Source organism: Melospiza melodia, chromosome 13 (assembly GCF_035770615.1).
Source record: "Melospiza melodia melodia isolate bMelMel2 chromosome 13, bMelMel2.pri, whole genome shotgun sequence".
Lineage (NCBI taxonomy): Eukaryota > Metazoa > Chordata > Aves > Passeriformes > Passerellidae > Melospiza > Melospiza melodia.
In genome coordinates, this window is record NC_086206.1 from 6,948,677 (window position 1) to 7,065,885 (window position 117,209).

At 42.7% G+C, this 117,209-nt stretch overlaps 6 protein-coding genes across 6 annotated transcripts; 2 read left to right on the forward strand and 4 right to left on the reverse strand.

Annotated features, from left to right (window-relative positions):
- The first annotated feature begins 11,045 nt into the window (after positions 1 to 11,045).
- On the forward strand, positions 11,046 to 17,243 carry CLEC3A (C-type lectin domain family 3 member A). Its single transcript, XM_063167545.1, has 3 exons — positions 11,046 to 11,397; positions 13,022 to 13,102; positions 15,756 to 17,243. Exons 1-3 carry the CDS (start codon positions 11,283 to 11,285, stop codon positions 16,145 to 16,147), a joined length of 588 nt encoding a protein of 195 aa, XP_063023615.1. The 5' UTR covers positions 11,046 to 11,282; the 3' UTR covers positions 16,148 to 17,243.
- An 8,934-nt stretch (positions 17,244 to 26,177) lies between these two features.
- TDRD12 (tudor domain containing 12) lies at positions 26,178 to 46,362 on the reverse strand. Its single transcript, XM_063167546.1, has 31 exons — positions 46,317 to 46,362; positions 45,322 to 45,480; positions 44,906 to 45,042; positions 43,731 to 43,850; positions 43,065 to 43,120; positions 42,211 to 42,296; positions 41,114 to 41,315; positions 40,858 to 40,934; positions 40,525 to 40,583; positions 39,774 to 39,834; positions 39,008 to 39,112; positions 38,437 to 38,619; positions 37,845 to 37,998; positions 36,759 to 36,886; positions 36,041 to 36,229; positions 35,199 to 35,327; positions 34,292 to 34,409; positions 33,347 to 33,480; positions 33,035 to 33,255; positions 32,734 to 32,833; positions 31,390 to 31,577; positions 30,869 to 31,076; positions 30,246 to 30,338; positions 29,201 to 29,370; positions 28,613 to 28,675; positions 28,414 to 28,523; positions 27,373 to 27,427; positions 27,086 to 27,199; positions 26,836 to 26,989; positions 26,676 to 26,742; positions 26,178 to 26,350 (listed from the first exon to the last, which is right to left on the reverse strand). Exons 1-31 carry the CDS (start codon positions 46,335 to 46,337, stop codon positions 26,265 to 26,267), a joined length of 3,747 nt encoding a protein of 1,248 aa, XP_063023616.1. The 5' UTR covers positions 46,338 to 46,362; the 3' UTR covers positions 26,178 to 26,264.
- A 3,605-nt stretch (positions 46,363 to 49,967) lies between these two features.
- On the reverse strand, positions 49,968 to 54,997 carry NUDT19 (nudix hydrolase 19). The gene is made up of 3 exons (XM_063167674.1): positions 54,176 to 54,997; positions 52,231 to 52,438; positions 49,968 to 51,179 (listed from the first exon to the last, which is right to left on the reverse strand). Exons 1-3 carry the CDS (start codon positions 54,995 to 54,997, stop codon positions 50,953 to 50,955), a joined length of 1,257 nt encoding a protein of 418 aa, XP_063023744.1. The 3' UTR covers positions 49,968 to 50,952.
- On the forward strand, positions 54,943 to 110,489 carry ANKRD27 (ankyrin repeat domain 27). Its single transcript, XM_063167677.1, has 30 exons — positions 54,943 to 55,024; positions 77,046 to 77,176; positions 78,139 to 78,249; positions 78,896 to 79,052; positions 80,569 to 80,723; positions 81,033 to 81,092; positions 81,186 to 81,239; positions 81,325 to 81,390; positions 81,469 to 81,545; positions 81,906 to 82,027; positions 82,921 to 82,999; positions 83,815 to 83,947; positions 88,505 to 88,597; positions 89,396 to 89,523; positions 89,972 to 90,054; positions 90,852 to 90,967; positions 91,701 to 91,793; positions 92,167 to 92,364; positions 92,675 to 92,734; positions 92,862 to 92,981; positions 96,540 to 96,584; positions 99,510 to 99,632; positions 101,435 to 101,632; positions 102,710 to 102,829; positions 103,306 to 103,467; positions 104,705 to 104,813; positions 106,268 to 106,349; positions 106,881 to 106,953; positions 108,706 to 108,914; positions 109,026 to 110,489. The coding sequence occupies exons 2-30, from the start codon at positions 77,075 to 77,077 to the stop codon at positions 109,084 to 109,086; spliced, it is 3,189 nt and encodes a 1,062-aa protein (XP_063023747.1). The 5' UTR covers positions 54,943 to 55,024; positions 77,046 to 77,074; the 3' UTR covers positions 109,087 to 110,489.
- RGS9BP (regulator of G protein signaling 9 binding protein) lies at positions 62,481 to 66,463 on the reverse strand. The gene has a single exon (XM_063167673.1). It carries the CDS (start codon positions 66,421 to 66,423, stop codon positions 65,710 to 65,712), a length of 714 nt encoding a protein of 237 aa, XP_063023743.1. The 5' UTR covers positions 66,424 to 66,463; the 3' UTR covers positions 62,481 to 65,709.
- Positions 110,490 to 111,210: 721 nt separating the features above from the next.
- PDCD5 (programmed cell death 5) lies at positions 111,211 to 116,234 on the reverse strand. Its single transcript, XM_063167675.1, has 6 exons — positions 116,139 to 116,234; positions 114,338 to 114,378; positions 113,188 to 113,249; positions 112,660 to 112,751; positions 112,365 to 112,436; positions 111,211 to 112,157 (listed from the first exon to the last, which is right to left on the reverse strand). Exons 1-6 carry the CDS (start codon positions 116,202 to 116,204, stop codon positions 112,110 to 112,112), a joined length of 381 nt encoding a protein of 126 aa, XP_063023745.1. The 5' UTR covers positions 116,205 to 116,234; the 3' UTR covers positions 111,211 to 112,109.
- Positions 116,235 to 117,209: the final 975 nt, after the last annotated feature.

Genomic DNA, 117,209 nt, shown 5'->3' on the forward strand with positions numbered 1-117,209 from the left:
GAAAATCTCACTTCAGTAGTTACCAAATCTGCTCTCTAATCTCAAAGCTCATAGGAGCAGTGCTGAGTGTGAAAAGTAAATTTCTTCCCTCTGTTTTTAGGCTTTAATAAGCCAGTAATGATCAGTGCATCCATAGTCATGGGGTCAGGATGAGGCTGAAAGCAAACAGCCATAGCCTTTTGCAAATTCTCTGTGATTACCACCAAAGCTCTGCCTTTGCCACCTTTCCCTCTGGGCCACCTGTCATATACTCTACCACAAAGCAGGCAGGTTGCCTTTGTGCAGCATCTGCATGAATGCATAAATACACCTCACCCTCCATTTGGTGGTTGCCCTCTCATTTTCTGGGAGCTCAGTGTTCCTCCTGATTGGGTTTGTCAGGACAGATTCTCCCAGCTTGGCCACGATTGCCAGCACAGCCTCAAGCACCAGGAGAACTGTGCAGGACTCTGTCCCCTGGCAGCACTGGGGTCCCTTGCTGTGAGCCAGTGCTTGGTTCCACTGCAGAAAGAGCCAGAACAGAGCACACACTCTGACTGCTGTGGAACAAAGCACCTTTCTCCCAGGGAACTCGTGGCAGCCAGGCAAACCTGGAAAAACTGGGAGAATCTGTTCTGACAAACCCAATCAGGAGGAACACTGAGCTCCCAGAAAATGAGAGGGCAATGAGAGCTCTGCCAGCTCCCACCAGCACTCTGCAGGAGCTGCCAGGCACTGGGGAACAGTGCAGGTGAGGAGAGCGAGAGGATGAGTGTGGGGGAAAATGAATTGTGTGCTCTGCCCAAGAGTAACAAGGGAGGAGGATTTGAGGCATGTTTTGATTCATGTGTGTGCTTGGAGGGGGTCCCAGCCTTTCTCTGAAGGGGTTCCACAGTCCCTGCAATACTCAATCATCATGGTTGCTCTCTGGTTACATTTCAGGTGTTGGGAGAGTAGCTAAGAATTGTAAAAGTACAAGGCCGTGGCTAATTCCAAGTTCTGTGCCTGCAAGATAGCGTGTCCTTGGGCCTAGCTGTAGTATGATAACAAATAGTGAAAGAGACATGAGAAAAGAGAGTTGTAACCCCTAAGGAATGGGGAAGAGCTGATGATGTGGTGTGGCCAATGGATGGTGTAAATTACAGAATATTCATGAGTTTATTACTTGCTGTATAAGTGTCTGATGCTCTCTTCAATAAACGGAGCTTGCTGAACACTCATATTGAGGGTCTCGAGCCTTCCCTGCACTGAGACAAATGGCTCATTCTGCAACATACAGGAATTATTTTTTTTTTTTTACCTTCTGAAGGATATGGGTCACATCCACTTCCACGCCCCACAGAGAGTGACACAGAAACTCCAGGTAGGCATAACACGTGTGGATTAACCCTTCTCATAGGGAAAGCTTTCTTCTCACTTACGGGAACTGCAGGCATTTTGGGCAGGATGAGGGAAAATAGGGAAAGAACAAGCACTGACAGCCCTGATGGTGATTGTCCTGTCTCTTAAAAACTCCTACACCTGCCATCATGTAAGATCAGCTTTCATTTAGAAAGGAACAGCCTGCACAGTTGGTAAAAGGTTTAAAACTGTCTCAAATGAAACACAATCTAAAAAATCAAAGGAAGATTCTTTCAGCTTCTGAAGCCTCATGATGATTAATGCTTGATACAGATACCACCATTCCCACTGGGCACTCAGGGATTAAATGGGGTTCAATTAAGAGATGCCACTGGCACTTGTTAGTTTAGGACTAGCAGCTCCCAGATACTGAAAAGGGGATGGGTTCTGTGACTGAGGGAGGGCTGCAGGGGTGGGGATTCGCTTCTTTTCCTTCAGAGATTAGGAGGGCTTTGATCTGTCTGGAAGAGTTTTTTTTCCTTTCACAGTGACCAGGCTGAGATGTTACAATTAGCCCAAAAGAAGTGGGAAAAGTTCCGAAGGAAAACCTGTTTTACTGAGAGTACTGAGGGGTTGGGGAGTAGAAGTTGAGCATTTCCCTGGGGCAGGTTTGCTCCTAGAACCACAGGGGGGAAGCACCTGGGCCTGCCATGCCCACAGCTCTGCAGTGTGCCCCTCCTGCCCAGCCCAGCTGCTCTGCCAGTCCTGCTCCATCAGCCTCCAGCTCCCTGCTGCTGGAAGCACCTCTGCTGTGCCTCTGCCAGAGCTGGAGATGGGCCATGTTCTGCCAGCCACTGCCAAACATCACCTCCCTGAGAAGCTGCAGTACGAACCCTGCTGTGCCCGTCTGCTGGGAATCTGTGGAAATGTGTTTCCATGAGAGCTGGGGCTCTCTGTGTCGTGCAGCAGGACATGATGCAGCATCCTCCTGGCCTGGAAGAGTGCAGTGAGATGGCAGAGATGCTGGATGCATTATCTGGGGTAAGGATTTCTCTCCTAGGCTGGCCAGGTGATAAGCTAATAACCAAACACTTGTAAAGGCTGGTGTGCCAGGTTTGCTGAGCAGTGGCTGCTGTGTCTTCTGTTGCATTCTGTGGCCTGGAGCCTGTTAGATCAGTGATGTTTTCCAGAGGCTTCTAGGAGAAAACATTTCTTTTGTTGCTAATGCAGAAGAGAGATGATGATGATAAGTGAAGTGCTTTTCTAAGTCAGTTTGATTTGGCAGATTATTTTTCTGTTTCTCAGCTGCTGGTTTTTTCCTCCTAGTGTCTGCATTTCATATTAGAAATATTTTCCCACTGTAAAAAAAAAAAATGAAGTCTCCTGCAACTTGCCATATATCTCTTTGCTTGTACAAAACCATCCCTTTGAGTTTCTAAACCATTTCTGCTGTAGAAAGAAAACAAAATTATTTGTCCAAGGCCATAATACTGCCATTTGGTTTAAGGATTTATGGTTCTTTGGCATTTTATTCTCCATTTATGAAAGGAACCCTAATTTTGGAAGCTTTGCCTGCATGGCTCACAGCTGTGTCTCAAGTCATACCTGCTCCAAAGCAATGAAAGTGCACAGAATCATGTTCTGAATGCCCTCTGCTAGGGCCCAGCCAGGAAAGCTCTATAAAAATATAGGAGCTTGAGAGAAAATAATCTAAATTTTCCTTGCTTTCCCATCAGATAACCCAGAGCACTGAATGTGGCCATTAAAGAATTTTCTGCCAGTTTCTGGATCATTCTCTCCATGCTCATCAGGATGCCTCTGGTGAGGGCATCCCAGGGAAAGGGAGACCCCCAAACCCAGCAAGTGCCTGGATTCAGAGGAGGCTGCAGCTCCAGCCCCTCTGGCTGATCCTCCCTGGTGAGTAGAGCTGAGTTTGCTCCATCTGAGGATCAGCTGGGAAATGGTATGGCAGAGAGGGCTGGAAAACGTGCTGAAATCTGATTACCAAGGGATGCTGAACCCACAGAGCAGGGGGTGTTTGGCAAGGGGGCACTGGAGAGGGCAGTGCCAGGCTCAGGGCAGCAGATTTACACAGGGTAAATCTTTAAGGTAAATCTTTAAGGTCTCACTTCAGTGATTGATCTGGAGCCCCTCATCCAAACCTGCTGGGGGCCACTGGCTGTCCTGCACCACACTTGCTCTTGCCACAGACCAAATGTCCCAATTTCAATGCTGCATTTCTTCCAGCACATTCCCTGAGGTTGTGGTTTAACTGCATAGAACATACATAATATGGTTCATGTGAGATCTTAGATCTGTGTTTTGTTCAACATATCAGCTGTGGATGAAGTCATTACAGGGTTCTGTTCACTAATCAACCAGCAAAACAGGAAAATAAAAGGGTAATTGTTGCAAGCTTCCTTCCTTATTTTCATTATGACGGCAAGCTCAGCTCAGGCTGGAATCTCACAGGTGTCATGCCCCTGGCTTTGATAGGGACAGCATCGAGCTGATTAGTCCTCTAAATGAATCCACTCATAGCTACAGCATTAAAAATTCAGCAAGCAACATTTATGTCCCTGCTGTAGCTTATCTGGTTGGGGGAAAACCCACAGGATTCTTTTTTAAATCCTTGCTCGACTCTCCATGTTAAAATACACATTGCTAAACCAAATTATCTTGCTTGAGGATGCAGTATTGGTTTATACTTGGTGGTTTTGAGCCACTGGGGCAAGTAAATGATCTGAAATGTAAAATCCTCACTGTCAGAGGACCTCAGCTGTGGATCTGTGCTCTGGGATGGACCAAGAGCATGTACATCCCCTGTGCTGGGGATGTACCTTGTCACTTTGTTACATGTTCTATTTATTCTATGCAGAGCCCATAGTATTGTTATATAAAGCACTATTGACAAAAGCAGCACAAACTATTCCCAATTCTCAATTCCAGCATTGAAACCCCTGCTGTACAGACATGAGTGACCTGCTGGGTGTCTGTCTGTCTGCAGCTGCTCTTCCAATAGTAGAAACACCTAGAAAATGTAAAATCAGCCTGAGCCTGATGCTTTACTGGGTAACACTGGTCTGAGGCTGTAGAGCAAAGGGGATCTACCCTGAGCATTGAACAGGCAGAGGAGAGCCTGCTCTTTTCTCTTTTTGGATAAGCAATATAAAATCAGAGCTGTCCTGATCATTCCTAGGGCACTGAAGACACCTGCTGGAAATGGGAATAAACTGCAGTAAGAATGTGCATGACAGAACGAATAAGGAACACTTCTGAGAAGTTTATATTTACACAGTGCCTAAATTGTTCAGCAAATGCTACAATATTTTCCAATTGAAAGTATTATGTGAACATAGTTGAATAAATAGCCTGTTCATTCCTGCTGTTCTTGTTGCCACTGAGGAACAACATTTCAGGTTCTAAAACCTGCAAGTCTGAATGTAGTCTCTGAATTCCCTTCATTCCTGATGTATGAGGTTGTGCCACAGTCATACATGGACAATAAGTGGCATCATGTGCTGGCACTGGGGTCCAGCTTTAAATGGATGTAAGTTGTTTCCAGCTTTAAATAGCTGTAAGTTGTTTGTAGCTGGATACGGAACAGCTCACAAATCTCTTTCCATCTTTACAAACAAATCTTGATTCCAAACCAGTTTCATACAAATCCTGTTGTGACTCTGGGTTCTTTTGAAAGTGATGCCTCAGGTTTTAGATTTTTCATTTTTCAGACTCTGTGCTGCTTTACTGTGTAGTTCTGAGTTTCATATTAGGGGATGGTGAGCTCTGTGCACAGAGCAGGGAGACAAAACAATTCCTGCTCCAGCTGAGGACCAAGGACAAATGATCCAAATCTCAGCCCAAGAGCACAAACACCGTGGGCTGGAGAGAGAAAAACAAGCAGGATGGGACTGCATGGGCTAAAGCTGGAATGGGACAATGAACTGCAAGGTGCAAATGGAGCAGAACTGATCACAGTGACAGACCCCCCTGACCAGTTGTGCATTTTGGGACCATTTATATTCTGTAAATGTTTCCATTTTAGAGAATGGTGCTTCATTTGGGCTACACCCCAAGCTTTCCAAGCCTGGGGCCTGGCACAGGAGCTGATTATGCCTGTGCATGGATGGGGACAGTGCTGCTCCTAAACCACAGTGAAGCAGGGTCAGCTGCTTGCAGATCCTGTGACTCAAGCTTTGCTTTGGCAAGGCAGAAAACTCCAGCCCTTGAGCAGAACCTCCAAGTCCTTGGTGAGGTGCAGCCACCAAAGGCAGACATGAGCACACTCCTGACAAGTCTGAATTTCCATCCTGATGAGGAAAATCCAACAAACATCTACACATCCCCAAAATATAATCCCTGCTCTGCCCAGCCCTCCTGGCAGGGCTGTCTGGAGAGTTTCACAGGGCCCAAACCAAGGCTTTGTCCAAATCAGTTTGTCTGGCACACATAAGGATGAGCAGAACCTGCTGAGATCATGTTCATGTGAGGCTGGAAAACCTCATATTAGGGCAGCTATGATGATCAAAGCCAAACTATTTCAAGGGAGAAATTAAATGCCCAGGACATCTTCAGGTCATTTCCAGGAAGGTAAAAAGGCAGCACACATTACAGGAGAAAAAATAGCACAACAGGTAATTTGTGTTTACAAAAGAGAAAGAGATACATTCTCACACATATCCTGAGGGCTAAAAGAGTTGAGCTGCTGCCAGGAATCTCCAGCATGGAAACTCTGCCAAGTCCACAGGAGTAGCATTTTAAAAGACACCATTCAACTCTTCTGTTTGCACCTGGATTGCAAAGAAACTGATTTAAATTTTCTCCTAGACTCCCTTATCTTTAGAGATGCCAGAGCCAGCTGACCTGTAAAAGGTCCCTTTTTGGGAGGGATTGTGGTTTGCTCTCTGTGCACATTTCACATATCCAGCAAAACATTTATCTCTAAATAAGCACCTATTTCATTGGGATCCTTCCTGACTCAAAAACCAGGCAATGACAGGCAGAGAAACACTGTGCACCTTCTTATCTTTGCAACTAAAGGCCTGAAGGAAAAAAGATTTGTCAGCTCTGTCATTCCTTTGTGGTACCTGAACACCATCAGAAAGGACCTGTGCCAGTGCAGAGTGTATTGGACAGGAAACCTAAGGAAGAGCTCAGTGGCTTTTCCCTCCTTGCTTTGTGCATGTTTGGTGAATCTCTTCTGCATTCTGACCTCTCTGGCCTGGATCAGCTGTTTTCTCTGCTGTAAATCCACATCCAGTGCCATTGCAAGGGAATGACAGGAATACAGGTGAGATGATTTGGTCACATAGACAAGCTGATGCTATTTATCTTATTTGTGTGGTAGATGTAAGACAAGCCTTTCTGCTGCATTTCACAAACCATTTCCCCTCCTCTCTGCTTGCTGAGACCAGCTGTGAGATGCTTTGTGACAAAGACCCTACAATAAGAGATACAAAAAGCATTTATTCCAGAAGCTCAAAATACTGCCCTGATTCATCTTTTCAGTTTACATACACTATTATATCTCCTTTTTTTTAACTTGTATTTACAGCATGGCAATTGAAAAACACTGGACCTGTAGGCAGTAACAGCTCAAATACCACATTGAGAAGCAGATTTATTGATCAATAAGGAACAGACCACAGTGCTAAAGTGAGGCATGAAATTGGGAGAGCAGAATCACATCTCTAAAGAAGACATGACTGTCCTCATTTCAAAGCTCACTGGCACTCAGTGCAGGTCACTGGTGGGCAGCCTGGTCCTGCAATAAACCTGGAATCACCGTTAATTCTGTTAGAGCAAATCACTTGTACCCAGCAAATTTCCTTTCAAAACACCAAATTAGCATGACAGAAAAAAAACTCGAATTGATGGTAAAACCCCAAAATGTCTTTAGTAAGTTTCAAAAAACCTCACATACCATAAGGCTAGCCCTTCACTTCTCTAAACACTGTTTGTGTGTACAAATTTCCCCAAAATAACTTTGGTGTTGGGATGTCAGCCATGATCCTGCCTCATGCCTCTCAGGACTGAGATCAAATCCTTAAGAAAGGCTTTGCAGGACTTTTCAAGGCCAGAGAAACCAAGCATACAGTAATTTTCCAAGCACTACATAATGCTTGACTAGGAGAGTTTGCAAAATTTACTACCTTAAATTGAAACAAATAAAAATCAAGCAGTGGGTCCCATTTACCCAAGACAGTCATAAAACCTGATGTATTGGAGGTGATAAGCCTTTTACTAACCTTTGTGTTAAACCTTTTACTGACCTTTCTGTTACCTACTTTTATTGACCATCCTGGCTCTTCAGATTGCCTCAGTTGCAATTCCTCAATCTGGCAACAGGTCTGATGTTTTCATTTTCTCCTTATACTCTCAGTAGAAGGGGCAAGTAATTACTCACCTACTCACCAAATAAATGGCTTCATTTTCCTAAAGCTGAGCCTGAATTTTCTAGAACTAAAATGCTGCAAGAAGAACAGTTTGCTCTGATTCCAGGAGCAGACAGAGCCCATCCATGTCCCATTTGGTGAAACATCCCACAGCACAGTCAGCTCTGGAGCACAAGGGGATTGTAGGTCTCAGTAAAACACAGACAGACTACTGGCAGTGTGTGAGCAGTTCACTTCCCAACAGACTGCAGCACTAAATCTTTTTTAAAGCTATTTTCTACAAGTGCTCTTGTACATCTGCAGCCAGACCTATTTCAGGAGCTCAGCATCCAGTCCTCATCCCACACTGGCTTCTCATACTCTGTGCCCCATTGCATGTTCTTTCCATAAACCCAGCGTGGCTGAGAATGGAGAGGAAAAAAAAGCATGAAGGCTTTTCCTGAGCCAGTTTAGAGGAGCATATAAAGGTAGAACTGTCTCTGAAGGAAACAGAGTTTTACCTTGAAGAGTCTCTGTGGAGAAACTGAAAAAAGCCTTTTACCAAAGGATGTTTATGCTCTGAATGGTCTGGTTGTCTGAAAGCAAATGGAATGAGGTGGGGAGATGGGAGCCAAAACCCCAGTGCCACTGCAGCACAGCAACTCTGGCTTTTGCAAGATGTTCCTTATCAGACAGAGCACTTTGAGAGGGCCTCAATGTGAGTTAAGCACTTCAAGAGACACCACAATTCTGTCTGCATGCACAAGTTCTACTGCAGTGGTGTAAATAAAAAAAAAAACACAGTCCCATCCTAGTCTGGATGCAGCTCTAAAGCAATGAGAATATTTATATTTATATAGTATATTCTGTTAAGGAAAGTGGAATCATTTGTTTCAGGAAAAATTACTTCTATCAGTGTATAATTATGTTCACTCCTTGGGCTATATTATATTACTGTAACAGTGCCAGTAAAAGGAAAATTCCACTTCTAAATGACATTATAATGCTGATTTCAAGCCCGTTCACAGCCCAGGTACTCACTTCAGGGAGTGTGTCACTCTGTGTGCCTCCATTTCCTGCTTCCTCACAGCAGCCCTGCGAGGTTACATCTTCTCAGCAACATATTTTGGCTTTTCTCAGGCTCTCCTGCTCACACACTATACCCAGGAAGTTAAACCTGCTTCCCCAGCTGCTACAGGTTAGTCATAAATGGGGAAACTCTTCTTGGGTACTCCAGAGGAAACCTAGCCCCTGTATCCTTGTGGCCTCTCCCAGCAGCTGCAAGGGCAGGTTTGTGATTCACTTTTTGGGAGTGAAGTCCAGCTGAGCTACTTGCAGACTGGAAAAATGCTTGGAGAAAATACTGAATAAGGGGGATTAAGCTTTCAAAACAGAATTTCAACTCTGTTTTTGCGAGGACATTACATGGTGTACTCCAAAAAGCAATTTTTCACCCAGACTCTTGGCCAAGAACTGTCAGGATACCAAATCTATGTTTTCTTTATCCCTCTGTTTCTGGTGACTTGTGTGCTGCCCCAGCAGAGTACAGATCTTTCTCTGTCAGCCCCGTTTCACAGGAAGAAAAGGAGCCTGTGTTAGCAAGCTCAGGTTCCTTGGGGCAGGAACAGATCCATCCTGGTGCTGAGACCCTGAGCACACACACTAAAGGGCCTCTTGACCCAGCTACTGCTCCAGCCCCTCCCAAAGCCTGGGACAGTTTATCTCCACACGAAACAGCTCCAGGGGTTTGCAGCTCCCTTATCAGGCAACCTGAAATTAGCACAGTTTAATTTGTCAGGTTGAAAGCAGCAGTGGCTCAGGATCAGCTTCATGTGCAATGCCACAAGATCTGAGCAGGCACCAAGTGAAAACTAACTGGAGGCAGTTATTGATTCAGCCATCTGCCCTTAATTAACTTATATTGATGCCCCAATACCAATGGGATAAAGTATGGATCAAGCCTGAACTTAGGGCTTGTTCTAAAGGACAGATTAAATCTTGAACTAGACCTTTGCAAAGCTCCTGATTTTTCTCTCTGCCAGCTCACATTTCAGTTCTGGGTGCTAGTAGGATTGCCAGCCCTCTCCACATTTACCATGGACTGAAATTTGCAGCTGTGTGAGATGTTTGGGGCAGTTCTGGGTGGGTGAGATCCACAACAGCCATCTCTGATGTGCCGTGCTCCAAAACAGCTCTGAGGGCTGAGCAATGTTGATCCAGAAGTTTCCCTATACAATCTGTGTTAATACTTCAATATTTTGGAGCAGGACCACTGGAACTAATTTTGATCATATCAGGATGCATTTATGGAAAGTTTCTTAGCTAATGGGTAAGAAATGTTTGCTAATTGCTGACTATGAGAATACAGGGAGTTGTTTAAAAGTGTCCAGCACAGACAGGGCAGGTGTGGTTCGCACTGAAAGTACTGAAGTGCCTCAGTGGGGGTTGGAAAAAGCCAACAAGTGTTCATGCAGTACACCAGCATGTTCCTAAATCCCAGCTTTTTGAAGATAAAGTAGTAAATCCCTTGATCTTACAGCCCTGATTTAAAAAAAAAATGCCAGCAATGTGAGCAGAATGTAATCAAGATAGAGAGAGATGGCAAAGGGATGTCAGGAAGAACAGCTCTGAAGGACATGAACTGCACCAGCCAGCACCCTGCAATGGCTCTGGTGTCCACATTTTAATCAAACCCTCTTTTAATGGGGGAAAAAGGAAAAAGTGGGATGGATGGGAATATTTTTGTGACAATTTCATTTGTTCACCAAAATGAGGGAGAAGTTCTACTTCATTCAGCAATCCCAATTAAAGGCAGCCCCATAGAAGTCCACAGAGCCCAAGGGCAAATGAAAGAGATTCAAACTCAGAGAGTTCTCCAGACTCCAGAGAGACACTGTGCTGCTTCAAGTACCTTGTGCTTTCCTCTGACTCTACAATCAGAACTTGGGAACCCTTGGGAGATTACTGCTACCTTTTGTTCCCCTTACTAAACCCTGCTGATTGCTGTTCTCAACCAGAAATGCAGTCATATCTATCAGGCATTAATTAACTCCTCATAAATCAACAAATGCACTCCCCACACGATGTGATTTTAATGTATTTATCCTCTGTGTGGGTCTGTAGTTGCAGTGCTTGCATTTACTGAGGGAGCAGCATCCTGGCAGTGCTTCAGTGGAAGGTGGTGGCCATGTCCTGATTTAACCAGGCTGGGGCAGCCCCTGGCACTTGAATCCTCTGGCTGCCCCTCCTGGAGGCTGGCAGAGCTCAGGCACCGTCTGCTCCTCCCCAGCTCCTGGCTCTGCTGTTAAGCTCACGGTGAGGCAATCAGGGCAGTGTTCAGGGCTGGGACAGCTGAGCTCAGAATGGAAACAGGGCTTTCAGATGGGATGGCAGAACAAGGGGGTGTCTTGTGCTAGGGCCAGCTCAAGCATCAAACACATTTCATAAGCACGGAGTGCAGCCCAGGCTGCCAGCACACCTTATAAAGCTGAGCCCAGGCAGTCCCTGCTGAGATGGCTCTGGGTGGCCTCTCTCAGAGCTGCTGAAGGGAGTCTCCTCAAGATCCTTCCTAGGGTCTTTCAAAGAGACATGGCACAAACTGGACTTTGGATTTTTCTACTCATAAGCTTACTACTGCTGGACCAGACCATCAGCCAGGCTTCCAAATTCAAAGCCAGGAAGCACAGCAAACGTAGAGTGAAAGGTACTGGGTCTGAACTGGGAGGAGGGATTGTACCTTATAGACTATGCAAATTTACTGTGTACTTTAAACAGCACTGCATGAACCAGAAACTAACATTACACTAATATTTATTTATAAAGAACACTTGAGTCTATATCCTATCTGTCTTTTAAATATTTTTATGTGAGCTAGCAAAGCCACAAATAAGGTGCCAGAATGAATTATGAAAATAGAGCTGTATAACAGCTGCAAATATATTGCTCTGTTCTGGCTGTTCACCTCTGTCAACATTATTTAGAACTCACAGGTACAGCTGAGAGGACTCTGGCTGATCATTCTTAGTTATGTATCTATATTTACTAAGATCAGAAAAATGGAAATTCATGTATATGGGGGAAACAAGCAGAAGTATTTCAGGCTCCAAAGATTATTGTTCAGATTTTTGCACCATTTCCTAATGTTAACAGAATGTCTGTCTACTCTTTGTGGAAAATTACTCCACTTGTATGAAAAGCACTGGGAAATGGCAAGTCAAACTAATTAGCAGGTCAACATCAATGAATTAGCAGAAGATAAAGCATCAGTAACCACAGTAAAGCTTAAGAGTAAATAAAAAACCACAGAATGTTGTTTAGAAATGTCTGTGTATTTAATTTAAATATGTATTTCTAATAAAAGCAGCATGATGTAGGCTCACTGATGGCAAGTATTTGAACTCCTATTTAATTTAAAAAATGTGGCTTTGATAAAGCCATTATACAAGAAGATTGAGCCCCTCTGGAGCCACACAGTTTAAGAACTTCCTTCTCCTTTGGGATCTCTAGGGTTTTAAGTTTAGGGATCCTAAGGACAGGCTGATTATACATTTTTTGTGCTAGCACTGATTGGAGAACAGAGAATTCTGCCTTGGGGAAGCAGGGAGCCCTGAAAGATATTATGATGATTTTAGAAAAATGGGAAAGAGGACATGAAAATGGAGTTAGGGGCAAATTATCTTCTTTTCTTGTGCCATCATATTCTTGGTGCTTTTTTAAGTGCTACAAAATTCTGATTCAGAGTGATTTTGTGTGACTGAAGTCCCCAGGCCCCCTCTGTACTGAGGGACAAAGGCTAACCCTGGGAAGTAGAGACTGCTGCTCAGCAAGCACACCTGCAACATTCAGACTGTCAGGTTGGGCTTTATTTGTTGTTCCTCCATGTGCTAAAACAAGAGTTGTGTGAAACTTTCATGCTCATATAAATAACATTGCTCTGAAGAAACACAACTTGTGTCCTGCTATTTTTTGTATGTCGTATCCATACATAAGAGTGTACAATTTCAAAAGAAAAAGGGACATTTTCTGTAAATTAGATACCAGCTCACTAAATAATGATTAGCTGCAATAATCCATGATTTTCAAACAGTTTTTAGGGCAACATCCATGATAAAATATGAGAAGGAAAGGTAAAGGTGGGTTCCTCATGTTTTTTTATAGAAATCCTAGAGGAATGTTTTCATTAAGGACAAATCTTTAAAAATAATCAAAAAGCATTTTAGCAATGCAGCAATACCAGCATGATCTTTTGAAACAACTTTTAACATGTAATTTTAATTTTTTTTAGTGTGTGCATATTTGTTAATCTCTATATATTCTTTTTGTGTAAGAAAAAGATGACCTGAAGACTCAGATTGACAAATTGTGGCGAGAAGTAAATGCTCTGAAGGAAATACAAGCACTCCAGTCAGGTAAAGCAGCTCATGCTGGTCAGTGGCTTCCAAAAGTTCTCACTGCCTCTCTTCTTCACCCTCACCCCTCTCTTTAAGGGGATTTTATGAGTGAGGAGTGCAGCTCCATAAAACCATGGTGTGCCATAGCTTTACTAGACAAGTGTGGAAGAAGCATTCAAGTAAAATCAGGTCTCAGCTACTGGGAAATGAGTGGTCATTCTTCACAGAGAGCAAGAACTACTTTTGTCTTTGCTATGCACAACTTGAGGCTCTGAATTTTGTGTCATCAAAGGCAGCACAGTGAGAGTTCCTGGGTCTGAGAGTTCAGGTGGTCGGTGAGTTAAGTGCCCAGCTTTGATATGAACATATATTCAAATGTGAATGTTGCCATAAAACTTCAAAGTTATATCCACTGTGAGTTCAGAAATATTCAGGACCAATGTGCATAGTCCTTTAAGTATTTCAATACCCAGATGGAAATTTCCAAACAAAATAAGAAGGGTAAATACACATGTACCTACTAGACAGTTGTGCTTTTTCACAGCTGTTGACATAAAACCTGGCATTTAAACATGTACAAGAGGACATTACAGAGGAAATTACATCATTCTCATGAAACAGAATGTATTTTCCTTGGGGTTGTGTTCCGTTTTATGTCTTGGGTTACATAGAGCTTTTGGGGCTTTACAAAATATTTTTATTTCAAATGTCTTATAAGAAGGCTTCAGAAGTTTCTTAAAAGAGGGAGCCTGTTCTAGACAAGTAACTCTTGTTTAAAAGTAATTCTTGTGTTGCTTCCAGAAGGAGCTTGAGAGGAAGCATGCAGTGGCTTAGAAATGAAACCAGAACTGGGAGACTTTCTCTCCTCGAAACTTATTTTGAGCTTTATTCTAAATTTATAACCCACACTGTGCAACTGGAATCCAAATCTGGCAAAAAGACACCTATCACCCCCCTAGATCTGACTGTCTTTGTTAATGTCCTTGTAACAACTGAAAAAAGGAGCTCCATTTTTAGCTTATGAACATTTCCAAGACACAGCATAAAAATCCGATTTCTTCTTTTGCTTGAACTTTCTGGGCCTCCATTCTACACAGAGTGAAATGTGAAATGCTGCCACACACCATTTTGCAGCACATCTTCCCTCCCTAAAGACATCCAGTTCTTATCATTGCTGAAGTCTCTCTGATCTTTCCCATAAATATAAATTTGTTAAAGAGTTCCACATTTAATAAATAGGTTTGTTACTCAGGCCATTGGAAGGGTTAAAATTTGAAGGTTAAACCCTAACAGAAAGTTATGACTCTGAAAATCCAGCTAAGGAATGCAGTGAATACTACAACTGGAAATACTAAAAACTTGAGACATAGGATGTGGTCCAAAGTGACTTCCATATCCTATTGATCAGACACATAATTACTTTTTTACAAGAAGAGATGACAGGAATTAAAAACAGATTATAGAAATATCAGGACAGAAGGTGTACATAAGTACAAGATGATCTTAAGCAATAAATGAAATAATCTGCAAGGAATAAGATGCAGGATTCTAATACTAATTGTTACAGGAGTCTATTCCAGGCCTTTGGTACCTTCCTCAGCTCAGAAGAAACATTCCACCAAGGAGGGTTCACCTTGCCATCATTATTTTTCTTGGGAGAATTAGTTTTTCACAAATCTGCATTAGGAGAGCGGGAAGGCAAAGTTTAAGGATTCCCTCCTGTGTTCCTGCCCCACAGACCTCGGGCTGGAACAACCCCAGCAGCAGCTCTGCAAGGCAACTCCAGCAACAGAGCAGCTGCCAGATTAACCTCTGGTCCATTCAGACTTTACATCAAGACTTCCCCAGCAGAAGTAAAAGCAAACAGATTTATAAATTCAAATCTTAGAAGATTGAGTCCAGATTGTTGTGTAAACTCAGTAATAAGTGTGCACTTTTTTAATGTATTTATAGATTTAAGTCACTTTACTGCATTTGGATATAGAGTTTGAAGGGGGAGACTTTGCTAGAAAGAAAATAAATAAATTCCAAGGGAGGTGAATATGCAATCTTCTACAGGTAGAATTACACTTTTAGTAATCACTCGGAGATTTGTATTATGAATTTCAAATCAGTATTTTCCTGGAGAGCAGGACACAATTAATACAGCACATTTCTGTCCTGCCTTTGCTTGCTGGAAATTGAGCTTAGATAAGATGTGAAAATTTACTTTACTTAAATATCACCAATATTAAAAGATATCTAGATCTGTCTCTGCTATAAAGTCAAGTACGGATTTCCCAATAACCAAATTTTCTGGTAACAAAACAAGCCTCATCCATTCCATCAGTTTCAGGACTGCTGAAATAAGGTAGAAAATGTGTGAAAGCAGCACTCTTTGGTAAAAGGGGCACTGAGAACAGGCCTGGGTTATATTTCAGCAGTCTGTTCCCAAGGGCACGCTGATGTGCTGGCTGCACACAGGGCCCTACATGAACTGGCGCACCAGCAGATAAGCCTGACCTTACTCCAAATTTAGGGCCCACTCTGTGGAGTCAACAGCTTTTCACTTGCTGAAGGATTTGTCTGCTCAAGTTCCAAGGTGCTTTTGGAAATTTATCATTTGGAGAACCATTACTGAAAGCTGAGGCCCAGCCTGGTACTGACCGTGCAAACCGCTGTCTGTTCACAGTGTGCCTTCGTGGGACCAAGGCCCACAAGAAGTGCTACCTCATGTCAGAAGGCCCCAAGCACTTCCACGAGGCCAATGAGGACTGCATAGCCAAGGGGGGGACGCTGGCCATCCCCAGGAACAACGAGGAAACGAACATCCTTCGCGATTACGGCAGGAAAAGCGCACCCGGCGCGTCCGAGTTCTGGCTGGGCGTCACCGACATGGCCCACGAGGGGAGGTTTGTGGATGTCAATGGCATGGCTCTGCTCTACTCCAACTGGGACCGTGCCCAGCCCAACGGGGGCAAGAGGGAAAACTGTGTCTTCCTGTCTCAGGCAGCCCAGGGCAAGTGGGTGGATGAGGTGTGCCGCACTGCCAAGAGATACGTTTGTGAATTCCTGATCCCATAATCACAAACCAGGCCATGTTTTGGGTTATCAACACACATTTTTGCTTAGTAACCCTTCCCACTTAGACAGTGGGGAGTTAAAACTATCCCTCTCCTGCCTTGAACTCACTCTTTCCTGAAACACAAGTTTTCTCTGATAATTTATTTTCTATTCATATGCTAAAAGTGTTTAGTGAGTACTCTCATTATGTACAGGGATATATATTATGTTTTGGCCTACATTGTATCATATTTTGGCATATTATTTCAGCCTGATGCTTGGGCTCCTTCACCTCCTATTCCTGCACTTTAATTAGAAAATACTGCTGCATGGTAACCCTTTCCAGTATGAGCAGAAGGGATTCTCTCTATTATAAAGTTTAAGAGGGACTTTGGGATTATGTGAGCTCCTGTGATAAACAAAGATCATGCTTTACAAAAGTATAATTGGAATAATCTGTGGCCAAGTGTTTTACCTATGGTTAAGAATACTGAATGAAACAGAAAAATCTGGTGTTAATTGTTTCACTACATGCAGTTCACAGTGATACACTGCTGGAAAAGGGGGAGTAGCTGTTTTAAAACATCAGTTAGTCTAGACATGTTTGCCTCTAAATGTCTCAATTATGGTTAAATATTAGATGTCATTTGGAACATTCCCACAGAAGAAACCAGCCTGGGACTAGATCATGCTCTGCTGTGTGGAGCCTTGCTAAGCCTTGTCTCCTGCAGGTTCAGACAGGCTCTGACATTCACAGGGAGCTCCAGAAAGCTCCAGGAGTGAGACAGGAGCTCCTTTCTGGCACAGGATTCCCTCCTCTCCCATGGGAAGGGCAGCACAGCCCAGGGACACAGCAGAGTGTGGCCAGACCACATGCAAATCTTCCAGTTTAACACCTGGCATTCGAAAATGAAGTAAAATGTGCTGGCTGCTTTTGGCTGGTCAGAACTTCACAACAGAGATTTGCTTGCATGTCATAAACAGCAGTTTCTCTCATTTTGTTTAAATATTTAAATATATTGCTGCTTGGAGGATAATTCCTATTTCTTACCTATTAAACCTGCAAGATTTTCTTAAATTACGCAATAAATCTGCAATTACCATTCTTTAATTGTTGTGGTATTTTTGACAGCTTATGCACCCCTGTGAAGGCCATTCTTTCTTAGAACTTTTCTTGAGGATTCAAAAATGTATTTTTTTCTACTATTGTACTCACAGGATAAAATTTGGATCCTTGCTGTATAATACAGCCCAAAAGCTCTATAAGATCTATCTACTCAAGGCCTCTGCAATGTGTTGTGTTTAAATTCATTTTCCATCACTTAATGTATTTGTAAAATAATCTGATGCTGAATTCTCTCATTTACTCCTGAGTGGAAACAGAGCAGCAAAAAGGGCCCAAATATATGCAATTTTCTTTTAAAATCTACCAGTTTTTGCTATGGTTGGGGTAAAAAATTTTGTACATGATTAAAAGCCAGTATGGCTTCTTAACCTCTGATGTGTCTGAAGTAAGTCAGTATCTCAGCATATCCCTACAGCTACAGTCAAAGTGAAAATTTACCACAAATTCTACACCTTGTGTAATTGGCACAGGACTACATTTTCGTGGGCTGTTTTGCTGGTGAACCCATTCTAAAGAACATGAGCCACTACATGGAGTTTCTCCACAAGGTATAAAATTATCACATAAAAATCTCATTTTTAAAAAATACTTTCTGGTTGATCCAGTAAGTAAACATTTCTCATGTTGAGACTGGCAATAAAAACAACCCTGTGACAGTGGATGGTGCTTGTGGAGAATCCAGCTGAGTTCCTGGGATCAGCCCTGATTACATTGCAGAATCCTGGAATGCACATGGAGCTCTTGAGATCAGAGACAGGTAATGAAGAAAACATCTTCAGCTTCCATTTCTATCCTCTGCTGTAGAAACACTGGGATTAACAGAAGACAATGGGCTCATAGAAATTTTATAAGCATATAAACCTTCTCGGAATTTTACCTGCACAGCATTATATTTTTAGATATAAAAAATATTAAATATATTTGCCAATATATGGTAATTGAGTGGCACCCACTGGATTTTGCTAACATACATGGGGTGTTGGGAGACTTGATGTAGCCCTTGCCCACCAGAGACAAGCTTTGCTGCCTTTTGTCAAAATTTTAAACCCAGATTTTCTAGTCTTCATTAGATGCCCTATGAAACTTGAAATTCTGCTAGTGTTAAAATAAAATCAGACAGTTCTAAATGTCAGAACTGTACCTGCTCCCACGTGTGTATGTTCAGTAATGTTAATGACTACAGCCTAAGTCCATGAGGGGACTTCTAGGAAGGGTTAATGAAGAAGTTGCTAATAGCACCACACCACCTGAGCAGTGCATACCATAAATCACTGTACCTCAACCTGAATTCTGATGGTTTGCCAGACACCACCAAGCAGGCTGCAAAATGGTCTCTCCCCTTTCACAAAAATCAATCCCATTCACACTACCAAACAATCAAGGCAAAATAAAGAGAGATCTGTTACTATGAGTAATAAAAAATATAATAAACTCATATGAAACACATTATGGCAATGAGGTACAAAATACTCCATTTCCACAAGACCAGGCAATCAGCATTTTGCTCAGGATAGTAGGTGGTCCTTGGTTTTCAGAAAGGTTGAGAAGTACTCTAAGCCCAACAGAAAACAGCTTTTTCTAGCTATAAGCAATTTATTAGTTGGCTGGTCCATGTAATAACTATTTACTAAGGAATACATTAAGCACTCTGTAACCTTTAACAAATTATTTATAAGTGCTAATTAATGAAAACCATCCTTTTGTTAGCATGCTGTCAGCATGATTAATCTGTTCTTAGTGTCTTGAAAGACAGATGCCCCCAATAGCCTCATTTGGCTTTCTTGGCAAGTGGGAACAAGTAGGAGTGAATAAACAAGGTTACACAGGAAACACTGATTAGAAGGAAATGATTACCATATGAATTGGGTAATTCTGCTGAAATATTGAGGGAAGGTGATCAGAACAGAATGTTCTGGAGACTCCGCCAGGTTTCTTTCCCAGGCGCTGAGTTTGTAGTGTTGCATTGAAAGAAAAGAAAAAGGCCTTTGGTGAATGGGCAGGGAAATGTCAAGCTTTACTCGAGGTACAGATGTTCTTCATTATGCAGGGTACAAAAAAATCTTGGAGAAAGAAGCTCATTAGCAGAGCTGGGTAAAGAATGGGTTGTCTGGTTTTGTGGTCAAACAAAAAGAAAATAAAACTGACCATAAGTCTCCCTAAGCTTCCATGTCAACTGGATAGTATTAAAAGGTGATTTTCAAACCTTTTTTTTGTCATGATACAACAAATTTCACTTCAGTGAAGAACCCCCGCTTCTCTTACCTGTGCTTCTTGCCACCCCCCTGCTTGGCAGAGTATTTACAGCCACAGGCACCTCTGCTTCCCTCTTGTGTCAGGAAACAGGGCAGGGTCCTCATTCTTCTGTCAGATCAAGACACAGCTGACTTTTATTGAGGAAAAATTAAATAGTGTGTTACCAAGCTCTTCTCCCAGAGGGATGACACTTGATGCTAGGAGCTAATGAATCATGTGAAAAACACTCAGGAATATGATCTTTAGCTGAGATCTGCTTTTTAACACTCTTACATGCTACATTTGAGTGTTCCAACTAGTCCCTGAATATTGTAGCAGAGGATCCCCATTAGATGATTGTGTGTAGTTTAGGGCTACAAAAGTGTGTGCTTGGAGATATTTATTAACATACTTTGGGAGTTTCTCGTTACCATCAAAGACAGAATAATTGTCAAGAGTTTTATCAGTTTGATCAAAGAGTTAAAAGGCTGGATTCTCTCCAGCAATGGAATAGGGGTCCACATAGAAATGCTTGTGCCAAGAAAAGCAATTTAGAAGTGAGTAATGAGAGCACATTGTTAACCATTACTCTTAAAAGATATATTTTTCATTTTTAAAGGCTGCACAAGCACAGATTATTTTTGGAAGTAACTCTCCCTTTGGTCCCTCTTCAAACCCAGAGAATACATATATATATATATATTCTCATAAGGAAAGGTCAGCACCTTAAATCAAATATCGTGTGCAGTCAAAGCAAGACTTTCAAGGGAGCTCATGACCAGATTTTAAGGAGTATATTCTGACCCAAGATCCAAGGTCCAACAGTGTTCAACACTCAATATTTGAGCCCTTTTAAAAGTCCAGCTACCTGGTGCCAACATGGTATTCTAGGCATTGGAAATTTTTCTCTCTGATAGAGACATACCAATGCACTGTGTTTTCCAGGTCACTGTCTACCAGCTGAAATGAAATCCAATGCAGCCATTAATTTGCACTTCCACAAATGCTTCTTTTTTTTTTTTTCTTTTTAGATCATCTCTAAATTAAGTTAGTAGATTAGGCAATTGTGACTGTTTTTTTTTTATTACTGAATTACAGGATCAGTAGATATCAGGAATGTAAATTACTGTAATGGTAGCCTTTTACTGAATTCAAACTGATTTTCAGGCAGAACAAGAATTAGCTGGAGGTCCATGAAATAGTCCACTGAATTGTTAGCAACATGCATAGGGGAAGAATTCCCACAGTCTTACCAAGGAAACAAAATTATGACTGCAAAGCAGATGTGATGTGTTTTACTGGCACCACAGAGATTCAGAGAAAGATGGAAAGAAAAGCAAGATCAACAGATAATTGTGCACAGTGATCCAAAGGGAAACAAGAGGGGGTGTAGAATGACCTATGGTAATTTTTTATGCAAATGCAAATTACTTAAATGATTTGAAAATACAAGGTGGATTCAAATCCCTCACAAGTGAAATGTCACTATGTCAGTTGTTAATAGCAAAATCAGAATCAGGTCAAGATTTTTCAGAGTATTTAAAAATAAGTTTACTGCAGTCCATACTGCACTAACTTCTCTAAGTCTTGTTTTCCTTGACCTAATGCTGCTGCTAGCCTGTGGAAAAATAAAAGCTCCACTAAAGTGTTTTTGCAGAATTTAACAGAAATATTGTTTTTCTTTGTAATAGTAAAGAAAAATCACTAGGATGCTACCAATTTACCAGGATATGGAGCTGACAAGCACATCCCATGCTATGTTACCTGATTTTGTCTCAAACTGCTCCAAACTGAGACTTGACAGGGTTTTGTGTTGTCAGTGGGTAGTGAAGCCAAACTCTGAACACACAGCTGAGGCTGCTGTGACACCCAACTGCAAGCTGCACTCTTGAAAGCAGACAGCAAGCAGAAATGGTGTCAGATAAACCCTGACAGCTCTTCTAAATGGTTACATGAAAACTTGTAGTGATCTTAAGTCTGGTTGTGTTAATTGGTAACCCTAAGTGCATTAGGGTCTTTCAGAGGAGGGGAGAAATTCTGATAATATACAACAAATATTATGACATTTCTCTATTGTGATTTCTTTATTACTTGGTGGCTTTCTAAATTAAGTTGTATGTTTTTTTCCCAGAATATTTTCATATGTAAACTACCATCTTCAAAGAGAAATGTGTCATAAAGGAAAGCATTCTGCACTGTAGGCTGGGCACCTGCTGAAGGGATTTTGAAAATCAAAATGGATAAAAATGGTTTGTCAAAGAATTGAAATACAAAGGGCAGAGACGGGGGGCTGTCAGACTGCTTCTAGTCCTCGGGATCCACATTCTCAAAACAATTTTGCCATGTATGAGATAAATCCTGCAGAAGGGTTTCCAAAGTGTCTAAAGTGTTAAAAAAAAAAAATAAATACAAACAAGCTACAAGAGGATCCAAGAGCCCAGGCTGTGTCAATTCAGTGCTTGCTGACAGTGAAAGGTGAACTGAGGTGAACCCAGGAAATGTCTGAGACTTTGCCTGGTGCTACAGGAACTCCACTACAGAAAATCTCCTGAGCTTCGAGGGCACTTGGAGAAGCAAAGCAGCAGCAGGATGGAAAGTCAGGGCTGTGGCTTCTGAGAGATCCACTGAGACTCCAAAGGGTCTAAGGGCATTGAACTCTGGTCAGAAACACCCCACTTTCTGCTGAGGCAGAGCAGACAGTGAGGTGGGCACTAGCCCACGGTCCTCCAGGAGTGAAAGATTTCTACTATCTACTTTCACTATTTCACCTCAGAGCAGCTGAGTTCAGAGCCCCCAGGGGCAGCAGCCCAGCAGGGATGGCTGGGGAGCTGAGCTGCTGGAACCCCATCCAGGGAGCACAGCATGCCCAGCACCTCACAGGGTGCACTGGCTGCTGCTCCTGCAGGGACAGGCTTTGCTTCTCCAGGGTCACAGCCTGCTTCTAACAGCTTCCAACCCAGCAGCACCCCAAACCAGAAATAACCCCTAGACCTTGGCTGAATCACCCAAATCTGGGAACAAACCCCCAAACCAGACACACCCCACACCAAGCAGCACTCCCCAAACCCATCTGACACACACAGAAACACCCCCAAATCCTGAAGTTCCCCCCCTAATTGGCAGCACCCACCACACACCAGGAGCCACATCCTCAAAACATCTCCAAACACATAACCACCCCCAAGCCCAGGGACACATCTCAAACCCACCAACAGTTCTGCACATCCAGGAAGAACCACAAGGCATCACTGAACCCCAGGGCAGGGAGTACCCCAAAGCTGGCAGCACTGCCCAGCAGGCTGAGGCTGTGCCAAGTCTCAAAACTGCTCCAGCCTGAGACTTGACAGGGTTTTGTGTTGTCAGTGGGTAGTGAACTCAAACTCACAGCTGAGGCTGTGTGTCCAGAGGCTCCCAGCCCAGACAGGACAGGGAAGGCACTGTCAGTCCCAGGGAGGGAGAGAATCCTCTGGTGCCAAGCCCTAATATTGACCACGAGAAAGGCAGAGGAGGATGGCTGACAAATGACAGTGGGGTCACCCAGTGCAGATGAGAAGACTTTTACTGAGCTGGGAGAGAGGGGCCCAGCCCCGGGGCCTGCACACGGCTGCTCCGGGGGTGGATTTCGGGGCGGCTGTAGGGCTTCCTGTCCCGCCGCTCCTGCCGCAGGACGTGCCGGGTCCGGATGGGCCCGAAGTGGGAGCAGCTCTCCCTCCTCACGGCCCTGGCGCAAGGGGAGCGGCCCCAGGCAGGGTCCTGCCGCACCATTGCCGACGGCCAGGGCGGTGGTGAGAGCCTGGAGAGCCTCTGCCCAGCCAGAGGGAGCAGCCGGACACGGGCGAGGCCTCAGAGCCCTGCAATGCCCTCCTCCCTCACAGCCCCGGGCAAGCGCCTTCCTCGGCAGCCCCCCTGTCACCTGTGCGGGTCACAGTGACACCCAGCATCCTTCCAACACTGCCTTGGGTAATGATGTCACAGTGGCTGCTGTGACATGGCCACTGCCCATCTGTGTGCACACAGTGCCCCCAGTCTGCGACAGCTCCAGTTTGAATTTATTTTATCAATTCCTTATTAAGTGGTTTGTTCTGTTTGTACTCCCATGTTCTCCCTGAGCTGGCTCACCCCTGGGTTTTACCTTCCCTCAATGCTGTCCCTCATGCCATTCCCGGCCCCTTGTTCCAGCTCTTTCCCTGCCTGTCAAGGCAACCCAGCCGCTTTTGTTCCCAAACCTTCTTTGCCACTTTAACCTCAGGCCAATCCCTGATTGCAATACCCCTTTAGAATTCCCGTTCCTGGAGACCCCATTGGCCCATGTGAGCCATCCTCTTCAGCCACTACCCCAAGTGGTCCCAGACACTTGATGCAATCCCCTCACTTCTCCCCTGAGGATTCCCTATTGGTTTGCCTTTTGTGTCTGCCCCCTTTATAAAACTATATCTGCACAAAAGCCCTCGCACAATAGTGCTCAGTGCTTTTTATCCTGCTCTCTACACCTGGAGTAAACCCTTCCTTGTGGAATTTCAAGACAGCCTTCTCCTTTCTCCTCTGCCTGGTCCCTGTCATGGCTTGTCTCTTGCACCGTAGAGCAAGTGGCTCTGAGGGTTCTGCCTCTGGTAAATGCCCAGCCTGAGGCAGTTCCCCACTCCTGGCACAATGCTGGTGTTTCAAGGGCCAGCCCAGGCTCCTGTGGGCTGTGTCGGGACAGGAGGCCTTGTGCATGCTGGCAGGGACCCTGGCAATGTTGGGCACAGCTTAGTGGGAGCACAGGGACAGCTGTGGGGGATGAGAGAGCTCTTAGAGGACCAGGATGTACCAAGCAGGGAACTGGGAACCTTGAAAAGGTTGGGGCTTGGTGATGTCAGGAAAATCAAACACCAGAAGTTTACATCCAAAAAGGGAATTGACTTTTTTCTTCAACTTTTTTCCAATAAAGACTTTTTTTTCCAATAAACTTTTTTCCAATAAAGGAAAAAAGTCTATCAGGCCACATGCCCAAGATGTTTCCTCTGTCCAGTTCTGAAGTACAGTGCCTTCCTTTATCCCAAACTCCCAGCCGCCTGCTGCTCTCTTCCTTTCCCCACTGGTTGAGGTACTAGGAAGGTGCAGCCTTCTTGAACTGCCTACCCCATATTCTCCCTTGAAACCACTATTCTACCCCAAAGTTCAGAAGTTCAGGCCCCCTTACCTACCTCACGAGCCAAACTGCCAGGGTGCGATAAAAAAACCACTGCCCAAAGTCAGTGGAGACATCAAGACCCATTTCAAAGACGTTAACGCCCGTAATACCCATCCAAATATTTGCAGACACTAGGAGAGGTGTGTGCTATCAATGACATGAAAGTGTGCCACGGGACCTTGCAGGCAAATAAATTCTCCGTGCTTGGTAAGCTTAGGGGTCAGCAGCTCTGTGCGAGTGGCGACATGCCGCTGTCGCGACAGGGCTGGGGTGGCTCAGGACGCGGGGCTGGAACAAGGGAGGCTCAGGGAGCCCCGGCGGTGACTGAGGTCCCCGCCCGAGGACTGTGCGGCGCCCGGAGCCGCGAAAGCCGTGCCGAGCTCCGCCCCAGGACCAGCACCCCCGAAGCGGGCCGTGCTCCGGGGCCGGCACCCCTCAGCCCGGCGGTACTCCAAGGCCGGCAGCCCCGAAGCGGGTCGTGCTCCGGGGCCGGCACCCCTCAGCCCGGCGGTGCTCCAAGGCCGGCACCCCCGAAGCGGGCCGTGCTCGGGCGCCGGCACCCCCTCAGCCCGGCGGCGCTCCAAGGCCGGCAGCCCCGAAGCGGGTCGTGCTCCGGGGCCCGGAACCCCGCCCAGCCCGGCCCGGCAGCAGCAACGCCGCGGGCGCCGCTGCAGTAGCGGACAGCACCACAGGGCGGCAGCACGCGCTTTGAGGCGCCCGACGCCTAGGCCGTTAACGCCGCAAAACCGCGGCCAAGGTTCTTTCATTACCACAGAGGGATCTTTTCTTGCAATTTCAAGCAGATTTTTTGTTAATGTATATGTACAAAAGTTGTATTTGTACTTTCAAACCCGATCGATCTAAGAAGTGTTGACTATTTTAAACCCACATATATAATAATGAATAAAGGGCTATTTTAAAATCAATTTATAATAAAAATGAGAAACCTTAGTTTTTTTCACCTCTCCCTCCTATGAACTGTCAGGCATTTTGGGGCTACAACCTTCCTTTTTTGACAGACTCTGCATGACACCCCTTTCCGCACCTGCTCCTCCACCCTCTCACTCCCTCCCACTGACATCAGGGTGCCCTGTGCATGCATGTATGTGTTTGGCTAAACCCACTTTTTGCTTCTACTTCACAGAAGAGGCCTTGTTTTTTTGAACAAAAACCAGAGGTAACTTACACCTCTTAAATAACCCACTAGAGACTGATCTACCAGCCCCCCCAAAAAATCCCCACCTTACATTGTAGTTCGGTATTAAACATGTCAAAGAAGAACAGAACCAAGAGAAGGCAAACATCTGCTCCACAGCTGTTTTTTTCAAGTAGGTAATTTCTGTTGTCATCAGGATGCAGAGCAAGACCAAAAATAGATTACATCCACTCTTAAGTGTTTTTACTCCAGATACTGCTTTGCCAGTACCTCTTATCAGGTGAAGATTGTAATTAAGCACAGTGCCTTTAGAACCCTGACTGCAACTAACATTTTTAATTAACAACTACATGAACAAGCCACAATTGCATCAACTATCAACAATTACATCAACTGTTTAATTCACAATAATACAATTCTTGTCAGAGGGAAAAGGAATTTCTCCTCCGAGTTACTCATCACTTTCTGTATCGCTGTCTTCTGAGGACTCAAACCACTCCTCAGATCCTGCAGGAGGGTAGTTCAGTTTTCCAGAACCTGCAAGTGATTAACAAGGTGTTACTTTCATAAATCAGGAAAAAATGAGCTCCAGAATAAATACTATCCAATGACCCAGCCCAGCAAGCCCCAAGTGCTTTTGACTACAAACTGGACCAAAACACTCAGAACCAATTTTATCTGCCCTTAGTCTGTGCTGACAGAACAGTGCCCTGCTGCCTCTAGTTTGCTCTAGAGGTCCCCTCAGCTCTTTTCAAAGAATCTGAGCAACCTGCTGGAAAAAATTAGTATTTCAGATGAAGGCAATGCAAAGAGAGAAGGCTGATCATTTTATGTTATCAACTCAGATTCATACAATCCTTACCAACTGTAAAAGGCCTTTCATCTTCAGACTCTTGCCAGCATTCAAAATCCAAGGACACATGAACATTCTGTTGACAAAACCAGAGTTTGAAATACCTGCTCTGATGCACAGCAAACATGTTCAGAACATTCAGTAACTCTCAAATTAATTTTCACTTCACCTTGTTCTTCAGTAACTTGCACCATGTTCCTTTCTTCTCTTTTACCAATAAAATCACAGCCTCTGTATCCTTAACCACACATGTGGACTTCTCTGCAATTACTGACTGATACAGCTCCAGGTCAGCCACGTAATGTTTCCCTTCTGAATAAGCACTGCAATATACAGTAAGTTTAAAAACACTAAATCCCAAAGACATTTTTCTGATTATACCAAAGCTTCTTAAACCTACCTGAAAGTCACCAACCTACCTGAAAGTCACCTTTTCTCTACAGAACTCACATCTACTCTCAGTTGCTCTCGGTATTTGTACCTTCAGTGTCACACTCACATCATCTTGAAACCACTTGATTAGTGGATGACAGCTGAAAGAAAGTTCATTTAATAGGTGTTTTCCAAAGCAGAAAAGCACTGAGGTTTAGCCAAGCTGTCTCACACAGAGCCAGAATTTGTCTATGAAGTCACAACTCAGTCAAGGGGCCTGGGCCATGCAGACCTGACACCAGCACAACATGGGAATGAATCACTTTATTCCTACCCCTTCTGCTGATGCACAGTAGAGTCTTCTGCTTCCTTTGTTTGAATTACACAATCTAAAAAGACATCAAAAAACATCTTTTATACTTCCTTATACTACAGAAACCAGGTATTTCCAGAATTTCCCTATACTATCACAAAAATAACTTGGTAGTAACCAAATTACTGTCTTTGTCTTTTATATTGTGTACTTCTTATCCTGAACGATTTCATCAAGTTAACAATTCAACTAAAAATTTTAATTATCAAAAATACTCTAGTTAGTGTTACAAGATTTAACAAAACCTAACCAAACACGCTATTTTCCAGGTCAGGTAAAGGTTTTCTCCAGTTTCAAAACATTATTTGACACCTGAAACAATTCAGGGAATTAGTGGGGAGTTTCAGGAATGAAATGATTAATGGTGGTGTCAGCATCACAGCTCAAAACATGGCATAAGTGTGACTATTAACAGGGGAAACAAACCTTCTGCAGTAAGCACTCCAGCCTTTTTATCTGCTAGAACTTCCTTACCTTCCACTCATGTGTCAGCTGCTAGCAGGTAATCCTGTCCCCCTGCTATGCCTAAGCATTTCTAAGCCTCCACTGACAGAACAGTAAACACATCCTTGAGATTAGATGAAAAAGAAATGAGGGGGAGCACCATTTTCTGCCATTCTCAGTCTTGGGAAAAAAATTACCCCAAGAACCACTTTATTTCAACAGATTTTAATTCCCTTCAATCCTGTGGCCTTGGACTGCACAGCTCTTGTCCCCTTTACAGCAGAGATGTCCTGCTCACATGTTCCACTCACAGCCAAAGAATTCCAAGCTCTCAAGGACAGAGCATCCCCCAGACAGCCGCACAGAGTAGCAAGAGTCACTCTCAGCATCTCCTGACTGCTCAGAGAAGGCAGCTCTGGCTGACTGCAAACAGCAGCCACATGGTGCTGCTCTCTGTACCCAGAGCAGTCTGCAGCTGCCAGGGTGACTGTTAGGTTGGTATCAACCACCTAACTTGAATTCACATTTGAAAACTTGTGGAAAGCACTGAAAACTTACTGCTTGGAGGAGTCACAGAACTGTTGCAGCTTTCAGCAGAATTTTCCTGTACCAATGGATCCTGTGGACTGGGTACGTCCTCTAGATCAGCAGTGTCCTCTTCTGTGCTTCTGAACACAGGACAAAGCAGTTTTAAAAAAAAAACCACAAATGACAGTCAGCTTCACCTTCCTTTGCCTTCCCCTACTTTAATCTGTACCTTTTTAACAAAGCCTGCACTGCAGTTCCCAATTTTTCAACAGTAGTCTCAGGCTCAGCAGGTCTGTAAAAAAATGACCCAAGCAGCTGAATTACACACATTTCAGCACACAGAATCACAGTAAAGCTGTCTGGTCCCTAGCATTAAATGCTTTGGCAATGACATGGAGGATCCTAAAGTTCCTTTCCCAGGAGAAAGGAATAAATACAAACAGGTTGTGCCTGAGACACCAGATACTGACTGACTGGTAAACACCCAAACCAGCTACTGAGCATCATAAATTGGAATAGAATCTGAATTCAGACTCTGTACTAGCTATAAAGTTAGTAAGTTAAGAGTTACAGAGTTAGGAAAGTTACTAACTTGCCTGTCTGCATCAAATTCCAGGTTAGTATTTCCTAGAATTAGAATTTTCTTTTCCTTGCTGTTATGGGGCTAAGGAGTAGTTAATGGGAAGTAGACACATTACAAACACAAGTGTTCCTGCATTTAAATGAACATCACTGCCAGTAATATTATTCATATTCAGTTAAATACAGTTTTTCTCTTAATAAAATATAAGCTGAAAAAAAAGTTGCTAACACTTACAAAGGCTCCAAGCTGTGTCCATGATCCACAGCTGGTGTCTGTGCACACAGCTTCTGAATTTCTCCTACATGTTCAGGATTGTCAGTTCCCAAACCCGTTGACAGAATCTCAGACCGAATGTTGTACTCATTGACCCACATCCTCATCGTGGGGAGATGGGTAACTGCAACCTTGAATTACAGGACAACATAAAGGAAAAGCACAGCTCTTCAATGGTCTCCCTCCAACTCACAGCTGCTCTTTTAGTCAGACTGCAAACACAGCCTACTGACTTTATGCCTACAGGCAATTTGGTTTCCCTGATTTTCAGACAGGACCCTCCCCATGTTCAATAGGTGATAATGGCTCCAGTAATTGGCGGTGTGCCCTAACAGAACAGGATGGCAATTAGGTGAACAGTGCCAGCCCTGACCATGGGACAGCCATAACAAACCTCATGCAGTACAGAACTGAGTCCCATGCATCCTGAGAACAGCTGAGGGGGTGGGGGACACAATAAAAACCCCAAAGCCTAGAAACTGCTGAAAGGTTGAGCTACACCATATGGGAACTGAAAAGAATGACTTCCAGATAATTTTCTCTTTCCAATCCAGTTTTCACTTGACTCACTCCACAAAACCAAGGAGTCTGCTGATGCTAATGGATGTGAAACTGAAAACAAGAAAACTCCAAGAACAAGAGCAGCCATTTTTCCTGTTATGATCAAGGAAATGAAGGAGCAAAGTTTTGAACTTTTTTTATTTGCAGAAAAATGTAGATTAAAACCAACTACAAAGTAGTGTAAGGGCTGTAAGAGTAGAATTAAGGATTTGTAAACAAAATAAATTAAGTCTACTTCAAGAGTTGTTGGATATTAGCAAACCATCTTGGAGGATCCAAGTTTCATTCTTCCAGTGGAATGTAACAAACTGCAGAACTGATTTCACAAGACAAACTACTGAACACCAGCACCTCCCAAATACACTTTTTTTACTACCTTTGTGGAACAGTCCTGGACCATGTGCAGATATACTACGACTTCCCAGTGCTGCCATGCTGTACCTACCATTGGGTCAACCCAAACTGTCCTTCCCAAGGTTTGCACCACTTTTGCATGATGAACTTTTCCTTTAATTTTGTGATTGATGTGATCAGTCACCTAGGAAAAACAAGTTATCACAGCACTTGAGATGTATGGATACCAACACAGCTTTACAGTCACTTTAACTACAATGGAACAACATCTTCTGAGCTTAACAATGAAAAGGGTATTGAACAAATACAGTTTTGAGTAAACCAGTGGCACACTTTAACTTAACTCCAAGTTAGAACAGTAAAAGCCTTCAAGGATAATGAAAGATCACTCAAACACAGATCAATTCAGAGAGGCTACACATCCCCTGCTCCTCCCCCAGAATCCAAAGTAGTGAGAACCTAGTCTAAAAGAAAGAAATTCAAATTATTAGGAAAAAAAAATCCCAATAAGTCCCCCGTATTATTTCATAGAAAAATAAAAAAAAGAAAATTTGCCTTCTTAGAACCTGCCCCAACTGCAGGTATTTAGTGTCAATACTAGTAAGCAATGCAAGTTTGGTACCCAAGCTTACAGTTTGTAACTGTTTTCCCATAGAAAACAGAAAGAGAACATAAAGAATGTAAAGGAAATAGCATGCAAAACCAGCTTATTACCTTTGGATTCCATTCAACTTCATTATCTATGGGTTTTACCCTACAAACTATAATTTCCACAGCCTGAGGTGGCAGATCCTGAAACTTGACAGGCAAGTGAAGCAGCTGATCACTATTCACTTGACTTGTCCTGCCTTCATCTATGTATTTAATTGTGACCTTACAGGCATTTTCTTCATCTTTTGCTGGAGTCTCTACCACCTGAACCCTTCATATAACAAGAAAAGAAACACAGAATTATTATTCATGTAACCAGGTGTGCACGACATTTTTTAATACTGCTCTCATTTTAAAACTGATATTCCTCCAAGCCCACTCTGTAACCAAGTGCATGTGTGGGAACCATCTTGTTTGCCATTCATGAGCTCAGAGCAGGCAAGAGCTTTTTAAAAGCATTACTGCCATAGCAGTGAGTTTTTTGCTGCTTTTGAGGACTTTTTCTTTACCCAACAGTCAAGTTTTTTAAAATCTTTGCATAAAGACATGCACATGAATCAAGTAAAAAGCCAACAAAATTCTACCTGTGGCAAATGGCTCCCTCACGTAACCCATACAACACTGACTTCTCCACAGCAGTCACAGAAATCCTGTGTCCTGGTACCTTGAAGTAATCATTCATTTCTTTAGCAAGAGCTGTATACTGGTCCTTTTGTTTCCTGACTATTCGACCAAAGTACTTTGTTGCATGTACAATGAAGAGAGGCAGGATCTGAAGGGATCAAACACATCCACAGAAAGGAGGAGTGGGTGATTTCTCAAACCAATGAAATTTAGGTCTTTCTATATGGTAAACATACCTCTTTCTAGCCCCAAAAGGTGACAGATGTTGTACACACATAGTTCAGAAAACAGTGAGTTGTTGTTATTATTCTCAATCCTAACTGGCCACAGCTCAGTCAGCAGGACAGCAATGTATGAAACAGGAGCTGTTGGTGTCAGGTGATGATATTCCACCTCAGTGAACACCAGTGAGTTCTCACAATTGTCTGCCAGGCTATTAACCACTCACACGTTCTGCACCACTCCAGCTCTACTCTGAACACTCCCCAGCCTTACAGGGAGAACTAACTGCTTTGTTTGCACCAAAAGGACTTAAATAAAAGCCTACAAACACACAGTTGTGCACACCAATGTGTAAAATGCTGCTTTGAGAGCACCTCAGATAAAGCCCAACTCTCAGAGGGAGCTGGAGACACAAACTCTTACTGGGATATGAAGAATCACTGTAGCAAAGTCAACCCTGTAGCCATGAAGGTTTCATGGATGTGCAACTACTGAAAAAGAAGTCTAACTAAACCAGCACCCTAGAGCAAAAATCTTCCAAAGCACTGGTATTTTTGAAGTAAATAACTCAAATGTTCTACCTACAAGAGAGCAGCTCCCCATTTCTTGGGCATACAATAAATGAAAATACGTTCTCTAATCCCAAGGCCAGAAAATGCTCAGCTTTCAGTAAGTTTGCACAAACACGTCAGCTAAGAAAAATATCCTTCCACTTCAACTTCCCCTCACTCCCACAGATTACTCTGTGTTTCCTCTACAAGAAATGAAGTTTCTATAAGCCTCCATCTTTGTTAATTTTGATACAGAGTCGCAAATTATAAAAGGAATGAATACACAGAACACAAGTCATCTTCCCACAAAATGTCAATCTTCAAAACAGGAAAAAAACCTGAGGTAAACTCAGAATTGCCCACAAAACACAACACAAAGAACATCTGGCACACTTGATTTATGCAAGGGAGAGTACATTAATCCTACTGCAGTAGGGTTAATGGAATTAAAAAAAAAAAAAGTAACATGCTAAGTAGCTGTTTAAGACCTGTTTCTCTTGGTACCCAAGCCCAAGGAAAACTGTAACTTACTGTCACACGTTCAGGTGTTTCTATCATTTCAGCTGCAATACTCTGGGCCATGTCTACTGATGAATTAATTTGATGACGATCTGGACACACTGTTCTGTTCCTACATTTAAAAAAACCATAACAAGTTTAGGAAAAAGTTCTTTGCTTTCAGTCGTAAACTCCTGTTAAGTGACTTGCAACAGGCAACAGAAAAAAAATACCATAAGCAAAACCTGTTTTACATAAAAGCATCAAACAGGAAAATTCACCAAGGAATCAGCAGCAATCATCACTGAGGGCAAAAATGCTGACGCTTCCTTACCTGCAAATCCCAAATGTTTTCAGAGAAGCACACAGGGGTCTTGAAAATTTCTTGTCTTCCTCAGATTCCTGCACCATGGCAGTCAAATAATAGAGTTCTTCTGGAATTTCAGCTTCTGCATGCTTTAAGTAGTAGAAAATCTCAGGTGAATGACAGGAACTGTTCTCTGTCAGCAGAATGACTGACTGTGCCTTCGTCTCTTCCTGACCTACAGCAGAATCCTAGAAATAATGAGAAATATTTTGAGAAAATGTTTATGTATCCATCAGTAATGACCCAGTGTAGCACCACCCAGTCAAGGTTCACCCAAACCTTTATGCCAGGGCAGAAGTTGTCACTCATGCTTTGCAGGCGCTGCCCAAAGGCTGCTGGAGATGGGAAACTGAAATGGATCACCCAAGCTGCATCTGTGATCCCCAAGGAGGGCAGGCAGTCATCTGTTAAAACTAAGCACAAGTTTCACACAGATGTGTAACTGTAATAACTCAAACATGGGAAGCATCACATCACCACACCACAGCTGATTTCCTTCTCCCAACTGGAAGATGGATTTTTTCCCCAATACATTCCTACAAGGGTTTTTATTTCTCCAGTCAATAAATCTCATCAGCATATGGCAGACACAGCATTTCATGCCAAGCTCACAGCACTCTCCATTTCCTGTCAGCACCACAGAATGCAGAGAACTGAGCACCACTCAGTAATTCACAGGAGACAGCTGAAACAGTGCAGGAGTTCTCACAGCTCTGTGCAGAGCTACGTCCACCTTCTTGTTTTTATATATAACATAGGATAAAGGCCTTTGTTAGTGCAAAAAAATTGAAAAATAACCCTAATGGAACTTACAGAAAATTATTACAAACAATCTTTGTAGTTTGGAAATTATTTCAGACTTTGTATCTCCTCTGTAGCAGAGAAAATTGTAAAATGGTGGAAAATCTTTGAATACATTCATAGTTCTTTAAAATAAGCAGGGAAAATAATAACAGGAGAAAATTAGAAAAAAAACCAAAACAAAACAAAACAAAAAAAAAAAAAAAAACAAAACAAAAAAAAAACCAAAAAAACCCCAAAAAACAAACAAAAAAACCCACAAAAAACCCCCAAAGCCCTGTAGCATTAAGAAGTAAACAGAGAACTGGCAAGAGTTCATAGGGATCTGCCCCTGTGGAAGTGTGAGATAAGCCAGTGTAAGTGCTTGGTGCAGATCTCAGCTCTGCATTAAGATAAAATCCCAACCAGACAGAGAATCCTCACCTAACACAGCAGGAGTGCCAGAACTGTGCATTTTTCTCCACCTCTCCAAGACACACTCAGCATTACACTTGCTCTCTTTATGCTTTTTCAAGGAAACTATTGAGTTGCTCTTCAGTGCCTGCATGGCAAAGTAAAAAGTTACACATTCCTGCAATGCTGCAGTACTTGCTCCAATCAAATCTAAGAGGCAGCATCTCTAACTAGAATTTAGCACATCTTGCTGTAGAGAGATAATGAAAGAGCTAATGAAATTTAGGTTGCTTATATGAAAAAATAATATATTAATGGAGAAAAGGTTCATTAATTTCCTGTTGTCATAATACATTAGACATTTAAAAAAATAAAAATCTCAAGCTTTTCCCCTCATTAGTGTGTTCTCTCTGATTCCATGATCTAACAACATGCAGATTCATGTTTCAGTCTCTCAGAACAAGCATTCTTCATCACGTGAAACCCTGAAATATTTTCATAGGCCATGTAAAAGATTTGAAGTCAGTTTTCAAAGAATTCTTGCCCAACAAGAATTACTATGAAGAGATTTAATCCTACTAACATCAACAAGCACTTTTTTTGAAGTGCTGGCAGGGTTGGTTTTGAAACGCTTGAACCCTCAAATATTCAAGGGAAATGTGTTAGAAAGTTACAATCCCAAACAAGATTTGCTTCCATTAACAATCACCAAAGAATAAACATTCCCGATGCACCAATATTTACATCAGAAATGAATCCTTTAAGTATCACATGATCTATGTCAGCTAATTGCTGATAGTCAGTCTGGGGTTACTTTTAGCAGGCATGATTAACTTCCAAATTCACATCCCACCTTTATTCTCAGAAGCCAAGATATTTTAATTTGTTATCAACTTAAAAAAAAACCCTGCTTATTTAAGTTTAAATGCTTTCTTACCTTATGAATCATCTCTACTTCAGTTACTGAGTCAGTGAAGACCAGCACTTTCTGAAGATTCCTCTGGGTAAAATCCAAGATTTTAAGTAACTCAGCAGTTCTGTTGCTGCTTATGCAGGGCTGCACCACCTAAAAGCAAATACAAAACTGAGAGCTGCTAATTCATATAACCCATACATATTTTACTATATAATTCTTCCTAATCCTAACCTTGATGCATGCACACATTGACCCTTTCAGTTCTGCTCAGTCATTAAGGCTTCTCACAAAAACTTTGGGTTTTCAGTTTCCTTACATGCCATGGGTATCTCTTTTGGAGATTTCCCAACACTTAAAATCCACAAATGATGCCACGCTGAGACATGCTATAATTCAAATCAAACTTAAACCATTTTGTGTTATTCCTCAGGGCTATACCACATTGACTGGAAACTAAGTGAAAAGATACCTAACAATATGTAATAGGCCTTCTAGAAATTTGAGGTCAACAGTTTGGTATTGTGTGAAAGCAGCAAACCAAATGCTTTACTTGATCTGCCTTGGCACGCCTTACCTTGTAGTTCTGCCAGCCACAGCTAACAACTGCAAAACATTCTGGTCAAGAACTGCACTGTTTGCAAATACATCTCAAATTTAGACTCATTTGCACTAACCACAAAATAGTCAAGGGACTGTCTTCATTTCAGTCCTAGAAAAGCAATAAGAGACCTCCAGCTTGTTCAGTGACTCACCTGATTTCTAACTTCAGCTCACACTGGGAGGCAGCACTGCAGCACCCCCTGCTTCCAATAAACCAGCAGCAGCCACATATCCAAGCAGTGACACATTTTCCTAAGTTTTACCTGTTGCACATTTCCAAAGATGGCAGCCTCTTCAATAACAGTTATCACAATGTGAGGATCATTCATGAACTCCTTTATCAAGGGTGTGATGTGTTTATTCCACTGAGTTCCCACAGCAATGATCTGATGTGGTAGATTCCCCCGTGGCCGAGCAGTGGCCTTCTTGTAACAATCCAGTAGGGTAAACACCTAGGAAGGAAAGAGATTTTTTTTTCTCTCCTCTCATCATATTCCAGCAAGCAGATGACAGCTCAGAAAAAAAACGGAGTCTCAGAGCATTGCTTTTTCCAGTCACAAAGCCACTATCACAGCAAACTGCAAGTCTCATCCCCCAAAAGAACAGCTTGGTATGTACACTTTTATCTTATTCTCTGCATGACTTCTGAAACAAAAGAAAGCAACAGAACAGCATATCCACGTGCATGCAGGATTCTGTCCAGAGAAGATGGAAATATCAAGAAGATGATGTGTTGAAATTTGCAGTATAAAAAGCCTCCACAAAGACTGGAGAGGGCAGAGACATTCAGCAAAAACTAGGTGGTAACTACACGACAAGCCCAACACAGTTAATTCGTAAATACAAAAATAAAAAGTAGATTTAAAAAAGAGGTTCACAATAAACCCACTTCCAGGGTTTTTTTCCTCAGGGTGTGCCACTGTTCCAGACTCATGCACAACTGGAACAGCATTTTGCCAAGTGGCTGTGTAAGGCATTTACCTGTTCAGAAGTGTCAGAGAACAGCACCTGGATCTCATCAAGAACAAGATGGCAAAGCCTACACAAGAGGCCAGGGTTATGTTCCAGCAGTCTCAGGAGGTTGTATGGTGTAGTCACTACTACTTCACCTACAAGGTGGAGGGAAAGACTGTCACTATTAACTTACTACTTGAAAGAGTATTACTGTGACAACAAAGGACATGGTAGCTTTATTTAAAAATGGTCACATTTGTATTTCAGATTCATCATCTCAAAACTGGGGAGTCTGTGTTTTTCTACTCCTGCAAGTTACCCAAGACACGAGAGTGTGAGGCTCTGATATTTTGAAATCCAGTGAAATGTCTGAAGGGTAGCAAGTTTACAAAGCAGGATGTCATCTCATTTTCCAGTAAGGTACTGGAAGTAGAGGTAATAACTGCAGAACCAAACAGCCAGAAAGGAAATATTTATAAATAGATGCAAGAGCAATTTCAGGAAAGTTCAGTTTCAACAGCAGAATAAAGCAAACATTGTAGCTTAGGAACTTACACAGATGTGTGTGCATGTGTATCTATCTACACATGGAAATAAAACTACACCAATCTTCACTAGTGCAAATACACCAACAGCTCTGCTGCTTACAGGCCTGAATTCACCCACCAGGCTCAAACTGAACAATGGATGAAAAAATACCAACTACTGAAATGGGATTTTACACAATTCTTCATAGTTCTATCCATAGTTCTTATTCTCTTGGCACAACAAAAGCCACTTTTGAAAATGCAGGAATTAAACAAAGGCACCAAACCAGAACACACCTAAATATTTTAAGTATATATATCTAAGTACAATATATCTAAGCAGGGCAAGTCTCCCAACAGCTTTTTCATTATTTCTATGCTACTTCTCTGTGGGGCACCCTGAGCATGCTACTGAGTTAGATACAATAAATGCTCAGTACTTTGTGTAACAGCAAATTGTAAATCACCATTTAAACAAGTAAATCGAGAACCTGAGAAGGAGAAATTGTTCTTTCACAGGCTCCTGCAATTAAGGCAGCCCACACTGCCTTCAGGCATAACAAAGATGATGACAAAGTGTTCTTACAGCCTCGGATTTCCATTTGGCTGGCAGCTTCCTTGTTCTGCCCGAGGGTTATCAGCATGGGGTGAAGGTGTCTGCAGCCCTTCCTGTATGTTTTCAGCAGGTCAAAAACAAGCTGTGCCTTTTTCCATCCAGGACATAAAATCAGTGCTAGTGGCTACATACACAGGTACAAAAATTGACAACATTTGTTACACAGAAGTAAAGAACCTTGAGAATCCTGTCTTACTAGGGTTGTACTGGGCCTTTTTCAGAGGTCCCTTACAACCTCAGTAATTCTATGATCTAACAGAAGCTAGAAAATGCACTGTAGTATTTGAAACAGCTAATACCAATTTTTGTTTAATAAATACATACTACTCATGCAGAAACAAAGCTCCATTGTGTATTTAAGTGCCAGGGCATGAACCACTTGGTGGGGATTGCTTTAAAAGTAAGTTTGGGACTTGCCCCATTCACAGAGTTCACCCAAGGCCTCTAAGCAGAGGCCTCACAGAAACTGGCAGGCATCATGAAGATACATGGAGATGACACCAATGTATACATGCCAAACATTCAGACTAGAAACAGGTTCTCTGGTCCAACATATACATACCCCACTCATGTTTGGCAAGGCTTGGTAGTGACCTTCCTGCAGCAGTGTAAGAACTGGTGGAATATATAACAAGGGATCGTTTCCCTGATGGGAGATGGCAACGACATCACAGCCCCCAGCTACTGGTGGCCAACAGTAGGACTGGGTGAAGGAAGGGCCTGAAAACTTGTTCAAAGCAAGTTCCTACAGAAACAGAAATTAAGAATTTCCCACTAAATCAGTGTACTTAAACACCAACAAGACAAGACAAAGGGTAACAACAAGCGATTTAAAAGCTTTTGACCCATTACATAATAAATGTCCTTAACAGATAATATGAAAAACCATCTTCTGGGCTCAGCTGTTACATTACTGTTTTAAAATTCAAATCCACTTGTAGCAGGGCTAATATACCAGAAAAAAAATGTGTAAAATTGTTACAGCATTTCTCCAAAGCTTTATTTATTCAACCATATGAACAACCTTGCACATTACTCAATCAAAGTAAGGTATTACTGTAATATTTACTATGACAATTTGAGGTATGAAACTTGTCTTAAAAAGATAATCAATGTAGTATCATCACCTCTACCTTTTTCAAACCATCAGAAAGTGGTGCTGTTTCCAAAACTGATGATGGTTCAATTTTCTTGCTCAGGAACACAAAGTTTTTTTCTTTCCCAACATCTTGTAAACTCTGAAATCATGAGACAAATAGATGATAATGGCAATACTTACCAAAAGGGGTTTAGCTTACATAAAACTCAGAAGCACCCACTGTATTTAAAAAAAAGGCATTTTGATGTAAATGAATCAAATTCTAAATTCAATTTAAACATGCTTTGTACATACTGATAGGTTACACAGACCAAGGGTGAGATGAGAATTTGTTATTGCTATTTTAAAGGAAGAAAGATGGTCTGAACTGTCTTAAAGCCCTCAAGAGATACAGTGGACACTCTGTGTACAGCTGGCACTCTTCCCACACGGAGCAGCACGAGGCAGGGACAGCAGCCACAGTGCAGATGGCAGCTTCTCTCCATTGCTCCTTCTCTATTCTCTGCTCCAATGCAGGTCCTCCACAGACTGCAATCCCTTCAGAAACACCTGCATGGAGCTCCTTCTACTCCTCTGACCCTGGCATTGACTGTTTCTCACAATTTTTTGTTCCTTTCCCTGTGTTTTACCCTTTCTTGAATTCAGGGAGGCATCCCCAACTCGGCCGGCTCAGCTCTGGCCTGCAGAGGCCAATGCAGGAGCAGTCAGCCCCTGACCTCCTTCCACAGAGACCCAATGCTACCAAAACCAAAATGCTTGCAGCACAAGACAAGTTAAATAAAAGTTAATGTTTGAAATACCTGTTGGTCATCTTCAGCTCTGTGTGTCTGAAGGTAACTGGAATTCAGGAACTGTGGAATCCTGAGAAACAGAGATATTAAAAAGAACATAAATTCAAAAGAAAAACATCATTTATAAATACCACCAGTACTTCCCAAGTGTCATGACGCAATTCACTTCAAGTGACATATCTATGTCCATGAGAAAAATCCTCAATACAAAAGCAGAAATCAAAACACACCCTGGGAAAGCAAAACTTAGTGAAAATAATCTTTCAGAATATTTTTCAAAATTAAGTTCCCTGACATTGGAAGAAAAATAAACTGGACTGTAGAAAAAAAAGGCTTCTTAAAGTTCCAAAACATAGAACAACTCATCTTTGCATCAGCTAGAAACTGACAGAAGAAACACTCCTGAAGTTTACTTCATCTGCATCAACTGACCTGCAGCACAGTGAAAGCACTGCACAAACTGACCCACTCATATTTCATTAAATCCAGAAACTTTATAAATCACACCAAAAATAAAATAAAGCAAATTAACACACTTAGTATGCAGAAAAATACCTCCCCACCACATGCCTGTTGTCAAGCTACTGTTTAGAAATAACTGGTTATTTTTCCAGGGTAACTCCTTCCCCAAAAGCATGTGTATGGAGCTTCCCTCCCCCTCTGCCCTTTAGAGGCCCAAGAACAGTAACTGCAAACACACTACAGCTCCCAGCTGTCTGATGACAGAATCATTCTGAATATTTAACAAACTGCACCACACCTCTCTGTCTGAACTGCTTTATCTTCCTTGGAAGGCAAATCTGGCACCGTGCTGACCACCTAGGAAGGAAACACATTTTAAACACTAAAATACTGTTCAAAAGTAATATTTAAAACACAAAGTTGAAAGTGTTTTTCTCATGTGGGATTCTCCAAATAATCTGCAGCATTCTTTTCCAAATTTGAAGTTGCTTTGACTAAGGCAACAATTTTGATGAAACAAGCTTCAGGAAACTGTCTAAAAACAACAAGCTGGGTGACTACAGCACTCCTAATCTGGCCTATGTATATGTTAGCTTACATTTCACAATTCATTACAAAATGTAGTACTTACAGGCACTGCATTGTCATTTAGATCTGTGTGTGACCTTTGGGATGGCTTTTTAGGAACAGAATTACAACCACCAAGACCTAAAAAGATAAATAAAATGGAGACAGCCATTTCTGATTATCTGAACACACAAAAAGCCAGAGATGGACACCATGTGCCCCAGTCACTGTGATCCAAGACAGGACATTCCCATTCCCCACATCCAAGTAAACACATCAAGTGCTGCATGCAGGACTGTCCCCCCAGCTGTGGGTCCCACCTGGCCCAAGATGTGGTGACACCTCCTCCCCAAAGGGCAGTTTTGGCCTGGCAAGAAACGTAGGACCAACAAACTCCACTGGAACACCCTCAACATTTAAGGACACTTCATCATCAGAAACATCTGAGGAACTCCCTGCAGTCCCTTCATCTTCCTTGTAATGAGCAAAGTGCTTTGCAACCAGATCATCATTAACACAGATCTATAAAAAAAACCCAAACAAGATCTTTTTTATTCAGTGTCAACAAGCAGTAAGCTACACCAACACATATTTGTTTAAAATTTTTGTGAAGATTTAAACAAAAGCAGTACTTTTAAATATGATAAAAACCCCAAACAAAATCCAACTAAACAGAATCCCAGACATAAGAAATACCAACGAATGCTTTCTGTCAAATACTAGTTCTAAAAAAAGCCAAGTCCTATTTTCATGTATGATCTTTCAACAGGTGTTAATTACTGAGTTCCAGGTTTCTGGCCAAAATTCTGTACTGAATTAACTCTATGAGTCCTGAAAGAACCTTCTGATCCAGTGAAGCCTCTATTTCTTTTAGATTCAGCACACATCAAAATCTGGCAAAAAAAAAGGCAGTATTAGGCCTAAAACAACTTCTATCTACTATACAGCTGTGTAAGTCTGGCAGTAGCTACAGCAGAGATTTGACACAAGTTACACATTTTGGCAAGTGGAACTAGACTTGGTATTTTTTCCAGCTCCTGGAGGACTCATCTGTATGCAAGAGTGTGAAATTTTAGTTATTTTTACAGTATGATGCAGCTGCCTTACTGAAACATCTTCAAACATGATACCACACGACGTACACCAAATAATGCACACAGTTATCCACTTAAATACTGGCTGGACTTCACTTGCTTGTCAATGATGAAAAAGAAAAAAGGTTAATGCAGAGAAAAATACAAGTTCTGCCTCTTGGAATTTCTCCAGAGGCTTACAATGAACATCATGTAATAAAAACCTCTAATAAGTTAATGATTTAGCTTCTACTGTATCTGAAAAAAACTTGAAAGCCATGCTTTCCAATCTTACACTAATAGCAAAGTACACTAATAGAGTTGGAAATATGAAAGTATCTTACCTTTTCATCTTTTATAGTCACAAAAAGGAACACCTCTAACACTTTATCTTCTACTGTCTGTATTGTGGCTTTAACCTCGGTAGCCTCTAAATGCAGTAATGAACACAAGAAAAAAGATTAGACCCCATCACACTGTCAGCATTCTTTACCTGCACTGAGACAGACAAAATCAGGCATCACAATTAAAAACGTGTAACGCTTGTTATTGCACCTAAGTGAAATGAGGAATTTAGCAATAAAAACTTAAAAGCTCCAAAAAGGAACTCGTCCTTAGTCTTTGGAGGAGGTTTGATTAATGATCAGATTTAATGATCTCTTGAGACAAACCACTCTTAGTTCTACACTGAAAGTCTTGGTTTGCTCTTAGACTCTGACAGTCTGGGGCACCAGCACGTGCTTTTCAAGAGAGACATTTCCTTTTCTTGAAAGAAGTTGTATTTGCACATCTGTACAGCTTTGTTACACTTCATTTGGGCAAACACAGCTAATCCAAGTCCTGAAGCACCTCTGTACATGCAGGACAGCTGTGATGCACATTCAGTCTCATGCTGAATACACAGAATGGGTCCAATGTTCTAAACAAACGTGACATGAATGCTCCCTCAGTCAGCCTAATCTAGCCTAAACACAATTTAACTACCAAAATTTATGCAGCATGGAAGCCCAGAGTTCCCAAAATACAGCTCCAAGTACTTGTGCCTTAGTCCCATCATACTTAGGCAGCTCCTTTCTCATTTTTTTTTAACTTACAGCGTTTATAAATATAATCAAGCATACTCAACTATAATCAACTTGTACACAAGTACTACATTTCTCTAACAACTGATTTTTCCCAAAACTGAAGTGTTATTTACCTTCAAGAAGCTTTCGGAAATGCTGAATGGCAGCAGTATCCCATCTTTTGGCTGGTCTAGGAAAATAAACACAATCAGTTTTTCCAGATTATCAAACATGAAAACAGTAATTAAAAAAATATTCTATACAAGCACAAAGCTCTAAATCATGAAAATTCTTACAAAGTGCACAGCTACACAAATCAGCAGAATCTGATTACTCAGCACATCACTTTAGTTTGGTAATATTGTTCCAGTTCACCAGTACTACGAATTGATCAAAATTAAAAGATGTTTTGTCAAGGTATCATAGCTCGCACCAAATATAAGATATGAAGAAATCACAGAATCATTTAGGTTGGAAAAAAAACCCAGGATCATTGTGTCCAACCACTAACTCAGCACTACCAAGGCCACCACTCAACAATGTCCCTTAGTGCCACATCTATACATACCTTTTAAATCCCTCCAGGGTTGGTGACTCCACCAGTTCCCTGGAGAGCATTGTTCTCTCAGCTGGAAGAGAGCTGATTTTCCTCTTAGTAGCTGGTACAGTTCTGTGTTCTACGCTTACTGTGAGAATACTGCAGGTTTCCCCTTGAAATATAATCCCTCCTAAAAACTTCTACACTGAACCCTCCCACTTCAGAAATGCACAAACAGAAGGTATTTCCTAGCTCTCCTTACCCTATTTTGGCAGTGTTTTCACAGTAGTCAATATGCAGTGTCAGTGGCTTCGTGCAGTGCAGCCGACACTTCTTTGCTCTGTGGGGGATCTTTGCAAATGCTCCTGGTAAAACTCGAATGCTGCAAAACAAATTGGAAATTATCTCATTTTACAGGGCAGAATTTGTTCTCCAGAAGTCACTGGTCTCACAAACCACCTCCTGTTACCCTGAATTTAACAACACAGTTCTTCCAGGAGTTTGGATCCCACTGGCTCCCTCTTTGAAACTACTTACTCTAAGAGGTGCCATCAGGACCAACAGGTCAATGGGATTGCTGTTCTATTCGTTATTAATACATATTCTAATTACCTGGAATCTTTCTGATCTGATCCTTTGCCACTGCAGCAAGTCTTCTTGCTACTCATCGTCTAAGCATCTTCATGGTATTTTACCCATTATCAAGATATCTTCGTGGTACTTAACCCATTATCCAGTTGTTTTCCAACAAAGCAACAGTTGTTTTTCAACAAATCAACAGTCAACTTAAAACATTATTTATTTTAAAATACTTTAAGTAACATCTAATTTTGTGGAATACTACCAAAACCAATTTGGTGAAGTTTCTTGTGCTCCAAGTTGCATATTTTAATAGACAAACTTTAAGAGCTGGACTAGCTTGCTCTGAAACACAAGAATGTATTTTTCAAGATGTTAAAAACACAAGGTTTTACACTCATTTCATCAAGAGCTCGGAACCTGTGAAAAACTCACCTTTTTTGACACCATGACAACACAAACTGTCAGCTCTTAGTAAACAAGCTGTTCCAAGTGAAACCCTGCTTCTGTAGATGGTTTTTATGCCTAAACTTCATTGGCCACAATATTTTTTTTTGTATATACCGAATTAATAAATGAGAATATAAAGGTAAGTTGTAACTAGCAATCACACATCTCAATCACAACAGACTGACACTTCTATTCTAAATCTTTAAAAAAGCAAAACCTAAAATGGAATGCATCTTTATCACAAAATAAGGACTGGTTTGCACTTAGTGTATCATTTGGTGAGCAGCTTCTTGTGGACACAACCTATACCTCACTTAACTAAATAAATATTAAGAGCAGCTGTATCTACTAACAAATTTATTACATGTGATGCATTAACAAATACATGACAATAACAAAAACGCCTACCTCTTTGATGGAACATAGCAGTACTTGGCATAATCCACGAGGAAACAGCTGAGCTGGTAACCATCTGCCTGGCACCACACTGACTGCACCAGAGCCCTGCACCAGCACTTCAGCTCCTCACTGAAAACCACATAAACCTGAGCAGAGACAAAGAACAAGACAGCAGCTTCTTTCACATAACCCCAGTTACACTCAAAGGCAAGGACACAGTATTTATTACACAGCCTTCCATTTTCTTAGCAAAATGCAAACCTTATAGCTCACAGTTAGAAGGCTTACAGATGAGAAAACACAACTCACAGAGATGCTGTATCTGTTTTTGTGTGTAAAATTAAAAAAAAAACACAACATATACTTGATTCTTCACCACCAAATAGATTCAAATAATAGATTTCTATGTGGAGCAAGGATCTTACCTGGCCTTTTTTTATCTCCTCTTGTTTCACTTCATCTGTATCTTTGTAAGAGGTATAAAACTGTTCCATTTCAGCATTCAGGTTTTCATACACAGTTTCACCAACTACACCAGGCACAGGTTCTTTCACAGCAATCCAAAAGCAACTTGGATCCCCAGCCTGGGCCAAGAAGCGGAGAATAAATACTACTGACTTTTAAGAGTATCTGAGCAGATGTTAAAATAAAACTTGATTTTCACAGGGCATCTTCAAAGTTATGGTGACTGACACTGAGACACAGAATGTTAATACATGAAACATCTTTCACCTTCACAGCATTAGTTCATGAAATGGCTTCTCAGCTTCCAAGTTTCTTTAGCACTGCAACAAACACCATGGGGGGGTCTACAAGGGAACAGCATTATCTAAAAAGTTGGTTAAACCAAACAGTGGAAAAAGTGCAAAGACAAAGGTTTTTACTTCCATATGAAGTCCTCAGGCCTGGAGAATATCAGAGTGGGAAATCCCATCTATTATGCCTATTGCTGTTTTGAGAAGCAGAATTTCTGTGTAGAGGTAATACAGGTGTTTGGAGAGGCTTGGAGGCACTCTCATGGACATGCTGGGCTCCATGTTGGGAGAAAGATCAAAGCTCAGAGATCATAAGAAGCACAGGGGAGCTCACAGGGTTCCTGATGAATCCTGCTAGGAGGGGCTGAGCCGCCAGTGTCCACCTGGGTGTGCCCCAGATCCTCCGGTTAAATAAATTTACTCTCTTTATTTCAGCTGTGGTTTTTCTGGCTGCCTGCCCGTGTTAATTCACACTCCAACTCACACATTTTACAACAAAAACAATAAAATAAAACCTAAAACAAACACAAATATGACTCCACAAGTGCAAAGAAATGCTGGTGAATGGAAATACACAGGCAACATCTTTTTTGTAAATGTGACCTCAAGAAATTCACATGGAAACAGACATCAATCCTTTAAATTAAAAAAAACAAACAGCATACCTTTAATACTGCGACTTCCATGTTTACCTCCTGTGTCTCCCTTATCACTACTGTAAAAGAAAAACATTTGATGAACCATTCTGATCCCCACCATTTTTTTCAAAGCCTATTTGAAGATCATACACCTAAAGCAAACCTATAAATTTTTACTACTCCTGTCAGAAGTACTAGTTTAAGCAACTTATTTTTATAATTTACATGCTTCAAAGCATTCAAACCAGCTTTCTTAGCGAGGGACTATGTTAAAGCCTAATTAGGATTTACCATCCATACTGCATTTTTTCCATTCAAAGGCCGGCAGAAATAGCCTGATCACAGTCAAGTGCTGTTACAACCTACCTACATGATCAAATGAACAAGAACACCAGAAGAGAATATTTACAACTTTAAAAAAAATCCCTCAGCCTAATACAAAAGAGGAATCCAAAACTTAGCAAACAAGTTTAATATCACAGATTTTTATTAGCATTTCACACTACATCTGTCTGCAGTGGTACATACCAGACCGAGGAGTTACAACAGAATAATGAAACTTCCAGCAAATAACTGGCAATTCATTTTGGCACAAACCAAAACATCGCGGAATCACATCGTGGTATCATCACCGCAGAGTCCAGTTTACAACTTACAAGAATTTACAATTGAAGTAGATGCCTAATTAAATATTTCAGAAAAGGAAAGTGAATACACTGTCCTTCCATTTCCAAACAAGCCTGAATCTGCTGAACAAGCCAGAATCCAGCAGCAACAGCGCTACCCTGAGGTGACACACAGCGACAAGCGGTAAGCGACAGCAGTGACCATTCCCACTGAACGTGACAACGGAACAGCTGAAACGATTGCAGAAGCTTCGCCCAAGACCGCTCAACACAAACAAAGCTCCTGAGTCACACACTCCTTTCTTACCCTGCACCAAGAGATTATCAGTGCTGCCTTAGATTTTTAATGTAGACTTTTCTTTCAGCAATAACATGCGAAAGCCGTAAGTAAGTTCAGCTGAAGTGTCAGGTTAATTAGTGCAAACCCACTAAATGGCCCATCAACGTGGCAGGGATGAAGCACATCAACAGGACCAGTTCTCCCAATCCACTCCAAGTAACATTCCCGCTTTGTTAAGAACGGAGTAGGGAAACAAACGCTTGCTAAAATCCCACACCTACCACTAGACAGTACTCAACCTGTAAAAATGCTGTACATCACTAAAACCCTCGCCCCACCTGCTACACTAACACAGACCTAGGGAAGGCAGAAGGAATCTCTGCAGCCATCCCGGGGTGTGCAGACACTCCCGTTATCCCTCTGCCAGCCGAGCTCCACCTAACCCCTGCTTACCCGGGAGGCGCGGAGCGAGGAACAGCGCCCTCAGAAACACCTTCTTCGCTTTACTCCCAATTCCCAGTCCCCATTTCCCCCTATTCTGCCATAGCTCCACGCTCTTTCCCGTAGGAACGAGCCCACTCACCTCGTCCTCCAGCGCTGCACGGCTCCGCAAGCCACCCAGCCACCCGCTCCCCGCGGAACTTTCCAGAACCCGCAGCGCTCCCGCCTCCAGAGCCGCCCCGGGGCGGGCCAGAGCCCAGAACAGCCCAACCCCAGCTCCATGGGATGCCCTGCCACTCCCCGCGGAACTTTCCAGAACCCGCAGCGCTACCGCCCCCCAGAGCCGCCCTGGGGCGGGTCGGAGCCCAGAACAGCCCATCCCCGGCTCCATGGGATGCCCTGCCACTCCCCGCGGAACCTTCCAGAATCCGCAGCGCTCCCGCCCCCAGAGCCGCCCTGGGGCGGGCCGGAGCCCAGAACAGCCCATCCCCGGCTCCACAAGCCGCTCTGCTGCCCGCGGAACCTTCCAGAACCCGCAGCGCTGCCGCCCCCAGAACCGCCCCGGGGCGGGTCAGAGCCCAGAACCGCCCATCCCCGGCTCCTCAGGCCCGGGTTGTGGCCAAAGGCACTGGCAGCTGTTCCCGGCTGTAAAAAACACCTCAAACGCTGCGGGAAATCTCACAAAGCGCAGGGAAGTCCGTCGTCTTGCTTTTTGTATAAAATGGGAACCAAACTCATAGCGGAAGAATGAAAGCCTTTGTTACTGCAAGCAACTTGAAATCAAGAATATTCTACTAGGATTTGAGGGAAATTATTACAATGAACCTTTGGGATTTGGAATTTATTTCAGGCTTAAAGTCTCTGTAGCAGAGGCAGTGGTGAAATAGTGGTAGTTCTTTGGAAAAGCTGGTTGTTCTTGACTAATGCAGGGACCACAACCACAGGAAAAAAGGAAAACACAAAACAGGTGTAGCACCAAGAAAATGGACAACTGAAAAGAGTTCATAGGGATCTGCCCCTCTGGAAGTGGTGAAATAACTTAGTATAAGTCCTTGGTGTAGTTCTTAGCTCTGCAGGAAGACATAACCCCAGCCAGACAGGGAGAGCCCTCACCTAACACAAGTGCCAAAACTGCATTTTTTTCACATCTGGCATCACCCCTGCACACCTCTCCTGCCCTCATTCCCATATCCACACTCCTGCTGTGCTCGGGTGCTAAATAATTTATCAAAAAAATTTTCTCATAATACTTACTTTCTACCATAAAAGTAAACGGGTAGAATAACCATAAGAGGCAGAAGAATAAAAGAAATCCTTTGTGTATTTCAATTTGTCATCTCAGGGGATATGGTCTAGATGAATACAGCAATAAAGTGAAGGTTCTAGGAGAGCACACTGTCACTTGTTGAAGGCATTACTGGATGAGAACTCCTGGAAACTGACTGCCCTTGGGGATAAAGAAGCAGGAGAGAAGAGAGCTGGCAGCTCTTTAAGCATCTTTTCCTTGAAGCACAAAAACTCCTTGATTCTCATATGTAAGAAATCAGGGAGGAGACCAAAGAAGCAGAGTAAGACCCTTCTGGTCTGACTGGAGTGCAACAAAGAAAGGCACTGGCACTGGAAACAGGGATACATATCCATAGGCGAGAATATAGGAATGGTGCTTGGGGATATAGGAGTGGGATCAGGAGAGCTAAGGCACAACCGGAGCTGAATGTGGCAAGGGATCTGAAGAAAAAACCCAAAAAACTCCCAGAGGTATATTGATTAGAAAAGGAGAACTACTTAAACAAATGTATATCCCTACCCCAAATACTTCAGTAATAATGCACACAGAGAGGGCTGACAGGGTTTCTTTGACATTTGATTTTATGGCTCAGTTTTTGCTGCAGTCATGCTGCCCATATTTCCCATGTCCTTGAACTTCAAGGTGAGGAAATTAAGTGCTTTTTGTTGTAGGAGAAAACCAAGTTCAAGGCCATCTCAGAAGCCTGAACATAGACAAGTGCTTGGGGACTTGATGAGACGCATCCTGGGGTTCTGGGGGAACTAGCAAGGGTGGGTCCATTGCATTGGAGAAGTCAGGGCAGGCAGGTGAAGTCTCCAGTGACAGGAGGAAAGGGAATGTCACACCCAGCCAGAATATTCAGGTGTTCTAATGCACAACACACAGTGCTCTGCTTTTGTGGTCATTGTTCAGCACAGGTTTACAAACCTCAACAAGGTCTGCAAAACCAGCACCAGCCTGGGTATGTTCTGAGGGAGAAGAGAAAGACACACCTTTTTTTCAGTATTTTTTTTAATCCAAATAAATGCTACAAACCAATTCAATCTAATAGTAGCAACCGGTTTTAATTGAAACAGAGAACAAAACCTGGAACAAAGCTTTCTGAACAACTTTACTGACTAATCTGAAGTCATCATTCATTATCCTTCCAGATAATTTACAAAACTACTCCATTGACTCCACTTATTGAACAAAAGAAAAGACAAAATCAAACCAAACATTAAGCAGCAATCTTTCCTCTGAAGTTCTTAAATCTCAGTTAAATTAGTAAAGTAGTTAAGAAGCAAAATGTGGGATGTTGGAATATGGATGTGGGTATATCAAGGAGGAACATTATTCCCTTAAGTTGTTGATATGTTTTTGGAGCTAAAAAAATTACACTTTTAATTTTTTTAAATTGCTTACAGTTTGAAGATAAAAAAATATATTGATAAAAGAATGCACTCAATTCCATAGATGACTTCCTTTAAGCTAAGTCTATCTTTGAAAATTGTAGTTTTAAATTATTACCATTAGTAGAAAGAATTTAAGTATATAAAATATAAAAATTAACTTTATAATATTCTTTTTAAAAGTGCATTATAGTTAATTTATGTATATATCTATATCTATACATACATTGCTTGTCCCCAAAATGAAAGAAAGAATAAAATGGGAAATGTTAACAAATATGGAATGGGAGATTTTATCCATTTCTAACATTACAGTTATCTAGTGGATAACTTTGGGAAGCATAATAAAAGAATCCTTCAACTCTTCTCTGCTTGTTCTAATCATAATATATATATATATATATATAAATTTTCAATGAGAAGAAGACCTTTGTGACTCAACAGTGGCACAACTGCTCTGTTTTTAAAGACTCAAGAAATTAGATACACATAGATGTGACTCCACAGCCATACAGATATAATGCTTTGGCAGGACAGAGAAATATTTTCATGACTATTTGGCAACAGTTAAAAAGCACCAAAACCACAGTGAGCATATATGCAATTAATAATATTCTAGATTTAAACCCAAGACATATTATAATCTGCTATTGTAATCTGAATTATCACACTTTATCATCAGTGGATTTATATGCTTATATTTTGCTTGAATATTAACATAAATAGCAAGATTGTTGATGTCTTTCATTACCATCCTGTGAAATACCCCACCCTCTCTCATGAGATCTTCAACCTTCTTATCTGTTGACATAGTAATTTTCTTTTCTCCAGTATAATCTGGATCCTCCGGATATAACTCATCTCCTGGGGGTAGAAAAAAAGATTTAGTTATAGATAGCCAACCTTATTTTTCAGCCTTTTCACAGGCAATTTTTTTAGGATTTATCAGTATATGTAAATCAGTGGAAATTTATTTTACAATGCAAAGTAAATTGCCTCTAAACATCTTCATATTTAAAGACAGAATCATACATTTCTGAAGTATGTCAGTGACACTGCAGTGCATGTTGCATGTTCCAGAGCTCCTGATAATATGCTATTAATATGCTGTAATGACAGCCTAGGCAGACAGGAGTGTATATAACAGGTGGAGCACAGGACAAGCACTTCTTCATGGGTATAAAGATAGGACTAAGAACAGAAATGTATTTTGTTCTATTTTGTTAATGTAAATAATTGATTTGCCATATCAAGGCATTATACTCTTGTGCAAGACTGACAATGAACCCTAAATACAGAAATCCTAGAGGTCAATTGTGATCAAAAGAAAAAAAAAAGGAAAGCATAATGAAAAACAAACTAAGAAAAGCAGAAAATAATAAATAGTATACACAGCTTTTCTTAATGCTGCATGTACATGATTATGAAATGAGAGAGACTTAAGCAGGAGCAAGGGCAGGAGGAAGATGGCTGAGTGCATGGTTTTAGTCCAGTGCCTTATCACTGCAGCTGGGAGGTGTGATAATGCAGCTGTGCTAGATTCCCATCTCTTCACAAAGTGATACCTGAAGTAAAGGAGAATTCCCACTGAAAAGGACTAAAGGAAGGAGTTTTTAAACATCCTTCAGATTACACAAAGCTGAAATGCTGGAATTTCTTCACAAATACACATTTGATGACAATGGTGAGCCAACGAGATTATGAGTAACTGAGAAATAACTGTGCTGTCTGATGCCCTGGCTTGTCTCTGACTGCAGCCACTGTCACAACTATAGCAAACAAGCTGGAAACAGCATGCAGTAACTTGACTTAAAGAGTATTTTCCTCCAGTTAAGGATGGATTATGCCATGTGGCTTCAGCACAAGCATTCAGAAGATGCTGTGCATTCAGGAGAAGCCTCCATTGTGTCCTTACCCGGCAGCAGCTGGATGGCTCCATCTGCAGCACTCAGCATCACGGGCATCCAGCGCTCACAGCCCTCCAGAGCCCGTGCAGAGCTGAACTGCTGCAGCTCCTCGAGGGAAGAGAAGTTGCACAGCCTGCAGAATTCATAAAACTGAGGTGGAGGAAACCAGAGCTCCTGAGACTTAAAGCGTTCGATGGCTTCTGCAGGTGACGACCACTGGAAGATGAAAACAAGTCTTGAAATAATAGTGTCAGCAGCAGATAGAAAGTCTGAATAAACTGAAAAGTCATTTAGCAAGGAAGTCCATACAGCAAAGAAGCTTGCAATGGACCATATTTCTGAATATAATAAAAACCATGTATAAACTACACCAAAGTAACAACAAAGACATTCTTAAAACTGAAAAACAAACAATCGATAAAAACTACTTATTTTTTCCCAATAAAAGTAATTTTTTATTTTACACACAGACATGTCAGGATTAAAAACTGACATTTGTTTTAGGGGCATGACTGAAAGTTTACTGAAACCAACAGAAAACATTAAACTTGCTCTTGCCAGAAGCTGCCACTGACGCTTTGAGATTTAGAAGTACCTCTAAACATCTGCTCCTTAGAAGCATTGTTTTCAGAGCATGAACACCCAGCTATTCATCATAATTCTGCATGTTTAAAACTACTGGTAATCTTGATTTCATCTCACATGGTGAATTTAATAATAGATGCATAATTGTTTGCAGTAGATTTATGCTATTATTAACAAAATTACAACATGAGCTCTTGAAAGTAAGGTTTCGGGTACTTTTAAATTTCTGTAGCAGAATTTGTTAAACAAATAAATACAGGAACATCAGAAATACCAAAATTTTAAGTAGGCTTTTACAGAACTGTCTGGTTTCTCATCTACTTCTAACTTGTAATCAAACTTTCCAGAATCCTAGAAAAACTTAAGGACCCTCATGTACCTGACATTAGAGCTTCTTCATGACGTTTGTTACTTTTACACACTCAATTAAAAAAGAAAGGTTAAAAAAATAAAAAGTCAAAATTTTTACTGAACTATTTCAACAAGTTTGCATATTACTTTAAATATTCCAAGTAACTCCAAAAGACAAAAATTGCTAGCATCTCATGCAGTGCTGGAATATACCTGGATATACTACATGGATCTCTCCCAGAATCCTGAGGAGGTGTGACAAGCCTGCTATATTGCAGGAATGAATGTAAAAAAAATTGTATTTGTCAACTGCCTTGGAAAGAGACAGTAATTCACGGTGAAAAGGACCTGATGTGACACGGATCATGTCAACAACCTCACAAAAAACCCTCTGGTGATGGTGGCAGCTCCAGGAGTCCAGGGGAGAGGGTGCAGGTAAAACTCCCTTCCCTTTCCTCAAGGAGCTTTATCAGGAGGGCTTGGACTAATCCGGAGAAGAGACAGTTGTGTGGAGACCTCACAGCACCTTCCAGTATCTGAGGGGACTGCAGGGAAGCTGGAAAGGGACTCTGTCAGGAACTGTAGTGCCAGGACAAGGAGTACAATGGGTACAAATCGAAAGAGAGGACTTTTAGATTAGATATTAGACTTAGACTTTAGATATTAGAAGGCAGTTTTTTTACTGTAAGGGTGGTGGGACCCTGCAAAGGGTACCCAGAGAAGCTGTGGCTGCCCCTGGATCCCTGGAAATGTGCAAAGCCAGGTTGGACATTGGGGCTTGGAGCAACCTGTTCTGGTGGAGGGTGTCCTGCCCATGGCGGGGGTGGGACACGATGGGCTTTAAGGTCTGTTCCAACCCCTACCATTCTATGATTCTACGCCTGTTGGAAGTATAAGGGCACAGTCTCGGTGGAGCCCGGGGCGGTGGGAGAAGGGCTCCGGCAGGAGCGGCCGCTCCCATCGCAACACCCGCCGGGCCGGGCTGTGCTGCTTCCCGGGCACCCCGACCCCTCTTACCAGGACGGCTGTCACCTCCTGGTCGTCCTGCGAGACGTGTGGCGGCCGCTGCTGCAGGCAGCACAGGTAGAAAGCCGTGTCATAGCGGCGGCCGCCGGCGCCGGCCCTGCCCACGGGCGTCAGCCAGTTGCTCCACTCGTGCAGCGCCCAGATGTTGGGCGCGCAGCCCAGGTGCCGGCACAGCCGCAGGAAGCAGGACGCGTCCTCCCGCACCCGGCGCCGCCACTCCCCGAGCTCGGCGGCGGGCGGCAGGCGCTCGGCGGGCAGCGGCGGGGCCGGCCCGCGCCCCGGCACCAGCAGCAGGATCCCCGCCTCCTCGAAGGTCTCCCTGAGAGCGCAGATGCGGAAGGCGACTTCCCCCGGCAGCTGCGAGCCCAAGCTCTCCCGGTCGGTGGCGAAGATCGGGGCGCGGCTGCAGCCGGGCGGCGGCGGCTTCACGGCGCCCAGCCCGCAGTGCGGCGAGGCGGGCAGCAGCCCCAGCCACTCGGCGGAGAAATCCGCCGGTTCCGCCAGCCCGCCCGGGAACACGTGGGCGCCGGGCATGAAGCCGCTGCGGGAGCTCCGGCGCAGCAGCAGCAGCTCGTAGTCGAAGGGGCCGAGCGGCGAGCGCGGCGGCCGGCCCGGCGCGCCCGCCGCCAGCAGCAGCGTGGCCGCCTCCCGCCAGTGCCGCAGCCGCGGGTTCATCTTGGCCAGGCGGAGGGCGGCGGGGCTCCCGCGGCGGGGCGGGCCGGCACCGCCGCCTGCGCCCCCGGAGGAGCCACTGCAGCCGCGGGGCGGGCCTGCGCCGGGGGAGGCCCGCGGGAGGCGGGACAGCGCGGGCATGCCTCGGCCCCCCTCAGCCCTAAGCCGGTAAGTAGCGGGTGTCCTCAGGGGGCGAGGGCTTAAGGAAATACAACGGGTTTAAGGCAGCGATGGCCGGGAGAAACGAGGCGATGGCTTTAAGTGGCTTGGGAAGCTGTGGCTTGGGCTGGCTCGCCCTTGCTGAGGGCTCGGAGCAAGGAGTGCATTCGCAGCACCGCAAGGTGTAAATGTGCAGGAGCTGCCCGGGAGCCCAGAGCAGCCCTGAGCGCGGGGAAGGGTCTGTGGCAGCCCCGGGAGTCAGCGCGGGGTCGGCAGCCAAGGACTCGGATTTGTGTGGCAGTGCTGCTGCTGACCCGCCAGCTGGCCCCGCAGAAATCTCCTTATCTCAATGCCACAGCCAACCATGCTGACAGCAAAAGTCATTTTAGGTCTGTAGTTAAACGTGACGTTTGCCAAGTTGCGTGAATTTGTTCTAGTGCATTCCAGACGGGAAGAGTATGTGGAGTTTCTGCTTATCATTACAGAGCTCTTCCTGTTTTGAGGTGTTTAAGTACCTTGTTAGCTGAAAAACAAATATTCAGCAAGGTAGCAAAACGTTGAAAGGTTCTTTGAAGCTTTAGGAAACATTTTATTTTGTTAATTGATTTTGATTCCTCAATTTTCTTTAATTTGTAAGAAATTTAGGCAGCAAAAAGGTGATGACACAGGTTGAGAAGTTTTGAGAGGAATGGTATTTACATGTAACATGGAAAATCCTTCTCCCATCCGTAATCCTTCTCTTGCCAGATTGCATTTGGCAAATACCCACGTACCTATACATGCTTCTGACAACCTCTCTATTTGATTTTGTATTTGAGCTTGTACTTGATGCCTGAGAGTGTGTCACTGGAACTGCAGTGGAGTTTAGAAGCAGCTGAAGCAGTGGGGTGCTGGATCATGTCAATTGACAAATCCAAAGATGACCTTGTGGTGTGCCCCGACACAGCTGGGCCATGAGCTCACCCTGGTGCCTGGCTGCAGTGGGCAGGGCAGGTCAGCCAAGGCAGCTGAGGCTGCTGGAATGAATGGCCAGACAACAGACAAGCCTGCCTCCCTTACTTATCACTGAATATACAAGCAAAACCAATGATACCTGTTAACCTGAGCAGCCCTTTCCTCACTAGTTTAATCCTTTTTGCTCACCAGTAATTACCATGTTAGGCAGTTGAAGCACAAGGTTCATTAATTTGTTGTTTTCTATTAAGGTACTTCGAATCTAAAATCATGACATTCATCTTGATATTTGTTTGCCTTTTGCACTCTTTGTGTATTTAACTATTTCACTGTGTTAAGCATACATCTTGTTAGGAATGTGCTTTGCCTAAAAGCTGCTTTACTGATGAAATATTAATAAACTACTGAGGTTTTTTAAGATTGAACATCCAATGAGCTTGATGGCAGATCAAAAAGATTTAGGGTCCATTATGTCAGATCATTTCAGCATAAAGACATTTTAAGTAGAAAGTACTCATGTACCAATAATGAATGGTGTCACTTTCAAATCAGATATAATACCCACACAAATACAAAACTGTCTTTGTATGACAGAAATGTGATATCTGATATCTGGAACATAATTTCAGAACATATCTAGGAAAATCTGAGACTCGAGAATAGCAGTGATTATAGTGTTAAGTTTCTAACTGGAATATTGGTTTGTGTTTTTTTGTCTTGCACAGTCTAAAGGCTCACAAGTACTGGTATGTATGTAAAGGACACCCTGGCAAATGAGGCACAGGATCATAAAATGGTCTGGGTTGGAAGAGACCTTAAAGATCACCTGGTTCCCCCTCTGCCATGGGCAGGGACACCTTCCACTATCCCAGGTTGTGCCAAACCCCATCAGACCTGGCCTTGGACACTTCCAGGCATCCAGGGGCAGCCACAGCTGCTCTGGGCAACCTGTTCCAGTGCCTCACTGTCCTCACAGGGAATGATTTCTTCCCAATATTCCACTCTCAGTCAATGTGAAGCCATTCCCCCTTGTCACTCCAGGCCTTTGTTAATTGTTTCTCTTCACCTTTCTTGCAGGCTCCCTTGAGGCACAGGAAGGGCACACTTAGGTCACCCCAAAGCTATCCCATTTGCAGGCTGAACAATCCCAATTCTCTCAGCCTTTCCTCCTAGCAGAGGTGCTTTATCCCCCTGATCAAAACTCCCCTGGTTTCATTGGCACCCCCTGGTGTTAAACCTCATGGGTGTGGTTCCCAAGGCATTCCTGCAGGGCAGTGCCAATGGGATGTGTGGCTGGCACGGTGCTGTGGCCTCAGACCCCAGAGAATGCCAGGGCTGGGCTCACAGCTCTGTTCAGGACTGAGCTCAGCATCCTGAGCTGTTCCTTGGGCCCAAACACAGCCAGGTACAAGCTAAGGTAAACTTTCTTCCCTGCTGCATTTGCTGCCTTTTCCCACACGGTTCTGCAGTATAAATCACCTGTAAAGAGGGTGCCATTCCTTACTTGAGGGTCAGCAGATTCACCCTATTGCTGGCAGATTTTTTGGCTTCTTTCAGAATTGTCTTAGGAAGATTATTTCAGTATCCATTCACTGCAAAGCTGAAGTCATCTCATGTGAAATTCCAGGAGAGTTTGAGTCTCTACCTGACCCAGTTATCAGGGCTGTAGGTTGCTGGGGGTTCTGAGCACTCAGAAACTCTGTGAGCAAAGGTAAAGGATGCAAAGGGAAGTTCTGCCTCCTTCCAGTTTCTTGCCAAGGCAAAAGAGCAGCTCTTGGAGTGTGTATCTGCCCCTCAAAGCTGTAGCTGACCTGCTGGAGGTAGCTCACATGAATATAGAATAACTCTTAAAGGCAAATTAGGTGTAAGGTTATCTACAGAGCAGCATGTTTCTTCATCTCCAACTTAGATGAGTTTTTCTTCAATATATTCTGCTAGAATGCAGAGCTTACCTCACTTGTACTTAAATATTCTATAGCTTTATGAGTGATTTCAGGAAAAAAAGACAAAATCTGAGAAAATCTATCACTAATCCTAAACCAAGCACACCAGTTTGTGACATTGCTGTGTGGAAGGATTCCAGCACAAGGTCATGATGCTTCAGGGGCCAGTGTATGCTGGGAATCCAGGGCACTTCAGTGTGAAGAAAGCTCTCCCCATAGCAAGAGTTAGCTAGATACATGTGTGAGAGTAGAGAAAGAGTCAGAGGTCCCCTCCAAATGAAATTATTTTAAAAAATAATTTTATGCTAAATGCTAATGCTAAAAAGTAAAGAATTCAGCTGTCTTTCTAGTTTCTTGTATGCCAGAATATAAAACTGTGTACTTACTGGACCCCAAATAATTTTGTATTTCAGGTTGCTTTCAAAACCAGATTGTGTTGTATTGAAAAAGAAACCCTTCTGAGTGATGCAAAAATTGCATCAGATAAAATACCATAAAATTATTGCACTGATAATAATTCTTTGTGGCATCATGTTTCAGCAATGCAGGGGTTACTTCAACTTTTTTCTCTGCAGTTCAGTTACTACTTAAAAGAAAAAGTTAAAAAAAAAAGGTTTAGATCACTAGATATATAGAAATGAATCTCAAATTAATTTTCTGGGTTTTTTTCTATGTGATTACCCTACTTAGCAATCAAATGACTTCATTCCTTCTGTTACATCATTGCATAAATTATTTTGCCCAGACAGGTCAGTGCAGATTTCACCACTGTAATAATTAATTTCAGATGAAAAACAAGGTCCATCAACATTTCATCATTCAGTTTAGTTTCCGTGCTATCCTGTGAGTTGGAGATGATTACACTGAGTCAGGTTCAGTTTAGTTCAGATGCATCTTTGTCCCCATGCAGATGCAGTGTCTACAATAATGAGTTGTGACAACTTCAACTATAAAAAAAATGCAGACATTTCACTAGGTTTGTCTGCTGCTTCTTACACTGGCTTATTTTACAGTATTGTAGGATCACAGAGTAATTTATGTTGGAAAAAAAACCCCAAGATCATTGAGTCCAACCACTAAACCCAGCACTGCCAAGTCCACCACTAAACCATGTCCCCAAATGCCCATCTACACATCTTTTAATTGCCTCCAGCTATTTCAAATGGTATTTCAAATACCTCCAGGTCGCTTCAAAATGACATGCTAAAGCTTTTAGATTGTTTAGCTCATATAATATCAACAGATAGGCAGACTTAATAATTAATATGAAAAGTAAATCGATTGTTCACTGTATTGTTTCCATATTGTGAATAAATGTCACATGTAGGAAATGCAGGTTTATGATTATAACACCATTATATAGAGTAAAAAGAAAAAATAGAAAAAAACCCAGCTAACCTTGTACAAAATATGATATTCCAACAAATTAGGCAGATGGGAAAACTAGGTTACAGATAATATTAACAACTGGAACTGTTCTACTTCCATCATTTAATCATCTCCAACAGGCACCACATGGATTACACATTTTATGGAAATGGAAATTATGGTTCTAATTCTGCAGCTTTTAGTTATGTGAATGGTTTTCACACATGTAATTTCTTGCCAGACTGAGTACTGGTGGCTTGTTTGAGGAATCATTTGGAGCACACCTTCCAGGACCCAGAATTCAAATGTGTATATCTTGAATTACACCTGCAGTTGGCATATTAGATTAAGTTGCTAAGGGAGTATCATGTTTGCTGTCTCTGGCAGTCCTCAGTCATTTTATATGGTATAAATAGTTAAGTATTTTCTTTTGTCTTTTATTTCCTATTTCCCCTTTCTTGTGTTTTTTTTTTTCCTCCCCAAAGTTTATGCTATTTTTGTATCGATTTTTCTGGATCACACAAAGAAATTGCATTTAATTATTTTCCCAAGACAATTGTAGATGACTGTAAGGTAGGAGGTTTATTATTCTTTCAAAAGCCCCATGATTTTTAAAGTCAGTTGTTTGGCTGTGTGGTTTCTTAATGCTGTGACACATCAGTGAGTTCAACTGTGTGTGTTACTTGAACATTTATTTGTGTGTGAGACAGACCTGACTGATCAGAGACTGCAGTGATAATTTCATGCACAGTGGAAATGATCAAAACAACAGAGCACATTTATACCACAGCTGTGACTTCATTTCTCTGCAGCTGAATTATACCTAGCTCTGAGATTATTTGTGAGTTTGTTTACTTTGGTGGAGATTTAAGTATATGATAAATAATGCCATGCAATGCAGTGTAAATAAAACATCCAATTTGAGGAAAGAGAACAAAACAAAAACCCATCTGACCCTGTGGAGGGCTGAGAAGTCAGTTTCTGTCTCTCTGGTAAATCACAGTAGATATTCTCACAAATGGCTGGAACTGAGAAATAAACAGAATTGCCTTTGCTGAGTGGCCTGTGTGGGTGGCGGTTTCAGAGAGGTTGTGATTGGATTTGTGTCTGCAGTCACATTGCTTCCAGCATGGAGCACTCGTGCTTGGCTGCCTGAGAGGATCCACCAGAGCCCTGGTGCTGGCTCAGTGCCCTGGGATTTTTCACCTTTGCACAGGTTCTGCAGTGGCAGCTGCTAAAGCCACATCCCAGCTGCACCCTGTACCACAGCAGTGAGCTGTGAGGATGGGGATGGAATCCAGCCATGTGGGACTGCCTTCCTCCAGGAGAAAGTCATTGTAGTGGGGAACTGGGGGAGACAAGGATTGTCTTCTGTAAAATGGATAACAGCATGTAGCACATTAAAATAGTTTTACTCTCTGAGACATAATAAGAGAATGGAGTCAGTTCCACTCAGGGATATTTTATATCCTCTGTCCCACTGGGCATAAGGATATTCCTTTGCTGTAGTTTAACATTGGGATGCTGCTGTACATAACAAAAAGCAAACTTTGGTATTTACTACATACATCCATCATACATCCTTTCCTTTTTTTGTTGTTCCCTAAACACATGTGGATAATTTCATATGAAAGACATTATTTTCTAATCCCACTTTTATTGTACACTCACTGTAGCAAATGCTGCTCACGTGTTAACTATTTTGTCCAGATCTCTTCCTGTATTAAAAGACTTATATAATCGTATTGAGAGAAAGCACTTAGAGATCTGTAATCCACTGGTCTTACTGAATGACTTTTTACATAATGAAAATCTGTGAAGGGTAAATATGTTGACTAGGAGTTCCATTAGCACTTAAATAGAAGGTATTTCTGGAAAGCGAACATAAACAACACAAACCTTCCAGAGAAGGAAAAGCAAGCCTGTAACCAATCCTCTCTACAAACAATAAGCACATGTTTAATTTTTAATCTGAAAGCTAATTACATCAGTCATTTAGTCCAGTTTTAAATAATTGCATTACTGTAAAAAACATTTTCGTACTTACATGAAGAATTTTGAAACTAATTTTATTTTATATTCATAATGCTGAAATATGATGTTACATTGTTTGCAACATCAAGAGAAACTTCAATTATGGTCCTGTATTCCTAAACTAGAAAAAAGGGTAATGGGTTTTTATGGTGATAGACTGGAAATCCTGGAATGAAATTTCAAATTGCTGCATTTAACAGACTCAGTTCTGATGGTTTGATACAACTGTTGATCATTGTTGCTACCAATAGCACAGGACCAAGTTTCACACTCCTTAGGTTGTGTATATCTTTTGCTAAAGTAAATGCCAGCTTTGCTGGCTGAAGGAGACAGAGTTTGGATCCCAACACAAGGAAATTCCAATTGTTAGTCCAGCCCAGTCTGGTTTTCAGGTTGTCCAAGCCAATGGTTCTGTACTTAACTCTGGACATCCACACTGAAGGCAGAATCATGTTAGCCTAAATGTTATTGTAGCTGTTTCCTAGGGCAGGGATTTCCTGATCTCAGCCTGCTGCTTCCCTGGCAGGGTAAGCTGCATCACAATTCAGCTTTGGGAGCTTGAGAAGGCTGTGTTGATGTTTACAAAACTAATGAGAGGGCTTAGCATGTTACTTTTATTACTGTGGTTGAAACAGGAGCTTTTGAAGAGCTTACTACAGATAAGCTATATTAATATTCCAGCTTTTCAAAGAATCATAGAATAGTTTGAGTTGGAAGAGACCTTAAAGATCATCTGGTTTCTACCCCTGCCATGGGCAGGGACACCTTCCAGCAGACCAGGTTGTGCCAAGCCCTGTCCAGCCTGGCCTGGAACGTTTCCAGGGATGGGGCAGCCACAGCTTCTGTGGGCACCCTGTGCCAGGGCCTCGCTGCCCTCACAGGGAACATTTTATTCCCAGCATCTCATCTGAACCAGCTCTGTCAGCATGAAGCCATTCCCCCTTGTGACTCCATCCCTTGTGAACAGGCTCTCTCCATCTCCTTCAGGCACTGAAAGGCCACAGTTAGGTCACCCCAAAGTTTGTCTTCTGCAGGCTGAACAATCCCAATTCTCTCAGCCTTTCCTCACAGCAGAGGACCTTTATCCCTGTGATACCTTTGTGGCCTTCTCTGGACCTGCTCTGACAGATTTTGTTTTATTTGAATTACTACTGCAAGCAAACCAGTAAGTTGTAAGGAAGTACTTTATTTTAAGTTAAATAAATAGTGAGAGTAACAGGTTTGCATTATTCAAAGTGTAGAAAATACCACCCATGCACAGGCAAAACCAGTGTAGTTCAAGTCAGGAGTAAGATTTTACTATACAGCAAATTTAATATGTGTATTCTGTGAATAAAGACAAAAGAGCTGAAGTAGATCAACACCGATATTAATTAAGCAATGACCATCTTTGCTTGTACTATAATTACATTCTCACCAATCAACATGAGAGTATGTGCTTTTTTATTGTGCTGTTTCAATATAGAGTATTTTAAAGTATGAATTCCCATTTTACACTTACAAAGCAGCATTTCCAGTCTCCTTCCAGTTGCATTCCAGTAGGGAGAAAAAATGAAGACTGCAAATCTATACCTCTGTTTCTTAATTTAAAGGAAGCCTCTGTATTTTTGGACAATGGAGGTTTCATTTAGTTTTGGTTTTGTTAAGTGTCATGCCAAACTCTGTCACATGGAACAAACACGTGTAGGAGATGAGTGGCAGCACTTTATCCATGTAGACAGTGCCAATCCTCTGTTAGAATTCTACCTAATCTATTAATTTCAGAGAGGCTAAATATATGATACAGATTTTTAGTAACATACTAATGATTAATTAATTTGCAGCCAGCTTTGTCTTAAGATTTGAAAATTCTTTTTCCAAGGCCAATCCTTTAAGTAGTAATTGTGTGCATATTCATAATAATGCAAGACTTCATACTTATAGGCTATTTATATGAATTCTTTGAGTCCTATATTAAAAATGAAAGTAAAAAAACCAAAATTGCAATAGACTGAAAACATAACCGTTTACCAACCCACTGAGGCTTGCTTTCAAAGATGATCTAGTCTTAAAAATTCTTCTACACAACTAAACATGGATAAACAGTTTATCTACGGTTAGGTGTGTGTAAGATACCGAGATAAAAGATAATGAATGTTGTCTTTGTTACCATTTACTTAGCCACCAGAAAACAGACTTGCATTCATGACTTGGGGGTTTGAGAACATGTGGTTAAATGGTCTGATTTCACAAGGTTTGTGGAGTTTTCAGGCAGCACAGAGCAGAGCCCAATGGCTTCTCTACCTTCCTGTGAACTGAGAGTGCAAAGAGCGAAAACATCCACAGGTCCTTAATGACAAGAGGTGGCAATCCAATAGGTACATTCTTCTGCAGCTTTTACTGTATTTTCCTTAAATGTTTTTACTTATTGTGGTTGTGAAAGAGATCATCCAATTTAAATGAACAGTCAGCAATTACAGCTTGTCTAGGCAGGCTGGAACTGTAGCGCCGATAAATGCAGACCTGGCTTTGTTAGAAAGCTGTCAGGGACCTCTGCAGACAGAGATGAACTACATATAAACCATATTCTATGGTATGAGTGAGACACAACAGAAAGGAATGTGGAGTTGTCTTGGAACACTGAATTACTGAGAGAATGGAGTTAGACTGGACCAATGTGCAGAGCTCACATTATCCTTCAATATAAGGATAATCTATAGCTTTGAATTCAGGCCTCTGCCTTCTATTTTTTTCCTCACCTACAAGTCCCCAGATTCAAATACACTTCCCCCCCCCATCAATCCAGTTAAGTTTTAAACTGTTTGCTGCAGTTTCTTGAAGTATGTTTAGTTCTTAACTCAAAAATATTAAAAATATGCATGTTGTCAATTTTATTTAAAAAGAATGAAGACTGTTCACAAAACATGTCTGATTATTACTGATCATTTTTGATAATGTTCCTGTAATAATCAATAAAGAAAAATAACTTCTTAAACCCCCAGTATTTTGGGGTCTTTATATTTGGCTGTGGAGTGCCCCATACACCTATGGCACTGTAGCACATGTACCAAGCATTCCTGAACAGACAGTGTGTGTTCACAGCACTAGAAGGTATTTCCAGAAGTAAATAATAAATACCATAACACATAAATCCTTTTTATAAAATATTGTACAGCTTCTCTGCTAAGTAAGTGTATGTTCCCACAGTTTTATGTTTAAATGTTGACAATTCCACAGGGAAGAACTAGAAAGTTTTATGCTGTTGCATTTCCCTTCCAGAATTATCAAATGGGACCAATCCTACAGGCTTCCCGTTTCCCAGATGATTAATCAGAAATGACTGAGATATGAAACTGAGACACATTTTTAGCTTTGTCTGGATTTCTGCTGTTTGGGAGCTTGAAGAATTGTGGCTGTACACATACAAGCATCAGTCCCTCCCTGTCAATAGGAGAGGGGATCCCATTGGGAAAGTCTGCTTTAACTTAACATCATTTCTTTTTGCTAAAATCTATTTTCCCATGTTACTGCATCTGCTGTGGGTAGATTCATTGCTCCTGTTTTCATAATTAATCACAGAGTACAAATTGCTGCTTCAGAAAGAAAAATTAAAATTGGAAACAAGAATCAGTCTTCCTGCAGGGAAAGCTAAAATCGTGGTAAATGTGAATGAAAACCATGAAGCTTGCTAGTATTTTTCTGAATATGCAACTCTCCTTTTTTTCTCTCTGGATTTGGAAAGCGATTAGTCATTGACATGTGCTGTGCCAATTCATGCAACTGGGTTCCGTACACTCCAGTCGAAATCAACAAACAGTACTTGGTATCAAACATCGTTCTGTTTTCTCCCCCCTCCCCAACCATTAACTTATTTAAAATAGAGCTTGGTTACATTCTTGTATTGGGGTTTTCATCCTTAGCCTTTTCCTCTGCTCAAGAAATACGTTTTGTATTTGATGAATTCTATTCACTTGGTCAGACAAAACACCCATGTTAGCCATCAAATTTGTGTTACCCTCCAATACTGTAAACAGTGACCAGCAGCAAACACCAGAGCCTAGTGAAGAACAAAAACCACAGGCTTCTGAGAATAGTGACCTATTAATAGCAGGCAAATCCCTGTTACAGCCAGTAGTGATAATACCCTGGTACTTCGCTTAACTGTTCCAAGTCCAGTAAACGAAGACATTCTATTCTGCAGGCTGATTTGCATCCCTTTTCTTCAAAAAGCACAGGAGAAACAAATAGTGCATTTTAGGCTATCCAGAGGCAAAAGTTCTGCTTTGTTCTTTCAAGTGCTCGTTTACAATTCTGAGTTGATCCAAGTAACACACTTTGGAAGTGAAGGTGAGGCATGAAACACTCCAGAGACAGGCTGGAGAGGGGTCGGTCGCTCCTGTCAGAGCTTGCACCACCCTAAGACAGTTTTACCACACACACTGCCAGGACAATAGCGATAATGAGCACAGCAGTGAAAATAATCCCAGCTAGAACCTTGCTGATATCGCAGAAGGATTTATTTTCCTCCACAGAGATCATGCCAATAGAGGAAGCGCCCACGCTGATGGTGGATTTCAGTTCAGCCCCTGGGTCTTGCTTAGCCTCTACTGTCCACTGGGGGACATTGACCTTCATCTCCATCTCGTACATCATCTCTCCTACCTGGTTGATCTCGTTCTCGAGGTCTTTCAAATCCACCACGTCTATGTTGTGCTCAGCCTCGTATTTCATGTTTTGGACGCTCATGGCGCGGGCGGCCACGCCGGAGGTTCCCCCGCTCATGCCCGTCTGGATCAGGTGTTTTTTGGGGACGTTCAGAGGGAACTCGTGGCCCAGCTCCAGGGCTCTCCTCATATCGATCTCCAGGATCTCTAGGCACGTGGAGAAAATCACCCATAGCCTCTCGAACTCGGCTTTATCTTCCTTACTCACGCTTTTGTCCTTCAGGACCGTGGTGAGCTTGTTCCTGTTGGCCACCGCCAGCTCCTGAGCTTTCTGCCGGGTTTTCTTGAGCTCCTCCCGCAGGTTCTGGGAGTCCGAGGTGCCGCCGATGGTCAGCACCATGTGCCGGTAGCAGGCGGTCACCTTGTTGAGCGCGTCCAGCAGCGCCTTGCACTCCTCCTTCACCATGGTGGCGGCGGGGGCCGTGCCGGTGCCGCCGTGCCCGGTGCCGCCCTGCCTTACCCGGTGCCGGGCCCCGGGCGCTGCCACAGCCGGGCGCTACCAGCACACATGGCAAGCGCTGCCTCCGGGTCGCGCCTGCATCCAGCGCCCCCTTCCCCGCTGGTCAGGCGGCTCCGGGAGCCCGGGCGGGCGGCGGGGAGCCCGGGCGGGCAGGCAGCATCGCTCCCCGCGCCCCCGCCGCCTGCAGCGCCGCCGGGGCGGCTCGGTCCGCGCCGCGCTCAGCGGGGCGCTGCTGTTTGAAAAGTGCCCAACGCCGAGGATGGAGGAGGAAAAAATAAGAAATCAAAAAAGCCAAGGCTAAAGCTCTGGGGAGCGGCAGCCGGGCAGCCGGCGGTCCCCGGCGCCGCCACTTAACTCGCCCCAGCTGGGCGCCCGCGCGGTCACATGGGGGGAGCGCCCGGCCCGGCCCTATAAGCCCTCGCAGGCTCCGCCTCCGCAGGCAGCGATCCCGCCGTGCTCCCGGCTCTTCGCCCGCTCCCTCCCGCCTCTGCCCAGCCATTGGCTTCGTGCGGCCGCGCCGGGCCCGCCCTGGACCCCGGTAGGGCTTGGACGGGGCGCGGAGCGGCGGGGGAGGCGGGCGGCAGCGGCTCTGCGGCCGGGGAGCTGGGAGGCGATGGTGTCGGTGTGAGTAGCGCTCCCGCCCCGGGCAGCCTGCAGCTCCCGCCGGGACCGTCCCGCCGGGATGGGAGCGGGGAGCGCTCCCGGCCCGCCGTGCCTTGCCGTGCCGTGTCCCGGGGGCTGCTCGGCCGCGGCCTGGGCGGTGGCGGGGCCGTGCTCGGCCTTTGCCCGGGCCGGAGTGCGGCGGGGTCGGGCCGTGCGGACACACGGCCTGGTCAGTGACCGCCGCGGCAGGGTCGGTCCTTGCCGCGTTGAGCCCCGCTGTGCACGGCGGGTCGGCCTTGCCCGGCCCCCCGGTGTCCCGTGTGTCGCAGACCCGCCGGGACCCGGCCGGGCAAGGAGCTCGCTGCTGTTGTCATCCGCAGGAAGGGCCGGTGTGCGGTCCGGGGCACCTGCAGTTAGCTCAAGTCAGGCCACAGCACGTCAGGGATCTCAGGACACGCAGCAGTTGTCACTGTCAGCAGCGATGCTCCGCCGGCTGCCCTCGGCAGCGTGCTGGGTACGGCACGATGAGCCCCGGTGGGCGCTAGGCCGTGCTCCGTGTGCAGCCGGCAGCATGCAGGTGATGTGAGCGCTGCTCGGTGACCTGAGCTCTGCTGTGCCTGGCACCTGATGTGTCTGCTCAAGTGGGCTTCTGGAGAGCTTGTTTACCACAACATATGCTACCACATATGCCCCAGCGTTTGTGGGGAGCTGAGTGGTTTTGTGATGCTACAGTGGCCTGAAAAAGCTGTGAAGCCACAAGAGTCCCACAAGAAGGGAGCATGACCCAATCCCTTATCTTTTATCACTGTCTTTGCAGGGCAGTGTGTGTTGTGAGCAAGATAGTTTGCTGAGAGGAACAGAGTCCAGGCAGACTGGCTTTGTGCTGCTGAGCCCAGCTTGAAGAGTCTTGTCTAGCTTGTGTTCCTCTTTCTGGATTTTGGTAGCTTGGACTCCTCTGGCTGGGGGTTTTTTGTTTGTTTTATCTTGCTTTAATTTTGGCCCTAGTTCCAAAACCTATGTAGCTTCTGCTGCAGGTTACTTACTACCTGTGGAAGAAATGCCTCTTGACTTTGTGTAGATTATCTAGTTACTACCAACTAAACTGAGTAGCTCTGCCAATTTGCATGTAGGTAGCCTAGAGGAAGCAAATCAGTCATGCCTGTTCTTTGTAAGAAACACAGGATGATTTTGATCTGATTGTAAGTGAAGTCTTGTAATTGCCTAATCATTGTCAGGTGGAAAAAGGATTAGGTCTGGGTTTGAAGCTGGAGTCCTATGTGACATAAGTGTTAAGCTTATTGCTGACTAAATTATGCATATTTCTGTGTCTGTTTTGGCTATTTTTAAAGTCTGCCACAAAGCACTAAAGTAATGTGAGAATCTGAAAGCCACTTCTGCAGATGTGTCTGGGAAGGAGAGAGAGAGGGAAGATGGGTTCAGAAACATGTGACTATTTAAATCTGAAGGTAGCAGCAGTCATAATCTGTATCAAGTAATACCTATGTACATCTTTAGGTGTGTCATGTGGGAAGAGCCTGTTATTTAGATTACTTCTAATTTAAGTTCAGCTGCATGCAGTTATACAACTTGCTTAGATTGTGGGAACTCTTAAAATTCAGTTGTTTATCAGTCAGGCATGATGTTCTGAAAATCCATGTCTTGATACTGCTTTCAAACAAGATGCTGACTAGCAAAAATACTGTCCTGGGAAAACTATTAGGATGGAGGTAAAAATCCTTAGAACTGACTTAGGAAGCAGCATAATGAGTAGTAGAATAAATGTATTTCCTGGTTCTGTGGCAAGGCTTTCTTGCACTAGATGTTAATGATCATATTCTTCCTGTGCAGAACTCTTAAAGCTGTTTGCAAAGTATTCTGTGATGCATCTTGAACATCACTAATTAAATGCTATAGTCTCATTTTAATACTTAAAAGTAGAATTTTAGGTAAATGAAGATTTATTTTGCTTTAATGGTTGGTAAGCCTTGTCTGAGGGACTTGCTTTTAAAGTAAGCTCATATACTAAGTTGGGTCTGTAGACTGCTATGGCTTGGCAAAGTTTGAAGCCACTATGAGATGAAGAAGGAAAGTAAGGATGAAATACAGTGAAAATAAAGTGTGATATCAACCACTTTTCTCTCCCTGATCACTGATAAATTGTGAATTCTTTGAATTCTGTGGTTTGCTTTTTGCTTGTAGAGGTGAGAGGATTTGATCCATATGAAGAATCTTAATTTATATTTTGGGGGAATGATGGACTGATACTTCTGTATCATGATGTTTACTTTCAGGAAGCTCTTAATTAGCTTAGGCTGTTACGTGTTTCATTGTGTAGTATTTAGAACACCAGTAGTGGTTAAAATAATTTATTTTGCTTGTTAGAGCTTACCTGCTGAATTGTTTTCCAGCCTTCTAACCCTTGCACTGGTGCCTAAATAAATAAAACATTTGGCTTAAGTAAACCTCTGTGTATTTCAACTCCACAAGAATTTACCCCCTGCCCCCCACCAAAGAAGGGGAGGGAAGGACCAAAGTACTGAAACCTCTGAGAGCCTGAGGAGGAGGTGACATTAATACAGCTCACTGGTGTTTGAAGGAAGCATCCTTGTTTGAGAAGCTGTTGTGGGAACTTTGTGTTTGCTGTTAATGTTCTCCCTCTAATGTTCCTTGTAACTGTTGGTGGTTCATTGAACAGCACTTGCACTTTGTTCTAGGGCTTCCTTGGAGCAGCTCAGGGCTGCCCATCAGAGAATGAAATGTAGCTCAGCAGTGGAGTCAAGGAGTGAAACTTCTTTGCAGCCACTCTGGTGGACTTCTAAAGCTGTGAGGATTGGGAATCTAGGGTCTGCCCTCTTGTGAAAAGAGGATGCAGCTGCTTTCTGATGCTTGGCTAATGACAAGCAAGGTGTGTTTGAATGTGTTGGAGTAACTGGGTGGAATTGGGAAGCTTGGCTGTTGAAGGATCCACACACATTGAAATGTGCTTCCTCTGGAGAAAAGGAACAAATGATGGGGGAGACTCAAGCCCCCAAGTCTGGGACAAGTAAGGATGTGCCCATGTCAAACAATAGTCCAAATGCACTGCTAAAATATAAAGGATGACCCCTCTCACCACTTCTCACAAGTGAGAACTCCGTTCTGGAGTTGGAGATGGGGCTCATGAGAAGCTGCACAAGGATCTGGTACAAGCCTGTGTGCTCAGGCATGTCCAAGGATGTGGAGCAGTGGTAGCAGGGCCGGAGCTGCCAGGCTTACAAAAGGCTTGGGAGCTCTTGGGTAGAGGCAAAACCCAAGCCATGAGGTCCTGTGCCAGCTCTTAACCCTGCAGTGGAAGAAATGTGTGCCTGGAAGGGAAATGCTGAGATGCTGCACTCCAGCATCTTCCTGGAGTGCTTGTGACCCCTCCTTTCCACACTCTGTTCCATTGCTGTCAGGCTGATGTTCTGGGATAACAAAACTTAGTTTTTCACTGGTTGCTAGTAAGCCTTGAGCTGACTGATGTGAGTTCAGCACTCTATGATCTGATCATGTGAAGGTGCTACTATTGCATACTTCTGTTTCACAGAAATCAGTACAAGCTGAACCTGAATCTAGAAGGGGTAGGAATAGATTTACTTATTTATTCCCTCATGGTGACCAAGGCATACTGGAATGTGTCAGGTGTTTTTCACAGGATGCTCAACACTCAGCCTTTAGAGTTTTCAAATGCTCAGAAAAAGAAATTATCTTCTGTTTTTACTTTGAGGTGAATGCTGATGTAGGGCTAAAGTTCGCATGGTAACTTTTGCCCAGAAGCAGAGTAACCAAGGAGTAATAGTGCTGTAAAACAGGAACTGCAGTGGTAACTTGAGTTTTTGGACTGAGTCTATTTAAATTCCACTGTTAGATTCCTGTTTGCTTGTCAAGAGCTATAAGACATGCTTACCTTTGGCTGTTCCTTCTACCAAGTGGTGCTCTTAAGGTGTGTGGGGAAATGCTTCTGTTAAAAAAAAAAAATCCCTTAAGTTACAACTGAGGAGCAATTGCTTCCTTCTACTCTTGTGTTTTTGTGGATTTTGTTTTTTTTTTTTTTTTTTTTTTGTGGAGCTGTGTCATTTGCTAGAATGATACATTCCTGATAAAGTTTGTATGTATATTTATCTGCTATTCTGAGATAAAAAATTTTGTAGTTGGGTAATGAATTGGTCCTCATTTACTCATTATTTTGAGCACTTCGGTAAATATCAGGTTACTGAATTACAAAGCCTTAGTTGTTCCTGTTGGGAACAAGGAGCTAAGGTGAAATTGATGTTATCATATGAAACTTGACAATATTGATACAATAAAATTGAGTGAATTTATGCTTCTTGCCATGCTATTGGATCTGGTTTTGAAGGTTTTGGAGAACTTGGCATTCTTCTCCCTTGAAGCTGGATGTGTGTGGAGAGGATGCTGAGGTACTTGGTGTTAGTGTCCCAGTGCAACATCCCATCTTGCTGTCCTGGAGACAACTGAGTTTACTGAACTTGGCTAAGAAGTTTTACTGATTTTAGTAGCTGTTTTTACTTTGTTTTGCTAAATTATTATTAAAATGCCGTGGTGAAAACACAGAATATTGTGCTGCTCAGCATTGACTATGTAGTGTTTGTATACACCATTCCTCATGCTGTTATGAAAGATGTTTTCCCTGCAGAATGTTCTGTTGAGTCTTTAGTAGGGATGTAGTAGAAGATGACGAGGCTGAGGTGTGGGTAAGTAGTTGTACAAGTTGAATGTGGACAGGAGGTAACTGCTAAGTAACAATACAAATACAATGACATCATCCACTTTGATGGCTGTTTGTCTAAATTTCAGAGTACTTCTTAAAAGGAACTGAAACGTGCAAGCTCTGGAAGAGGTTCCTCACTTGTCCATCTCTAAAGGAAAACACCATCAATGTCAGAATTTATTCCTATTCACTGTTTTCACTATCAAAGGTAATTAGGCGTCATTTCCAGTGTTTTAAAGAAAACAGTGACATGCTTAGGTTCCATGTTTTTCACTTGAGCTCTCCTTTGTACCATAGTTATTGTTAGAATTATCACTCTGCTTTTGATCTAGAAAGGATCAGTCTGTTGTAAGATTATGATTATAGTTCTTTTTTAAACTGTAACATAATGCTTATTAGATTGTCTGATCCAGCCAGCTTCTGTTCTTCCAGCAATTTGAGCTATTTCTGTGTTTACAGGCATGAAGCCATACACTGAAGTGGTTCTGTTTAAACCTTTTATATAACATTAATGCTTGAGTATTGCTTTACTGCTCAGCATGATAGAATTTGGTAAACTTCATAGTGCATATAGCTGATGATAGTTTTTAATGAGCATTCTGTTAAGCATTAATCACTTCTGGTAATGTATATAAGGCTTTGTGCATTTTCTGTTTTTACTGTAAAGCTAAAGCTGTCCAAGGTGCAGCTGCAATAGTAAATCTGTATCACCCCCACGTTAAATTAGGTTGAAGCTGGGTGTTGTGTTCTGCCAACAAACTCTTAATGGAGAATTCTGATGTGTTCCTAGAATTATAGCAATGCATTAGCCAGTATTTTCAGATGCATTTAACTTTTGGGGTGGAAAGAAATTGGCTTAATCTCAAGAAAATGCCTGAGCTTTGGGGAAGCTTTAATGTACTCTCTTGAATCTGTAGACTAAATTCCTTTGGTATGGTTTTTCTTGATGACTTAAATTGCTTCTGCATCCACACTTCTGTGTCTCTGGAGAATGCTGTGGGAAGGTGATGGAGGGCTAAGTGAATACAGTAACTAAACCGTTTTAGGTAATAAGCATGCCACCTGTTGTTGTTCATAGCCACATTTCAATCTGATGTGATCCCTAACCCCTAACGAGACACTGAACAGCTGCAGGGGTAAGGGAGAGGAAAAGGGAAGGAAATTAAAGTTGTGATTCTCAAAACAGTACCAGTGTGGCCAGTGGGGGTTGTTTCCTGCTGTGCAGAACATGCATGTGAGGAGCAGTGCAGAGCTCCCATCTGCTCTGCTCAAGGAGGGTGACAAACTAGAAATTTACCTTCCTTCCTGGGGTGGAGCACATCTATGGCACCTTAGGGGCTTTACAGTTACTGAAATGCCAGAATTCAATGTTTGAATGCAGTTTCTTTTCACTCCTTGCTGGAGTTCCAAGTGTGATTCAGCCCTGTCAGTAGTTTTGTAGTAAAGGAATCTGTGGCTGCAGCTAACAATCTGTGGCTGCACATCACTAAGTTGCTTGTGGTGTGTAACTGATGAACTGGAAATTGAAGATTATAATCTTCAAGCTCTTCCTATGATGGTCCATCTGTAATGATTCTTAAAGCACTCCAGTTGCTCATGTTTTATATTTTTTTCACGCACAGATAGTGTTTTAAGAGGTCAGACAGACAGCAAGCTTAATGAGGTCAGGCTTTCTGTGGGAGCTTCTCCTCCTCACATCAATTTCTTATACCTTTTATGCCAGGGAATGAAGTGTTACTTTACATTTTGGTTGGGGTTTTTTTGATGATGATGAGGATTTATGGTATGTCTTCTCTTCCCCTCCTGTTATGGGAAGAAGTCTTTGGACTTGAAGATTTGTTAGGCTGAAAGGCTGGCAATAAAGCTGTTGGAGACATTTGTGCTCTGCAGTTTTAGCACGGCAGTCTGATGCTTGGTTGCCTCCTTGTGTCAATATGCCTTTTCCCCTGGCAGTGTTTGGTGTGTTAACAGCTACTCCATTGCTGTCTTGGGGAGGATCTCAGCAGTCTCATCATCTGCTGCTTGGACAGATACACAAATTCACCAAACTAAAGGCAGATGAAACTGCCTCAGTGGGACAGCTGCATTAATGAAAGCTTGGTTTGGAAAGTGTCTCAAAAGGCCAAATCATCCACCCTCCCAGCTTTGTTATGTCCACTATCACCTCTAGTAAAGGTTTGTGTGACACATTCTCGGAGATTTACAACATGAGAGACTTGATAGCTTTGCCAAGTGATCTAAACCATGTGCTTACCTTCCCTTTTGGAAGGTGTTCCTGATCTGTAACCTGAGCCTGTTTTCTTCAGTTAAGGCTTACTTCTTAGACGTGGGAAAAAATGCCCTTCACTGAAAGCTTGATCCACCTGTGGGGAAAAAAAATCCTTACCTGCTTCATGCACTTCTAGTTATAAGCATCACTGCCTTCCATGGATGGGATTCTGTCAACAGGGCTCCTTTGCCTTTCTTACTTCAGGCTCTGCTCCAGTCAGTTTATCTGCTGTGATGAGGACAGGAACATCCAAAACCATGTCAAAAAAAAAAGCATGTAGGACTCTCAAGTCTTGCTGTTGCAATCTATTTTGCAGGTTGCACAGGTGTGTACATACAGCCCTACTTGGTGCTTGACTTACACTGAATTGTTTTCAGTTATATACACTCATTTGTCACTGAGTCATGTTTGGACTGCAAGCTGCAGTCATTCAGACTTAGTTGGAGTTGTGGCCTAGCCAGATGTTCAGCAGACAGGTTTTCTGTTGCTAACTGTCCTCCCCATGAAGTCTCAGCCCTGCTGTTGTGTGGATCAGCAGTCTGTGTTCCTGCAGCAGACCTGGACAGGGCTTGTGCTGCCTCTTCTCTTCCCTCTGCGCTGGCTGAGGAAGGAGCCACAGCTCAGACTTGGATTGCAGCTAAATGCCAAGAAACCTTCATAGTAATCATGTGGTGGAATTACTGGTGATCATCCTGTTTACCCAGACACTGTGGCAGGACAGATCAGGGATTATAGAATTGATTGGTCTGGGTTGGAAGGGACCTTAAAGCCCATCTTGTTCCAGCCCTGGCTGTGGGCAGGGACACCTTTACCAGAGCTGTCCAGCCTGGCCTTGGACACTCTAGGGATGGGGCAGCCACAGCTTCTGTGCCAGGGCCTCAGCACCCTCACAGGGAAGAATTTCTTCTGTGCATTTAACACAAATCACCCTCTTTTAGTGGGAGGCTCTTGCCCTTGTCCTGTCCAGTTCCTTGTCAGAAGTCTCTCTACAGCCAGTTTAGGTACTGGTGTGCAGCAAGGTCACCATGGAGCCTTCTCTTCTCCAGGCAGAGCCCCCACCTCTCTCAGCCTGTCTCCAGAGCAGAGGGGCTCCAGCCCTTGGAGCATCTTTGTGCTCCCCCTCTGGACTTGCTGCAGCAGCTCCATGTCCCTGTGCTGGGAGCCCAGGCCTGGAGGCAGCTCTGCAGGAGGGATCTCACTGAGCAGGGCACAGGGACAGATTCCCCTCCCCTGACCTGCTGCCCATGCAGGGGCATGAGCCCAGGACATGGGTGGTTTTGGGGCTTCAAATGCAGATTGCTTGTGTTGAGCCCATAATAAGCTGGACTTTTTCTAGGTTCACAGTCTTTAATTACTCAACTTGGTTGGTGTTCTGAAGATGTTAATGAGCAAACATTGTCTTCCTCACTGTATTAGCAAACTGTATGGCTGTGCTGATATGGGAGCCCTGGATAAGAAGTCTTTCATGGATGCTCTTTGTGTTACTGTATGCTTTGAAAGCAGAGGGACCATTTTGTCTGGAATTGTGCAGGAAAGCTGCTTGAGGCACTTACCTGCCACTGTCAGACTTCAGTGGTTCAGGCTGAGGTTGTCCAAGCTGTAGGTAACTGGTGATAAATTTATGGTGGAAATGACTTCTACTTTAACTGGTGGTGTTTGTGTTTAACTCTTTAAGGGGACTCTGCTTGTGCCTGGTCAGGGGAGGGACCAGAGCCCAGCTCAGTTAGCAGGCTGCAGATCAGCTGATAGCATGGCTGAACCTCAGAGGCTGTGTGGAATCCATGGCAATTGGGTGTATATTTTCCCACCCCCTTGAACAGTGAGCTCACACTGAGGAAATTATTTGCTAAGAATAATTCTGCTTTGGAGGTACTGATTGTGTAAGGGTGGTGTGCTCAAATTCAAGTCTCTAGCTGTGCTCACCCTTTCTTGCTAGATACAGCTGAAATTGCATGAGGAAATTCAACTTCTGTTGATTACTAAGGAAACCTGCATGAGGGGAAAGATAGAATAGGCATGTTATTTAAGCATTTGCATGCCTGTTAATCTCAATTCTTGTTAAAAAAATAAATTCTGAAGTTACTCTAGGAGGGACCTGTTAGGGTTTTTCCTGCCCTTGTGTATGATATGTTACAGAGAATTGGAATTGAGAAAGCAAGGAGGTGAAGGTCTGATTCCTTAGGGATCATCTTCTCCAGGGCACTGTGACACCTAGTGACAGCATTTCCAATGTTTACAGGTTGGATTTTCACTCTCCAGTTGCTTTTTTGCTCTGTTTAGCCAAATGTTACTCAGCAGCCTGACCTCAAATCACTGAGAGTCTTTTCATGGGAGTAGAGATGACCACAAATTATGATAAATTTCACGGTGGCTTTTTAATTATGGCATGGATATTCGTATCTCCTTGATGTGCCTCTCTAACTTTGCCTGGAAAGTTGAGGATTGCCTTACATGGGGGTTTCTGTTACACTGTCTGGGTGTCTCATTGGTGTGTGTGAGCAATCCTTATACAGGTGAATTTTAAGACTTACATGAGCACAGAGCAAAAGCATCAATGTCCTGTGGTGCAGTAGAATCTGCTGTGAAAAGGCTGTTAATTTGTCTCTTGGCTTTAGATCTCAGCAGGAGAAGTTAGTTTGTATATCAAAGTGGTAATAATTTTGATCTTAACTTCTCTTCTCTGATATTCACAGTTGGACTCCAATACCTGGAAGGCCTAAGGAGACATTGAGGATAACTGTGTGATTGGAAATGTGTAATAGTGAAAAATATTCTGTCTGAATAACTTCTTATCATAGTTTAGCAATGCCATTGGCTGCATACATCAAGGCCTGAAACTGCTTTTCCCTTTTGTACAAGGAGAATCAAACTGCCCCTAGGTATTCCCAAATATTATGTTTTAACAGATACCATGTATGATACATCAGCCATTCTCCATATGTATTCTAGAGCATCTCCTTGGAATATCTGAAGTACATATGGCTATGTATGATGAAGATATCTTGAAAAATCCCTTTTATTTGGCCATTCAGAAGCGACGTCCTGATCTATGCAGCAAAGTTGCAGAACTCCATGGTATTGTAAGTATGAAAAAGTATATTTAAAAGCTGCTTGGTGAATAGTAGCTATTTCAATTTATATTATATGTCTGCTATGAAACATGTAAAGATTATTTGAAGCCTACAAAACTTGGAAATGGAGCAGAACCATTTTTAGTTTAAGCTGCACGTTATTTACTAATATGGACCTCTTGATATATTGCAAGGTAGTAAAAAGCTAAGGTTGGTGTTGTTTCTGAACTCTACAGGAACCTTATTTTCTTTTCTATGAACTGAAGTTACGTATTCTCCCACAAGTTTATAACTTAAATGAGATTGACCTTTTGAGATGCCTGGTGTACAAGCAGTTACTCATTTGACAGCATTTTACATAGCAAAATAAAGCTATTAAACTGACCTGGAATAAAAACTTCAGTCCTTAATATTTACTAATCTGAGTGTTTTGCAATTAATTTTCATTTGCCATTAAGTGTGTAGAGACTCCATTAAACATGGAAGTTATTGTCACCTTTTGATAAAATTTGTTTCTTCCTAATTAGCAATTTGCCCCAATCTGCTGGCCTAAACGCAAGATATTTATCCTAGACCTTTTTCTGATGGATTTTTATTTGAGTTTGAAAATATACTTCGCTTTTTTATTAGCTGCTTAATTTTAAGTCATCTGTTGTTATTTTAAATTATTTGTGACTGGTGCTAAGTAACTAAAGATTTCATTTACTTCCCTTAGTGTTATTTGCTTCAGTTGCATGTCAGCCTTTTCCAGATAAGTTACTAAGTGAGATTTCTGGGTTAATTATCAGGCTGTGTGTCTAGTGATAACCTCTCCTTTTTTTTTTTTTTAATAAAAGCACTATAGTTACTGTATGTTACTGTAAATATTTAAAAGCCTGATTTAATTGCTTGCCTTGTAAGGACAAAAGATATTGATAAATAGCTGGGAATACACAGCATTTCCCTCTTAAACATGATTTAACTTCTTTTAGGTGCTAGTTCCATGCAAAGGAAGCCTTTCAAGCAACAGTCTTTCTACCTGCCAGTTTGAATCTTATGTGCTGAAGCCTCTGGAAGAAAATTTTCAAACCTTAAATGGAAAGGTATTTCTGTTTGATATCTGAATGTGGCTTGGGGACACTCCAGGAAGTGATTCACTGCTGCTGTGAGTGATTGTGTGAACTGATAGCTACAGACAAGGCCAGCAGGGCTGACGCTGCATAGGATCCAGGGTTTTCATTTCTAATTTTGCAGTACAGGCTGAGAACTGGGGCTACAGCTTGCACTAGAGATAGTTTGCAGGCTGCCATCAGGATTCTCCTGTTCCTGCCCTCACTGGAGCTGCTGGGAAAGGAAAGCCAGGTGTGAGAAATGCACACAAGGTGTGAGTTATTTTTCTGAGGCTGGGATTAAGGCCTGTTCTTAAGCTGCTGGGGTTTTTAAATTTCCTTTCTGCTGAAAGTGCTCTAAAATCTGCAAACAAGACCTTGGTGATTGTCTGAAACCTCCTCCAGCAGTAGACTTGTAAAAGAAATTTCTGTAAGCAAGGTTCAGCCAGCCACTGCCCAATGAAGGAGCCTTTGTTTCAGTGTCAACACAGCATGAAAATGTGAAATTTCTCCAATTTGGAGCTTTCTCACCTTGCAAATTTCTCTTCTCCCCCTTTGAAATGTGACTCTGCAAGGCAGAAGCCAAAGAGCACCTTTTTTTCTGGTAGTTTCACACTTGTTCTGCTTTGTCTTGTTTCAGGAGATCTTCATTCAAGGCAACCTCATCATTCTAGGAGCTGGTTTTAATTACACTCTCTCAGTACCTGTTCTCTTTGAGGAAACCTTTTACAATGAAAAAGAAGAAAGCTTTAGTATATTGTGCATAGCTCATCCACTGGAAAAAACAGAAAGCTCAAGTATGTATTGGTGTCAGTTGTTTGGCTGCCTTGGCACAGAGAGCCAATTAGTGTTTGTGTTTAATAAATATGTTCATTCTGGAAAGTGTTGGCTTGGTTAAAAGCCCTTGGCCTTTATGAGCTTGCTGGGCCAGATTTTGGTGTGCTGGTGCAGAGAAATGCCAAGTTGCTCCCAGCAAAACTAGTGCTGAGACTGGGGCATAAATCCTGTAGAATTAAGAATTATCTGTGGAATACTTAATCCAGCAAGATTTTTCTTAGCTGTGCTCAATTTATTGCTGACTGCTTAAAAAAGGGATTTAATCCTAAATGTGTGTCTTGAGATGCAAGGTGGATGCACAAATCTCTGGAGAGGTAAATTCTTTCATGATTACTTTGCAGGGGGATAGAGGTTGTCTGGCAGAGTTAGGTAGCAGTCTCCTGATGGTGGCCCAATTTATTAAGTGGAATGTCTCAATTTTTGTCCTGCACTGAAAGTGCTCCTGAAGGCTGTGACTCTTTTCAAGACTGCAGTCAATACTGTGAATGTTAACAGCATGTCCTTGTGAACTTGTATAACAATCCATGTTTACTAATTAACAACAGAAGCTCCTTAAGAAGCTTAGAAGCTTCAGCTTTTTCTGAAGTAAAAACATTTAGTCTTCCTAAATAAATAAAAATATTTAAAACATGTGAATGCAAAGAGAAGTAGTACTAGGGTAGTGTGAAAGTAGTATTGTGAGGGAAGTATGGAAAGCTTTAGAAAAACAAAACAACCCCACTGCCAATTCTTATAGCCTTAAATTCTGTATGTGTTACTGTATATCTCAAAATTTATTCATGTGATACTCTTTATAGCCATTATGTAATATAGTCATATCACAGTCTTTCAGAAGTGACTGAGTTTCTAATTTCAAAAGTAATTTGAAAATAATGATTTAAGCCTCTTATTAGCTGGCTGCCTTTGATTGAAGATGAAAGATTTGCCTAGAAATACTTTTTGGAAAAACAGCATAATTTCTAAGTGACGGATTCAGTTGTTTTAGTCAGGAAAAAAAGTGGATTTGCTTTAATGTTGCTTCATGTGACTTTGCTCTCCCATTCAGAGAAAGCATGTCTAAATAAAGAATAGCTTATGTAAAAGTCCACGATGGGATTTTTGCAGCTCACTTAAAGCACCCTGACTTCCTGCACGGTCACTCTGTCAACACTGTAATGTGCTTTTCTTCTACTTCCAAGCTTGACTTACACAACTCATAAGCTGAGTGCATGTAGTAAGAAATGATCCCAGTGTGAAAAAAAAAAAAAAAAAAATAAGGGAAATCTGTGTTAGCTATTCCAAATAAACACTTGACATAGAAAGCAGGGGAGCCTGCTCAAATGTGACTTCTTAAATTCTTTAACTAGAGGTATTGCCTTTAATTAAAGGTGCAGTCAGCTGAGTTCATGTTTCAATGTACACAAGCTGGCTGTATATGTAGGGACAAAATGCATACATATATTAAACCTGTATATTAATTCTTGGCTTTTATTTTAGGTGAATCTACTGCTTCATCAAACTCCTATTCTCTTAAGAACATTGAAGATGTTAGAGAGTTCTTGGGAAGGCACTGTGAGAGATTTGATAAATACATAGCATCTTTCTATAGAACATTTAAAGAGCACGAGAGGAAAAGCCTGCGCCACTACATAGTCAGTATCTTCCTTCCTGATGTCTAATTTGCTAAATATAATTAGCTGCACTGGTGCTGTTATCTTTGCCTTACTGAGCTTTTCTGTGTCAGAGCAGCCTAGAGTTGTGAAAGGGGAGGAGGGAGAAGTTGTAATTTACATTTAAGGATTTCACTATCTGGACTGTTTGTAAATGCTACTATTATTGCTGAAATTCTTACCATGCTGTATGCTTCCGAGGCAGGGAAGACTTACATTACTTATTTAGGCTTTGCTCCTTCAAGTCCCATTAACCTGAACCTGATGGCTTTTGTCTTTTCTCTCTCCTAGGATTCTGTCAATGCACTTTATACCAAATGTCTGCAGCATCTTTTGAGAGATTCGCACTTGGTAAAGACTTACTCCCCTAAATGCATAGTCCAGTGTTACTTAGGCAATAAATTATCTGACTTTCTCTTGCTGTTTATGGCTTTGCTTTTCTAGAAGATGCTTGCAAAGCAAGAAGAGCAGATGAATCTGATCAAACAAGCAGTTGAAGTAAGCATCTGAAATGAAGGAAAATAATTAGCAAGCGGTTTTTAATTCTCCCTTTCATGCCTAAAATACTGGTTTTTTCCTACAGATGTATATCCATCATGCTATTTACGACCTAATCTTCAAATATGTAGGAACCATTGAGGCAAGTGAGGTAAGTTTCTTTGATTGCTCCATACTACTGATACTCATCTAAGGCATTTAAAAAACCTGTTGCCTTTCTATTAATTAGGATGCTGATTTTAATAAAATCACGAGGAGCCTTCAAGACCTGCAGCAAAAAGACATTGGAGTGAAGCCTGAGTTCAGGTGAGAGAGATGACTGTGTATTCTTGAAGAGTCACTGAGATCCTGTCTTAAATAGAATCATGCCAGCCAAAAAGTGTTTTCCTTCAGACACTAGCAAGTTTTTTTATACTTACATTTGAGATGTAGAATCAAAGCTTTGCAAGTGTCATATGAGGACAGTCTGTGCATTGATTGTTGACTCCTTTACTTTTATATTTTTAAGCCATCTAGAGGATACAGAAATGCAGGTGCACTTGGAGTAGAAGTGGGCATGTTTTGGAACCATTCTTTAACTCAGCTCTTTATGGGTTAAAACTTGGGCTTTGGACATCCTGCAAAGGAACTCTGTATGCTAATCATTCCTTTCTAATTATTTTGTAGTTTTAATATACCACGTGCAAAGCGGGAGCTGGGCCAGTTGAACAAATGCACTTCCCCTCAACAGAAGCTGCTTTGTCTGCGTAAAGTTGTGCAAATTATTATGCAGTCTCCAAGCCAAAGAGGTCAGTAATTAGTCAATTCATAATTTTAAACTTAACCAGCACACACAAGCACTTCAGTATATAAACAACTGTGTGGGTAACTCTTGGGGGTCAAACACAGCTGAGCTGGAGTCTCTAAGGTCTCTGAACAGAGCAGAAGGGAAGTGAGGCAGGTGTGTCAGCACTGGTTCCTGTGGGCTGGGGTGGGGTACTGGGTTAGCTTGTGTATGTTTTATCTTGGACATGTAGGAAGCTCATATCTGCCAGGACACTGAGGTGATCCATTTGAAACACTGGAGATTGCTGCTGGATCATTCTTGTGTGTTTGTTCACGTTCCCCTTGTCATCTTGAAATTGAGACTCTTGAGATGCATCTTTTGCAAAATGCACTGTTGTTTGGGGCCAAACAAATGTGCTGCTGTGGATTGCAGACATGATTCTGAGATACAAAAGCACAGTCCTCTTAACCTGGCACTTTATCTAGCTTGAAAAGAGAAGATCCTTCTACAAAGCAAATAGAGTAGCACAGTGGACTCCTGCTTTCCCTACTTCATCCCTTCTTTTCTCTAGGAAGACTGCTGGGTTATGGAAAAATGTATCAGCTGTGAGCATAGTCTTTGCCCTCAAGAATTTCAGAAATCTTGAGCTAATGCTCTGGCCCTTGCTGTGTGGGAAGGGAGGGATGCTGGTCAGATACTGCAGTGTGTACTGCACAAACTGCATCTGTGTGTTGGCTCCTGGCAGGCTGTTTCAGTGAGAGATTTGAGAACATTTGGAGGCCTGCCCTGGGCTCTCCATGCATTCTCTACTAGTAGAGCTGACCCTTAGTCTTAAGCAGAACTTTAGAGTTATTGCTCTTGATTTGAACCATGGCATGACTAATACCAAATGTGAATTTTTTTTTTTTTTTTTAGTTAACATGGAAACCATGTGTGCAGATGATCTTCTCTCTGTTTTGCTGTATTTGCTTGTAAAAACAGAAATCCCAAACTGGTATGTAACTGTTTTAGCTGTATAGAACTCCTTCCTACTATCTTGTGTAGTGCTGCTGTAGAGACAAATGTTTCTGAACACACAGTAATAACTTACTGAAAGTGTAAGAGGTCCTGTTGAAATGCAGAAAATGTTTTACAGGATAAATAGCAGAGATGTGTTACATGTGTAACTAAATGAAAGAGCAATCAGGGATGTGCCTCTGTTTTGATTCTCAGCCTAGAAAAAAGTTGTAGTGGGAGGCCATCTCTCAGCCAAATCTGTGTGTCAATACAGCCTTCACAGAGTGGTTCTTTGATCTGTGTTGGCAGCTGTGACACCTTTATGCTTGTCAAGATTTGGTGCATTTCTCACAGAGAAACTAGATGTAAAGGTTTAATTACTTCCTGCTAGCTTGTGCCATTGTCTCCTCATTTTCAGTAAAAGTGTATCTAAACCTTCCAGCTGTACCTGAACTGATTCTCTGTGCTGTTCTGTCCTGGATCTCTGAGATCAGCATTTGGCCTTTAACTTGTAGCTATCACTGTGGTGCTTATGGAAGCATTGCTTCACTCACTTCAAAGATGTTCATCTCCCATTATTGCCCTTATCCTTCCATTCCTTCCATCCAGTTGATAACTCTTCACTGAATATTTAAGAGATCAGTAGAGTCACTCTCCAAGCTCAGAACAGCCATCTTGCTGGCCTAACAAGCTTTGTAGAAGTTTTTTCCCAACTCACTTCATTGTCTGCCTGGATTGCCTAAGGTGAGCCGCAATATGCCGTGCTAGTGTCTCAAATTCAGTGATTCACAACTTTAACTTTTTCCTTTTCAGGATGGCCAACCTGAGTTACATCAAGAACTTCAGGCTGTGCAGCTCAGTGAAGGATGAGCTGGGGTACTGCCTGACCTCCATCGAGGCTGCCATCGAGTACATCCGCCAGGGCAACCTCTCGGACAGACCCACAGTAAGCTACTCAAAGTCTGTCAAATGCCTGCTTGGTACACTGTACTGCCATTGTGGGTGTTAGTCCTGCCAGGGGATGCAAATAACTAACTCAAGAATTTCCTTCTTTTGCTTAAAAAATGAGTAGAGGTGACTATCTGAAGCAAATGCTAAATTTACCTAAATGATTGTAATGAAGTCCTAACTATGTACCAATACTTTTGTTCATTGCATACTTCTTGAGGAGGTACTAAAATGTCAAGTCTGCCTCTTTATATGGTTAGGGGAGAAATGGCAGCACTGTTTTCTACAGATAAGTCTCCAGTATGTTTATCTCCTGTACTCTACCATGATTATGAAAATGCAGTACTTGGGAACAGGCACAGCTTAAATTTTTGTGTAATTTAAAAAAGCTTAGCTGTGCCAGCAGAATGGAGATAGCAGTGTAATTTAGAATTACTCAGTAAATCTTCATACTGGGAGAATTCCATATGTTTGCAGTGTGGGTTACAGTGCTGCTCTGAGCTGATGGCTTAGGGGGTGCAGGGCTGTAATAAGGTGCTGTGTGAAGGTCAAATTTGGCTCTTGGGATCTCTGACCTAGCAGGGGCAGGAAATCTGTGGATGCATGAGATTTCCTACTGGGCACCTAGACCTGCTGTCCATCTGGTCACATCCCTGCAGGCCAGTCAAGGGTGATGCTGATGTGACTTCAGAGACTTCTATAATTTAAGAACTTTTTGGATTATTTAGTCAAGGAATCCAGTCTTACCACTCCTGTAAAATTTTCTACTGTTGTAAAACTAGGTTTTCCTGAGCTGATGTGGACATCAAAAGGAACGTGGGACCAGAGTGAATTCAGTGTGTCTCAGTCTGCCCAACTGCAAAGCACTGGAGTCTAACTGCAGGGGCCAGAACAATGGTTCAGTGTACAGGGCTTGGGATGGGACAACCTGGGGCACAGTCTTAAGAAGCACTTAATGTAACATTTTGGCCTCTTGATATTTCTGGTTTTGTCCTTTTCTGGGATTTTTCCATGAACTTGTGCAAGTTTCTTTTGTAAACTCAAAAAAAAAACCAAAAAACAAATCAACACTTCCATATTGTGCAAAGAGAGTGGTATTTCTTGTCTGTAATTGAATTATATCCAAAAAAATAAAAATGTTAGTTTAAAAGAAACAACCTGCTATATGATTTTGCTTCCTGCAGTCACTTGGCTGTTATTCACAATCAATATACAAAGAGCAAAGCTGGTGCTCTGAAAGGAAACTGAAACCAAAGCAGAATTATCTTCCACAGCAATGCCAGCAAACTAAGATAGAGTATGAAGGTCTTAAATTTCTAGAATAAAGACTGTTTCCTAATAAATGCCTGATCCTATCCCTTTTGGTGTAGTTGAGGATAGCAGTTTTTATACTGGGATTGCACTCAAATGTTGTACCTTAAGTGCCACTTCCATTAAGGTACTGTAGTTTGGGAGGCACCTGTCTTGAAAGACAAACTGTATATTTGAGAATCTAAATGAGGAATTCCATGTCTGCACCATTGGAAGAGCAAGCCATTGGTGTTTCTGCCCATACTTCAGCTAGATCAGCTCCAGACCTAGAGAACTTTACCACTTCAGGGTGAATGTGCAGCACCAAGTCCTCTTGCATTGCCTTTCCTTGGAGTCAGCGTGGCTGGAAGGCAGCAGAGCCCTGAGGATGAAATGAGGGATAGCTGGAAAGGAAACAGCCAGAGCACCCTTTGCTCCTGGGCAGGAGAGGGTGGCACACAATGAGAAGAGTCTGAGGTGGAAATGGAAAAAGAGTAGGGAGGAGTTGGAGGAGCATTGCTCTCCCTTCATGAAGTTCCCAGTTGAGATATGTCCTTTTCTCTCTGGTAAAGGGGATGAACTTTGAAGCAGCAGCTGTCATCTTGCTGCCCTGTGATTTCCTTCTCCAGATTGGAAGAGGGTGTGGGATTGAAGTGAGCAGGAGCATTGCTGTGCCCTGGGGCTTCATTACAGCCCCTTATGTGGTTATGCTTAATTTTATAGCTGGCTTCAGATGGAGCTGCTGGCAGCTGAGTAATGCTGCTGTCCAATCCCTAATGAAGATTACTGCAGAAAGAAACTCAGCAGGGGACTAATGTACCCTGAGGGATAATGGGCACATTCTCACCCTCCTGTCAGTAAGTGAAATGCACTCAGGACGTTCTTGCCAAATCCCTCCACCCAAGGTCATGCAAGTCCTTGTGAGACACTTTGTGGGGAAGAGAGGAGCCTGTAAAGCCTGAGAGAGTCAATTTTATTTTCAGAATTGTCAACATTATTCAATTAGAATTCCTGTTCATAAGTGTTGGATACCAGCTCATTCCTTTGCATGGCTAATGTGTGGTAAGACTGTCAAGTTCAGAGGGTTCAAGTGAGGTATAAAAAATAGGGAGTCAGAGCCAGCCATGAGGGAATAGGCAGCATTTTGTTTCATGTGTGGGAAGAGCTTCAGATGGGAAATGATCCCTACTCCCCCTCCCCACCAAACACTTCATTACCCATAGTTTGTGCTCAAGAGTTCCTTTTCTAGCTTCTGCCACCTGTATTTTCTCCAAGTTATCAGTTGTAATCAGGGGGATGACTTGGGATAGATGATTACAAAGGAACACTCTCATAGGGATTACAAAGGTACACTCTTATAGGTACAAATACTTTTTCTACACATTTTAGTATTAGATTCAAAAGGTCAATAATGTTTGGGTGTGTATTTTCTAGACAACATACCCTTAAAATACCTGAAAGTCCCACTCCAACCAGTCTCTTTTTAAAAGCAATACAAATTCCTGGGCTATAAGTAAAGCTGGTACAAGTGGATTCTCGCTTTGAAGGCCTAAACTTGCTTAATCCTTCAGTGAATATCTGATTCTTGTCATTCCATATTTCACTGTTGAAGATATGTGGTTTCACCTGGACTGTTTTTATTCTGGTTTATATAATAAATATGTAATACTGCTACATTAGGGTTTCTGTCTCATGTGACTCTTAAAATAATGATTCCACTTGGGGAATGCTTCCCTTGAAGACATACACTGTGGAAGGAGCAGTTCTAAAACTGCAGTAGTTCTTGCTAATGGTTACTTAGATTCTCCACAGTGAAAGTATAAAGCTGTCTGTGAGCATCCACGCTAGAAATTCTGGTTAGACATTAGGAACTTGTACCAGCAGTTAAACTTTTGATCAAGTATTTCTTAGGGAAGTTATTCCTCTTCCTAGTGAAGAATCTAAGGAGACTAGTGTTATGTGCCTTGCAATTCTGAGAAGATATGCTTGGGTATCCTTAACTAAAGTATAAAGATTTGAAAAGATTGGTGAATATTTGTCACCTTCCTGTATCTAAATACAAACAACTTCTGTGAAGTACAGAGAAAAACTTGCATCTCCAGACCTCACAAACATGTTTTTAATGACATTATTTGCTGAACTCTTAAGGGTTTTTGGGACAGTTTTATGAGAGGCATCTGTGTTGATTTTGAAACATGAATAGCCCTAATTTCTAGAAAGTCTGAATCGACTTATGTTGTTTATTTGCAGTTTATGAGGCTCAAATTTCATGCTGACTTGCTAATGTAAGAGTGGAGTCAGACTGGTTTTACTCATTTACATCTGGTCTTGATAGACTTTAATTGCAAAAGCCATAGCCCAGATCCATTGAAGTTTGCCTGGTACATGGGTGTGTGTCTTAAATGCAGTGGTTTTCTGTTTTATGGAGGCTGAAGTCTTTCCATTTCTGGAGAGCCATTATCCTGCAACAGCACCACTGCCAACCACAAGCAGCTGTGGCTCAGAACCAACCATGTGCAAAAGTTTCCATCTGCATTCTTAGGAAGTGTTTTCCTTAGGTTGTTGTTTTATTTCATGGGAGGATCAGTGCTGCCACCTCAAAATCTAACTCCACTTAGTAATTTTCACCTGGCTTTGGAGGCATTTATATTCTTTAGTGCATCCTGAAGTGTATCTTCAGCTGTCTCCAAGGACTGATGCAAGGTTTGCAGCTGTATCTGCCTGGCTCAGACCAAGTAGGAAATCTCTGCACAGATGGATCTGCTGCAGAGCAATGCTTTGCCTACTGCAATCTTGTATTTTTCAGCCAGCAGCAGAGAGTTCAGAATTCTTTGAGTCAGAGTTGTATCTGGGTCATCTTTTTTAGTAGCCATCAGTAGACGTGTTTCATGTGAATTTCCCTAATTTCTCCTCTTGAGAAAGCTGTGTTATACCTCTTACAGTTCCTGCTTTCTTTGATATGTATTTCTTAGTTTTGCTATGTTCTTTTCTAGGTGGTACTGCCATAATTTCATTAATGTTAATTCACAGTGAATTTCAGTAAAGAAATATTCTGGTAAACATCTACTTATTATTTCTATGGGTGCCCAGTCTTTTATGTCTCAAAATCTTAAAAATGAAATTGATTCAGATTTCCCATGTATCTGATAATTCATACATAGTAAATAAGTGTCTAATATTTTTAAAAGTTATTTCCCTGTTATGGTTCTGCACTTTTGCCTGTAGATGACTGTATAAATAATCAGTCTATCTGTTTTATTTTCAGGAATCTGAGAGTCTGTGTGACAAGCTGCTCTTAAGACAAAGGATGAACTTGTTGTCCCAGATGTCTGCTGCACCAATAGACTGCTTATTTAAGGTTAATAACTTTTATGGCAGAATATGTATGTATTTGCACATTTCATGTTTATATCCCTCCCTTTCTGCAGTTTTCTGGAATGTAATGAAGGGTTAATTACATTAGTACTGTGAAATGTCTTTTATGCTAAAATGCTAGAAGTGTCTTTTGAATCAAGTACATCTCTGTGCCAAAGCCTTGCTAACATAATATAATCTTATGGATTTCAGTACATGTTATATGAAATATAGAAGAAAATGAGGATGAAATGCTGCTGCTGTTTGTATTGTGTGGCCCATTTAAATCACAGATGTGACACTGCTTGTGTCTCACAGCTTTTAGTGCTTGAAATTGGAAGAGCTTTCTGAAATAATTTAGATGTAGTCACCTGACAGCTACTTCATATTATCTGTTAATCTCATACTGTCATTCTAAAAGAATTTTGCTTATACAAGGACACAAAGCAGAGCTTCTAATTATATGTTCACAGCTTATGGCTGGAGACTTAGTAATTTTATAGACATGTTTTTGCACAGAGGGAGCTCAATTTCATGATTGAGTCTAAAGGGGACAATAGGAATTGTTTTAATTTTTTTATAGAAAGTGAAGTAAGCCAAGAACAGTTTATTTTTAATAGTGAATGCCCATTAGGGGGTTTTGTGCTGTGACATTGTTCATTTCTGCTTTCTAATGCTTGAATACGTCTTTCATAACCAAGTCCTTTCATTTTGTGCCTCAGTAAATTACTCTTGGCTTTTTTGTCTTAAAAGGAGGCCTTTTATATTGGTTTCTCATTCTCTCTTCTCTTGTTTTTTGTAGCACATTGCTTCAGGTGATCAGGAGGAGGTGGAGCGGCTGCTCAGTCAAGGTGACAGTGATAAGGACACTGTACAGAAAATGTGTCACCCGCTGTGTTACTGTGACAAATGCGAGAAGCTGGTTTCTGGGTGAGCACCCTTCACCCCACAGATGCACAGAAAGCTGTGTAGAAGCCTTTATCTAAGATTTCCCTCAGGAAATATGCTGCTTTTGGTTATAGAGGAATTTGGGAGCACTTGAGGATGTAGTGGAGGGCATGTGGGTGTGTGTGGCTTGAAAAAACAGAAGAACTATTGGGAACATGCAGAATCCTTTGGAACCCACTCATTCTGTGATGGAGCCTGTGTGGGCTTTGGTAAACATGGTGTTTCTTCTGTTGAATCAAACTTACAGATCTGGGCCTAACCCACTTCTCTTAACAAAATGTAAAGTTCTCTGTGGAATAACTTGTCAATTTAAAAGGATAAAAAGTTCCAAAATTATTTTTTTGCCATCCTTGGCAGCTTTTCCCTTTCTCTCCTCCTTCCTGCCACCACCTGGGTAATTAAGCTGCTTTCAAACCATTGTGTTTTAAAGGAAACTGAACGACCCTTCCATTATCACCCCCTTTTCCCGAGATGACCGGGGGTACACTCCACTTCATATAGCTGCTATTTGTGGTGAGTGGGCTTGCTGTTCTTCACCAGTGTTTCCTCCTCCTTTTGCTTTTGTGTCTTTATGTCAGTCTGTTTCCCACCTTTGTATTAAACTTGGAATTCTGCATTAAGTTTTTATGTCAGTCTGTTTCCCACCTTTGTATTAAACTTGGAATTCTGCATTAAGTTGTTTTTTTGCTTCTTTGCTATTGAAACTTTGCTGTTTCTATCTGAGCACAGACTGAAGTTGTTGTATATTCTTTTAAGCTCAGTTTCTTATGGCTGAGTTAATCTTTGGGGTTTGACTCTATTTTTGCCATAGTGGTTACCACAGTGGTGCTTTCTTCAGCTTTGAAAAAAATAAAAAAATAAAGATTGTCCTCAGAAATCAGTCTTGTTTTAAAGGACTGGCAGATTGAGAAACAACTTTTCTCTTTCCTGTAGCTGGCTATGCATTGTAGAGCTGTAACACCTATATTATAATGTTCATTATGTAATTGATTTTCCTTTTATTAGAAGCTGTATTATTTTCTTAGTGGGTGGTTTGTTATCTATAATTTCCTTTCTTATTATATGAATCCAAATATTTTCCTTTGTTACTTGTAGGATACAAATATATAGCTTGCTTTAAGCTGGAGGTTCTTTTATGGGGCTTTAACATTGAAAAAAAACCCAAATACCAGAGCAGTGAATATGCAGTATATGGAAACATAGGATGAAGAAATGCAGGGTCTCTTGGTTTATAGTCACTGTTTGAATTTGATAAGTAGCAGTGTTCTTGTACAAAGTTTACACCTTTCTTTGAATGCTTATTTTCCAAGGTCAGACTTCCTTAGTGGATTTACTGGTAGCCAAAGGAGCCATTGTCAATGCCACAGATTACCACGGTTCAACTCCCCTTCACCTCGCCTGTCAGAAGGGATATCAGAATGTTACAGTAAGCACAACACCTAACCTAAATAATAAATACATGCATCTTACTAAGTCTGCTACTGTTACTGGCATTTAGATCTTCTGGGGAGCTTTTACCAGAGCTGTGTAAGCTGTCAGAATGGAGGATCTTCCATCATTGGAGTTGGCAAGATATTTTATTTTTTCTCCTACTGCAAGGTTTTCAGCCATTGGTAATAACCAGCTGGCAGCTCTGCACAATTCATCCACTTTATTAACAAAATGTCCAATACATAATACAGATGGAGAGCAACTCTGCTCTTGCTTTGTACAGAACAACCATTGCAGCCATTGGGCTGAATTAAATGCTTCACACTGTGTTTAGGATAGACTGTGTAACTACAGTAATTATTGTCTACTTGAATTTAATGTATGTGATATTCTTCAGTTAGCATTGTTGAAATAAAGTTGTCTTCACGTGCCTAGGCTCTTGAAATGTGAGGTAGATGATGTAGTGAATATATTGCAGTGTTTGCTGCAGTAGAGATTTCATTTTTGTCAGTTAAAATTCTGAATATGTAAGAAGAGACTTTGTATTCTCAGGGTAGGGCACAAACAGTGCTGCAGTGCCAAGAGGGTGGTGTCTGAAACAGGAGGCAGAGCTAGTGTCTCATGAAGTGCTTCATCATGCCAGAACCCTAAAGGAATCTGCAGAGCAATAATTGTTTGTACATTAATTTTTTAGCTACTGAAATGTCTACTTTTGCTTTTCTTTTAAGCTGCTCTTATTGCACTACAAGGCAAGTACTGATGTTCAGGACAATAATGGAAATACTCCACTTCATTTAGCCTGCACTTACGGTCATGAGGATGTAAGTAATTGTTTTGTATCAAACCAAATGGGCATTCTAATGCAATGGAATTAAACTGATGCAAATTAGCACTAAACTTATATATTTTAAATAGTAAATAAAAATATTTGAAGGCTAAATTGTTTAATGCTCTAAATGAGGACTTTATTTGGTAGTTCGTAGCAATTTTTAATGTGACTTCACATTAAAGATAGCAGTGCTTTGCAAATCTAATTGTTTAACTCTTTATTTAATGACACTGAACCACTAAAGCCTTCTCTTTAGGTAATGGCTTACATAAGCAGCAATAAAAACAGACCTTTCAGGATTGTGCCTGTTGTCTGAGCTGAGACACAACACTATAATTTATTGATAGCTTTCCTTTTTTTCCCAGTGTGTCAAGGCTTTGGTGTACTATGATGTGCACTCCTGCAGGCTGGATATTGGCAATGAGAAGGGAGACACTCCTCTGCACATTGCTGCTCGCTGGGGCTACCAGGGCATCATTGAGGTGCTCCTGCAAAATGGGGCAAACCCAGAAATTCAGAACAGGATGAAAGAGACTTGCCTGCAGTGTGCATTGAATTCCAAGGTATTCCTCTTCATCTTCCAGCCTGATGTCTTTCTGATGCAACACCACAGAGGTGGAGATATTCACTGCTAAGAGGGTTTCACTATTAAAGAGAAAATGTGTGTTTCACTCTTAGGAAAAAGGGTCCCATTTTAACTCCAGCAGTGGGAATACACTCTGTGGGATAGAACATGAACTTGTCAATGGGTACTTCTAATCTGCTCAATCATATTCTGTTCCTAATTACTAGGTTGTCAGCTCATTTGTGTTTCAGTCAGTAGATTCCTCTGTGAATGGAGTTACATTGGTTCTTTTTAATATTTTTGTGCAGATTTTGTCATTGATGGAAGCAAACTACCTAACATTTGAAAGAGGACAGAGTGCTTCTGAGGTAACAGCCCATGCAAGCTAAATTGTTTCTTGTCTATGCTTAACCACCTTTATTTGATATTTCACCTTTTCTGGTTGGTTGGTTGTTTGATTTATTGATTTTTTATTTGTTTTTTTCCAACTGTAAGTCACCACTTAGGTCTCCTCAGCACTCAACAGAAACTTTCAGCAGAGGATCATCTGTCTCAAGCCTGTCATCAGCATCAACTGATATTAGGCAAGAAGAAGCAAAAAACAATTATAAAGAGGTAAGATTGAGGTATAGGTTTTGACAGTAAGCAAAGTGAAGGAAGCTAGAAGAGTGATAATTTGCCACAGTGTTTTAAACTGCTTCTTCAGGACTAGCCTCCTGTCTGGTTTGGAAAATGGTAACTGCTGTCCTCAGGGGCTTTGTCATCTCAGTGCTTATTTTTGTATGGCTTCAACTGCTCTGTTGGTTATTTCTGGGGGAAAATTGACACCATCTCTGAAGTAGTTGTTCATATTTATTGAAGTTAACTATGTAATTTAGAATTTGTTGAGGTTTACCAAAGTACAGTGGTAGTCAGTGCCCCAAGGCCCTGGCTGTCCCATCCAGGGATTAAGTGCTACTGTTAGCTGAGAAAATCTGTCAGAGAAAAGAGACTTGTACAGCCATGCTGGCCAACAACAAACTGGAATGTTAAGACATAAGACATGCTTTCAAATAGGCATGGGAGTCAATTTATAACAAGTGAAGAAGTGCAGTCTATATATTAAGTATCTTGCATGTATGTGTTTGCTGATTTTGCTCTGTCCACACCAGATGGCATCCTCTGAATTTGTTCCTGTGGGATCTCAGATCCACACTTGTTACCCCTTCCCAAGTCTGTCATATCACCACTCATTCTGATGCTTTTTTTTATTTTTCCTAGTCTGTCTTTTCATTATTTTTTTCCAAACTGACCTCCTAAGTATGTTTGTTTCTCTCAATATCACCACTACATTCAACTTCTTCCTTTTCCTGGTATTAAAAGCTTCTTTTCTTGCCAGAAGTTTCAGTTCTCTAAGAATATTGAAGAAACACAAAGATGCAAATTTTGACTGTCAATATGATTTCACACTTGAGTTGCTCTGTGAGAGGCTCAGTGTAGGGCTGGACCTCCCTGTTTGTGTGGAGTCAAGCACTCTAAATAAGTTCTCCTTGTAGATTGAGGATTTATTTTTCTTTGAAGCAACAAATTTATCACACCCAAGTGCTAAGACTGTAGTTCAAGCCAGGGAAAAAGATTACAAACTGCTTACACCTGAGGTCCTTAGGGTTAATGACCTTCTCTGTAATCCAGCTTTAGCTGATTTCTGTTTGCCAGGTTTCACCTGGCCTCCCTGCTCAAAGGGGCAAGAGCCTGATGCTGAGAGAGCTCCATGAAGGAAACACCACTGGAAGTAATGGGAAACTGATGCAGTCAGTTTTCCAGATTTCAGGGTTTGCACCTTGGATTAAGGGGATCCAGTCAGATCTTGATTAATCCATACTGAATTAAACTCTTAAATGAGCCAGTCATAGTGGCTTGTTTATTATGACTTAGAAAAGAGAAAGAGCCAGGATTGTAGATTTGGGACCTGCACATTTTCTGTTCAGCAGCTGAAAAACTGGCCATGCAGGTGAATTGTAATAGATTTGTTTCTTCTATTTTTACATTTAAAGGAAGGTTCTGTTCCATGCAAAAGTGAGAAAACGAACTGGAAAGATGGGGAAATGCATGTAGCAGACATTTTGCCCTAAGTACTCTTCATAAATTATCTATAAGCTGCATAACAAATGTAGCACTGCTGGGGCCTGAGACAGCTTTTAGTACTTTAAGAAAGTTGTTATTTTTGGAAAGAAATTCAGAGCTTGTGGGTCACTGCTGTTACTGTGAGGCATCTTGTATGGCAGAAGGTGACTCCTGAAAAATCCTAAAGACCTCTGCATTCTCCAGTGGCATTATCCTGTATGATCAGGGGAAGTTCAGGGGAAGCACAGACCTCCCTAGTGTATATAGTCCATTTTAGCTGTATATGTGGAGAGATTGGGATTCAGCCAAGTTCTGGAAGAAGTTGTCTTCACTTCTGACATCTATTGCCCCTCCTCAGTCAGTGGAGGGAAATTCACTTCAGAGAGGAAATAATCTCAGACATGCTTAGTTTGACCTGAGTTGCACTCAGGTGTTATTTGTTGACTGTATTCTGTTCTGTAGTTACCAGAGAGGAAGTTTAAAAATAAATGCCTGTCTGAGGTTTAGACAGCTGACTTTCAGACATTGAAAGTTAGGAGAAAAAAAAAAATCAAAGAATCATAGATTCTGCCCAGAATGACCAATTTATGACTCCAAGGACCTTCATCCTGTATTAGAAAGGTGGTAATAAACCCAAACTTAGCAGTGTTCCTAAGAGATAAAAATGGAGAGATTTAATCTGGCCTCTGGTCTTTCAGCTGTTTGTGTCCTGTTCTTCATCTAAAACCCTGAAGAAAGAGATCAGAACAATAGAACACAAATTTCAGTCTTATTCTTCTTTGTTTGCCTTGCCAAACATCACTGTCACACTCAGCAAGGTGGTGATTTCCATATGAAGATTGAAATGTGACTGAAGCTGTCACTCCATGACAGCTTGCAAGGTGTTCCTCACTATAGAAACAAGTGTGTTGAGCCATTAGCATCTTCAGTGATTGTAGCACCGTGCTGGAATAATTTGCTATGATACCAAAACAGACTTTCACAAAGCTTATTAAATGATTCTTGACACTCTGCAGAGCCAGGGGAATTGTGAGAGGACTGAAGGACTCTCCCTGCCCTTTTACTGGCACCTTTCCCATTCGATCAGGTTGGATCTCAACTCCTTCATGTGAGAGTAGAGACTTAGAGAAGAGAAGAGACAAGTTAATCTCCTTCTCCTGCTTTCACAAGCAGCCTGAGGGCTCAGGGGAATGGCACCAGTGCTCTGCAGAGCTCCTTCCACCTCTTCTTCCCTCACGTGTCTGTTCCCCTGCAGAGCTGTGGACAGGCAGGCACCTTCCTTCCCCACCACTGGGGCCCTGGCCTCACCTTACACTAAAATGGGCTAATGCTGGTCCCAATGTATACCCTTTAGTATTTATATTTTTTCAGATTTTAAGTAAGAAAACAAATTTCATATTTACAGTCAAGTTGGCTTTGTAAATATTTGGTTTTAGTGCAGGATTAAACCAGTTATCTGCAGCTGTAAAGGTAACAATTGGAAAGCATCTTTTTCATCTTAAACTGTTGTTTCTCAAATAGCTTTGTGCTCCTGTAATTACACTGTTCACTCTAATTATAGAGAAGGGCACAGGAGTAGTGTGTTCAGGTTTTTGGGAGGCACTGGCACAATATTTTAGGAGCTGTGTGCTGGATAATGAGAGCAGCACAGAGCAGCTCAGCAAGAGTGCAGCCAGTGTTGGTGTATATTAGGGTAGGGATTTGCCTTAAGCAGGCATTTTTAACATTAGATTCACACAGAAATGCACAGGGCAGCTGCTGCTGGAGCAGCATCATCAGATATATCAGCTTACATGGCTTTGTTTATGGGTGGGCCACATATCCTCAATTCAGATAAGTACTATTTAACTGAGCAGGTCAGAGATCATCAAATGGCCACAGGGCTTGTACAGATTCTCTATTTCGTAAAGGAGGAAGGTTTTTCCTTTAAAACTTTATCAATAAATATGAAATGGGCCAGCAGTAATCCTACTGCATGAGCTTAGGAGGTTAGCAAAGGACACAGGATTTTCTGTGTTCTGCTTAATACCCATACCAGCAAAGCAAATAAATAATTTTCTTCATATACAGGTGGAAAAACTCCTGAGAGCAGTTGCTGATGGAGATCTGGAAATGGTGAGTGTTAATGTGGCTGTTGAATATCATTGAATTCCATTTTATCTCATTCAAATTGAGGAAGTTACTTGTAAATAGTATCAAGTGGAGAATGCTTTGGGTAATAATCTCATGTAAAGAGGAAATTCAGGTGACACAGAGATGCTATTTGTGGGGCACACATCAATGTAGAGTTTGGATTTCACTTCAAATGGATAGCTGATGATATAATAATACCAGTTTCAGATGTGATGTTCTGTAATTTGTGGTACCACCTGTCTTGACTATTCTTTTATTTATTGTTGCCTTTATGCCTTAAAAAATTAGATACTTCCAATGTCATTCTACTGAAAAATTGAAGATGACACAGGAATCTTGAGGAGTTTTGCTTTTGGAAATGTGTGTAAGGCTGTAGATTTCTTGATTTTCTTGTAGTTCACAGAAAAAAACCATAAAGCTGTGTGAGAATGCAAGTTTACCCTGCTGGGTGCATGTTCTGAACAACCTGTTTGGGTTTGGTTTGTACCAGGAGTAGCAAATGCCAATGAAGCCTCATAGAGTCATCAGAAAAGAGAAAACTCATGTTACAAAATATGTGCCATGTTAATACTGTTTCTCTTATGTTTTATTCCACTGAGATGATGGAAATAATTTATCTGCTGATAGAGCAAAGAACTGTTCAGTTGTTGAGTAAATTTCATTATCCTGGTTTACAATGTGACTTAATATAAGTAATTATTTCCAAGCCAGCCCTTTAGTCATTTCAAGAAGCAGTAATATGTGCAATGCTGGTATTTGCCATTTTCCTGGCCAGTGGTAAGTGTGCATGTATTACAGTTCACTTTTCACCCACTTTTGAAAATCTAAACTTCATCAAGAAAATTAAATACAGTGCTATAACTTGCTGGGAAATTAGTATCTAGCACTGCTCAATAGATATCAACAATGAAAAGCATGTAGAAAAAAATCATATAGAAAAAAAATCATATAGAAATCCAGTCTGTGCATTCAGATGACAGAATCACCTTCTCTTATGTGGCTTTACTTTCCTCATTACTGAAGTTTATGTGAAGCTGCTCAGAAAAGGAGAATCATCCAGCTGGATGACAAATGTTATAGATTGTATATCTATTAAAAAAACACAAGTATTTAAAAACTCTGACCTTGTTCTGACAGCCTGAAGTCTGTCTGCATAGGAGCAGCCACAGCAGCCAGGTATTAGGGCTGCTGTAGGTGTTTGCTGTGACAGCCAACTGAGCTTTGCAAGAGGAGGCATTAAAAAATGCTGTGAAACTGGAAGATTTAAAAAAAAAATACACATTATTATATGATTGGTGTTGTCTCAGCACAGCTAGGGGATTTGGTGCTCTCCTACCCAGTCTGTCCAGTGGGAAGGATATGTGCAAATCTACCATAGAAAAAACCAAATCTCTTGTCTGCAATAAGTGCTGTGGAGCAGCTGAAATGTTGGAATGAGGGTACAGAGACCCAGAGTGCTCAGCTGAGTATTCCAAAGTAACCCAGCAGTGTAAAGAACCTTTCAGATGACAAGTTACCTTGTGAATGGGACTGGGCAATCTCCTGAGGTGGTTCACTGTGTGTCTGCCTGAAAGCACAGGTAATATTTTGACCAAAAATGCCTTTAACCCAAGAAGAATGGCCACTGCACTGTAATTATAAAGAGATGGACACAGGGTGTGTTCAGGTTTTTGGGAGGCATTGGTATCAATATGTTTGGAGCTGTGCACTGGATAATGAGAGCCAGCAGTATTGGGCTGTCCCAGGAGGAGGAGGAAATCAATTGTGAGAGTCTTGGTGAGTCTGCAGGGAAAGGGGAGAGTGAAGTGACAGTTCTGCTTAATTTAGACATGTACAAATGGAGCAAGTAGTAAAGCTTTGCTGAGCTGGCCTTCCATAAACAGGCAGGCTTGAAGAGAGTGTTTCCTTTGTTCCAGAGAACAACATGGTGTTTGCAGGGAAAGCAATAGTCTGTAAAAACCAGAATATTCCTTTTCAGGCTCTATTATGTCATCATTCAGAGTCAGGTACAGGGCCTTTCCTGGCTTCCCAGGATTTGTTGTAGCTGCATGTGTTTAAGTGGCTGAGACATGGATGTGTTGTTTTCCCAGAGCTCGGTGGTGAGGAGCAGAACCTGTGACAAGTGTGAGAGTAAACAGAGTGGGAGGAATGTCTCAGAAATCCCACTGTCCCCATTCCCTTGGACTACAGCTGCAGAGCTCTTGGCTTGGTCCAGTAGTAATGGAGACTTAATACACTCACTGCTAATTCTAAAATGTCTTTAGTGAAATTAGATTAATGAATTTCAAGGTAAAAATGTACTGCTTAAACATTTTTTAAAATTGAATGAAATGTAATGTAAAATTTAAATGCCCCAAGCATCACTGTTTGCAGATTGCACATGAATGCCCTGAGCCCTAAGGCTTTACTGAAGGGCCTGTCTCTCAAAAATGAGGCACTGCACATAAAGAAAAGTGAAACTGTCCAAGTCCTAAGTGACAGGCCTAAGGAAAGTCAGTGCCCCTGCAAAGTTTTAGGTATCATTAAATGTTGTCATCCTTGTCATTCCTTATGTTCTTTAAAGCAAAAGATGAAGCAAAATTCACATTGATATGAGCTGGCACAAATCATCTGAGCTGCAAGGATGTGGAGTGTTTGAGAGTGGGTGAGCACTGCAGTTGCGATTAGGCAGCAGGAAGTCATTTATAATTCACTTCACTGTACTTGGAGAACTTCCTAGCTGCTTTGTCAACAATAACACTTGAGTTTTTAACTTGGCCTGTGGGCAGCTGATGGCAGGAGGTGGCTGTGTGCTCTCCCTGGGAGAGTCACAAGTGTGTGTTTGTCAAATCTGACTTGTCCACATGTGCAGACCTGGTAGGACATGGAACTTTGGGACTCTAAAGAAGGATTTGCTTTTTATGCCAGGTCCGTTATCTCTTGGAGTGGGTGGAAGAAGACTTGGAAGATGAGGATGACACAGCCAGTACATCAAAACCAGAATTCTGCCATCCATTATGCCAGTGCTCAAAATGTGGGCCAGCACAAAAGGTTGGAATATTTATTCTGTAAAAAGAATAATTTATATTCTTGTAATGTAAGTTTTTGCTTCAGGGAAATAACATTCATATTGCCCAGCACCTCTGTCTCTCTTCTAAAAAGAAATTAACTATATACAGATTTTCAGACTTCATCTGATGGTATGAAATTGTTCTTTTTTTAATGGAATTGTTGAAAATTTTGAATACAGAAACAGTGTTCATGACTTGCACAATATATAATGGATTGAGAAAGCTTCAAAGTTTGTTTTTGGGATATGTGGAGTGCTGTCAGGAAGGTTTGGGCCACTTTGAATAAACATTCATTCTTTTCTAAGCCTCTGATTCTCCTCAGTTTACACTGCTACTGGCCCAGCATATCTACTTACCTGTTAGTAATCAGTTCAGGAAGGAATACCTGCTAATCCCAGAATCCATGTAATGCTGATAAAGTCTTTTTTTAATTGCATGGCATCTTTTCTACAAGCCGTATCTAAAGCCTCTTCAGAGCTCTGAAATAATTACAAAGACTTTCTTTTCAGTTGCAAAGATTTTCTTCCCCCTAAATTACCACACTCTGTAGAATAGAATGAGGCTTTAGAATACACTCTTTCTGTGGTTTTTTTTGGTTTGTTGTTTTTTGCTTGGGTTTTTTTGGTTTTTTTTTTGTGTGTGTGTACGTGGTTCTTGTTTGGTTTTTTTTTGTTGTTGTTGTTTTTCATAAGGAACAATCCCAGCTTTTTGGAAATAGAAATTCCATAACTTGCCTTCCAGGAGGTGTCTGAAGGGGTACATGACTGGATGAATCATTGCAAAATAAACCTAAATACAAATTTTCAGTTGATTGGCTGCTTTGGGCCTAACAGCACTGTGAGATGGCTTAACTTCTGAATTCCCCATTGCCACCACACACTTATTTTGTGCAGTCTTAGAGTGTTCTGTTGTCCTCGAAGGCTTCACATTCACACCATGCTTTATTCTCTGGTAAGGGCTGTCCCTGTGCCCTCAGGACAGGGATCAAGTGCTGAAGATGCCAGAGCTGGAGTCCATGAAGCTCATTTTATTGCTGACAGGGAGGGGAATGGCATCTGCTGTGGAATTTACTCGTCTGCTGAGTGAGAAGAAGGAACTTGTTAATTAATCCTAACCCTGTGCTAGGCAGGCACACGTATAAAGCACAGGATGGAAGGCTGTGCACCACTGTAAATGTTAGGCAGGCACAGTTTGCAAGAGGAGTGAAGGAGGATGTTCTGTAGAGCTGGGTAAACTGTCCTCCAGGTGCTTTCCTTATCCTGGCTCCCCAGGGGAGTCTGTTCTCTGGGCCACTCTTGCTTCCAGGTGAATTAAATTTATTTTAGTTTGTATCCTTATTACCCCAAGCTTCATGTAGCATTGAGGTGTTTATTGTCTGTTTCAAAGAGCGTAAATATCTGTATAAATCAAAATAACTCATTAACACTGCCTCATATCCAGTATGAGCATCCTAGCAGCTGTATAAAAACTTTCAGTTTTACCTCTCTCTCAAACTGTGCTGCTTTAGCCTCTTTTTAATACTGTGAATACTTTGTCTAGAATTGCTCTCCATTAAGTTATCATGTTGAAAGAAAAGAGATAACAATAAAAGTAATTTTCTGTTGAAAAATACTGCCAAGCTGCTCTTCTTCACTGACTTTTTCTGAAGGCCTCAAATTAGGCTCCAGCAGAATTTCTTGTAATGCCCATCTGCCTATTTTATGTGAACTTGGCAGGTATTTGGCTATTTCATTGATTAAAACAAAGCATGATTATAGTTTTATTGTGTGCTTTCCTCAACAGAAGTTTTCCAAGATCTGTGCCAACGGGCTGGGGGTGAATGTTTCCAACCAGGATGGTTTCACCCCCCTGCACATGGCTGCTCTGCACGGGCACAGCGAGCTGGCGTCGCTGCTGCTGCGCCACGGTGCCAGTGCCAGCGCCAGGAACACGCAGCTGGCATCTCCCCTGCACCTGGCCTGCCAGAGGGGACACTCCCAGGTAACCCTGCCTGCCACTGAGCTCCCTGGCACCATGGAAAGCTGCCTGGGGAAATGAGCGACCACACTAAGCCGGGAGCAGAGAAAATGAGTTTGGCGGTTCTGGTTTTTGTTTTCAGCGTCTAAAATCTCCAGATGGAAAGGGGAACTTTGAGCTGAAATCGTTTCAGAAGACACCTTTTCTTTATGAAAGCATATATGACTTATATATATAAGCATACATGACTTAAAATACTGGTTTAATGCAAAGGGTGCAAAAACCTTCTGTTGTATTTCAAATGCTTTAAACATCCCTTGTGCAGCTGAATCTTCTGTGTATGTTCCTCTGTACTTTCTTCTCTGGGTTATGTTTGTGTCTTGGTATCTTCAGTAGCCACAGTACTAAATACTGTAGATTCAACTGTTACTGTAGATTCAACTCCTCACTTAGATCATGAGGCAAGTGCAGCTTTGAGGCAGCAGATAATTCATCCCTCACTTCAAGTCAGGGAAGCAAAAGCAGTGAAGGAGAAGTATGTGCCCATGGGGGGTGGGTGTCAATACAGGAGAGAGAGTAAATGAGACAGGAAAATAACAAACAGTTTGAAAAAGCAGGGGGAAAAAGGCAAATGGAAAGATGAAGAAAAGCAGAAAATTAGGGAAATTAGAAAAGCGGAAAATTATTTAAAAATAAGGAACTGAAGGCTGCAGGAGGGAAAAGAAAAGGTTGTTGAAAGTGATAAGAAGACAAAGTACTAGGGAAGCAAGAAAAATCAAGAATACAACTCAGAGTTGTAGGCTAATTCATGGGATAGTTGTAGATTAGTTCATGGGGTAATTACAGTATGAAGAACTCCTTCCAAGTGTTGTGATGAGTTTGGAAAAGGGTGCTGCTGCTCTGGTGGTTTGATTTTGATGTTTTGTTAAGTTACTGGTTATATTTGTTTTTCACCCACCTTGAGTTTTATTTTCTGGCCTTTCTTGTAGTTCCTTACATTTTTCTTTTTAAAAGTGGGTGTTAAAAAATGAAAATTAGTTTCATACTCAGTTACTTAGTACTCCTATTCAGTAAGACTGAAGTTGTTATTTCTTTCAATAGGTGGTAAAGTGTCTGATGGATTACAATGCAAAACAAAATAAAAAGGATATATATGGAAATACTCCCTTAATTTATGCATGCTTGAATGGTCACTATGAGACTACTGCCCTGTTGCTGCAGGTGAGATCACTGCAGAGTGTTCTGCTGGTATTTCTCATGTGATATCTGTGCTTACCAATACTCAGGATCAGTATTTTTAGTTATGCATTTCTCTGTCAAAAATATCTAGGGAAAGAAGAGTTTTAATCCCATCCCTTCAGAGATGTTAGATAAATTTTAGATGAATATTACCTTACTATTAGATAAATATTACCTTGCTATTGTACAGGTAGCTGTTTTTATGGAACTTCTATGTGGCAGGTGGCAGGGATTCTGTCACATAGGGTTGGGGGTTTCTAAAGTATCTCTAAAGCTCGGAGCATGTAATAGAGATATGCAAAACCAGAATGAGCTGATCCATGAAACAAACCGTGGCTGGGGCATGGGGCGGTAACGTGGCCAGGTGGGTTCTTGTGGCTCTTGGTGCAGCCGCCCTGGGCCCTGTGCAGCTCTGGGGCTGCTGCTCCTTTCTAACCCGCTCTCCCTTTGCTGTGCAGCACGGAGCCTCGGTGAACCTCTCCGGCAGCAGGGGCAGCACGGCTCTGCACGAGGCCGCGGCGGGCGGCAGCGAGGCGCTGGTGGCGTTGCTGCTGCGGCACGGGGCCCTGCGGCACCTGCGCGACGAGCGCGGCTGCACCGCTGCCGACTGCGCCCAGCCCGTGAGTGCTGCAGGGCTGCAGGGCAGGGGAAGGGCCCTGTGCTGGCACTGCAGGGCTGCACACACTGAGCTGCACCAGCTCTTGGGGGTATAAACACTGACATGCTGCCCGTGAGTGCTGCAGGGCAGGGAAAGGGCCCTGGGCTGGCACTGCAGGGCTGCACACACTGAGCTGCACTAGCTCTCGGGGGTGTAAACTCTGACATGCTGCCAGGGGAAGGAGCCCTGTGCTGGCACTGCAGGGCTGCACACACTGAGCTGCACCAGCTCTGGGGGGTGTAAACACTGACATGCTGCCCGTGAGTGCTGCAGGGCTGCAGGGCAGGGGAAAGGGCCCTGGGCTGGCACTGCAGGGCTGCACACACTGAGCTGCACCAGCTCTTGGGGGTATAAACACTGACATGCTGCCCGTGAGTGCTGCAGGGCTGCAGGGCAGGGGAAAGGGCCCTGTGCTGGCACTGCAGGGCTGCACACACTGAGCTGCTCCAGCTCTTGGGGTATAAACACTGACATGCTGCTCCTTGTGCTGCCTGGCGATGCTGCCGGCGGCCTGTGAAGCCGGTTGGGTTTCTAGAATAAGTTATCCTAGACTAAAAGGATGGGTCCAGAAAGAGTGGAAGCACAGACCTAAATAAAATGAACATTAACATCTCTGTAATGGCAGAGAGAGCAGAAATTGGATGTAGGCAAATGAACACCTTGCACTAATCAGTAGTGCTGGCAGCAGTGTTCCTTTTCCCACCCATTATCTTCTGCCCTTCAAGGCTTTAGATTTCTTTTATCTTGCAATAGATCACTCTGACCTTCCCCTTTATTAATAGCAATAACATTATATGTAATAATAAATGATACAGAATTATTTCACTCTTTAAAGGACTCCTTAATGTGCTTAAATGGCCTCTGAGATGTAGCTTAATGACCACAAAATTCTGTACTGAATCAATTTTGGTATGTATGTTACCATTTAAACTGAAATTGGCTTAACCATAAGTAATACAGCTTAAAATAAGAGGTCAGGACTCCAACATCATCACTGCATTACAGTGTAACTTGTGGAACCCTGTTTTTGCCCTACTCAGAGTGATATAACTTTGTTTTTATAATGAGTTCTTTTATGTGTGTTCTATTGATTCATAGAAGCATTAATTAACACACTCTGCACAGACTGAAATACTAAAATGTACTGTTGTTTTTCTTTTTCTTTAATAATGGTGAAAATGGAAACTTTTAAAATGAAGAATTCAAACATCATGAAGTTGCTAGAAGCAGCACCAAGCTGTCCCCCAACATCAGCAGAGGGAGAGAAGGAGACTGAGCAGCACGTTACTGGCAAGATAAGGAAAAAAGGTACCTATGATATTTCCACTGGTGTGAATAAAAAGGGAATTTAGGAATTTAGGAATTCACAGGTGACTATATCAAATATTTGATGTAATTGCTATACATACAATAATAGAACAATTATTTTTCATATTTATGATAGGTAACACCTAAAACACTGTAACTAAATGCAGCGGACTTTGTATTCTACTCATGACATTGCTTTAAACTTAGTTTTCACCTACTTTGGGGTACATGTGTGAATTTTACCTACAAAAACATTTCAAGGTGAAAACACACCATATTTGAGATTATATAACTAGCCATGTAGGAACTGTGCATTTCAGTGCAAAGCAAAACAGATTTAAGTGACTGTTGGGTGTCATTTATATTGCCCTAAAACAGGTCAGGGAGTGACTCTTCATTATTCTTCATTATGTTTTGGGACAGAAATGAGAGCTACAGAGGTGACTGTGAACCTTCCAGCACAGTTTGCAGAGGGCTTTGAGCAAGTGGCAGGAGGTGGCACAGTGTGGCCACGAGGTGCAGTGACAGCACAGCTGGGCTGCAGCAGGGCCCTGGTGCCTTGGGAAGGATGAGTTACCATCCCTTTGCTACCTTTTATCTTGCAGTGTAAACTCTGACCTTCCCCTTTTTTAATAGCAATAACATTATAAGTTATATTCAATGATGCAAAGTTATTTCACTCCTTAGAAGATTTGACTCATGGCTCTATCTTAATGTGCCTAAGCAGCCTCTGAGATGGAGCTTAAGGAGCACAGATTCTCCCTCCTCACCTCTCACCCCCAGCTTCTGATCTGCCTCATCCACTGCTCCCACTATGTTGCCTCAGAAGTTTTTCAGGTGAATTTTCAAGTTCACTGCCCTGGGGATGTAAGAAAAGCTGTGCCCCCTGAGCTGGACAGCTCAGCAAAGGACCTGATGCCACCAGGGCTGTAGAAAGAAAGCAGGGAGGCTGCAAAGCAGGAATCAGGGTAGATGAGGAGCATGATTGCCCATTTCAGCACCCATGAGTTTTCAAAGTAACTCTTGCTTCCTTCCCTCAGAAAGATTGTGAATGTCTGCTTAATAGAAAATCACAATCACAGTGTGCTGACACCTAAAATTGAGAATAGTTCTTTCAAATATTTTGAATAGTTTTAAAAGAGCAATAGAAGATATGAGTAATACTAATGAAGAGGTGGTTTAGCATCTGTGTGTTAATTCAGATTGGTAAAAACTGGAATTCAGGGCCTCAAAGTCCAGAATTACAGTCTCTTCAGAAGCTTGGCCAGTTTTATCTGAGGAAGAATGGTTATATCTGCAACTTAAATTTTTAAAAATTTCCAAAGATAAATCACCACTTTTATTCAAGTTAGCACTGTTATAGTTTTATGTTAAATTTAAAATCATAACTGTTTTTTTAATTCCTAAGTGAGACTGAGTTGTAATTTTAGCTGCCTATTCTTTTAAACCCCCAGTGCATCCTAAGCCCTGTGAGGAAGCCGATGATCCCATAAGCAGACAGCTCCAACTGCTCCAATCAATTAACAGATTTAACAAGTAAGCACAGAAGCTTGCTCAGAGTGGGTTTGTTGTTTCCCCTAAGCAGAGGAGAAGTGCAGCTGCTAACAAAGGCCCAGAGTGGGTCAGGGCTGGTTACACCTGGCATGGGGGTGTGCCAGTGGGTGTTAATCCTGCAGGGCTGGCACAGTCACATCCCCAGGCAGATGTTCTGGGCATGACAAGCTCACTGGGGTGGAGAGGGAAGGCTTGGGAATGTATCTAAAATTGGGATTGCACTAATACTTGGTGTACATCAGTTAAGCATTTGAGAGCCAGACTGCTTAAAAATACTGTAGTGGTGTTCACTTCTTGGTTGGGTTTTGCTCAGTATCTTTTTAAGCCCTAATGTATATTGCATAGTAAAATACAGGGAATCCGAGCAGGCTGCAGTTCTGGGAAGGTGTTGTCAGAGAGATGGCTGTCTCTGGTGAGACAGTTCCACCTTGTGGAGCTTCTGAGAGAGAGGCTTTTATGGAAGGCTTATGCAAAGACATTTAATTTCTTTGATTTCTTTAAAATCTTCTTTAGAGAAAAACACTTACGGAGAACAATAACAAGAGATAAAAGTGTCCCTAATTTTGACTATCACTTACTGCACCAGGTAAGTGGAAATACTTGCTCAGATTATTCTTCTATTACAGCAAATGTTTGTTTGCTCTGCTGTCACTCTGGGTACATTTAAAAGAAAGTTTACTAGTGGTGATCATTGAATCACAGAGGTTTTGACCTGTTTGCCAAATTGCTCGTTTCATCATTGTTCAAACTTCAGTGGTGCTTCTATGACACCTCTTGAACACTTCTTTCTTTTGAATCTCTTAAACCTCTTACTGCAGGTTTCAACTCTGTCTTCTTTTCTGTGTCCTGTCCACCAAAACCTAGAACTGAAAAGCTCTGCAGCTTCTTGGAGCTGTATCTTGCTTTGGCTAGAGAGACATTTTTCAGTAGATTGAAATTGGGGTTTGCTTTGTAAGAGGAGACTGTTTGCAAGGTGACAGCAAACTGCATTTGCATTGGCAGCTGTGACACAAATGTGTGTGATAGATTCAGCTTTGCTTGGGGTGCAGTGACACCCACACCAGCTGCTGGATGCTGCCTTCCCCAGAGCTTGTGCTCTTCCTCCTCCTTGGCACTGGCTGTGACTCTCCTTGCATCTTCTGCTAGGCCGTTTCAGAACACTAAATCAACAGGAAAAGGACCTGTCCAAAACAAAACAGTTTTTACCAGGTTAGTCCAGCAGCTGCCCATCGTTAGACTGACACAGCTTGGAAATGCAGACTCTGCACCTCATGTCCTTCTGGAAAATGGAATTCTCTTCCTTTTCCTACAGCCCTTAAAAGGCTGAGTATTTGCCAAAAGCCTTGAGAACACTAAATTAATTCTATAAAGCTGTAATATTTTATTAATTCTTTCTAAATGATAATATTCCACTACTTAACCTGGGATTTACATTTTATAACTGTGGATCACTGAAGGCAGTATGTCATTTCAGTACACAGGTGTCAGAAAACAGATATGTGACCCTGATACAGAGCACTCCAACCCTGTTCTGTGGTTGTGAGTTCATACAGCTGTGGCTGAACTAATTCATGAGTCCCTACAGCTCTGAATTGTTAGTGGATTTAAATGTTTGTGGATTTAAATAACCTCTGTCTGCAGCTTTTTCAAGACTGTTGCCATTATTTCAGTAAAAAAGTTACTTTCTCCTTTCGTTCTTGTCTTAGAAGATCTGTCATTAGCATGCTTGCATTCTCTTTATTTCTTCTGGTAATTTTAACATTGCACAGTGGCCAGTATTCCAGACCAGCCATCCACACTGTACAGCAGAAACAGGAGCAGGTGTGGAAATGGAAGATATGAATAGTTGCAATGACCAGAAAGAGGCACTAAGGGGATGGGGAGGGCGGATGTTGCTTCTCTGACAGGTGACCTCTGGAAGCAGGGAAAACTAGATCTGCCTTTGCCTTCAGCAGTACCTGGGTCACCCTGTCTGTTACTACTGCCACTTTTCTTAATAGTAAAAGAAATGGCTGTGAATTTCAAGTGCATTGAGACTTGCATTACAAATGGTGTTTAGAAGAGCTGGGATGCTGTTGGGATAGTGAGGTGAAAATAAGTTTTGGAATGTCTGTTTTCAGGTCTGGTACTGATGTGTGTGTAGCCTGGGGCAGGCTGGCCTCTTGTTTCTCATATGTAGCCCAAATAGAATTGCTCTCTTACAAAGTATGCTATTTTAACCTTGGCTGTGTTCTCAGTGTCATGAAATTCATGTGATAATAATGTTCAAGAAACAGTATATTAATGTTCCTTCTTAAGAAAGCAGATGCTTTAACGTACCATTTCTCTCTCCTCGCAGATGGCTATTAAAAGCTTTGATAAAAGCAAATTAAAATCTGTTGGAATGCTGGAGCAGATCACAGGTCAGGTGACGGACTCGGGGTGCAGCGGTGAGTTTGTGGAGGATGACGATGACACGGCAGCTCCTCCCCGGAGTAAATTACTGCAGCGCAGACACACGGTCACTGTGCCACTGCCGGCAGAGGGCAGCGACAGCGACAGCGGCTCCTGCCACAGCCACAGCGGCTCCTGCCACAGCCCCGGCGGCTCCTGCCACAGCCCCGGCGGCTCCTGCCCCAGCGGCTCCTGCCCCAGCGGCTCCTGCCACAGCCCCGGCGGCTCCCGCAGCCCGGCGGTGCCGCAGTCCCCGCACTGGCAGGGCTCGGGTTCACAGCCCTGAAGGGAGGCACGGAGCTGAAGCCCGGAGCTGAGGAAGTTGTGCTGTGAATTTCGGTGGCCCTTCACTGTGTGTTACTGTCGGTGACATTCACAGCCCCAGCTCAGAGCAGGCACAGGCTCTGCAGCACAGCTGGAATGTTCTGGCACCTGGGGCCTGGCTCCTCTGTTCGTGTTGGAGGTGACCACACAGCCAGATCATTGCTGATCTCACTAACAGGGATGGAACGGGGTAAAGACAGCAAAATTACTTTCCTATTATTATTAAAAAGTTCTATGTAACAGTAAACCAAATGAAACACTGTATTGTATTTTTCAGCCACCCACTTTGTTTTAAAAGTCTTTGAATAATTTTTGCATTTTCAGTTTTTATCACTACATTCAGAATTAAATATAAATATAAATATATTTATATATATAAAAAGATATATTGGATAACAAGGTATTTATTGCCAGAGGTAATTGAAAGTCTCTATTTTTATTGTAATGTTACAACCATTATAGTGTATATTTCTGTATATTTCAGTAGCTGGGCAAACAACAGTCCATAACATCTGCATTACTAATGTGAAGGGATGTAATCCTTGCTAATATCTCAGCAATGCTCCCCTGTACTGGAGCTGCAAGATCAAGTTCTTACAGAGGAGCCAAGATACTGGGGAAAAGTGGAGAGCCCTTGACACAGCTCAACTTTGGGCCTGCTGTTCACAGCATAATAAACAAGCAGAAGCAAGCACAAGGTGCTGCTTGTGTTTTACTGTAGCATGCATTTAAGTTGCTTTTCCCCTCCTCTAAAGGAAGTAATGCAAAAATGCACAATTACTCATGATTCTGATCCTGGGCAACATCCACAGACAAAACTGCTCCAGAGCCTGCTCTGGGCTGCTGTTAGAGATGAAATTGCCATTGTGAAAGGTACTGCTCCCCCCAGTGAGCACTGGCTGCAATAGGCAAATCCTGCCCCATTCCCAGGGGGATCACTGAGGAACTGAAAGCTGAGGGAACCACCAAGGGGCTGCTTTTAGATCTAACGTTCATTTTCTACTGTTCAGTTATGGGAGGCCAATCTGTAAATAGCACAAGCCAGGTTTTGCAGTGCAGGATTTTTTTATTCTTGGCTCATCACATCCAGCTTGCATTTTATTTCATGAACTATTATGTGTACATAATTCTCTTTCTTTTAACTGTGGTATTAGTAAATTACCTGGCAAAATACAAAGCTGGAAGATAGAGTGCTGGGTTTTTCAGATAACTTTTTAATCTAAGACGTAAAATGTCAAATGACATTTGGATTTGAGGGTAATGTGTTTATTTTTCTAATAATTTATGAGTTCATCTGATTTTCTGATGTGCCTTGGATTTGTGCCAAATGATGGAAAGAAAAACTAGTAAAAGAACTCTTGAAAATGCTGCTTCCTTTGAGTGCTTTTGTCCAAGCATTGATTCTATTACAGATTTTCTTGCTTGGCTTTGTAGGCATTTGAAGACTTTACCTTGTGTTTACTCCTGGACTTTCCTTCCTCCTACATTTACAGATAATTTTATCAGGTTGTGTGATTTTAGATTTATGCACAGAGGTGTACAAAATAGAACTGTTAGTGAAGCTCTGCATTTTCACATAACCTCCTTTCTAGCTCTATGTTCAAATTAAAAAAAAAAAAAAAAAGAATGTTCAGCTATTACAAGTCAAAAGCCACAAAAGGAAAGAGGTAAAACAGGTTTTTCCTTCTTGTGACACTATAAAGATGACTCAGAGTAAGTCATTGGTCCTTACCTGCAGCAAGAATAACCTACTATAATCTAGTAGACTATTATAAATCTGATTTCCAAATTACAGAGTGAGAATTTTGCTTCTTTTATTGTAGCATGCATTTAACTAAATGAATTATTCTTCAGATTTCTCAACCATATAGATAAGAAAAATCAGTTCACCAAACTTTGGCTTCACTCAGTAAGGGTTGTAAGCCTGAAGAAATTTGGCACACTCAGGGTATCACTAAAGCTAAGGCATCCTAATTACAAACACAGAGTAGCAAAATGCAGAGTCTAAACCAAATGAAACAAAAATAACAAATGTTTCATATTTTTAACCACATTCAGACAAGATGAAAAACACACCCACTAGTGCTCACTTGAAACCAGTTTATTCTGTTCCAAAACCAGTGCAGTTGGAATCATACACGATCCTGTTAAATTATGTCAGATAGGGGGGTTGTGGTGGGAGAGTTTCTCAGCACATTACAGTATTTATCCTACTGATTTCCATAACCATAGTCTTGAATAAAAGTACAGCACAAGTTCAGTTTCACTTGAAGCATGCAGGAGTTGCAGAGTTTAGGAAAATGGTCTGTCTTTTTTTCCAGGTAAGAAAGTCTCCAGCCATCTGATAAAAGTGGAGGTAGTTGTAAGAGTACACGATAGCAGGTGTGTGACCAGTGCTGTGTGTGACACAGTTAACTTGCTCTGTGTGAAAGCCCAGGAGCTGACAGGGAACAGTTCTGCTGTTTGCTGGTAACGTTTCTTTACACAGGCTGCCTGACAGGAGTCCCTGACCCAAACACTTTTTGGATGCTTTCATTTTTAAATTTCCAGTAAGGCCTTGAGAGCCAGTGGCTGGCTGGGCAGGCATCCTTCAGGGGCTCAGGGAATCTCCTTTCCAACACTTCTGTGCCAGAGTCTGGACACACTTTAACTCTGAGTGCCTGTGCCCTGTCTCACCTGGCTCCTGTGTTTGCACTCTCCAGTCACAGCAAGTTAAGTGTGTGCAGTGGCTGAAAGCAGAGCTTAGTGAGCAAGGGGCAACAAAACACTCATGCCAATGAAGCCATGGGGAACCCCACACTGCTCAGGCCTCTTATACTACAAAACTTGAAGTTATAAAATCCCCCTTCTCAGATTTATTTTACAAGTTATTTGTTGGCCTTTTATAATAATAAAAAAAAAAGTCAAGAAGCGTAAACATTTTCAGATCTTGCATTCTGCCTGCTAACAGCATTTTCCAGGCTATTGTTTGGCAGCCTTAGAGTATTAATAATCATCCTCTTCATCAGAATCCAACACTTTCCTTCTGTTGAACTAGAATGAAATAGATAAAGTGAGAATTGAAGGGTGATGGTGGATGCAGGCTGGCACACACCAGGCTGGCCCCAGAATGCTCTGAGGGAGCCCAGCAGGGCAGGGCAGGGCAGGAGGTGCAAACACAAACTTGCACCCTGAACTGTCCCAACGTGCAATTCTGCTGCTCCACTTTATACAACATTACACTTAGGAAACAAAACTCACCTTCACTGTTGTTTTCTTTTCTGTTTGCTGACTCACTTTTTCAAGAATTTCTATCAAACCTTGTTCTGATACCTAGGAAAATCAAACAAAATGTGGATAAACACACTCTGAGAGTATCAACCTGAATTGCCATTTCCTTCCTACAAAAGATTTTGGATGGAATTATATAGTCTTTGATGGAATTTTAATAGGAGCTATTTACAGTTAATTTAACTTGTATCTATTATAAACATATTTTTGTAGAGTTAATTGGGTTTAAAAATAAATGTATGTGAGAAAGAATTAGGAAACATACCTTTCCAGCTAGCTGTCCAAATCTTGCCATCTGTATAAGATAATTCTCTACTGCTTTTGCTTTGTCTGGTTTCACAAGTGCTAAATTGCTTACTGCAACAAAAACAGGCTCTGTTCATTTGGGGTTAGAACATTCTCCAGGACCTTCACTAGTAACAAAAAAGTGACACATGTCCCTAGGAAGCAATCTTCTTCATGCCAGGGTCATGAAATAAACTTTGAAAAAGCCATTTTCATTTATGCCAGGTACAAGACAGTTACATTTCTTACTTTTAAATATTTGCTCCTCATTAAACAACTTTGACTCTCCATATAATTCCTTCTACTAATTTAAATAAAACCCAAAACATTAACATAATTCAGATACTCATCAGCCTCTCCCTGCTAATCACTGATTAACCAACTGAAAAGCTGCAAGTTTTATCTTCTCAGCAAAAGCAGTATTTTTCTAATCTGGCCTCTGTACACCACACTTCTGAGGAGTCACCTAGCTGAGTATTTTTTATGAGGAAGTTACTTGGATACTCACATCTTGCACGAGCTGCTTGATCAAGAACTTGAGCTAAAATAGTATTCCTTATCTCTGCTTCTCTGTAAGGGAAAGTGAGGCACACATTAAAGTGGGATTTCAAACACCTGAAATAACGTGCACAGAACAGCAAAGCACAGAAGATTTTTTGATTCCTGGAAGTGCTTCTTGAGGTCACTTCAAACCTCCCATTTACATGATGGCTTTTACAGCATTTCCTGTCCTGGGAATGTCCTTTCCTTATGGACATTTCCCATTTCCCATCACTGAATTACACAGCTGGCAACACCTTCCAAGAAATCAAGGTGGAGTTTCACCCTTACACCTTCTCACTGCTCATGATTACATTTTAAGAGACAAAAGCTGTGCTACCCTTTAGAGCCTGCATTTATCCAGGTGGAACTCACTCCATGGTAGAACAGGCACAAGGAATTGTCCATGCAATTCCAAATCCAAACCAAAGCTCATTTGTGTGTTTAGAACTTTCACATGGAGACTTCACTAAGTCTCCATGTATTTACAATATTTGATAGAAGTATCTGCAAAACTGCAGCTTTAGTTTATGAAACTTTAGTTAATACAGGCTTGGACTGTGCAGTCAGCTCTCTTCACACACTTGTTTACAATTTTCCCCTTAGGACAAATACTGAACTGTTCCCCCACTGAGCTTCTAGAAAAATAATTTTGCTTCAGCTTTTTAGGTGGAATAGTATCCCAGAAAAATCAAATCAACTGGGAAAGGCTCTTCCCCCTGCAATACCAGCCCAACCCAACCCAAACTCAGCACTGACCAAAAGCACCAGTTTGGGAGGAGTTCTGGCAGCCTGCAGGACTTGGATGATAAACTCCTCCCAGCCCTGAGGAGCCAAGGTGACAGTGGCAGGGGTGATGCTCCCCAGAGCACCCTGCAGCCTCCCTGCAGCTCAGGAGCTCACTGAACTCACACAAGGGCCAAGGGACATGAGCTGCTGATGCTTCCTCATCATCTCCCACCCCAGCAGGGCTCAGGCACTGTGGGCATGGCATGGGAGCCACACCTGCAGCAATCTTGGATCCATCTCAGTTCCTTTGGGGGTGGTTTTCCCAGCAACAAAACAAATGGTTAAAGATGATGAGATGCAAGACCAACATTCAACAGTCTCATTTATACCTCTGCTTTGCTTCCTGTTGTGATGGATCAGCAGAAGGATCCTGAAGGAGGAGATCAGAGCAAATATCACAACCCAGAATCACTCCACACAGGACAGAAAGTTCAAATATTCCAGCAGTGTTGATGGAAGATAAAGCTGCCTGCTAAACCTGCCTGCCCATGGATGAGATCCTGGACATGGGAATCTGCTGCCCTAGCACATAAATGTGCCACCCTCTGCTCTCCTCACAGCCAGTGCTGGCAGCAGTGGGTGAGCTGCTCCTGGGGCTGGGGGCAGGGAGAGCCTTCCCATGGCTGCCCCAGAGCCCAGGAAAGGGCCAGAAGCATTACAGAGCCATTGGAGTAAGCTAAGGATAAGTAAAATGAAACAGAACACATTCTCAGCTTGGCAGCTGAAATCCCAGAATCACAGAATCATGGAACATTCTGAGCTGGAAGAACCCACAAGGATCATCACGTCTAACTCCTGAAACCAATGAAAAGTTAATGAGGGGGGTTCTACAGGAGTTGGTTCCTGCACTAAACACTAATACATATGAAAAACAAAATGGGGCAAATTTCCAAATCACTATTACTGGTGACTATTTAGAAACAAGTAACAAAAAACCAAAAAACCCTGAACTTTATATGGAATGAACACCTCAGATATTACAGGTAACAATTAAAGTGGGAATGCAGGATGGAAAACCTCACGGACAGGAAATGGGGATGGCTGGAGGTAGAGTTCCTTCACAGGAACACAAAATTGACATTCATATAAATCCATACATGGATGGTATCAGAGGATGGTGTCCAGCTCCTTCCAGTGGTGCCCAGCAGAGAACAAGGGGCAATGGCCAGAAACTAAAACACAAGTTTCACTTCAACACGAGGAAGAACTTCTTTCCAGGGAGGGTGGCAGAGCACTGGAGCAGCTCCCCAGGGAGGGAGTGGAGTCTCGTCTCTGGAGACATTCCAAACCCACCTGGACACACTCCTGTGTCAGCTGCTCCAGGTGACCCTGCCCTGCTGGGAGCTGGACTGGATGATTTCCAGAAGTTCCTTACAGCCCGAACAATTCTGTGATTCTGTGATTCAGCTCTGAAAACTGACATGGCTGGGAAGGCAATCCGTGGGACAGTGAGTGGTCGGGGGCAGGAACGTTCCTATGCCGAACCTCCCGGGGCAGGAGCGGAGGGAGGCGGCGGGGCCGGGGCTGCGCTCGGCGCCGCTTCCAGCCAAAGCTCGGGCACGGCCGGGCCTCCTCCCGCTTCCCCCGGCCACGCACCCGGCCCTGCTCCTCCCCTCCGGCCCCCGAGAGGCGCCGAAAGCGCTGCGGGCGGAGGGGCAGGCGCTGCCTCAGCCCGTGCTGGGCCCTGCCCCGATCCCGCCGTCCCTTCAGCCCATGCTCGGCCCCGATCCCCCCCGTCCCCTCACCCCGTGCTCGGCCCCGATCTCGCCCGTCCCCTCACCCCGTGCTCGGCCCTGATCTCGCCCGTCCCCTCACCCCGTGCTCGGCCCCGATCCCCCCCGTCCCCTCACCCCGTGCTCGGCCCTGATCTCGCCCGTCCCCTCACCCCGTGCTCGGCCCCAATCCCCCCCGTCCCCTCACCCCGTGCTCGGCCCCAATCCCCCCCGTCCCCTCACCCCGTGCTCGGCCCCGATCCCCCCCGTCCCCTCACCCCGTGCTCGGCCCCAATCCCCCCCGTCCCCTCACCCCGTGCTCGGCCCCGATCCCCCCCGTCCCCTCACCCCGTGCTCGGCCCCGATCTCGCCCGTCCCCTCACCCCGTGCTCGGCCCTGATCTCGCCCGTCCCCTCACCCCGTGCTCGGCCCTGATCTCGCCCAGCCGCCGCTGCCGCAGCGCCTCCAGCTCCTCGTCCGCCATGGCTGAGGCCGCCCGCTCCAGGCGCTGCCAATCCACCGCCGAACGCTGTCCCGCCCTGCCGCGCCCTCGCCAGGCGAGGCCAATCCACCGCCTATGCCCGAGCCCCCAGAGCAGGACAGGGTTACTGAACAGGGGACGCAGGGACGCGTCCGGGTGTGTTTGGGATGTGTCGAGAGAGGGGGACTCCACACCTCTGTGGCAGCTTTGCCATCCGCAGTGTAAAAAGCTTTTCCTCATATTGATGTGGGATCTGTGTTTTAGATCACCGTATTGCTGGGCTCCGCTGAACAGAGCCTGGCCCCATGTAGTATGGACTGATGAGATCCCTCTCACTCTTCCCCACGCTCACGTGTCACAGTCCCTCCTCATCACAAAGATGCTCCAGACCCTTCCTCATCTTTATGGTCTCTGCTGGACCCTCTCCAGCAGCTCCTTGCCTTTCCTGAGTTGCCGGCGGGAGCGGGACGGGACCGGCCCGGAGTGCGCTGTGTGTGAGGGCACAGCGGGACGGGACCAGCCCGGAGTGCGCTGTGTGTGAGGGCACAGCGGGACGGGACCAGCCCGGAGTGCGCCGTGTGTGAGGGCACAGCGGGACCAGCCCGGAGTGCGCTGTGTGTGAGGGCACAGCGGGACGGGACCAGCCCGGAGTGCGCTGTGTGTGAGGGCACACCGGGACCAGCCCGGAGTGCGCTGTGTGTGAGGGCACAGCGGGACCAGCCCGGAGTGCGCTGTGTGTGAGGGCACAGCGGGACGGGACGGGTCCGGAGTGTGCTGTGTGTGAGGGCACAGGGGGACCAGCCCGGAGTGCGCTGTGTGTGAGGGCACAGCGGGTCGGGACCAGCCCGGAGTGCCCCGTGTGTGAGGGCACAGCGGGACCAGCCCGGAGTGCGCTGTGTGTGAGGGCACAGCGGGACCAGCCCGGAGTGCGCTGTGTGTGAGGGCACAGGGGGACCAGCCCGGAGTGCGCTGTGTGTGAGGGCACAGCGGGTCGGGACCAGCCCGGAG

Excerpts from the sequence above, each read along its gene's own strand:
- CLEC3A (XM_063167545.1), top strand. The coding sequence starts at position 11,283 with ATGGCACAAACTGGACTTTGGATTTTTCTACTCATAAGCTTACTACTG. Across the intron at positions 11,398-13,021 it reads CAGCAAACGTAGAGTGAAAG|AAAAAGATGACCTGAAGACT; the intron begins GTACTGGGTCTG and ends TTTTTGTGTAAG. Across the intron at positions 13,103-15,755 it reads AATACAAGCACTCCAGTCAG|TGTGCCTTCGTGGGACCAAG; the intron begins GTAAAGCAGCTC and ends GTCTGTTCACAG.
- TDRD12 (XM_063167546.1), bottom strand. The coding sequence starts at position 46,337 with ATGGAAGTCGCAGTATTAAAG. Across the intron at positions 40,935-41,113 it reads GTCACCACATCTTGGGCCAG|GTCTTGGTGGTTGTAATTCT; the intron begins GTGGGACCCACA and ends TTATCTTTTTAG. Across the intron at positions 35,328-36,040 it reads TCTTTGGAAATGTGCAACAG|GTGGTGCAGCCCTGCATAAG; the intron begins GTAAAACTTAGG and ends ATTTGCTTTTAG.
- NUDT19 (XM_063167674.1), bottom strand. The coding sequence starts at position 54,997 with ATGCCCGCGCTGTCCCGCCTCCCGCGGGCCTCCCCCGGCGCAGGCCCG. Across the intron at positions 52,439-54,175 it reads AGGAGGTGACAGCCGTCCTG|TGGTCGTCACCTGCAGAAGC; the intron begins GTAAGAGGGGTC and ends TTCATCTTCCAG. Across the intron at positions 51,180-52,230 it reads AGCCATCCAGCTGCTGCCGG|GAGATGAGTTATATCCGGAG; the intron begins GTAAGGACACAA and ends TTCTACCCCCAG.
- RGS9BP (XM_063167673.1), bottom strand. The coding sequence starts at position 66,423 with ATGGTGAAGGAGGAGTGCAAGGCGCTGCTGGACGCGCTCAACAAGGTG.
- ANKRD27 (XM_063167677.1), top strand. The coding sequence starts at position 77,075 with ATGGCTATGTATGATGAAGATATCTTGAAAAATCCCTTTTATTTGGCC. Across the intron at positions 82,028-82,920 it reads GCAGTCTCCAAGCCAAAGAG|TTAACATGGAAACCATGTGT; the intron begins GTCAGTAATTAG and ends TTTTTTTTTTAG. Across the intron at positions 106,954-108,705 it reads ACTATCACTTACTGCACCAG|ATGGCTATTAAAAGCTTTGA; the intron begins GTAAGTGGAAAT and ends CTCTCCTCGCAG.
- PDCD5 (XM_063167675.1), bottom strand. The coding sequence starts at position 116,204 with ATGGCGGACGAGGAGCTGGAGGCGCTGCGGCAGCGGCGGCTGGGCGAG. Across the intron at positions 113,250-114,337 it reads CAACAGGAAGCAAAGCAGAG|AGAAGCAGAGATAAGGAATA; the intron begins GTATAAATGAGA and ends TTTCCCTTACAG. Across the intron at positions 112,752-113,187 it reads TCAAGCAGCTCGTGCAAGAT|TAAGCAATTTAGCACTTGTG; the intron begins GTGAGTATCCAA and ends TTTTTGTTGCAG.